The sequence below is a fragment of the Melospiza georgiana genome, chromosome 4, assembly GCF_028018845.1.
Source record: "Melospiza georgiana isolate bMelGeo1 chromosome 4, bMelGeo1.pri, whole genome shotgun sequence".
In the NCBI taxonomy this organism is placed as follows: domain Eukaryota; kingdom Metazoa; phylum Chordata; class Aves; order Passeriformes; family Passerellidae; genus Melospiza; species Melospiza georgiana.
Window position 1 is genome coordinate 51,928,148 of NC_080433.1, and position 144,179 is coordinate 52,072,326.

At 38.7% G+C, this 144,179-nt stretch overlaps 1 protein-coding gene across 1 annotated transcript; it reads left to right on the forward strand.

The window, feature by feature from the left end:
• Nucleotides 1-6,852: 6,852 nt before the first annotated feature.
• ADAMTS20 (ADAM metallopeptidase with thrombospondin type 1 motif 20) lies at nt 6,853-92,081 on the forward strand. Its single transcript, XM_058022645.1, has 39 exons — nt 6,853-6,943; nt 7,256-7,602; nt 18,943-19,105; nt 22,334-22,593; nt 34,005-34,088; nt 34,784-34,908; nt 35,702-35,742; nt 36,052-36,157; nt 37,240-37,386; nt 38,050-38,191; nt 39,483-39,587; nt 46,357-46,502; nt 48,060-48,241; nt 48,338-48,474; nt 49,594-49,711; nt 53,264-53,359; nt 54,572-54,738; nt 54,848-54,977; nt 56,042-56,168; nt 56,853-57,063; nt 57,542-57,706; nt 58,391-58,555; nt 60,279-60,401; nt 61,256-61,363; nt 62,403-62,567; nt 62,794-63,081; nt 63,406-63,567; nt 64,999-65,175; nt 82,576-82,743; nt 83,916-84,089; nt 85,398-85,568; nt 86,275-86,475; nt 86,609-86,738; nt 86,893-86,987; nt 87,086-87,180; nt 87,585-87,718; nt 88,425-88,516; nt 91,244-91,348; nt 91,992-92,081. Exons 1-39 carry the CDS (start codon nt 6,853-6,855, stop codon nt 92,079-92,081), a joined length of 5,733 nt encoding a protein of 1,910 aa, XP_057878628.1.
• Nucleotides 92,082-144,179: the final 52,098 nt, after the last annotated feature.

Consider the following 144,179-nt stretch of genomic DNA (forward strand, 5'->3'; position numbering starts at 1 on the left):
TTTCAGCTTGATGCCATTTCTTTCAAACTCGGGAAAAAAAAGTTTTGCCCAATAACTCTGACTTAGAGACCTCAAGAAGAATGATGTGGGATCCTTGCATTAACTTCTTTTGGTGTCTTAATGACATATGAAACTATGCAACAGAAATCAAATCTAACTGCTGCACACCATATATCTGTTACACAGATTTTCTGATAGTGAAATGTTGAGTTTTTAGTGTATGAGGAACATCATCAAGAAAATTAGCAACAAGCATGCCCAGTTTACTCTATTAAACAGTTAATGGAAACACAGAATCAAATTTCCTTTGGAAAAAAGAGAATTAAACAGGTATTTTCTCCTGAATGAGTTCTGTAACTGCTGGATGGGATAAAACAACTCTCAGTAATTAGTTTTTGTAAATCTAAAACTAAAGTCAGATGACATAATCTTCTGAATTTGTATTTATTTTTCAGAATGACAATTTCAATTAACAATAACATTAGGGTAGTGATGCCCTATCTAGACAAAAGAAATGGTGCACATTTCTGCAATGTCAGCATTTTCAAGTTGGCTATCAGGAGATAATATTTCCGAATTACTAAAGATGGAAACACAGCGTAGCTCTTTACACATAGCTTTGTATTGCTTTGCCATGGAAGCCCTCATCCATCCATTGTCTTGGTGATCAGTTTGGTATTTTTCTTGTGACTCCCAGCTGGGAAAAATAGTGTCTGAAGGAAGAAAAAAATATCTCATATCTGAGAAAAACCCATAATGAAGATGGTAATTTCTAGGTGTGCAGTGACCATCAGCTGGCAGAGAGCTGGCAACTCTTTTCCTACAAGTTTCTTGCAATGCATGAAGCATATGCTCTCTCCAGGAAAGCCTGTTAGCACTATACATGATTTTCCTCTCCTTTTGTCTTCAGCAATTTCATAGTCAGAGTTATGAATTCTAACACATGAATAGTGTTCTAACAGTGAATAACAATATTTGGTCCAGTAAGATACCGCAATGGTCCATGAATTTGTGATGTTCCCACATTTGTGTCATATGACTATAATGTCAGAACAGTGAAATTGATGCAAAATAAGCTCACATCTCTTTTGAAATACAGCACTGGGATATGAGGATGTCTCATGTTGTGCTCTAAGTAATCCTTTCCATCATGCTATAGAACCACACCTAGCAGAGTGTTTGGAGTTCAGATGCCTCTGGATCTTCCTGGTCTTAGTGCAGTTCACCACATGGACATATATTTTAAAGCAAATCTCTGGTTTTGAGGAGTCTAATTCCAGCTAAAGTCAGCATTTCTGACTGACACAGTGTACCACTGGACAAATGGGTTTGATTTAGCACAATTAAGAATAATTTCACTTGCTATTAATAATTTGATGCCAAATTTTATGACTGCTGTTAGTGTCTTGGAATGTTGAATTTATATTCTCTTGTAGACTAAATTTAGGTCTACAAGAGTGGGACTCTGAAAAAGGCTGGTAGCTAGGAGAGTGCTATGTGAGCCAAACTATCCTTGGCATAACTAAGAGCGTTGATATGAGAGATGAATTGGACCCTATGTCTCTTTACTTTCACTCCAACCACAGTAACAGCTGCAGTGTGCTTGTGACTTAAAAAAAAAGAAAAAAGCATGCTTTTTGGCAGTACATGCACATGCCTTTGCCTTCACACTACAGTAATTCTTATTTTTCTGAATTACTTGTATGGAATAACTTCTACATGTCAGGTTAGAAGTTTTTGTTTTTCCTTGTGGATGCTTCTCTAGGAGTTTGTGGTGACCTACCTTTGCCTCTCCTTGAAATTCTCCCATCCAATACAACAGGTGCTCTGTATTGATGGAGCACAAAGACAGGGTGAAGCTTGGAGCAGGATTCCTGACCCAGGGTTAGCAGAAGGCACAAATCAGTCTGCTTCTGTCCTGGATCACTGAGCCCCAGTACATCCTAGGTACTTGCTTGAACAACGCTGGGTGTAATACTCTGTAGCTGGCATATGCCTCTTGGCTTTCCCTCTTGGGGAATTTGGGATGATATCAAAGTGCTTCTCTTCACTTGTTAACACAAAGAAATAATATTAATCAATCATAAGCTTCTTAAATCAGTCGTTATGACTGCCTAGTATATATCTGTTTGTGAATAATACTTTTTATCAGTAAGCTAGTCTTTAATAGACAATGCTACAAAATATCTAATATAAAAATTATTCAGGATCTCAATAAAACTAAGCGAGGCAAGTTTAAATTACATGATATGGTATTGAGTACTTTTCACTCTCTATGTAGACCTATATTTCACAAGATAAAACTTGACAAATTCACATTAAATAATATAAAAGTTATGAAACTTCTGTCACTTTTGATTATGGAAAAAGTAAATTTAAAGACATGAACCTTAGAGTAAGTCACTGCTGTTGAAAAATTACTATAGTGTGAATGCAGATAGCAGCAGAAATGTATACATACTGTGGGGAAAAAAACATTTTTTTCTCCAGCAGTATGTATCAAAATCACATGTCTGGTCATGCAGGCACAGCCCAGCTGCCAAGACCCAGAGAATACTGACTGACCCAGGCAGACAGCTCCCTCCACCAAGCCCAGATCCCGGGGCTCACTGCAGATGGAATTGTGGAGGAGGCACGGTGGGGCACAGACGGGAAGGGCCATGGCACAGGCAGGGAGCCAGGCTCACTGCGGGGCTCAGCGTCTGGACAAGGCCAGCCTGCTCCTGACAGCAGCAGCCTGGGGACCAAGGGACTTGGGCCACTCGTGTTCCTGTGCTGGAGGTCAGGTGGCTCCATGGTATGTGTATATATATATATATATATATATATATATAAAAGGTATTGATACCTCAGGGTAAGTGTGAGATAAGTGGATGAATAAGAGAAGAGATTGCAAACTGGGAATATCTGTGCAATGTGCTTAGTGTCCTGCCAAGAACAGTAACTAAGAGCCTGAAAGTCCGATTTAAACTGTATTCCACAAAACAGAAAAATGCCAAGATATAATAATAAAGAAGTAAAATGTATTATTAATAAAGTCTCCTTTATAAAATAAAATTTGTTCAACTTATTTATTTTAACAATTTCACTTACTTGTGGAATGTTGTCTTTGCCTTTTCTGCATGACTGACATTTATAACTCTATTTTCCACTTCGTGATTTTCAGCCAAAACCACTTATAAAAGACCACTTAAATAAAAAAAATGGAGCCAAAAAACAGGTGAAAGGATTTAATAGCTAATCTGTGGTTCTAAGGAGGAAATGTATTATTTTTTCAGTATGCATTTTTACAAATCCTACTGTTTCATCTGGTAAACCTAATCTACTGCAGAATTTTAAATGCACAATACAAATATTTGAACAATCATGACCTAATTGCAATTCATTTTGCCCATGAAATCCTAGAGAAACCCCAGGGAGGACAAGTTATTTTAGCAAGCACAGACTATCCTTCTATTTCATTGACTTGCAAAGTAACTGGTGCAACATACTTCACTCCAAACATATCAACTGAAAGAGATAAGTGAAAAGAATAAATATTGTAAATAGATGGATTTATTTCACTAATGTAGGAGGCATTTTAAAGACAACTATTCAATAGCAAGCTTTAATGTCAATGCAGATTTAATGAAGTCAGAATACATTACATCTCTGAGGACTGCATTTGCAGATGCAAACTAGCATAGTTCTACTGCCTTAGCTGGAGCTTTGCCAGTATATAACTTCTAGTCTTGAAAAAATCTTACTAAATATTCTCAGTTGTGTCTTTTTTCTTCTTCTGTTTCTTTGTGGCTGAAGACTATTTTCTCCTGATTTTTCCCCTACATCTTTGTTCTTTTAATAGGTATTTTCCTTTCCTTTTTCCTCTCTACTTGAGTATTTTCAGCTTTCTCCAAGAACCTTTTTTTAAATTTTTGTTTCACAGAATCATAGAATAACCTGGGCTGGAAAGAGACTCTGGAGGTCACCTAGGTCAACATCCTGCTCAAAATTGGTCTAATTTAAAAGTTGATTCAGGTTGCTCAGGGCTTCCTGACCAGATGAATTTTGAGTATACAGAAGGATGGAGACCGCACAACCTCTCTGTGTCCTTGTTTCTGTACTTACCCCTCTTTTTTTTTTAATTTAGTTTTAATATTTCATTTTTTGCCATCCTGCTTCTTTGAATAACTTCCATAATTCTTCCTCTTCACTTCATCCTTATGTGTGTCTCTACCCTTCTAGCTCTAACAGTTGTAGCAAACATACTATTTCCATGATTTCTGAATTTTCTGATGTATTTCTATTTCTTTGTAACAGAAATGTAGCTCTTGCTTTGATACACAGGGTTGTATTTGCTCGTCACAAGATTCAAAGTGATGCCATATGGGTGGAGGTCAAATGAATGACCACAGCTTATTGCCCAAAGCCATTCAGGTAACATGAACACTGCTAGCACTGCCCTAATCCCCTGCCCTATTGTCCTTTGCTCCCACACAGCTAACCCATCCTGCGTTTGAAAATCAGACTTGTGTCTAATACCTCTAGGGCTTCAGTAGTTTTTGAAGGAATAATGGCTGCTAAGTATAAAAAGGTGCTCAACTGCGAGGCCTCACATTGCCTGAATTGCTAGATTCATGTTCAGAAATTTACTTTTTGTTTTAGTTGAAAATTTGGAAAAAAAAGTGCCTTAGCTGGCACTGGGTTTTGTCCATGGCACTGAGAGGAGCTACTGGGACATTTGTCAATCTAAATGAAGGTTGTCAATTTTAAATTGTTCTAAACAATTGATCTTCAGAGAGAGATAGACCTTCAATGTTTGCCATAGAAGAGCTGGGGTTCCACTCTCACATAGAATACAGGGAAATTTAAACACAATGAAATGAGATTTAGGAGAAGTAATTTTATTGCTTTTAAAATATTTGCATTTGAAGCAAACGTCTTTCCTAAAACACTAAAAATACATACATTGTTAAAAAAATTGAGTCATCTTATATTTGCTTTGAAGTGGTCTACAACAAAGCTTTGTGCTCTAATTGGGATCACTGAACCTTTGACTTTCCTGGTGATTAGTGCTTCTGTTTATTTTTACAAAAACTAATTTTGAAAATCATAAACAAGTGAAACGTCACATCTGAATCAGCAGGTATTTGCTTCTATTTAATGAAGTAATGCATATTTGCTTCATCACTGACAACCATTTAAGTTGACTGGGAAGGAGATAACTTGCTGCACTCTGATAATTGCTTCAACGAGTAAGATCCAAGAAATGGGGAAATTCTAATTTGCTGGAGAAATCAGAGGCATGTACAACAATTGCTCCTCTCAATTTAATGTCTTACTATTGTTTGCACATTTTATGCCAATAAAATCAAAGCACTCAAACTTTGCTCTACTTTTGCTCTACTCTAGTTTGCCCATGTGTCTTCTGCAACAGCACATCTCGGGGTGCTGAAATGAATCTTGCATCTTCATGCTTCTGTGGTGGGCAGAATGGACCTCTTTCCTCTCACCTCCTTTCTCATATCCAATTCTCAGAAGTAGAGTTATGTTTAACTATCATGATCAGTCTTCTTTGGTGTATGCAGTTTAAAAGAAATACTTTGCAATACTTGCTTCTTGTTGGATTTCTTTGATATTTATGGTATTTGGAGACATAAGCTTTTTGTTTACTTCACTTTGCAGAACTGTTCAGATAACAAATATTTTTTCTTTTCATATGTGCTTCTCAGGGACCCCACATAGAAAAAACAGTTTAATATCCATCTGAGAGCTTCCTTCTTCTGAGTATTCAAGAAGAAACACGGTACTCACAACAAGACTCAACATTCTCAAGATTATGTTGGATGCCAATATACATTGGAACAATCCACATATTCCCTCTACAATCCTGGACTCTTGACAAGGGATATATGATTTTATTCTAGCAGTGAAGGCTGTTTCAGTACTATATAGCTTCACTCAAGACCTGATCAGCCAATTCCCTCATTTCAGGAAAAATATTCAGGTAAAACAGATACTCCATGCACTCCATGCGAGGGATGCTGGGCTCCCTGAATGCTGGGACAAGCAGCTTTATGAAGACTTCGCCCGGACAGAACAACCGAAGCAGGGGACCTGGAGCCAGAACAATTCCTGTCCGTCGACACCGTGGTGTCAGGCTCTGCCTGGACACCCCCTTCCTTGAAGGCAGCCTGGGGAAGCGGCTTCCCCCGGAGCGGAGCGCAGGGGCAGGTGATCGGCGGGGGCTGCGGGTGATACTGAATCTGTGGGACACACACCGCTGGCTCTCCCGGCACGGCCTCTGCCGCTCCCGGTGGGAATGCGGCGTTGCCAGGCTCCTCACAACCCCATATTTTGGCTGGAGGGACACCATTCGCGTGCGGTAACGCCGCCTGCAGCCGGGGCGGGGGGCTGCGGGACGGGGCCGAGACCCCGGGGCCGCCCCTGCCCAGGCCGCGGAGGGGGAGCTGCCCTCCGCCCCTGGGCGGCCCGTGTCCCGGGGGCGGGCCGGGCCCGAGTCCGCCTGAGGTGCGGGATGGCCCCGCCTGAGGGCAGCGGGCATCTCCGCGCCGCCCCGCCGGCCGCGGGGGCAGCGGCACGGGAGGCGGAGGCAGGGACGGGAGGGGAAGGGCCGCCCTCGCCCACCCCGCCGGCGGAGAGCGAGCTGGGGGAGCGGAGGCGAGGGGCGGGAGGAGAGGGAGCGCGGGCGCGGGGCGGCTTCCCGCGGGCGTGTGCGGGGCCGCGGAGGCGGCGGGACGCGAGGAGGGGCGCGGGGCGCATGGAGGAGCCGGGGCCGGCCCGGGCGGCCGGCGGGCGCTGAGGCGGCGGCGGCCCGGGGGCGCTGCGGGCACGGCCGCCGCGGAGCGAGCCATGCGGGGGGCGAGGCGGCTGGCGGCTCTGCTGTGCCCCCTCTCCCTGCTCGTCACCGCGTCGTGGGGCGTCCGCTTCCACCCCGGGCAAGGTAAGCGAGCGGCAGCAAAGGCGGCGAGCGGCCCGGGGGTCGTGGCCCTGCGGCGGGCGCCGTGCCCTCCGGGGCAGCCGCCGCTCCCCGGCGGGCGGGCGGGAGGAGGCTGCGCTGGCTCCCGGCGGCGGCGGGTGGCGGGGCCGGGCGGCCGCGGGTCTCGCCGGGCGCGCTGGCGGCAGCCCCCCGCCCCCGGCTGTCACCGGACCCCGGGCTGGCGCCACGAGTGCCGTGCCAGCAGCCGTGCGGGTGCCGGCGGGGCGTTGCTGCTGTGCTGCGGTGTCAGGCTGAGCCTCCTGCCTTTTGTTACAGAGACCTTGGTGAAGCAGCTCTCCTCTTATGAAATCATAACACCTGTCCGAGTGAATGAGTTTGGAGAAGTTTTCCCGCACACGCATCACTTCAGAAGGAGGAAAAGGAGCTTGGAGGCACCGCTGGAGCCCGCTGCTTTCCGGACGCATTACCAGCTCAGAGCGTACGGGCAGGTCTTCCAGCTGAACCTGAGTGCTGATGCAGGATTCCTCGCTGCTCAGTACACGGTGGTGCACGTCGGGGCCCCGCAGAAACAGCCGTCCTCTGATTTGCGGCACTGTTTCTACCGCGGGCATGTCAATGCCCAGGAAACGCACATGGCTGTCTTCAGCATCTGTGGTGGTTTGGTAAGCATGTTGGTCACTGCTTCCTGTCTCCATTCATATTCTCCTCCCTGAAAGAAATGTAGTGGGATGCCTTTGCTGGAGAGCTAAGCTGGAAATTCTTGGGCATCATTCCAAGTAGTTGGTAATGAAATGTCTTGGCATCAGCAGTGTGCACTCATGATGATACTTCTCTGGTGGGATATACAAATGCCGCTTTCAAAGGATCTCTTGCTGGCCAGTAATGTAGTTGGTTAATGTAACTCCTGACACCAAGAGCGTTGTAACCGAGGGAAAAAGCATGCCCTAGAAACACAGTAAGCTATTGTCTTGATAAAATGATGCTGTCAGTTGCATCAGTTATGTGTTTGTAGCTTAACAGATATTGTGGTTGTGGGTGAGGAGTAATGGTAGTTGAGATGGTGAGAGAAGAGCTGGTGTTGATCAGTTTCTTCCTCAGCTTTCAACAATGCTGTAAAGGTATGTTGTATACTAATAAGTGTGCAGCAGTGCTCTCTAAACACATTTCTGCTAAAAGGGAATAGGAAATTTCCTAACTTCAGTGGAAGTGTGTCTGTGAAACCCTTCTTAAGAATTGTATTGAGCAGACAAATCAAAACTGCAATGCTATACATTTTGTACTTATCCCTTGATAGCATTTATTATGTCTTCCAAAGTGATAAGGAGAAATAGCATCACACAACTGTCTTTGAAAACAATTGTACTGTGTTGCTATATTTTATAGTTTTGTGCCTAGAAACACGAAGACTGATACCTTGTGCTTTGCCACATCACTTCTTATTGAAAGGCCAAGGACAAGTTGTGTGACAGGCACACTGTAGAAATACAGCATTGTAAATATTACTGTGAATTGAAGTTGGCGTTGTTCCATTTTTTTGCAGTCACTTAGGAAACTAAAGGTGCAAGACTCTTATTTTTGGGACCTCAAGAAAATCCAACTTCATACACTAGGCTCTTTCTAGTAGCCTACACAAAATAGAATGCAATTGGTTGGATGTATTTAGGACTGTATGATGTGTATTAATAGAGGGTGATAGACAGGATAGAAGAGAGAACCAGAAATAACTGCTATTTGAAAGAAACACCTCTTTCTTGTGCTTCTTGGATATTTGGATATATTCCATCTTGTCTTTGGGTTGAGGTGTGTGGACTTTGGTTAGTGCTTGGAAATTAGTGATGAAGCAAGCATTTGAAAACAGTAATTCTGTATTCATCCTAAGTTTTATCTATATATCTTGCTTTACAAATAACTGTCATTGGTTCTTGACTATATTATCTAAAGTTCAATTCAAAACTATACCAGATATCTTAATATGTTTACTAAGAGAGAGAGTAGTATGTTTACAAGGAGAGGGAAAGATGAGGTATCACAAATATGCTTGGTTTTGGTTTATTTCTTCCACGTTTCATGTTTTAATAGATGCTCAAATGTCGTGTCATTGAGAATAGTGGCATACTTTATGAGAAGTTCTAAGAATTTGCACTTTCAACAATCTTTGTTGCCTGTTTGAATTCTATTCCTGTAAACTGTTGCTTTGCATTACTTGAAGGAACCACGTACATTAAAAGTAACTTTTCATCAAAACCTGTACTTACTGCTGCTAAAAGTTGTCTCAAATACCTTATTTATCAGTTCTCAAATTCTTAATCACAGGATCATCTTCTTGCCTGCAACAGGCTGAATGTCTGACTTCTTATTTCTCTCCCCCCCTCTTCCTTACTGATACATTGCAGTATCATCATGTATGTGTATGGTCAGAAATCCCTGAGTGCCTTTAACTGAGGCCTTTCCCTCTTCTAGATGAGCTGTGTGAACTTGTCACTGCAGCTTCCAGCTGTGCTTCATGTCCTCAGTCATTGCCTGGCTCACAGAGTGCCTGGTCTGACCCCCAGCAAACACCTCTCTGTCTTGCTGCTCTCAGGGCTTTCTCTCACCTCTCATTTCACTTTCTGCCCAGGCAGATACAGCCTTGGAAGGAATGTAGCATAGCCAGGGTTGTGTCTGCTCTCCCCTCAGTGGTGATGGTTTTCAGAAGAGGAAGCAGAGCCTCCATGGATGCTGTTACACTTCTGTGGGATGTGCCTATAGTTTTCCAGGGAGGGATTGTGTGGTGGGCACAGCCAGCTGATTGCCTGTAACTGCACAGTGTGTCCTCCAGCCTCACTCAGAACCTTCAAGCTAATGTTCTTCCTCATCCTCATGGACTCAAAGCAAATGTTTTCTGCCTTGTGAGACTGCCAAAGGAGAAAGCTTTTTTGGAGTTTAGAGAAGAATGAATGCAAAAAGAGGGAGCTACAGACCATGTGGAATTATCCTGTGAGATCTTGTCCTCCCTGAATGCATTCCCTATTCCTAGATAGGACTATCCTCAAAAATTAGTTAAAAGATGTGTTCATCCTCAAAGCTTTTAAAATTTCATGGGTTTGTGCATTCAACAAATGTACCTGAAAAAATACATTAGTCAGTTATTGCCCCTTAATGAACAGTGCCATGCTTCATGAGTGCATCCAAACATTTAAAGTCTGACTGCTACTGAGGTCAGATACTATTTATTGGGAGCAAGAGGGTAGAAACCAGGCTAGTGACTCAGTAGCCTTGCATTATATTTATTTTAGGTAAAGTCCTTTCTCTTTGTAGGATTGCTGAACTTGAGCTTAGTGTATGGAAGTTATGATACTGCTTTGAACTGTCTTTCAGCTTTGCATATATAAGAGAATTGCTTGTATTTGACCAATGCTGTAAAAGCTAGGCAGGAGAAAATGACTTGTTCTCAGTTATAAAGGTACAGGGAGTGTAACAATGGAATTTTAAAAATTGCTCAGGATATGTGCCCGAGTCATGTGAAGTGAGACCAGGAACTTGTGTTCACTTTATCCTGTAGGCATCTATCCCCAAGGTCTGAGTGCATTCATCACAGCTTCAGTTCTCCTCAAGTTCCTTCTTTCCTCCCTTTCTTTGCATTCTCAGGTTGAGTGTGTTGTCCCCTTCCACCCTGATTTGCCATTTCACCCTCCATTAAGCCTTTTCCTGTGTGTGCTAAGAGCACCTACAACGCAGAGTACCCATGGAGCATTGCTTAATGGCCCCTGACACCCTGTCTGCAGTTTTGTTGTGTTACATTTCAGAGCATGCCCTGGGTTCAGGGGTGCAAATGGCACAGGGAGGTTAGAAGGTCAGCAGGGAGTCTGTAGTAATTGCAAGGAGGGAGTGTATAATTAGGGAACTTTGGGATCCATCAAAGGCAGAAGGTCATTTGGAGTGATGGCCTGGGTGCCTAGCTGAACATCTGATCACATACAGGCATATTTCTTGCATCTTTAGAGTAATTTTTGAGATTTCATGCTTTATTTCACTTTATTTTCTGAAGTTCCATATTTTTTGCTTTTATTGCCTTAGTCAGTTAGCTTCCTACAAACAGGGAATGGGATCTGCTGAGGATGTCCCTGGATGCCTGTAGACTAAATATACTTTTCAAAGGTTAGGCAGACAGCAAAATCAAAGAGGTAAATCCCCTAATAGTTAAAAATAATTTCACTTTTGAGAACGTGTGACTTATAAGCTTAATGACAAATACAAGCTAATACCAGTGAATGAAGTGTCTTATAAATGATGATAGCTTCCTTATTTTAACTAGCATGCACATTCAATTCCTAGCAAGACCCATCTAAAGAAAGAAACTTTTTTTGGTTGGCTTTTTTTTTTTCATCATCCTGAGTGAATGCTACAGAAACGGTTTGTTTAGTCTGTTGAGAAACCTGGTATTTTTTTATCAGGGGTTAAGAGGGTGTTGGCTGATGCTGAGAACAGTTAAAATCAGTTTTTGTGAGCTAGAAGAATGCTTAAGTGCCAAAGGTGTTTTATGTGACTACTGTGAGAGATGAAAAGGTAAGAAAAAAGGGAAAAATACATTCTTTTGGGTGTCTGGTCTCTTGTGTGTAGAGCAATTTCACATACTCACTGGCTGGCAGTAGTTAGGAGTAGAAAAGTACACATGAATCTCTTCTTGTGTGGAATCTCTCCTGTGCAATCCAGGAAGGCAGGGCCACTTTGTTCTAATGCAGCTTTGGAGTGTGACAAGTTTCTTCCTCAGCAGCTCAAGGGAGCCCTTTGGCAATGCTCCCTTACTGCACATCAGACTTACTTTAGTCTGGAGAAGGGCAGGAGTATGAACCTAAGTGTGGATCCTCACAATCCTCAGCACAGGAGGTTGTGTTTATTTTTTATTAATCCAGGTCAGCGAATCACCTTTCTCAGAGGTTCTGAAAACAGCTCTGTCTGCTGCTATGGATTGGTAAAGTGGCTCCTTTTAGGGAAAAGGAAGCAGTCTTGGAATTTGTCTTAAAAAACTGTGATTTTTAATTGGTTAAAAAATCCAACAGTCCAAATCCCAAAGAAAACTTGCTAGAAGCTACTGCTAGCATAGCCAGCATCCAGTTTCTTGTGCAGATCTAGTGCAGGTGACAAACCCCAGATGTTTGCTCCCTGGTTTTGTGCTCCTTAGTACTAACAACCTCAGTGAGTGAAACTAAGTTGTTTTTTCCAAGAAACTTTTAACACTTGTAACTAGAAAATATGCTTACCTTGAGATAATTTAATGCTTTAACTTCTAAGCTGTCACTTCAAAAAAGATACTTTCTACATCTGGAAGGCAGGATTGTTTCAGTATTCGGGTTACATTTATAATGCTATGAATATCCATAAGGCACATGCTGGATTTCATAGTTTTTTTATATTAATATACTGATTCCATCATAAGCTAGGAAAACAATCCTATTAAAATGTCAGCTCAAGGCAATTGATTCTTGCTTGAGCAAACAAAGTCTTACTGCTACTTGCTGGGTGATCTGAAGACTTCCACGTGGTAGTTCTGGTTTCCTGTGTCATACATGTATAAAAGGTGAGACTCTGGCTCTGGATCTGCAAAACAGGAAGAGTTTCAGTGCTTCCATTATAACCCTGAGCATTTGCTCTGTCTCTGATCAGCACAAGGTGGTTTCAAGTAAAAGGTTTTCCTTTGCAAGTTTAAGATAAGAATATTCTTTCTCTTTGGCTTGTTACAAAATAGACAATTTCAGTCCCCTCTATAGCTGTTTTAAAAACCCTGAATCCTCTGCAGCATGTTTTCCTCAGGCTCTTTGCATCTCAACTTTTCCTGGAAATGCTTCCACAGATGCTATACCTTCATACATGGACCAGCACAGATCAGCAAATACAGGTGGTAATTGCAGTTATAAACTGAGAAGATATGTGGAGTTGCAGATTGTGCAGCTGAAGGTCTGTCACAGAAAATGTTTTATCTAAAGCAGTGAGTCCTGAGTATGTGTCTACTTGTTCACCAGCAAAATTCCACAGGAATTGTCCTCTCAACAGAGAGGATGTGCCTATGCAACATTGTATGTCAAGGGTGCTGAGCCATCCCTGGGCTGCCTTCTGCCCATGTCCTGTGTCTAGTGGCCTTTCATTGGTGACTGCTTGGGCACATTCTTTGCCCATGTGTTGTCAAATAAATTGTTTTGATGGCTGCAGCTTGTTCTCAACTGCTGCTTTTATTGTTTGGATCTATATGACCCAGGTGAATTTGCTGGTATGCTCTGGGCAGCCAGAGGAACTTTGGTTTACTTTTATCTGTTTATATATACATACACAAACACATGTTCATTAAACTTTGAGGAAATACACAGAAGTTTCTGTGTCAGGGAAGGGCAGAGTACACAACATATGGACCTTTGCTGTCACTAAACTAAATTACTGGTGTGCAAATAGGTGGGGGGGAGGGGTTGTGTGTGCGTTTTCTTTTTTTGTCTGAACTTAATGCTTCCAGTACCAGGTGGCAGTCAACATTTAGCTGTCATGGATCTCAGGGAACTTTGTACTCTTGGGGAATAGATATGCTTCCCATATGAGATAGTGTATCTGCAATGGTCTCAATTCTCATTCTGTTTCAGACGTACCCTCATGTAGAAAAGGGCAAGATTCAGATAGCAAAGCCAGACACTGAGAACAGTTAATATCTTCTGGGAATGCACATATTTACAGAAGTACTCAAGGTAGCTTACTGTGTGGCTGACTAGGGTGAAAATCTAACCATAGCTTGTGTGCTCTTGGGTGATAACTGCCTGTGATGGTGCTTATGAGGTCAGAAGGACTGTATGGAGCTATTCATCTCCCAGTGAGATAAAAAGGGGGTTCTGCATCTACTTAAAAACATCAAACTAGGAAGTTCTCTTTAAACAGAGATAAGTTGCAAGTGTAAATTTGCTTGACATTTTCTGAGACAGGAGAGATGACATGATGGAGTATCCTTCAAGATAAAGTGTATGGATCCTGTAGGTCTATGTTCTGTCAGAATACTTGGCTTGATGATAGTTGAGGTGTTAAAACTAAATCCCCCTAAAACTCAAAAATAAAAGCCAACAACTTACTCCCTCCCAAAGTAACCCCCAAACAAGCAAGAAAATCCCTGTGTGTATTTATACATTTTGTTTTGCCAATGTCAACAGGCATTGTGTAACTGCTTTTCTGTAATAGAATCTCCATGTATATATCTATTAAAAAAAGTTATGCATATTTTTAGTTGGCTTGTCTAGCTTGTTCACTGTGAATTGTATATAAAGATAAAAATAAATAAATAAATGACCCTTCTCTCTTTCTTCCACTCCGCTGAATCTTGTTTATTTCCATGAACCAATGCTCTTTCCTGGCGGCTTTGAGATTGTTTTTTTAACATTCTCTCAAGCTTTTTGCTGTTTAGCCCCTCTGTTTTGGCTACAAATTTTATTTAGAAACTCCTGGTTATCGTATGTTTATTGGTAAGGCATGGTCTAAACATACAAATAGGTAAAATCCCTTTAAGCACTTACATGGAACTTAAGTTTCAATCTGGAATTAAGAAATTTTATCTAACCAAAGCTCAGGTGTCTTTGCAGACCAGGACACTTCCTGGTGAGTGCCCCATGAATTATTTTAGTGGCGTGATTATAGTCAGCTCATGCAATCTTAACATCACAGAATTTGTAAGATGCAGTTAGATACCTATAACAAACTTGTAGAATTTTATTCTCTAAGAACTTCAAACATAATGTTGCTTTCAATCACTTCTAAAATGTTTCCTACCAGAAAACATTTTTTGCTAGATATTTCTTCCCTGGTGAGGGAAAAATAAAAATTTATGATTTTATTACTATTTTCTTATTTCAATTATATTAGCTCTGATTTTAATACATTAGCTTGAACTGCTATCTCTTATTGTGTTTCTAGCCGAATTATCTTCCAGCAGAAATACTTTTTCCAAATGTTGACAGTGTGCTATGATCACTGTAATACTTTTTTCTTTAATTAAGCAATGTTTCTTAAGTCTTTCATCATAAAATATTGTAACAGCGAAGCAGGAGAAAAAAGGGGAGGGATTCTTATGTGATTGAAAAGCTTTGAATAATCAAAAGAGGAGGGATAGCAGAGGGGAAGAGAATAGTATAAAAGGAAGGGATTTTGTAAATTACTTTGACTGTTAAAGTGCTCTTGCTATAAACTACTTACAGGTTTTCAAGTGAGTTAAGAAGCCATACTTTAAGGGCATGAGAAGTACTTGAGCACAGGAGTGGAGCTTATCTGGGACAGAGTCTGCCAGTTTAGAGCCAAGTTTTCCAGAGCTTCAGTTGTTCTTTTAGAGTTTTGATGAAACAATTCCAATTGTGATGTTGAACATACTGATTCCTCATTTCTGAAATCTGCTGTATATCCCTTATGTTTTCCATGTGTTCTGAAAACTTTGTAGACAAAGATGTAATTTGTATATGGGCATGGTACATTCTTTAACCATAATTTTGCAATATTTACTTCTATAACTCCTGCAATAGAGTTAATATTGGTTAAGACTATACAGTTTTAAGCCACTTTAAACCACTAAGTCATACCATATAGTGAGTAGCTGTGTTGATCTCCTGAACCTTGATTTAATCTAAAGTGTCTAGATCATTCATAATATTTTAAATCCAAAATATAAATTATCATTCTCATGCGGGTTTTCTCATAAATTTTCTCAAATCTATGCATATGCATAGTTCTGGGTAGCACTTCTTCTTTGGACCATTTATTTATGATGTGCAGGAGACTGTTTTCAATTTTGTAGTCTACTTCTACTGAAGGGATCTTTAAATGTACTTTTATCTCTTTATCTGAAGAACAGGAATAGAATGATTCAGGCAGCTTTCATGTTAGATGATTTGAGAGGCATCTGTAGATGATAAATCCAGTTCATTTCTGATTTAATTTCCTGCAAATGCTTGTGCTCCTGTTTCAGCAACCTACCTCTGTACATCTAAGGGACTTTTCTTTATTTCATTTTACCAAAAGTATTCTTCATTTGGATCTCACAGCTCTTTTCCTTGTGTGTCCAAGATGCAGCAATAGCTCCATTTGTATCAGCAGAATCTGTCACCACATGAAGTATCACTTTCCTGGCTGGAGGACTATAAACAGGCAGTGTAACTGGTGACTGAATTTTTGTAGATGCATGTGTTAGGAAAATGAGAAACAAACCATGTAGTTTCAAGGCAAACTTGGAGGATTGGAATAGGTGGCTACAAGTTCAATGTCTTCTTTGGCTTTGAATGACAAATATCAAATACCTTTCTTAAGATAGAACACTGCTTGATCTCTTAATTTTTGCTCTTCCTCCCATACAACATAGTGTGTTCAGTTGATGTGCAAAAATTTGTCATAGACTACAGATAGGAGGCCTTCATAACTACTCAGTGGTAGTAATTGCTTCTTTACCCATACATTGTTGAAGAGGAGAGATTTCATTGTAGAAAGAATGAAAGCTTTTTGCATTATAGATTTTTGCTCAGCTATTTTTTCCATATCTAAACAGGCCATTGATCCGGGGATACTCTGTGAGAATCAGTGGGCCCAAGAGTGAGCAAAAGGAAGCTTGACAGCTGAATCCATTTTTCTAAAATGGTTGTCCCAAGTATCTGTAAAGGTGGACTCTCTAGTCTTAAGGACGCAATTGAACTGTCTTGTGTTAATCTTTTGATGTGAAAAAAAAGCTAGGAATAATTTTGAGGCCAGGAATCATACTGGAGGATTCTGTCCATCCAACTGTCTGTCCTAACTTTTTGGCCTGTAAATTTGTGGTCTGTTATTGTGAAGTTTTGAAGTGAGGAGACTCAGTCAAAAACATATGTCTTATGTTTTGTTTGGGAGTTTTACTTTTTTTTTTTTTTTTAAGAATGGAATCATAGAAAAATTATATTGCCTTGTTGCTGGTTTTATCTTTTCCAGTGGAAGTCTGATAGTTTGAAAGTTTAATTTAGAATGTAGTACGAACTCTTTCCTTGTAAATTCTGGGGTATTGTTCTTATAATCTGTGTGTTGTAGCTGAAACCATTCCTTGTCTGTTTGTTGGAAAAGATCTTGAAGAGACAAACCCAGATTATCTGCTCCACCTGTTTGAAAGAATAGGAGGGAAGTAAAATGTATGTGGAAAATAAAGTTCTTGCTTAAATCTGGAAGAACATACTTTAAATATCTATTATGTAGAAATATGGGTTTTGGTATATCAGGAGAAAATAATTAATTAGCATGTGAGTGTTGACAAATAGTATAGGGTCAGATTTATCACATTTTTGTTAACTGGGACTTTGTAATAGTATATGTAATAAAACATGAATCTTAACGGGAATTGATGCTTTGTCCCTGAGTGACAGGCTCTTGTCTGTCCCTGTCATTACAAACCTAAAAAGTTGTACCTTAAGACTAACTGACAAGCTGTGGCATGTCTGTTTTCCTGAAGCCCTTTCCAGGCCTTTCTTGGTACACTCAATCTGCTGTCCTCTACAAATTACATGCCCTGGAAACACTGCATGTGAGAAGGCTAAACTGAATGTATAAAGGATCCAGCATGAAGACTACTTGCAAAGAATTTAAATGAAACTGAGGGGGAAAAGTGCTTCTGTGAGTTAGATTTAAACAGTCTTGAAATGAAAATACTATTTAGATGTCTTTTTTCATTCTGCAACAAAGCTGGTGCAGAGGATTCATCCACAATGTGTTGACATTAATAATGTTATATATCAGACAAGATTGCAGATAGGCTTCAGCCATGTGTCATACTAACAGACTCTTACAGATTGACAGCTGATAACTGCTTAGAAGGATCCCAAGTTCAAGGGGAAATTATAATTCCAGTACAATACCCTGGGCACTGAAATAGGCTGCAGCAGTTAGTAGGTTAGAAAACTTAGTGGGTTGTTTGAAAAAGCCCTATTCTTGATTCTGTTCTCATTTATCCTGCTCTGCCACTCTCTCTATAACCCTGAGTTTCAAGGCTGACATGAACATTTAATCTCTTAAACCGTATTATGTATGTTGTTGCTTCTGTCTCTTTGGTCAATCTTAAGCTTTAGTGGCAAAACATCTATCAGGATGCAGTGTACCTACTCACTTGATGTGTTTAATTGGCTGAAGTGAGGAAGTTGCTAAAAAGTTTGAAAATAATTTGATGGAATTCTTTCTTCCTCCTCGTAGTCTCCTGAGGTGGAGTACTTAAAGTAGGAAATTATGAATTCGGTTAGAAGTGCAGTGAGAAAGAACAGTCAGCTTTAGGATTTCATAATTGAAAGGATTATGGGGCAGGGGGCTGGGGGAAAGGAGCTTAATTTTTGTTCTTTGTGTATGTGCCAGTGCTTTTGTTGGTAATCAAGTTACTGTGGCTCCCATTACACAGTTAACCATGTGTGTCTACGGTGACCGGGGATGGGGAGTGTTTTGGGGGCATCAAGGATAAAAGATACTTTAATGGTGTCAACTTTGACTTCTGCTCCAGTTAAAAAATCTTCAAAAATAATACCATATTAACACTGTTTCTAATCTATGGGGGAAATGCAATTTTGGAAGAAGAATACTATATAAATTATGTAAAGGGCAGAAGGCAACAAATCAGTCCAGTCAGCAGTCAATTGACAGCAGTCAAATTCTGAATTTCTTGATGGCCTCTGCTCTCCACAACACCTTTGCACAGTTCCCAACTGGGCCTGCTTGGTTATACCTGGTTTCTCTATATTTTTGTGATCTCCTTTGTTTCATAACTCTTATTGTAATTACCTTTAATACATTGTTAATATGTGAGGTAATCTGAGTTATTCTGGTGGGGCAAGTCCCTGAAAGCAAACTTCTCTTGCCTTACCTTCCAGGTTTTATTGGAGTTTCCCCTGTCTGACATGCATGTGTATGATCATTAACATCAAAATGTTACCATAAATAGCTTTTATTTCAATGAGAATTATTTTTACACCAGTATTTTCAGTGGAAAATAATTAAATTACTTCTCTTGCTTTCAGATGGGCACCTTCAAGGCACATGATGGTGAATACATTTTAGAACCTCTGATGAAAGCAGATGGAGGTGAACATGAAGATGAACATAACAAACCACATCTTATATACAGACATGATGAACTTAAAAAAGAGTATCAGAAATCCTATAAACCTTGTGAAGTTTCAGGTAGAGTCATACTTTAAATTTCATTGTGCCTTTTTCAAATGTCAGTTGTTCTAAAGAAAAAAAAAGCAAGATTTTATTTATGTATATATAAAAAATAATTTTATTTATATATTTATATCTATAAATATTATTTATATATTTTTATTGATATTATATATATATATATATATATATATATATATATATATATATATATATAAAAAATTTTTCTCCACATCGTGCCATTAGAACCTGCACATTTCTTTCACATAAGCTTGTCAGCTTTTCCTTTTGTTTTGTGACAGTGGCAAATTCAAAAGTAGGACTGAATGTATATATAAGAAAAACCCATGATGTTGCAAGAACTCAAAACTTTGCTTTGTCCTACATTGTCCCCTATGTAAACATTGAAATAGTAGATCCACAGGAGCTGTTGCTTATATTCACAAAAGATAATGAACTAACTGCAATTCTAGCAGATAATAAAAGATAATGAACTTACTGCAAGTCTAGCAGATAATACATGAACTTCTCTCTTCCTTAATAATGGAAATATCTAATATTACTCATTAATTTAATACAATCTAATCTTACCCATTATTGTAAATGTTTGTCCTTGTGGGTATTTTAATAATTTATTTACACCATATATTCATAATATTTAGTATTATTCAAGGTTAAAGGAAGGGGGTCAACAGAACCTCTGCCTTGAACTTTCAGAGGGTGGACTTTGGCCTGTTCAGGGCACTGGTTCAAAGTGTCCCTTGGGAAACAGTCCTTAATAACAAAGGGGAACAGGAAGGCTGGACGTAATTTAAGGAAGAAATTTTACAGGTGCAGGGAAACGCCGTCCCTATGTGCTGAAAGCTGAGCCAGCAAGGAAGATCAGCTCCCTGATCAGTTACTGGGCTGAACAGGGAACTTTGACTGGAACTCTTCTTGAGGAATATCTATGTGCATGGTTAAAAACATAAAGATTAAAAAAAGCTTGGGTGATTAGCGTTATTAATTTTGGAAATTTTTTATAACATATTTTGTAGTCGAAAACATTCTTTTGAGAATTTTGCTTTCCCATAGCTATTAAGGCCAGAAAATAACCATTACTTCAAGCAAATGTTCTTATTATTATGCCTTTTTTTATTAAATGATAAATAATATGTACTGAACCAAATTAGAGGTTTTTCAATTCGTTTTGTGACTTTTTTTCTTTAATCTAAACAAGCTAGTGTGACAAAAAGGCTTCAGGCATTAAGAACATAGTCGTTTTCTGCCTTTTCATTTTTTGGAACAATTATAAGAGATTGTGAGCTAGGGCTTACTGTCAGTTTGGGGGCAGTGAAGCTGCAGAGATGTTTATGACGAAAAGCTTTGTGTTTCTATGTTTCTGTTCTAAAAATGATGTGTCTCCTTTAATGCTAGTCTTGCTTGGTTATTCATATCTTTTCTTCGCAGAGGAACAACTTATATCACTACTTGGAATCATGAAAGTTTCTCTTTCTCTAGTAAGGGAACCTTGACAGACAATATGGAGGAACATACCAGAAAATACATATTTTTAGTTTGAAATTGGGCCATGGTAATTCTAAAATTGTCTAAAAATATTTTCTCCTCTTCGTACTGTTTTCTTCTAAAACTAGTTTGCCAATGAAGAAATTTTTTGCAACCCTAATATGTGCCTTACTCAGGTCAGGATAGGATATTTATTGCATCTCCTCAGTCCATAAGTTCTGTTTCCTTTAGACGTGGAAGCTCATCAGAGTTTGCCAGAATAGGTTTTGGATAAGTCTCATAGCTATTACTTATCCACTTGTTGATTTCTGGTGTTGGTAAACAAAATTAATTTGATTTGTTCTTGATTTGTTTGATCCATAAATTTAGATAATCTTTAAACTCTCCCTTTAAATCTGAGTATTATTTCCCATTTTGCCAGTACTCTGGAATCTCAGACGCTTTCTGTGACCTAGTAAAGATTGTGTATATGAAACTGCTTCAGCCAATTCTCTTCAGTGCATCCAACTTAGTCTAAACACATAAGAGTATGTGTGGATACTCTTGAACTAGTTCCTCTTCAGAGCCAGTCCCTGCTTTCTCCCCTCATTGTTAGTGCTAATGGCTTCATGATTAGTATAGCCTTATTTTGTGATTGATTTTTAAACAATTACTCAGTAAAGTAATTATTGTTGTCTCTACTGTTTTTCTTTCTTGCCATATTGTACCCTAACTTTAAGGAAGACAAACTGTGGATCTCTCAAAAATACCTTAAAGTTTAGACATGAGGGCTCTTCCCTTGAATAATGGAATGTGTAGATTTAAATCCTCTCAAGTTGAGGGTGACAGAAGTGTGGTGTCTGAATTCTTGGGTCAGTGCTGTGGTCACTAAGTCATTAGAATAAAATGATTAGGAGACATATCCTTTGGCTACTTTTTAAGAGGGAAATTGAGTTTCCACAGAGACAGCAGAGGTTTCCTCTGAAGGGGCTGGAGGGCCCAGTTAGCTGCTGAAGTGCTAGAGGGCAGTGAGAATTCAGATATGCTTCTCTGTTGGGTATTTTTTATGTGAGCTAAGATCACTCTGGTAAAGGCATTGTTTTTCTGTATCAGGCATCAGAAGCATTTGTTGGCTGGACTGTGCAGTATAATTGGAAGTATTACAGTACTTAGTTGAAGATATCTGAGTAGATTGTGTGTTTCCTAGAGCCTGATTCTACATAATGAATATTTACAAAACTGTCAAAGAGATCACTTAAGGCTTTTGGTGTGTACTTGCTTATAAAGTTAAACTCCATATTTATTTAAATATAATGTTATGTGAATTTGAAAGTCAGTAAAGACTTGAATTCAGGAGTTGGAAGTAGTTTGATTTTATTTGTTCTTCTGGTGCCAAAAGTTTGTGCATAAAAATGCGTTTTGTTTAACTAACTTGTGTCCTTTGTTGTACTGAGTAAGCTGTAGTGCTTATCTCCTTCCAGCCTTCCTGTTTGGATTATACTGCTGTCTAGGAACTGTGTAGTATTGCTGTGTCTTAACTAATTTGTAACAAATAATCCATTTATGATAGAACTATATAAAAATATTCAAGACACCTCATTTGGGGTTCCTATTAGAGTCTTTTGTGTTTTTGGGATTTTTTTAATGGTTCCACAGTTTCTCTTGGAAATAAGATCATAAATACAAATTTTTCTATTTTGGGCAGCCTTTTGCCTTTGTATTTAGCAACTGTATTCAACAATAAATCTTTTTATTTTACAGAGAAAGAGTTGCAGAAGAGCACTTTATTACATCCAACCTTCAGCAGTTTAGATGAAAAGAGCAGCATTTTACAGAAGTCTCTCAGTTCAGAGTATGCTTTAAATAACATCTCCGTAGAGGATGGTGGCAATCCACATTCCAGGAAGAAACGTTTTCTTTCCTATCCAAGATATGTAGAAGTGATGGTCACAGCTGACACCAAAATGGTTCGTCACCATGGGCAGAATTTACAGCACTATGTACTAACTCTGATGTCAATAGTAAGTAAGTTCTTAAGCATTAGGAATTTAAATTATTTCTGTTCTGTTGTTTTCTTTTCAGCAACTTTCCTGTCTTCTGGTTTGATCAAATTCTGTATAATAAAAAGAGTTTACATAAATATAAATAAAAAAGATGGGTCAAAATTTAAGGTTATGGGTCTTTTCAGTTTAATGCAGTATACCATGTGTACGTGAAATTATGAGATCCATTTCCTGATTTTCTCTTGCTTTAGATGAATTCTTAAGTTTCAGGGTGTGAAAAATACATATTAATTACAGCAGACAGATATTAAATGGCATTGTGAAAAAAAAAGCTTGGTTATAGTAATCCTAGTTTTTCAATTTTTCAAGAAACTTCAGATTACTATGGGTCAGACTTAGAGTTGGTATAATTTATTTGTGATCTTTATGTGGTAAATTCTTTCTTGAACCAAAAATGATTCAGAATATAGTACAGTAAGCTCTAAAATCAAAAGTTTTACCTTGACATCACTTGAATAATCTGTTAGGAAAAGGCATGCTAACATATTCTGCATTGTAATTATTCATAGATTTCTGTCCTTACATCTATTCAGGAAGCTTAATTTATATGAAACTACATCTAGCTTGGGGGTAGCAAATTAAAGCGCCTATCACATAAGTATCTATAGAGACATCTGCTTTTTGATGGCTTTTAACTTGACAGTTACAGACATCTACTTTGGATGAACAGAATAGCACTGTAGTTTTACCATGATTAATTAACTTGCTTCATAGAAATGCCCCATGCCATTTAGGATGTGGTAGGACATCTGATGTGGCCTCAGCTGCTGCTTCAGCAAGCTGTGCAAGTCTCCTGTAAAACAAGTAGAACATGTGTTGCATCTGCCAGTTGTGCATTCTATAACCTATGGTGTGTGAAGTGGTGCTGGGTTGTAGGCACTTAGAGAGCTGAGCTGAATTCTGCTCACTAATATCCACATCTCCAGCTGATGACACTACAGCTGCTGCCATCTATTACACAGATGATGTAGGTATGTAAATTGAGAACATAAAGTTTCTTTTAATTAGTTTGTAAGAAAAATAAAATAATGTTTTAAGGGAGATTAGCATATGTTATTGTAAGTCTTCTGAATTTTTCTACTTTTAGTGGTGTGAAGGTACAAAAGTTCATGTATTACCAAAAAAAAAAAATCCATACTGAAAGTTCTTTTGCCTCTTACAGTACAGAGGAATTCCTTTTGAAACAATTAATCCCTAAGATGCAATTTTTTATGGTTACTTCCTTTATTAAAGAGGTTTACTAAGGAACAAAGTGAAGTGGTAAAGACATTACTTTAAAATAGAAGCTGTTTTTTAGAGCACTTTACAATAAGATGAAAGGGAACATTTATTATATCTTTTTCATGAGGCCCTGTTGTGATTATAGGTAATTCCTAATTTTTTTTTTAAGAGGAAATCATTGTTTTTGCATCTGTAGATGTTGTACATTCAAGTACTATTCCTTACAGTGCCATATTTGTCTTACACAGTTGGACTTTTAGGTGAATAAGATAAGCATTATATAATTGCTATTAAAGATAACCTATATATGAACTGATTTTAAGATCTAGTATTTAACATATACTGTATGAGTGAAAGAATACCTGTTCTTTTCTAAAAAACTTGTCATTTCTTTCTTGTGCTTTCCTATCTGTACTGTAAAACTAGGGTTTGACACTTACTGCTGGCATTGGGGTAATAGCCTTCAATAGGCCACTACATATTTAATGTGAGTTTAATATCTCTGAATGCCTCTGAAGGTGGTAAGATCTATTGCTTGCATCTGTTGGCAGCTCTATTCCATATATATATATGCAGAAGACAGTGATCTTGAAACAAAAATTTCTTAAGATGTTATTTCTAGTAACGTTGAGCTTTTATAAATACAGATATAAAAAGTATAAATTCAGATCTTATTTTTAAAATATTTTCTTTACAGTTCAGTAAATTCCATGCACTCTCCCTTCTCCTGCCTCCATTTCCCCCACAGAATACAAATCCCAACTTGTATCCCTTCCCTTTTGATTTCTTCCAAGCATTTTCAGCAATGGCTTGGAATCACAGAACAAGTGGAAGTTATCTAATCCAACCCTCTCCTGACACAGATATTAGTCACACAAATAATGTGAATGAATATACAGCCTTCTATAACTTCTTATCCATAACAGTTATTTTTCTGTAAACTAGTAAAAAAATGTGATGGATAGGAAAACAAGTGACTATCATTCTTTGCTATGTAATCTGCATTAGAATTTATCAGTATGCTAGTGGGTCATTTCTTGACCCACAGCCTCTTAGTGTTTGAAATTGAACCATTTTTAGTCTTATTTGATAGCCTATAAAGGAAAGAAATGAAACTTTTACATTTTATCCTTTCTGCCATTATACAGATAGCTTTGGTTATTAAATTTTACTGGTACTAGTATCTGGTCAAGCAACTTCTGTTATGGGAAATTGTCAGGTTGCTGGCATTTTAATTGAAGCATTATGCTTTACTCTTGTAATAATTCTGAAACTTTTAAGGTTATTTGGTTCTGGCTTGGATATTAAAGAAACCTAAAACCTTTAAGCATATAAATGACATTAAATTTAATGAAACTTAGACATCTAGCTCCCAGAAGAACCTTTGAAATCCTTGCCCATTTTTCTTTTATTTTCTTTGGTGCTTTTTTTAGCATCAACAAAGCCACCAAAGTAAACGTGCTGCTGTTTTATGAGTGGCAAATAAGAACTGAAATATACTGCTAAATATTTTTAGGGTTTTAAGTATCTTGTCACTCATCCAATTCAACCTGAAAAGGCTTAGCTCTCAGCATGCAAGTAATCCCTTTAAAGAAAACTGCATAAATGTTGGCAATATGAGTATTCACATTACTTACATTATATCTTGGAAATACTTATTCTGATTGAAATATGTACTTCAAGATAGAAGGAGAACCTTTGCCATAGGATTTTATGAAAAACTTTATTGTATTTCAACACAAAGAGTGGTATTATTTAATGTGAAACAATAAATAAAACAATAAGAATACTGTAATTGCTTAACTTGAACAGTTTCTTCTTGTTCCTCCAAGTATTGTATCAGCAGAGCAGGCAGTAGGCACTGCCTGAATAGATTTAGTAACTGGAGGACTTAGACTATGTTCTGAAAGTTCAGAGCCCCAGGCATGAAGGCTTGATCTTAGCAACTGAGATAATTCATTAAAACACTGGAGTTTACTGTAAAATTCATAACCACCTGAAATTTGGTTCTATTAAACATTTTGAGGTACTGTCCTCATTTTCTGAATCAATAGCCTGATTATTGACATCCTTTTAAGTACTTTACTGCTTATATAGTTTGTTTGGTAGTAAAAAAAAGCCCTACTAGGTCTGTTCTTAGTCTGCTTGCAGGAAAAACTCTGTAGTCTTGCCTTTTTGAAAAGAAGTCATGACATATAAAACCACCTGTGGTAGGGCTGTGATGGGCTGCTCAGATTGTGAACTTGGCTGACTGCCTAGTCATGGGAATGCTGAAGTCAGAGCATGGGAGGGGAGAGCCATGCATTCAAGGAGAGGATTGAGACAACATCAATTTAAATCATTTAGCTTGCAGCCAGCCATAAAGGGGTGTTGTATCATAGTGCTATTAAAATATGGTGTTAAAAGCTGATGCTTTTGATTTTCATTAAGACAAAAACTTTAGACAAGTTTTAGGGTTGCCATCTTTTACTGACATATGTAATAGAAGGCAGTGATTAGTAGGTCTTAACAGTAAAAAATTTTTCTAGTTAGAGTCTTATTGATGCTTTTTTTTGCAATCATAATCAGCAATCATCATGAAGTATTTCCTATATGGGAAGTGTGTGTGCACCAATGTGTCCCATCATTAAAACCAGACAAATTATTTTATCTTAATATATATGGGGTGAATTTAAAGACTGTTTTTGTACTTCACAGTTCATACTATACAGTAGTTAACAGTTCATCTTTCCAGAACACACTGGGAAAACACTGATGCCTTTAAGAATATTTGGCATATTGATTTTGCCTATAGTCATCATTTAAAAATAGGCAGTAGACCTAAATAGTTTATATGTTAGTAATTTAATTTGTATTGCTACCATCTGAAAGGCAATGAATATAGTTACATTCAAAATTTAGGGGTGAATATATTGTTCCTTGTAGCTGTTCCTTTGAACCTCAGTATTTTTCCCCTTTCTCATTCAGATCATTGCATTAGTATTAAAGCTACAGGAATGTTTAGTGCTTTTTATCTCTTATGCAGTAAAATCTAGAAGGCCAGCACAAGGCATATTTTTCTTGGCACAAGCCAAGGATATACCTTACTATGTTTCTTCTGTGTATATAAAAAAACCCCATGATCTTGTGCATTTGGCATGATTAAAATGAAAGTGGGTATTTATTCACCAATAAATATGCATAGCTGGAAACAATTTTCAAAGTATCATTCATATAAATTCTCTGAGCTGGCCTTCTTATTTATCTTGACATATGGGTATCTGTGGAAGTATAAAAGCCAACTATTCTTTAGTTGTGACTGTCCTTTAATTGTGTCTCCAGGATGCCTGTATATGAAACGTCATGATAATACCTCACTACATCTTGAGGTTGACCAACTAATACAGAGGAGTTAGTGTGCCAGGTAGCCAAGAAGGCCAATGGCATCCTTGCATGAGAAATAGTGTTGCCAGCAGCACCAAGGCAGTGCTTGTGCCCTTGTGCTTAGCACTGGTGAGGCTGCACCTTGAGTGCTGTGTCCAGTTCTGGGCCCTTCACTCCAGGACATTGAGGTGCCTGGAGCATGGCCAGAGAAAGGCAATAAGGCTGATGGAGGGTCTGGAGCACAAGTCATATGAGGAGTGGCTGAGGGAGCTGGAGGCATTAACCTGGAAAAAATTACACTCAGGGGAACCTTACCATTGTGTACGACTACCTGTCAGGAGATTGTATTGAGTTGGGGAACAGTGTTGTCTCCCAAGTAACAAGTGAAGGACCAGAGAAAATGGTTTCAAGCTGTACCAGTAAGGTTTAGAAAAAATTATGTGATGGAGAGGGTTGTGAAGCATTGTAACAGGCTGCCCTGGGAAGCAGGGGAGTCACCATCCCTGGAGGTAAGTAAAAGATGTGCAGATGTGGTACTTAGTGGTAGGTTTTCATAGTGGACTTGGCAGTGTTTGGTTGAACTCAATAATTTTAAGGGTCTTTTCCTAAGTGATTTTATTTTGCAGTATGTGGGCAGGCACATACTTGCCTGTCTTTACATTTCACTGCTGTTAGTATTATTTACTACAATTTTTGTCTAGGTGGTGGTTGTTGTTGTTGGTTCAATAATTAGACTTTATGAATTTCTCTTCAGTAGTTCAAGAGGTGTTCCTAAGGTGAAGTCTTGGTATTGTCCAATTATGATAAAGGCCTTCCTTTAAACTGCTTGGGACCCATCTCATATAAGAATAGGAACGATGAGTATAAGGAGACAATCTTGCCAAGCAGCTCAGTGTTTCTCTGAGTAGCTTCTAACAGCTAGAGAAGCCTGTCAATGGCTGTGTCTTCTGAAATGATCTTTGAAGGTCATTTCTTTTAGATTCTGAAAGGAAAATGCATTGACATTGTGCTGTACATGATGGCATTTGATGTGATCTAACTGTGGTATGTATTTTCATTGAACAGTTGTAGATGGTGATGATCATGACTGTTACCATCTTCTGACTTACTGCAATATTAAAGCTCTGTCTTTGCACCCATCTCAGTTACAGGTTAGAGGTGAGACAGAACACAGGCATTCCTGATGGGGTGTCCCCAGCTGGCAGCTAAGCCCCACACAACCACTTGCTCACTCCCCCGCCAACAGGATCAGGGAGAGAATCAGAAGGGTAAAAGCTAGAAACTCGTGGGTTGAGATAAAGGCAATTTAATAGGGAAGGCAAAGAATTTATTCAGTGCTTCCTATGGGGAGGCAGATGTTCAGCCATCTCCAGGAGACCAGGGCCCCATCACATGTAATGGTTACTGGGGAAGACAAACTCCATCACTCCAAATGTCCCCCCTTCCTCCTCCTTCCCCCAGTGCATACACTGAGCATGATGGCACCTGGTCTGGGATCTCCTTGTGGCCAGTTTGGGTCACCTGTCCTGGCTGTGTCTCCTCCCAGCCCCCCAGGCACCCCCAGTCTCCTTCCCAGTGTGGCAGGAAGAAAAGCAGGAAAGGCCTTGGCTCTGTGTAAGCTCTGCTCAGCAATAATAAAAACATCTCTGTATTATCAACCCTGTGGTCAGCACAAATCCAAAACATATCCCTGTACCAGCTAGTATGAAGACAATATTTCTACCCTAGCCAAAATCAACACAAAAGGCAACTCAGGCTTTAAAATGCAGGTATGTATTCTTTCCTTTTGCCTCCACTAAAGCACTCCATGAGGTGACATGTAGAACCTCTACTTGGTTAACTGAGCGGATAGTAGCTTGAACAAGACTTGGGTGAGGGGGCAGTAGATGAACTAAAACCTACAGGGGAAAAAATTGGGAAGTCTGAGGCATGGGTATACTTGTGCAAGTTTGCATGAGAAGTCTTTGCTGCCATTAGGATCTACTTGTGGAAGCCAGTTTTGTACAGAAATATGCATGCCACTGAATAGAGGAGTAGCACCAACAGAAATAACATGGTTCTTTCTCTGAAGCCGTAGCTGCTCATATATCTCATGACTTCAGACAATTTTTGGGTCTTACAAAGTGTATGATAGAATCAATATGACACTGGAAAACGTGAAGGAGAAATCTCCCAGATCCTGGATATCTTACATGCTTTCATCACTACAGTGATACATAGAAGATTCTGGAGCCTACAAAAGACATACAGGCTATGAAGTGATGCTGTGTTTCTTTCAGGGGATATGAATGTTTGTCTTTTCTTGGTACCATGCTTGTGTGTACCAGACAAGAGGAAAGAAAAAGAGGTCTTGTGATACAATGTTAGGAGTGAAAAAAGGAAGGAAAAAAGAGCTAAGCAAGATGTATCCAATTGGATTTGGATATATCATTTACTTACCTTCCAGCCTCTAGGGGTACTTGCTTGTTTATCCGCACCTTTTCTAAATAGGGCATTTTGCCTCTATTCAGTCACACTTTCATGGACAGTTGAAACAGGATTTTCAAGAGAAACTAAACTGTGTGACCAAGTTGCTTCCAATAAACTGGCAGCCACAGCTGTCTGACTTAATCTTTCACACTTTCTTGAAAATAAAAGCTGTGATCCTTCCACTAAAGCGTAACTAGTTTAATTTGTATTTTTCCCCATTCTTTGTTGTATTCTGGTTGGTGAAGGCTGGTTTTAAGAGTTTGAAAAATCTTTTGAAACTAATTTCACTTTATCTTGGCTACTGCCTCCTACTTCTCTGAAGCCTGGATTTAGATCACTGTAAACCAAGGGGATCTGGAAATTGTAAAGAAATGGTATATTCTATTAAATTCCTATCCCATTTCATCATCTCTTTTCAGGAATGCCTCCAATAAGAGATGACTGAGAGGAATATCCTTAGAATACATGAGCAGGGACTACTTACATCTTATTTTTTTTTCACCAAAAATAAGGATATTATATTCCAGATCTTTCATAGTTTCCTGCATCACTGTAAAATTTCAAGTCTCAGTGGATTATTTTAGTCTGCCTAGTTCCTTAGGTAACCTATCTTCAAGTTTGATTTGTGGTTATCAGTTTTCAGGACTTTTCACAGTTGTTCGACCATGCTGAGAATGCATACTGAACTTTGCTGGTAAGAGCATCTTGTTATCAACATACAGTCTTGCTCTTGATCTTTTGAAAGCAGTGGTAATAACTAAATGTTTGGAGGTCATGGTCATGAGGCAAAGGACGCATAGTTTGACTCAAACATAGGATTAATGACAGCAGCATTATTTTATCTTTAGCATGAACTTACTTTCTCTCATAATGGAAACAGGTGTGTTTCACATTTTGGCAAGAAGTGCAGACCTCTGGCATCTACATGACATTATTCCAGTCCTCAGCTATTCTGCAGAGGGATAACCAGTACATAATTCAGATGGTGCATAGATATAGTGTTGAAAGTCCTGCAACAGATTCTTTTCAGACATGCAATGAGATATTTTTCTCTCATATACTTACTCAGTCTAATGCAGCTCCTCTGAGGTATGAGTAACTAGTTTTGTGTTTTGAAGATACACTCTTGCTCAATTATTTTAAATGGACATTGGGTCAACAGGCAGGATGGAGCACTCTTGTCTCTGTGTTTTGTGTTGGTTTCTTTGCCTCCTCTATGTTTCCAGATTTTGTCAGCAGGATAACCTTGACAGAAAGCACTTGCACAGCAGTAAAAGATTTTTTTCAAAGAACTATTAATGTATATGAGGGAACATCCATCAACTACGGTATAAGTACTGCTACAATGATGAACAAGAACTGCTAAGTTTTAGTTACAAGAAGTCTCCAGCCTTAACTCCTTGCCTGGATCATTCTAATCACCCAGGAGCAGAAATTATCTCTACTATAGCAGAGGAGGCATTTGGGAAACTTAAGGCTAATTTTGCATTGAAGGTTGAAAGTCACAGTTTAGGCATGCAGGCATTGTTTGGTGTTGGCTGAACCTAGTTAACTCTCCCATTCAGTTCTCAATCCCTTTGCCTATTCGACCTGATATATATAGTCTTAGAGTACTGGACAAGTCATGTGTTGGTTTTTGTTGATTGTGTCACTACCTCAGATGACCTGCATGCTCTTTACTTGACAGCCAGTGAAATGCATCTGGTTCCTGAGCTTCAGAGCTTTCTGTTCCAAAACCAGACACTAACAAGACTGATTTACAAGTTAATTAAGATATGTTTCTGACTAATTTAGTGGCATTCTGTGATGGAGTAACTGCACCAGGGGCAAGGAAAGAACTCTGCCTGGTCATCTGTAAAGCCTTTGATACAGCCCCCCACTGCAATCTGTCCAGTAAATTGGAAAGATGTGGATTTGATGCATGGACTGTTAGATGGATAAGGAATTGACTGGATGGCCACTCCAAAGAGGGATCATCAATGGCTCAATTTCCAAACAGAAACCAGTAATGAGTGGTGTCCCTCAAGGGTCCGTATTGGAACTAACAATTTTTAATATCTTCATCAATGACACTGGCAGTGTAATTTTGTGCACCCTCAGCAAGTTTTCAGGTGACACCAAGTTCAGTTATTCGGTTGAGTTGCTTGAGGGAAGGGATGCCTTCTGGAGAGGCTTGAGGAGTGGGCCTGTGTGAATCCATGAAGGTCTACAAGGACAAGTGCAACAACCATGTCCAGTGAAAAAAGTCTGTGTTAGTGCTATACACAAGTAATCTTCTTGTATAAGTTTATACTGTAACAAATTCTCAGTTGTAAGTGCCTCTTATAACAGCTTAAATGGTATTAGAATCAATCCTTGGAATAAGTGTCTTCCAATTCTTGGAATATGGCAAAGATCCTCACAGGTCTCATCTCAGATTCCTCTCTGACATGATTTTAGAATGCCATATGAATCCATATTCTGTTTCTTCTTTGCTGAAGAAAAGTAAAACTTGAAAGAGCTGGGCTGGAATTAATCTGCCTTAGCCTCATACATCTGAAAATTAAACATCTTGTCTCTTTCCATAGTAAAGGGATGAAGAAATGAAATAGCTGCTCTTCATGTCCTGTATGAAAATGTATGTTTAAATACATATCTCTAGATAGTCATGTCTACAGAACAGTTCATCCCTTCTCCTTCTTAATTGACCATCACATCCATCTCAACTCATGTAACCTATAGGGAGCAAACCTATAGGAATTCGCTCCCTATAGGTTACATGAGTTGAGATGGATGTGATAATTGTGTTATTGTAAAACAGCAGTTCCTATAGGAGTATACTTTGACTGTGAAGAGGATAAAGGTCCAGAAATACCCTTTCTAAGTTTATCAAAGTGGATTTCAAAGTAGAAGAATACATTATGAGCTTGATTGTGGTTAAGTAATTTTGATATTAGAAAAATGATAGTTTATTCCCCTCAATTCTGCCTAAATTTTGCTTGAGCATTTCAGATACCTTTTGTAAAGGCTTCTGAGTTTGTCCATGCCCAATGGATTCAGCACTTTTGTGAGTATTTGAGAGATGTTCCTTATTCCCACCTAAGAGTAATTGGCTACTTGCTGGTTAGTTACCAAGAAAGGAGTCTGTATGGAAAGAAGCAAACAATAGCTGTACTTCTCTGAAATATGTTCTCCACATGGGTTCTGAAGCCCCTACTCTTATTGAAACCTCTACTTCCAGCTTGTTTGTCAACAAAGGAATGAAGGACAGTACTGCATAGTGTCTCCAGTTTAGAGAAAGGTAGGGCATGAGTTGGGAGCCCCAGTTCTAAGTTTTAGCAGTATTACTTGACCTCAGGTAAATAGAATTTATACACTGCAAGGCTGTGGTTTCACAAGCAATTTGAGCCAGTTCAAGTGGCTCAAAAGACTTCTGAAAGAAGTCTGTTCTTCTTCCCGTTTCCCTCTGTCAGCACTTGTGTTGGAGACTGCACAAGAAATGAGAGCATATTGACCAGTATAATGTGATTAAAAAAAACCCAAAAATTTGCAGTTGTATCAGTTCCTTGATCACTTTGGAGCCTTGCAGCCTTAGCACAAGCTTGAAGGGAGGAAAGGCAGTACTTCTGTGTTTGGTGGCAACTCTTGTTTACATAAGGCTGTCGTTCGACTACTGCTTTAAGCCAGAATTCACATGGATGAGGTATCTGAAGCTGTTACTTGGAGTGCGTAAATTTTTTATACTGTTTTTATGAAAAATAACTTTCAAAGTAGTCCACTTTGAAAGTTGCATGGAATTGACTCATGAATTTTACTATCTGTCTGCAAGAGTATGTATAAAAATGCCTGTTGGGTATATAAATACAAATTTTATGAATGCAGAAAGATACCTTTGTATATGTCATGTTTATTTTTTATACAGTTTTACAGCTCAGTCTAGCTTCCATTAAGAGCAAGATAAAAACTTATTTGTTCCAAGTTGCTTTTTAAGGCTCTCTAATATTTCCATTGATTCTGCAAATCATCCATATAAAGCAGCTTATGCCTCACAGTCACAGTAACAGTACTTTTTTCTTTTCTTTGATATTTTATCCATAAACTATATGTGTACTTTTTACATTATCATTTCAACATGTTGTTTGTCTGTTTGGAAATTACTATAGTGAAGTCATTTGGATATTATTTTTTTTGTCACCGTGTCCTTGGGTAGAAGGTACAGTTGGATGCATGAGATACCTGTTGTGTAGTGGCTTGGTTTGCACTGGTGATTTGTTTGTTTCATTAAAAGAGATAGTTTACCAGGTGAGTTTAATACTCTAATCTTTTTTTCTCTTTAGGTTGCAGCTATTTATAAAGATTCAAGTATTGGAAATCTTATAAATGTAGTTATTGTCAAATTAGTTGTAATTCACAATGAACAGGTAAGAAAAATAAATATTTAAAAGATTTCTTTCTTATATTAGAAACAAAATGCATGAACTTACATTGTAATTACAAAGTTGTTCTTTTTTAGTTTAAATATAAAATTTTTTTAACTACATAGTGTTGTTTTAAAATAGGCAACAATATGTCAAATGCAATGTTAACTTCAAGGCCTGTATTTTAATGCCTCTATTTTCCTGTCTGTATTAGTAAGTTCATTTGACCTATACTGACATAAACCAGATAGTATATGAAAGCTTATGGCAGAACTACCTGAAGTGTGGTTGTGCTCATGGAAACATGACAGGAAAATAGTACTTTTTATAGAGGGTTTCAATGGAAGGCTTTCAGCCCTAACAGCTGTAGTATTTTAAGATTGTAAGAAGTACTTGCTTTTCAAATATGTGGATTTATATTTATTTATTATAAATGTTTTGTCACTATATTTGCTAATATTGAACACATGGTGAATGCTCACATACATTGTTTAGGATAATGGGTTCTTATGACTGATGACTTCAGATCTGGCCCTTCAAAAAATGTGCTGAGGGAATTCTTATGTCGAGTCCTGCTGACTTTCTTTCCATGCACAAGTCATTACTTTGTAGATTAGCAGCACAAATGACAATGCAGTAAGTGCAAGTGCATGAATATTGAAGCTCTTATTTGATGTTTTTGGCCATTTCTTGCTTAGGAAGGACCAGCTATCACTTTTAATGCAGCTACCACTCTGCGTAATTTTTGCATATGGCAGCAAGCACAAAACACTTTGGATGATACTCACCCTTCTCATCACGATACTGCTGTTCTCATCACGAGGTACAGTATCTAAAGTAGCCACAATTACCCACCTAGGTGAGACAAATGCTTCAGTTTTGTTTTTACAATATAATCTTTCAACCATTCCACTGACATTATTCATAGATAAGTGAATAACACTATCTTGCCCTTCCAAAATACTTATTATCAATATGTGAGCAATTACTCTGACATTGCTATATTGATAGATAAGCATCTGATTATCCTTCCATTAAAGATTATAGAAATTAATTAGACCTGCAAGTGTTGCAAGGAAGTTAAATCTCTAGTTTTGGTACATACATGTGATAGGGGAGGAGTGTTGTTAGAGTCAGCTGAAGGATGCAGTGACTGCTCCTGATAGCCTGATCAGAGCTATGAAAAGCTTAAAATGGAAAGCATATAAATATTAGTATGTTTTCTGCCCGTACACCAGTCACCTCAGTGATGGTTCTGATGTTCATTCATTGGAATAGTCTCTTTTTCACTGATTTTTCTTTCAATAAGGTTTCAAGTATACTTCAATTTGCATGTTTTTCAGCATCATTTCATACTTAAGCTACCTTCTGCATTCTAGAGAAAGAACATGATAAATTTTTATTCTTTGCACGCTAGATAAAAGGCATCACTGTGGACTTAGTCCGGTGAATTTAAATCACTTCTTTCACTAGAATTCAAATGATTTGAATGGCCTGTAACATTAAAGAATGAGAATCAGATTTTCAATTGCTGTAACTAGTGTAGCAACAGTGAAATACTTTTCAAATATTCTTTTATATACTCTAATGATTTGTAATAAATATTTTCTTTCAAGGGAAGATATCTGCAGAGCTAGAGAGAAGTGTGATACTCTTGGTGAGTTACTCTCTTTTTCATCAGTATGATTTTACATGCATAAGAATATCAGTGTCAATATTGGTTTAGGAATAGTCAGAAAATAGATACAAAATTTAAACCACACAGACAAAAATAATGGTTTCCCATTTCTTATTGCTATTCTGTCCTGGCGTGTACTTTGGTGCCAGGTGGTTGTTTGTTTTGTGTAAATTTGCTGCATACTTGAGGCACAACTTTTGACTTGAGTGCCATAGCATTCACTGTAATGCATGGCAATATGTGACAATTCATTCCCTTAAGCTTTTATACAAGGATTCAATTTTGCAGGTTTAGCAGAGCTAGGTACAATGTGCGACCCACTGCGCAGTTGTTCTGTAAGTGAAGAAAATGGATTGAGTGCTGCTTTTACTATAGCACATGAGCTTGGACATGTGTAAGTACCTATTTCTTGGCAGGTAATTGTTTTTGTTTAATTTCCTTTTTAATGTGACCAATTTTCAGCAGTGGGCTTTGCATTTCTAAGAGGGTGCAGTTTGATGTGGCCTTTCAGAAGAGTCATTATTTTTGCCTCTTGCAGTGAGCCTGGTTAAGAAATTGTGAGTTTTATAACTTGGTTGGTATCCTGAATTCTAGGGAAAACTGTCCAAAAGATTAATTCTGTCCTTTTGTCATATGAACTGGTTGAGACAGTGGGGCATACCCTAGGTAGTACAACATAGTTCTGTTAAATCTAAGTGTATTCTAGCTCTGTTAGGAATTTACCTTTAAGAAAAGACAATTGTTAATATAACACAGAAATATTCTTCCTTGTGTTTGATCCTTTCAGAGTACAGTAGAGTAACACAAAGAGAAATACTTTACACTGAAAAATAAGAGGAGATGACAGCATTTTATTTTATGAAGCATACCTCATCAGTGATGGCAGAAAGGTGCTATACTCTAGCTCCATGAGCATGCTGCAGTGTAGGTAACGACGACCGTACAGAGCTCAGTAGCTAGCTTGTTCCTTTTATTGTGCCTGCAAGTCCACTTAGACACATGCTATTTGTCTTGGTACTTGAACTGAGATAGTAATGTAAGATGTTAGTTGCATTGAGTATGATATTGATGTGCTCTGCAGTTTTTGTTTCTGAGTAGTTCGAGTTATGATGTGAGTGTTGGGTTGCATGTTGTGAACAGACCAGCCATGGCCTGTATATTCATTTGAGGACATGGGTTGTTCCTTTATAGTGTTGCACTCCTAAGACACTGGAATTTTTCTGGTAAGCTAAAAAAATATGTTACTTGTACAATTCTTCCTGTACCCACCACTATACAACTAGGAGCATTTGGATAAGGGGATAATTATGTAAGTAATTTTAAAGATATTGCCAAAAGGTCAGATAGATGCATTAAGTCCCAGTAAATTTTAAGGCATTCTCAAACTCAGAATTCAAGCATTTGCTGCTGCAGCAAAGAAAGTTTCAGTTAATTATTGCTGAATTTGTTTTGGAGTTTATCTCTTTTGCTTTTTAGGTTTAATGTGCCTCATGATGATAGTTTTAAATGTAAAGAAGCTGGACTTAAACACCAATATCATGTGATGGCTCCAACTTTAAATTATCATACAAGTCCATGGACCTGGTCAAAATGCAGTCAAAAACACATCACTGAATTTCTTGAGTAAGTATCAATATAATGCTATGGTTTGGAGTGGAGTTTTTTTTTTTTTTTTTTTTTTTATTTTTTTTTTGTTTTTTTTTTTTTTTTTTGCCTTACCAATTTCATTTATTTCTGAGAAGTATTTTAAAGGTATTGCTTAAATATAGTTTTTGCACTGTTCTTTGATTTAACCACTGACTTGCAGGGCCTCAGTCCTCCAGAAAAATACATGTATTTAACTTTTTTTGTGAATTATAACCATTAAAGTTGCACTGAACATGTAAAGCTTAGAATTTTTTTTAATGTAGTGGTATTTTTGATTGAAAATACCTTTAAGATTATTTTAGTAGGTTAGAATAGGCACCCTTTATTTTCTAAAGATTTATGTTGAAAATAAGTGATGGGTATTATTTAGGTAGTACCATTTTTTCTTTTTTTAAAAAATGAGAAAAAAAACCACTTAATTTTTTTTTGGTGGATCTAAATGCAAAATACGAAAAAGGAAAATCAAGTGATCTGGTACATTTCTTTATTCATTAATTCAATTAAAGTCATTATACAGGCAAGTAAGCATGCAAACACATAACACCACTGAGATATGTGTGTGTAAAATGTTGTGTGAATAGTGAGAAGGTTCCCATGAGTTGAGTGATTTATTCACATTTTGTTCCTGTTTTACAACAGTACTGGTTATGGTGAGTGCCTCCTAGACAAACCTAGTGGAGAAACATTCCATCTCTCCTCTCAGCTGCCTGGGTCAATGTATGATGTCAACAAGCAGTGTGAGCTTACTTTTGGTATTGGGTCACAAGTATGCCCTTACATGGTGAGTGAAAACCAGGCAAAGTTATGCTTAATCTAGGATAAAAAATTACTGAAAAGTACTGGTTTTGGAATGATTTTATCCTGAAATAAGTAAAATTTCAGGTTATATTGTTTTGAAGTGGAAGAGTTCAGTATACAGCAGTGCAATTTCACATGTGAGAAATCTATAGCAATAGAAAATAGGTTTAATTCATTTTGATTTCCATATCTATGAATGTGAGAATTCTTTTAAAATATCTAAAGCTGCATATGCTAAAGTTTCCTGCAACAACTTAAAGGGATTTATTTCAGCACTTCCTGCAAATGTTTTCATAATATCTTACATTAGCAGATCTTGCTTCTCTGCTTCTTTTAATGCTTTTTAGAAACTTACAGCTTAAAAATAGACTATCTCAAACATTTCTTCTAAATGTTTGTTCCAAATTGTAGATTCCCTCTACTTTGTCAGAGTCCAAAAATATTTTCATGCCTGACAGTTTTGTATACAAAACTGAGAGAAAACTCAAACAGATTAGTACTGAAACTTAAGATGTATCTTGAAAACTTAATGTGGCCGTTGCAATGTAAACACAATTATAACACTTTATTCACTGCTGACAAGACTTCAGGTAGAGTTAGATTTTGGAGCAACTTGTAAAATTCCTCTACCAGCATTGTATGTCTTGTTGGAGCTGTTTAAAGAAGAGCATTTAAGCTCAAATTCAAACTGAATTAAGTGGAGCTTTTTGGTGAGGTAAAATGTTGTATAAGAGGGGTCAGGCTTTGTGAGAATATTAAAGGAGAGGAAAAGAGGATTTCAAACACCTGAAGATGGTGTTACTGAAAACTGATTTATAAATTTGTTTAATCCGTAAGGGTTATTTGTCTATTAAGAGTCTTTTAGCAATTTAAAAATAAGGCTTTCTGCCTTATTTTCTAGACAGTACATTTAATTCCTGTTAAATTCACTTAGGGTCTTCACTTAGGGAGATTCAGTGGAAACTGTTGTGTGTAGTATTACCCATAACCTCTTACACTTTTAAATAAATTTTCTACTGAAGTAGAAAATGAAGTTATCTATTAATTGATGGGATCAATTTCAGAAATTCCACATTCCTGCTTGGTCTTAAGCAAAATCTGTTTTGGTTCTGTGGGGCTTTATCTGTGAAAACATGGTAGTACAATAGCAAGTCCTAAGCCTGCATGGTGTGAGAAAATAAAAATAACACAATCAATAAAACAGTAAAATAATCACAGCTAATGTCTAAAATGGTATTGCCAGTGCAAAAAAAGTAACCTGGTTTTCTTTTTAGAAACAATGCAAACGCTTATGGTGCACAAGCACAGAAGGTGTTCACAAGGGTTGTCGTACTCAGCACATGCCTTTGGCTGATGGAACAGCTTGTGGTATAGGCATGGTAAGCCTTGTTTTGTTTCTCAGTACTTGCAATTTCGGATGTAGGTAAGAAAGTGTGTGGCTGTGTGGCAATACTGTGCTTATAGACTACTGATGGTGTGAAAATTGTCTACCTGACTTTACATGCAGTTTCTCTTAGTTCTGTAATCTTGTGACATAAAAACCCACAGTTTGTCTGTTCAGAGTAATTATGAAAGTTTACAGGTGCCACACTTCTTTAAAATAGGTGAAAGAAGTCATGGGAAAGTTGACATCTTTCCGTCTGTTTGAAATGAGCAGCTCATGCATAAGTTGTTTTTTTCCTGATTGGTAGTGTCCAAAGTAAAATTATCTGAAATATGACATCCTTAAACTGTGTTTCCCCCAGTTCATCTTGTAGAGGCTGTTTTTTGAACCAGCACAAATTAAGTATGAGTCACTTAGGTACAGGTGTATGCTTTTTGAAAGAGGGAGTCTTTGGATTCTAGTCTCAGATATTTATATCTGCACTGTATCTGTTTCAGAGCAAATAGGAAAACATGTGTCAATAGCTCTTCACTCGCTCCAGGAAGTGCCTTTAGCACACATAACTCATGTTCATTTTCTGTCTTTCCTATTGTAACATAACTCAGGATATTTGGGTCTGTTCAGTGCTAGAAACAGGAGCTCTCTTCTCATTTATCCCCCAATGTGTAAGACTACCTGGCTGCTTGAAGTACAGATTAAATGCTTTGACAGATTAAAGAAGAAGAAGTGGAAACTGCGTTTCCTATATTCTGCTCATTGGTTAATTTGGTAAGGAGTTTTTGGGTGATAAGGGTGCTACTCACTGCTTCTTCATTTGCAAGTCTTTGAATTCTGATCCTGATCTGTAAAATTGGACAATATAGCCTTCCTTGGGATGTCCATAAGGGTCATGAATATCTTATTACTAGATATAGTCAAGGCACTTACAGAACCTTGATAGAAACACAAGCAATGGCAGAGGCTAGTTGTATCCAGTTTCCAGTGAAGATTTGCGGCTATTAGTTTTGGATTTGTATGTGGTTTGGGAAGTGAATAAAAATAAGGTGCTTAAGTTCTTTACTGGTCTAGTATTTGTCTTCTTCATGTCTTACTTCACCACCAGCAAACAGAAGTGTTTTCTTATTTGTCAGGGTATTGTGAGAATAAATGTTTTTGAGATTTTACATGGTAATGTATGACAATGATTATCTTAAGTGTGGGTGGTTTATTATCTTGAGCTGCTTTTATATAGTAGTGTGCTTTGGCGGCTTCAGGGGGCAATGTGGGAGCAATGTTAATTTTTTTAAAAATAATTTTATATGTTCAAAATTATTAAAAGCTCTCATTTAATTTCCTTGTATAATAGGCAGCTACATTTCACTCAGTTATTCCTAATTTTTCCCCAATAACTTTTAATCTTACGAGATTCTATGTTTGGTAAGACAATATTAATGAGGAGTTTGAAAATAGTGTCTTAATGGAAAACAAATGTAGTGGGTAAACTCTCTCAAATGGCTTCTTTCTGTTCTGCAAGATCAGAAAAAGTTACTTGAAGGCTGTAGTGGAAGCTTTGCTTGATTGTAGCCTCTGCATGCCGTTGGTGTTAAAATGTTTAACCCATTTTTCAGTCAGTCACTCATCAGAAAGGAAATTCTTCTTTTATGTAAACTTCATTTGTCACCTTCAGTTAAATTGACTCTAATTTGCGAACATCAGAGGACTTCTTTTACAGAAGAATACAAAAACCTTTTTTATGTAATTAGCGCAGTGGAACCATTTTTCTCTAGGAAGTAAAGAGCTAATTATGGTCATTACCTCTGAAAGATGTAAGAAAGAACAGCAGTTAATTAATCTGACAAATTGTCATCTATTCCTGACTAAGGGACAGCTCTTCTCAAGCTCAGACTGCAAGTTGCCACTGATGTTAATGGGCATAAGAGATGGTGACTATTAATTGTTATTAACATTTCCCAGCAAGCTAAATTGATTTATTTTTAACATTTACAACATTATTGCTGTGATGGATACAGAAAAGACCAATTTAAGGCATTTGTTATTTTAGTATCAATTTTTTAAGTTCAGATTTCAAACATCATGTGTTGTATTATTGAATCTGGCTCTATGAACTGCTCTAACAGTTGGATTTAGTGAAGCATATCTGAGTCAAAAAAAACCCACCTCCAAAGAAGAAAAATTGTTGAAAACACCTCTCTTTCAGGAGTGGCATTCTCAGAAAAAGTCTTTATTGATATGAAAATAACAGCAAAAATACCCAGTAAAGTATGAGTCGTTTATTACTGTTTTTTTGAGGCACTCCAAAAGTTTGCACTCTGGTCCTTCCTGGATTCCTGAGGAGTATAGAAATATGCCCATATTCTTTTGATTCCTTGAGCATTGGAATGGGGAGGTAGGACATAGCTATATGATTCTGACCTAAACTTTTCAGTGTCCTGGGGATATCCCCGTGTTCTGCATAATGGCAGTTTGCTACTTGAACACTGTAAAAAACTAACTGTCCATGAAGTTTGGAAAAATCTCTTTAACAGCAAGAAGGAATTCACATGGTACAAGTAACAGTTGGATTGGAAAGAATGTGCTTTTCTGTGTTTTAGACACATGTTAATCAATTCTATTCACTGTAGATATGTAATGTATATTGAGATAGCATCTAAAAATATTCAGAATAGCAATCAAATAAGTTAAGATTTCATCCTAGTCCTTTTGGCATAAAAGACAGGGATACAGATATAACTGAGAATGAGAATGCAGAGCAACAAAGAATTGCTTTGAACAGTAAAAGAAATACCCATCTAATTCTGAATTATATTTGCTGTTCTTGACTGGTAGGTAGTACCCAGTAATTGATTATTATTAAGAATTGTTGCATAGCTTGACATAGCATTTACTTCGTCAATGTAATACATGAAGATACTGAATCTGAAAGAATAAATAATTTCAATGTATATATATGTAAAGTAAGTATAAAAAAATCATGTGGATTTTATCAGAGTTGGGGATAGGGGAATATGTTCACCATCTGGAAAGCAGCCACAGATTTTTTGAACTGTAAGAACAGAGTAAAATATGGGCTCAAACCATAAATTTTTTCTGTAAGCTGGGATTTCTGTGAAATATTTTTCTTTGAGCTATAATTTCAGAAAATTAGAAGTTTCAAGGGAGAAAAAATTATGCAATTTTTCTGTAAGAAAAAGTTGAAAACATTTAAAAAACTTAAATAGTGTGGATTTTGTAGATAATGTCATTTGAGTAATAAATGTAGACTTGTCTGAGATAAAGACCTGAGATGCTGTGGTGACACCTTCAGTTCGAAGCTCCATTTCTTCTGCTTTGTATGCTCATTTTATTAACTCTAGTTTAGCTCTAGTTTAGCTCCTTTTATGTACCTTAGGGTCCCACTTCTCATCTTGGTGGGCTGTGTGGGAAGTGCTTGATTTCAGAGGAGCTCTAGTCCTGTTCTGCATGCATCCTCCCCTCTCCTTCATTCAGTCAAAGTTGAGCATAGCCTGTCAAGTAACGCTTTAATAATTTCTTCCAAGATTGCTTTCCTGGAAATTTAGAAAGTTTAGTTAGAGATAAATTGAAAGCTGTCAAAAGCAATTTATCTAGTCATAGGTCAATCCATAGGAAAGACTCCAAGTGCTTATTATAAGGAGATTATTAATAAAAACAAGTTTGGGTACCCATAGGTTTATTGATTCCAATGTAGAAGCATTTCTAGGTTTTTCGACAGAAAACCAAATGTTGATCTTGACTAGAGCAGCCTCGCCACTTGCTGCAATTGGTATGTTTGGAATTATGTGTCATATCCCCTTTACATGACACATATGCTATATTTGTCATAAGAATGTAGAAAAAATTGTTAGCAATTATATTTAAGTTTATGAAAGCTCTGTGTATCATACTGTTCTCAGTGAAGCAATGATTCAAATGAATTCACAGAGAAACATCTGGAACCTGTCTGGTGCAGGACTTTTCTACCTTGACTTCATCATGTTGCTTCTGTAGGAATGCAGCTGAATAATAGCTGAGACAAGTTTGTTGAATAAGCTATTAAAATCCCAGATGTAAGCATATGCTTTCCATTTTTATGGATCAAAATTGTACTGTTGAGGCTATAAAATTTTGTTTAAAAACTCTTTTCTTGAAATCTGCCTTCAAGTTATTGTAAATGTTTTTCTGGATGGACAAAGAGCCTAAATGCTAGATCACTGTCTATATTAGAATGCAGTGTTCATTTTGTAAAGGAAGATTTAGACTCTTCAGCCTATAGTAGAAAAAAATTATTTTGTAAGATGCTAAGGACAGTTCTTGGAAAGGCAAGTTCTTAATGTTCCTTATTATGGATGGACTATGTAGAAAGTCTACCATAGATTGCTAGGGATTTGACATTAGGTATTAGAAGGCTTGCATGTAAAGGTACCTGAAGGCCATCTTGAAAAAAAATAATACAGACTAAGAGTAAGCACTCCAGTGAGAATTCATATGCAGTGAAATAATGGTGGCTTTCTGGTTTTAGGTTAAAGCATTAGTTTTAGCATTAAGTGATGATCTGGCCAATTGACTGAATTGTTTACACAGTTCTATGCATTTGCTTTGGGTCTGAGAGTCAACTGGAGTGATCATATTCTTAGGGGAAGGCATACAGAGATTAAAAGATATGGTCTATATGCAAGAGTTGCTGTGACAAGGAATTATTCAGGCAAGCAATTTTATCATCAGTTTGATTAGGAACTTAGGCAGAAGCCTGAAAAGAGAACCCGTTTCTGTAAAAAATTCCTATTTTGAGAACAAAATGTTTGATAGCATGTGAGCATAAGTATCAATATAACAAAAGCATATACTAATAAGGAAAAAAAATTGTGGAGTTATTTTAAGCAGTGATAAAACCACAAGATTTGAATCTTGTGCCAGTCAGCTATATTCAGAAAGAGTACACACAATTTTTGTGTGTTCAGTGAAACTTGTTTCTTGGTAGTTTCTGCAATAAATTTGTAATAACTCTCAAGAAATTGTACATTTATGTACATTTAAATTAATTGTAAAAAATTGGAGGTTTAATACTTGTTTGATTATTTAATCTTTTGTGTATCAGAGGTTATTAAAAGGTTTTATGTGCCAGAGACTTTATTTATCAAAATCGTTCTTGAGTTTAAGGTAATTTGAGACTGTTTTATCTTGCTGAGAGGCAAAGCCTAGGCTTTAGAAATAACAAGCAATTGAGTTGATATAATCTGCTCTAGTGACTGATCCATACTCTATATTTCCTGCAGGGAAAGATGGGATGAGCCACTCCCTGTCAATACAACTAGCAGAATCCCTCCTGACACCAAACCTAATTAATGGACAATCTAATCCTGAGTCTGCAAACAGGCATCTAACATAAAGAATTCTCTCTATTATGTATGAACACTGACCCCATGTATTCAGTCCTGGCCGGTGTCTTGTCTCCAGATGAGGGCAGTCTTTGATGCCTCAGAGGGTGTTTGAAGTCAAGGACAAAGTTGACACGTTTCCCACATAGAAGTCAGCAGGATATGTAATGCTGAAATTACAGTATCTCGTAAATATTCTATTTTAGTATGTAAACTATTCCACTGTATTGTGATCAAATATACTACTTGGGATTTTCTAAAGGATACAAGTGAATTAGAATTCAAACTGCTGTAAGTCATCAATAGGATTAGTCCTGGTAGTTCCTGTTGGTTCTTTGGAAAAAGTCACACATGCACCCATCATAGGATTCTGATTTAGACTTTTTAGTCATGTACTTTCTGAATAATCACTGAAGTGGAAACATAGGCAGTCAGGAACAGGGATAGTAAATACTTAGAAGCAAGAGGTTGATGCTTCTGGGGAAAAAAGGATAATTACTTTCTATAAACAGTAAAAGTGTACAGTTACAGTGTGGTAAAGTCTCATAACTGGCATGACCACAAAATAGTCTTGCAGTCTTTGCCTTCTTAATAATGTAAATCCCAGCAGACAAAATGAAAATTCCTCCTTTATGTAATTTTTTTGTGGAAATAGGTAATTCTTCACTGAGAATGAGATGTAAAGTAACATAATATGCATTGTAATGTAGTATCTTGCTCTAAGAATTATTATTTCTTTACTATTTTTTAAAAATTTAACTATTAATTCCATTTTAATGTTAATAGCTTTGTTAAATTAGTAGTAAATTTAAAAATGCATAAAATGTTAATAAATTAAAATATTTTGCACCTTCTGTTATAGGTATGAAATTCTAGGTTCAAGTATGAAACTATAGCATCATCTTGATTTACATTATCAAGGTCTTAAATGCTTGTCTGCTTTTTCCAAACAATCCCACTAAATAGTTAGCTTTTGAGATGTTCAAAACACCCTGATTTTCTTGGTGGTTTCTTTTAACTTTTCACTTTTTGCATCAGTATGAATTCAAAATTAAACTAAAAAAATCTGGTATATAAGAGACAGTTGTATTTTTGAACTTTATGCATTAAAATGTAGCAGGAATTCAAGATCTTATAGAGATATTTGAATAAAGTGACAAGACAGATAAGTATTCAATATCCAGTAGATTTCCTAGCTATCAAAGTACTCTGGATAGCATTTTAAAAAACAAGACTACTGAGGAAGTTATCTTAAAGGAAATGGAACATCTTAGAAAATATCCAGATCCAGATATGAGTAGTGGTTGCTTAAATTTTATTCTTTTTCTGCCTCAAATAGGCTGTAACCTTTTACCTGAGTTGCAAATTTTATTTTGTTTGTCGACACTGCAGCACTGCCGCCATGGAATTTGTGTGAGCAAAGAAATGGAGCTGCGCCCTGTAGATGGAGAATGGGGACCATGGGGGCCTTATAGCTCGTGTTCAAGAACTTGTGGAGGTGGAATCAAGAGCACCACCAGGCTGTGTAATCGACCAGAGTATGTTTTTTTATTGTGTTTCACATTTTTTATTATGTTCTAATGTGTTTTACGTTTACATAATGAAGGTATTAGAAAATTATGGATTGGCTCAAAATAAAATAGAGGTATTGTGGGCTGTGCAAATCAGTTTGAGTCTCCAACAAAAAATGCTTGTTTCAGCCATGTTTGGAAATAGATAAGTTTACAGACTTTATTATGCAGAGGACCTTTAGATTACTTACGTCTTTCTGCAATATTATCCATTCGTGCAGATGTTTCTAAAAAATTAGTTTGGCAGGGTCTTTTTTTCTAGGTTTACTCTAACTGTTGAGGTTTCTTTAAACATAAGATGCTTTTTTTGCAGTGAGAACTGCAAAAATAAATACATGTATTCCCTACTAATCTCTTTAGTGAAACACTTGATTTGATTTGATTTAAGGCTTTTCCACAACATCACCACCAGTAACAACCCACAAGGAGCAGTGGTTATAACACAGGCATTTAAAACTTCCCTTTATAATTAGAAAATTACATTGACTGAATAATTCCATGTGGATTTTGTTCTCTGTAATAAAAGTCAAGGAGAACTTTACCCTTAACTTGTCCAGAAGGAGAACTACAGCTGGTGCCTGAGTAGTTTCAGTGTTTTTCTAGGAAGTTATGTCAGCTTGATGTTATCAGTAGGATAAATGAAATTCAATCAAATGGCTCAGGTTATTTTATTTTCTCTGATGAGTAAGAGGCAGTAGACTAGATTGCCATTAGATAATGCCTCTTTCAGTCTCTTGTAATTGATTGTATCAATTTGCAGTTGATTTATTCTTTTTTTCCTCTCAAAGAACATACGAATTCTGAATTATTTTGTGTCTTGGTTTATAACTGTTAAAATGTATTCTAGACTTTACGGTAAATGGGGCATTTTCCACAATTTCCCTTTTTTATTCTTTTGATCCCCAAAGTGAAACCAATATTAAGAGTACAGAAAAGACTGTGTTAGCTCCTAATTGTCCTCTTTCTTTGTCACTCTGTAAAGTAATAATTTCAAATTACTGAGGGAGGTGCCGCTTGTGTAGAAATATGACTGTAATCTCAGCTAAATTGATAAAAGCATTAAAATTATTAATGCTTTTACTCAGGGTAAATAGTTATAGCTGTAAGAGAAGTAAAAGTAATAATGTATTAATGAACATCCTCAGTGAGATTACCATCTCCGCAACAGTATTTCACAAGGTTTGGGTTTATTTTGGGTATAACTGAATGCACAGTAGAAGCTGAGCAAAATTATTAATGCTTTTACTCAGGGTAAATAGTTATAGCTGTTGGAGAAGCAAAAGTAATAATGTATTAATGAACATCCTCAGTGAGATTACCATCTCAGCAACAGTATTTCACAAGGTTTGGGTTTATTTTGGGTATAACTGAATGCACAGTAGAAGCTGAGCATGTGTAAATCAGTTGTGCAGCTGACAGGATGCTTTGTGAGATTTTCCTCCTTAGATGAGTGATTGAGGCCACTTTTTGTGTAAAACAGCTATTTTAGAAAATGAGTGTGTTTTACATTTACTTTTATCTTAGGCCAAGGAATGAAGGAAGGTACTGTGTTGGTCGCAGGATGAAATTTCGGTCATGTAATACTGATTCATGTCCAAAAGGCAAAAAAGATTTCCGGGAGCAACAGTGCTCCGAGTTTGATGGCAAGCACTTCAATATCAATGGTCTTACCTCTGCTGTTCGCTGGCTTCCAAAGTACAGTGGTAGTAAGTAATCCCACATCTTTTCAATTAACACAATAAAAATGTTATTTTATTTAAACTTTTAAAACAGACAAGAAACCTCTTGGATTTTCTTTCCAGTTGCTATGAAAGATCGCTGTAAACTTTTTTGCCGAGTTTCTGGAACAACTTCCTACTATCAGCTGAAGGACAGAGTTGCTGATGGTACTCCCTGTGGAGCAGAAACCAATGACCTTTGTGTTCAAGGCTTATGCAGGGTATTTAAATCTAAACTTATCAATTATTAAAATCAATTTTAACAGGTGGTAAAGTACATATTCAATATTAATACAAATCAACGTTACTGAAAATACGGTGTTCTGAGTTTATGTAAGTTAATTTTATTACCTATCAAATTAAAGATCTGGAAATGGAAGCAATTAAGTTAAAAACATATAGTTGAATCTGAAGACCCACAGTCTTGCCTCATTAAGCCTCACATGTGGAAAAGTAAATATTGTTCAAGTGAGCAGTGAGAAACTGATCCAAAATTAGGATAAAGGGAGGAAAGAAGCATGCTGTGAAATTAGCATTGCATTTCTGCTACCAAAGAAGTAAATAGAAATAGAAAATCCAAGGGTAAATGGTTTATGTAATTATTATTTTACTATCAAATCAGGAGGAACTGACCCTTAAATCAATTCAGCACTCTGCTTAATAGCAGCTATGGCATTGCCACAAGATTTTGTTAGGAGAAGCAAGGTGCTATATTTTAACAATTCAAGACTTTTTTGTAGAGCCTTGTTGAGCTTTTGCTGATTGCAGTGAAACTGAGCAAATTCAGAATGAGGAGGAAATATAGCTTATTTTTATATGGTTGAATAAAGAGGAAATGCCAGGGAATTGTCCTGTTTATCATAGTTCAAAAAAACCCTGGAAGTTTAAGTAAAGATACATAAACAAAAATTGTGCTTATGTTACTTTAACCAGCACAGTCTGTGTGTATTCCTTTGCTTCTTTTCTGTAATGACAGAGTTTAAATGAATTGATGAACATGTATATATACATGCTGCTTTTAGAGTTCCAAGACTTTTAATGTAAATATAAATTAGAATTTATAAATTATGTTGATTTTTTAATACAAAATTTTTATGTACTGTTAAGTATTCTAACGCAGATCTTGACATACGGAATCTGTTGGGATTGCACGATTCTATTTTATCCTTACATTGCAGAATCCAAAACCATTGATGGCTTTTAATGGATTCCCAAGGAAGACTAGATATATATACAGTGAACAACAATATTTTGGGGTAGTGTGAAGCTTATATTACTTGTTTTCATTGTTTTCCATTGGGCTGAGTGACACTGGGCCTTTTTTTTATCATTATTTGTAGCAAGCAGGCTGTGATCATGTTTTGAATTCAAAGGCAAAGAGAGACAAATGTGGAATCTGTGGTGGTGATAATTCTTCATGTAAGACACTTGCAGGTACTTTCAACAGTGCTCATTATGGTAAGGTTTGTTTTGCCTTTTTATAATCTTAATGCACACTTCACTATGGCTTAGAAATTATTCTTTAAATTTAAGGAAGCAGAAATTATTCTTTACATTTAAGGATTTCAGTGTATGTTCTTTAGGGCCTCTATCAACAAAAATATCTTTCATTTTCAGTCACATTCCATCTCAAGGATACAGAGGCAAGCACTATGACATACTAACTCATTCTAGTGAAAAAAAAAATCAATCTCCTCAAAAGTCAAAGCCAAAAATAAAATAAATTATGAGAGTAAAAGTACTTTGAAAGGATGAATGTTTCCTGCTTTGTACTTTGCATTCTCTGGTCTGAAACTTTGCAGCTGAACATATCCCAGTGTCTCATTTTGGTTGTGCAAAGAGATAGAAAGAAGTTTCTGTTGTGAGCAGCTGATGAGGTTCCTTTTCTCCTAGAGTGAAAAATACAGCCTATGAAATGTGACCCTCCTCCTTCCAGAGAACAGGGGTAACAATATTTATGTTTTTTCCTCCTCATTGACAAGTAGTGATTGAGAAAGTTCTGAGTAACCCTGGTATTTCTTATTAATTTGATTTAGTTTCTCTACAAGAGCTACTGATAGTTCTTCTATATGTAGTCTTTTCTGTGAAGCGTGGAGAGAATACTGTGTGTGTAGCAGTGCAGTTAAGTAGTTAGAGTGTAGAACATAAGGACAGAAGTCTCCAGGTTAATATCTGCCTAGAGGCTCCTTCATACACCTCACTAGTTGAAAGAGACCACAGGTGAAGTGAAAATGATACCTGGAGAGCTGCCAAATAGGATCTTCATGGAACAAAGGGATGGAGGAAAGTATGCCAAGTATCCTGCTGGATTTTCTTTTCCCCTGGCAGAAGGCACAGATGCATTGAAAATTACCAAAAAATGTATACAACTACCTGTCCCATACAATGACATGTATTTTTTCTTGTGTCTGTCCTAAGAAGATGCTTATAGATAGCACATGAATTTTGTCACTCACGCATTTGTTACAAATCAAGTGACCATAATGTGAAACTGCCGTTATGCAAATAAGGTCAAGACTATCACTCTGATTTAATGACTTCCCATTGTCACCGACTTACTTGCTTCCAATTGAAGTTGAAGGGGAAAAAAGCCCCCATGTTTTGGGATGAGGAAAGCCTTGAGTTATTATTTGGTTTTCTAGTGAGTGAAATGTTTTAAATTATGTTCATATTCTTACTGTAGCATATAAGAGATAATACTGAGTTATACCAATGAACAGTATGCTGAACATTTGGGATTATCACAGGGTGTGCTCAAGTAGGAATGGAGCCATGCAAACAATAAATTGTATTTAGCTGATCACTAAAACTCTCATGTCCATGAGAGGTCTAAGACATCCCTAGGCAAATGACTGAAGGTATTGTCTAAGGAAATACAATTTTCAAAAAAAATTCTGAATTAGGGTCACCTGCTAAATATGTTGATATGCACTTGATATTTTTCTTTTAACTTCATTTGTTTCCCTTTCAAACTGAAATGAGCCATTTAACTAAGGCAGAACTTGGAATTGATAATAGCAGCCCGTGGTGTGTGCTTATAGTCATGCAGTTACAATGTTGTCAGTAACTGTGTAAACAGTAGTAAAGAAATAATCAAAAATCCATTACAGCAAAACACGAATTTACTTGGCTTCCATTTTAGGAGATGGTAATCTAATTATGTACACATTATTACTATGTTGGCTATTATTATTGCATCAAATTAGAGTATCTGAGGCTTTCCTGGACAATGGTCATTCTCAGCATCCTAGTGTGTGATTTATTCTCTTTGTGTATCCTTGACAACGTGCTATGCAGTTTTGTTTATAGTTTCCTCCTGTATTTTTTCTTCTTTCATTCTATTATGTCAACGACAAAATCTTCAGTGTGTGAGATGAGGGGCTTTTTTAACTGTATTTTGGTTTTCTTCCCAGTATGTTGAAAGATTGGCCAAACCCTGTATTTATCCCGAGCATGCATCTTGTCAGTTTGCAATTGCAGTGCTGCCCCCAGCTGGTAAATGTGATGGACCTGTAATTAGATTAAATCTTCATTTAAATGCATGGCATAGTTTTAATAGATTAAAAGCACTAGGAAGTTACTGAATTATTAAATTTGTCATGGCCTAACCCCAGCTGGAACCACACAGCCAGTCACTTACTCACAACCTCCCAATGGGATGGGAGAAAGAACTGGAAGAATATAAGTGAGAAAATTCAGATGGTTCAGATAAGGACAGTTTAATAGGTAAAGCAAAAGCCATGCACACAAAGCAAACCAAGAATTGGTTCACCACTTCCCATGGGCAGGCAGGTGTCCAGCCAGGAAAGCACGGCTCTGTCATGCAAAACAGTGAATTGGGAAGACAAATGCCTTCACTCTGAACATTCCCCCCTTCCTTCTTCCCTCAGTTTTATATGCCCAGCATGATGCCATGTGGTCTGGGATATCCCTGTGGTCAGCTGGGGTTCATCTGTATGCCCTCACAACTCCTTGTGCACCCCCAGCCTCCTCACTGATAGAGTGGGGTGAGAGGCAGAAAAGGCCCTGACTCTGTAAGCTCTGCTCAGCAATAACCAGAACATCCCTGAATTATCAACATTTTCCAGCACAAATCCAAAACACAGCCTCTATCAGCTATTATGAAGAAAACTAACTCTATCCCAGTCAAAACCAGTACAAAATGAAATTTTTACCCACAGAGGTGCATCAACTAAAGCCACAGTAATATTGTTAAACACAGTGAAATAAGTGGAAAAATTATCAAAATTTTTATTAATACCTCAGATTACATGTTTATATTTGTTAGTTGTTTCCAGTGTTTGCTGTACTCAGTTTTTCTCAGCTGTAAGTATTTCGAATTCATGGTTAGCATCTGTGAGAAACATGTCTGGATTTTTTAACCTAGATTTATGTGCAGCACGATTTTTAAAAAGTAGATCTTGATGCACATTATTTTTTGACCTGGTGGCAAGGCTGCCATAATATTACTTGGAGATACTGCAAGAAATGGTGACTCATTTGTGAAGCATTTGTATTTTGAAGGGAGTGCACTCAATATTTTAAGCAGAAGAAGATGAATCAAGCATGGCTAGTTTAACAGCTGTATCTACCTATGCATATGACCTGCAAAACTGCAATATTATCCTAGTATTTAGGATTCATTCTTTAGCATGCTGGAATTCTCTTGGAGAGAAAATCTCGTAAAGAGGGAATGGAGATATTTCCTGTTAAGTGACTTACCCAGATTTCTGTAGAAGTTTAAATTGTGAGCAGTCACAGTGTTTCCCAAGTCTCTCTTGATATACTTGACTGCCTTCTAGAGTAGTTCTGCTCTGTAGGAATTTTTCTGAATAGATTGAGCTTATGTTAGTGGTGAAGAATTGAATTCACATATCTGAACACAGAATGTAACATGTGAAGGCATTCAGAGGCATTGGTTGTCTCTGGTGCACTGTAGGGTTTTGTGAATCAAAATTTATTTTCATATGTACTAATACTTGACTATTTTTGTATATAATTTATTTGCAGGTTACAATGTTGTAGTAAATATTCCCAAAGGAGCAACAAACATTGATATTCAACAGCACAGCTACTCAGGGAAACCAGAGGATGACAACTACCTTGGTAAAAGCCTCCTGTGTACAACATGGATGAATGGGGTTTGTGCTTTTGACAGAGATCTGCTCTGGATGTATATTATGAGAAATCTGATAAAGACATTGGAGAAAATATCTAACTGTTTTGTAAATTAATTTGTCTGGGTCCCTAAATCAGTAAGATGTTAAGGTTTCTAGTTCTTAGATGAGTGCGTTCATTCATTAGAGAATAAGAATTATAGCACCTTGCATCGTTTTGTCAATTCTTTACTTTGTTGTCACGATGTTAATTGGAATGCCACAAGTGAGCTCAGGAATAAAGCAGGTATTTGTTGTTTTAAATCTTGGAAGCATTTACTTTGTTTATGAACAAAACAGTCTGACCATCAGCAAACTTACCAGTTGTCTCAATTTCTCTTTTTCTATTATGTCTGGGACATAAAGAGTATAAAGGTTGTCACGTGCTGATAGATTTGCAAGTGTGTGTAGGAAACAAAGAACTCATAAGTACCTCCTACCAAAAATCGTGGTTGTTCTATTTCACAGTAGTTACATTGTATCTGAAGTGCCTGAAAAAATATTGAAGCATATTTGCCTGCTGTCTCTTCTTCCATTGTAATCCTAGCCAACAAACTTCAGAATTCTCAAAATGTTTCCCTTGTCACTCGCTGCCCAGAGACAACCTTTTCCCCCCTGACATTAACTTCTATTTCAAATGTAGTAATGCCTGAATAGCACCATGTACTACAAATTTTACCTTATTCAAAAAATGTTTAATTTGTCATTAATCTTTATTATTGCAGATAGGTCATTGTGTTAAATTACTATCACAAATGCTTAATAATTTATTTTTATTTTCAAATTTACTTTTAAAACCCACTTTGCTAGAAGTAGCTATAGCAAATACAAGGATGTGGGCTGTAGAATAGGGCAGAAATACCAATAACTACTGTTTCCTTCTGCAGTGGCCGAACCTAGTCAAATTTAAAGGTTAGGACTGCAGTCAGCAATTCAGCAGAAAAAATATTATTTAATTGCTATAATGCAGAGAAAATGCATGACTTAGAAAATCCATGACCACTGCTCAGGTGAAAGGTACTGATTATTAGGGTTGAGTTCATTAATTTGAACTCTTAGATATAACTTTTTACATTGACTACAATAAAGCTACGTGTTGGTGAGATTTTATTGATAGAACCTTTTAACTAAATAGATTTCCAATATTTTATTTTACTTGCAGCTTTATCAGATGCCCACGGAAATTTTATCTTGAATGGAAATTTTGTTGTGAGCATGTCAAAAAGAGAAATCAATGTACAAGGAGCCATTTTCGAGTACAGTGGTTCGAACAATACCATAGAACGAATTAACAGCACTGATAAAGTTGAAGAAGAACTAACCTTACAGGTGCATGTTTACTTTTCTCAGAAGTTTGAAAATTTCCTACATCATCATTATGTTCATAATTTTATGTTCAAATTCACTGAAAAACAGCTATTATTTTATCTCAATCAAGGTTTTGTGTGTAGGGAATTTATACAACCCTGATGTGCGTTATTCATTCAATGTCCCGATAGAAGATGGAAGTGATCTTTTTACATGGGATCCTTATGGACCCTGGCAAGATTGCAGCAGGATGTGCCAAGGTACTGTGAAGTGGTTTTTTTCACCAGAACCAAACACCTGATGGGATTTGGGAAGGGACTCATCTTAAGTTTGTGACTTTTCACCATTACTTGTAAGGGAGAGACTTGTTACCCTCAGTATCCTTCAAGTTCACAGAGCCTTTAAGGACAGAACAGCTTCTGATTTTTTTTGGCTATTATTACTACTTATGCAGTACAATTCTATATTCAAACCTACATTTGGAGACATAGGAGCAGTTTATTAAAAAGCAATTGGATCAAATCTAATATATTCTTATAAAGTGGTATTGTATGTCTATTAATATTCATTAGGCTTCCATTACACCACTTCCAGGTGATGACTGATTTGTCTGGTGTCTTTCATACTCATTTATTTGTCTTTTTTTGATTATCTGCTAAATGAGACGATGCTGTTTAAAGATATATTTGACTATTTTAAGCTGTTACACTCTGGGCCATTCCAGTATAAAAATAAAGCCACAGCATTTATGAAATGTGTGTATATAAAAGTGTATGTACACAGATTTTTGACAAATACTCTTCTTAGCGGGTGCTAAAAAAGCCTGAAAATATGTAATGATGAGTTTCTTCTGGTTGTATACATGCTCATTTTCTAGAGAAGCAGAACAGCTGTTGACTGAGGTATTTCTCCCAGAACTCCAGATCTTTTAGGTGATCAATTTTTCTGCTTCTTTCAGGGAAAGGATAACAATGTCTAAGTTAACATGGTGGTTTAGGAAATATGTTAATTAGCAGAACATACATGATGTGCTTGGAATACTTAGGCTGATGAGTAAATGCACTGTTGCACTTTTGTAGTTCTCTGGAAGTTGATATCCTGTGAGACCACTCTAGGACAGCTGGGAGGTGGAGAAGGTAATTGGAAAAGGTTATTCTCCACCTGGAATGTAGTGAGCTGCACAAAGGAGTGTGTTTATGCAGTATCTGCAGTGTACAGCAATTTGTGTTAATGGGGCATATCAGTTCCTAGCTGATGAATGGAAGCCATAAGGCAGTCTTTCTTATTTTAGCCCTTTATTTACTTCTTCTGATGCTTTTTGAAGGTATTCGAAGAAGAAGAATGACATGTATACGTAGAAGTGATGGTGTGGTAGTGTCTGATCAAAGATGTGAACTTATACCCGCTGTACCAAGTGTCTACGAGCAGTGTAATACAGACTGTGAATTAAGGTAAAAAAAGGTTCCTAACTGATGGAGTTATTGTGGTCTTATGTGGTTTTATTGATTGGCATTGAAATAAGGTAATTCAGATTGCTTTATCCTCTGTCCTTTCATCCCTCTCTACCTTCCTCATTCTTCCCATCCCTCCTTGCTTTCCTTAAATCTGTTGGTGTAGTGGCTTTACACATGATATTTACACCTTTTGTAAATTCACATACATGGTATTTACACCTTTTATCAAGTCCACATAGAAGTAGGGTCTTTTCTAATTTTTATTGGTAAATTACAAGGTCTCTTGTTAGAATTGTGAATCTGTTCTGTGTATTCTGGCACAAAAACTTGTATTGCTGCATTAAATACATTTTCCACCAGAATTGTATCCACAACTGGAAATAATTTGAAACAGACTGGTGTTTTTGCAGTCCAAGATAGCCCACACTGAAATATTCAGACGATGAAGAGTTAGAATTATACCTTACATTTTTCAAGGTCACCTAGGAGATTAAGATAAGAAATCCTTTAAATTTAAAAAATTTCTTTTCAGCCTATGAGTCAAATTCTTTTATATTGCTTTCAAAATTCAGTCATGAGATAGGGTTTACAGTTTTATTTGTTCCCTAAAATGCATATCTATATTTACATTATGATTCTTGGTACATTCTTTGAGCTTTCTGTAACAGTTTGTCATTTTAGGTGGCACAGTGTTGGCAAAAGTGACTGTACATCGAAGTGTGGCCCAGGACATCGGTCTGTTGAGATCCACTGCATGAAGTACTCTATTGCAAGAGGACTCAGTGCTCCAGTGGAGGATAAGTACTGTGCTGATCAGCAGAAACCACCAGCCAGAGAGCCTTGCCACGGTGACTGTACGTTAAGAAGTTGGCACTACACAGAATGGTCAGAGGTACAGATTTAAAACTTTGTAATTGTACCATTACAGTTCTGGTTAGCATTCACACAAAATTTTTAATCCTCTATATGTTTTTACTTCAGTAACTAAGAGGAAACAATGTTTGACAAGTACAGATATGTAGAATCATCTGATACCAGCCTTTATATTTCAGCAACTTCCTTATATTTTTATAAGAATGGGCAGCTTGTTTGCAGCCTGGTTTTGGATGTTAGCAGCAAAGATCTGGTAATTAAAGGTGTATATTTTATTTGCTTAATAATTTAATTCTGTACTATTTTGATTTTGTTCTTTGTTCTTGGAGCTATGATATAAAGTGCTGAATTTATCTCAAACGAACATATTAGCATTCTGTGGATTAAATGGAGGACACTTTTGTCAAGTGCAATCCTTATCATCTTTTTACCTTTAAGACTGGTAATGTATTTTGGCCTGGTTTTATTTTCTTGTTTCCTATTTCATAACTATGTAGTGTTCCAGGAGCTGTGCAAGAGGTGTCAGAACCAGAGAAGCTTTTTGTATGAACAACTTGGGACGTCATCTTCCTGACAGAGAATGCCAGGAACTTCCAAGAGTTGTAACGCAGAGCTGCAATGAATTCTTATGTCCAAGCTGGTCTGTTACTGACTGGAGTGAGGTAATGAAACTTTGTAAAACTTAAAGTACATTTGGTCCTGGTCGTCGGTATTAAAATAAGCGGCATTACGTGCTTAGGGGTTTTGTTTTATATTTTGGACCACATGGTTGTGAAAGTTCTTAAGTCCTATAATTTGTCTGAAACACATCACACATCTATGACTGGCATGAGAACTTCTGTAAAACACTCCTAGAATTTATTTTCTCCTTAATTTTGTTACATTAAAATGAGGTGGTGAAGATATGTAAAGTAAATATATTTGCAGTAATTTGCATACATTCCTTTTTTATGAAGCAATGACAACTATACAGCCAACTGTTTAATAGAATTGTACTAATTTTATTATAGATTAGATGGATATAAAATAATTGTGGACAGTTTAAACATTTTTCCAGTGAACACTGTGATATATGCACTGTTACTGTATTGGAAATAAATGATCTGCGCATAGTTTTCATAATTTGCAGCTTCAGAATCTTAATAGTAATTTCTTTGTATTAGCATTTGAATTGAACTTAGTAGGAAATGAAAAGTTCATTAAAAAATAGGGTTTTTTGAACTACTGACATTCATGGAATATTTTTGTTATTTATGTGGTTTATTTATGAACAAGTTATTAAAAGAAATTGAAGCCCTAATGCAGATTCATGTCTCTGCAAACTGGTGTTTATAATAATTTTACAGTGCCCTGTGACATGTGGCAAAGGAATGAAGCATCGTCAAGTCTGGTGCCAACTTAATGATGAGCAACTGAGAGATGATTTCTGTAACCCAAATGACAGACCAGAGTCAATAACACCATGTGACCTTCATGAATGTGCATCTTGGCAAGTAGGGCCTTGGGGATCAGTGAGTACATAAGGATTTCTGGCTTCTTGTTTTATAGTTCAGGCCATAAGCAATCACAAAACAATACCTTTTAAACATCCTACTTGAATCTTACGCATTTGTTTTAGTGGAATTGATTCACATATTTGTTTGCAGGGTCCTATTGGCTGTCTAACTTGTAATTTAGGAACACCCATATAGAACTTAAATGCCTAAAATAGTAATTGGTCTTGAACCTTAATATCAAAGATGTTTTACACATCAGTGTAATACATCACCAGAATAATGAAAATTAGGGTAGCAAACTGTTCAGATGAACGAGACAGGTAAAAGACCAAGTATTTATAGGTAAGTGGGCATATTCAGATGGTAGCTTTAATTAATATAGATCAGTCTTCAATCTACAATATACTTCAATTGGTACAGATCAGTCTTCAATCCACAATACACTTCAATCAATCACTGAAATGTATATTGTAATAATAGGGAAAAGGACTTAGTATTTTATTGTTACATTTTGTTTTTATCTTCAGTGATATAAGATCTGCTACCTCTTTATGTGAAAGTGCTGTTGAAAAACATGTTCCTGTGTGACACTCATCGAATGTAAACCAAAGTGGATTTAAAACACCAGGAAAAAGTGAATTAATTTGTGAAGGAAACTTTTGTCAGTAAATAGATGAGAATTAATTAAAAATATGAGGTACTCAACTTCTTGTGGCATTTATTAAGATCAGGTTATTCAAACCAGCAGTAGAATACTTATCCAAGAAACAGTGTTTCTTGGATATTAGTGGGAAATCATAGCCAAATAGCAGCTGATCTTTATCTTATTATATACAACCTGTTATTAAAATACAGAATAAATATACCTTTGGAAATTAAGTATATTTTTAATTTAGACATTTCTTTTACTTTTTTACCTTAGAAATAAGCATACTGTTATCTAACTTAATGTAGAGTAATCTTGTGATCACAGGACTGTGAATTTCCATTCCTACAAGCTAAATGCAGAAGTTAAATAAAGGATTAATTCAGTCCCATGATAGAATCCTTATGAATAAAAGTAGTTTTCTGAAATAGCTTGGATAAGTAATTTACCAATCTATGTCACTGGAGTAGAATTTTTCATTGCAGTTTTTCCACTGTACCACCTGGTAACAGCCCTTCTCAACCAGGTTTTTACAGGTACTTGTGCTTGAACCACAACATTTATAGGGATAGGGTTTGCATCATAATATTTTCAGCCATCTAATGTTTTAGGTGACAGCTTTGAGTGCACTGTGGTCAAACTCTGTAGTGAAGGGAAAAACATTTAACAGCTGCAGTTAGTGATTCATTTGAAGCTACTCCTTATTCCTCTCTTTCCCCTCCTCTACTTTCTCTTCACTGGTTTTTATTGCTGAGCATGACATAATAGAGTATGAATTGTCCCTTTAAAGAAGTCAGGTCAGCTGTTCTGGAAGTGTTTCTTCCCAGTCTCCTGCCCAACCTCCAGCCTACTCACTGCAGGGGATAGAAAAGGGGAAAGAGAGGAAGCCTTTGTCCTGCACAAACGATGTTCACGGGTGTGCTACAAACACTGCTTAAGTACCTGATGGTCTGCCACAAAGGAAGTTAGCACCATCTCAGTAGTCATTCCTATTCATTCTAGAAAGAGTTGCAAAGTAGAAAATGTAATTAAAAATGAAATTTGGTTATAAATAGCTCTGTTTCAAGTGTATGAAACTCCTGCCTTCAACAGTGTGCGGTAACATGCGGACGCGGGTACCAGGTGCGCGCAGTCAAATGTGTTACTGGGACGTACCGCGCAATCCTGAGCGACGACAGGGACTGCAATGCTGCCACTCGTCCTAGGGACAGCCAAGTAAGTTAAAAAACACCTCTCTACTTCTCTATCAAAAGTGTCTGAATGCAATTATATTCTACTGACTCTGTGTGGGAACTCGGAGGGCATCACTTCTAAAATGAGAAAAAAATACTGAAACTCTATGCTTTTCTTCACAAAAGTCAAATTTTGCCTAGAGAATTAAGTAAAAGAAGAGTAATTTTAAGAGATGTTTGAAAGTTGATGTGTGATGTTGGTAAAGTATATGGCTTCAAGGAATCCAAAGGCCTGTGATTATTTGGCGGTAGCTCCAACGTGTAGAATATCGTAAGGACACTGCTTGCCATCCTGCTTAATCAATAGTACCCACCTGGCTTCTTTAATAAGCTTCTAAACATCAAAGCCTGTTCATTGGTGTAGTTTATTTCTGCTTAGATGTGCAAACACTGGATTTGATTATCCTTGGCATTTTTAATTGTGGTACCTGTTAGCTACTGACTGAAACTGGGCAAATTTATATTCTCAGTAGCTGAAGATATAAAGGACAGGATAGGACAGTCACTGTCTTTGCTTGATCCTTCTGTGCTGCCTGTGGCTCTGAAGCAGGAAACTGTAATGTCTATGCTCCTTCTCTCCAACAAGTTTGCCAAAACTGTTCTTTCTCAAAATGCCAATATTATTAGTTATTGCTAATGCATTTTTAAGACAAAATAAATTTTCTTTGACACTCCATTTAAAATGAAACAAAGCAATTCAATGAAAGGTCTTTGAATAATTCCAGGGAAAATGTAAATGAAGGTATTTGCATGTTAATTAAAAGCTAACCTTTTACTTTACATTTGGCTCTTCCAAAGTGTGTATTTCAAAAGTGTTTTTTTTCCTCACCCCCACAGGAATGTGAATTGCCCTCTTGTCCAGAAAATACAAAATTATGGACTACTTCACTTCCTCTAGTTCATGTGGGGAAGGTGACCCAATGGAGATATGGATCATGGACCCCAGTATGTAATATAGCAGTCACACCTTGCAGGGCAGCCCTCCACTCATTCACCCATTTTTCCACAGAGCTTTCATTAAGATATTTTTCAGACCGAAATCTGCTTGGGATAGATCAAAAAGGAGTTCTTAAGAAAATAAACTGTTTCTTAAGGAGGGGATAGACACTTCCAGCAAACTCTGTGCTTCAAATTCAACCAGGAAAAATAACAAGAAAAAAAGTGGAATCCTAGGAGCTGGGGTTCTGAGTGAAATAGTTTTTGTATCATTGGCAGTGCATTAGGAAGTGATTTTTTAAATATAATTGATCAGTTTCTAAGTATTTGGAACATCTTTGATGTTAAAATATTATTTAAATCTTTTATGTGATAGTAATACTAAACAGCTGGAGTCATTAAAGATCTAATTTGACATTTTTTTGTAAAATAAACATTAGTAAAACAGTTCCTACATGAATTTTCTTCAATGCAAGGTTTTTATTTTGATAATGTTAAAAATTAGTTTTACTTGATAACGATGAGAAAATTTAAAATTTTCTGTGAAATGTGGATGTGTCTGTTAATCCCTTGAGATATTTAACAAAGCATATGATGCAGTTATATTTTTGCACAGCTATTTTAACTAAATAGCAGTAAAGGGTGCATAAACTGAGGCTACTCAGCCGTTCTTCATTAAGTACACCTTGAACTTCTCAGCTATAAAGGCATCAGAAGGGGCTCAATGGAATCTGCTAATACAAACCATAATGGCAAATGGATTGTTAATATCTGTTTTTATTTTAACTGTTCCTGTAAATATTGCATCCCTGTGTAACAACTAAAGTGTTCTGGAAGTTACTGATGTGTCTGTTGCTTCTTGCAACTGCATAATTATTCTATGTTATAGTTTAAATGCTATCTGTTTATACACACTGAAATGCTTCATGAGAATTAAGGCCATGCAATTCAGTTTCAGGCCAACAGATACTATGTTAATATTTTAGATGCTTGCATGATCTTGTTTTAGTCTCCTAAAATGTGATGACCTTGAATTGTTCCCTGACAGTGCTCTGCATCCTGTGGGAAGGGCGATCGTGCTCGCTATGTGAGTTGCAGAGATGCTCATGGAGAGATAGCAGATGAGTCTTTGTGTGCTCATTTACCACGACCTGCTGAAATTTCAAGCTGCTTTAGCCCATGTGGAGAGTGGAAAGTTGGAAATTGGTCCCCTGTAAGTATTAATTGTGACAATTTTTAATGTGTGTATTTAGATTATTGGCCAAGTCTCTGTTTAGAAATTGAGAGTTCTTTTTTCCTTTTTTTGCAAGCATGATTGAAATTGCATCCCTTGAAAACACAAAGTATATGTTTGTTCTTGTCAAAAGTAAATATAAATGAATTTATATTTATTAATCATCAATGTTCTGTGACAAACACTGTGTTAATCTTTTGGTCAGTGCACAGTTACGTGTGACAGTGGAATAATAACAAGACAAGTCATCTGTGTCAATTATCATCAGCAAATCAGTGAGAATTACTGTGATCCTGAAGGCCGACCTCCTAAGGAACAAGAATGTAACATGCCACCATGCCCAGTTTATCATCATGTTCCAAAACTACATGACCATCCAAGCCATTTTCCAGAAACAGGTTACCTCCCAATACACCCTCCACAAGACAATTTAAACCAGTGGAACCGTCCTTCCACGGGAGTATATCAATGGAGAACTGGACCCTGGGGAGCAGTAAGAAATTTTTTTAGATATATTAATTTGTTCTGTCACATTAACATGTAATGTGTTAATATTTCTAGAAATGTTATTGCAGTACAGATTTGGTCAAAATAAAAGCACATTCATTTTAAAAAGTATTGTTATTCTAATATATTAAATTCTAAGTGTAATTTTTCTGTGATTTCAAATTTAAAATACTTCTACATAGTAGTTATTTTTATTTGAAAAGTTCAGTTTTGATAGTTAAGGCTTAAAACCAAGCTGCTGTTTTAACCAACATATTTTACGTTTCTTTGATCATGCAATGGCAAAATGTATTTTTACCTGTTTTGGTAGTGCTCTAGTACTTGTGCAGGTGGATTTCACCGCCGAGTTGTAGTGTGTCAAGACGAGGAAGGAAGAAGTGCCAGTAACTGTGATGAGGCAACAAAACCTTCAGAGTTGAGACACTGTGATTCTGGACCCTGCCCGCAATGGAACTTTGGGAACTGGGGAGAAGTAAGAGCATTTCACTTACAAGGGAAACATTGTTTATTACATAAGCTTAGAAGTAGAAGCATAATTATGTGATTGTGAGTGGAACTGAACCCCTTGTTTTTACTTATTTAATAGAGTTTAAAATTTAAAAAGAATGACTTTCGACTTGTTTATGTAAACTTTATTCTTTGATCAAATCCAGAACTGTAGTGGAAATATGAGTTATGTAAATATACATCCAGAAGAAGTAAGTATTGTGTGAGGCTAAGGATATACAACATCAACAAATCTTAGAGTTGTACAACATGTATCTTGAGATGCAGAAAATTATATTCTGTTACAAAAAGCTGGATTGTATGCAGAAAAACCACAGTGCAATTGCTAGTCTAAGAAAAAAAAATGAGCATAAGAAGCTGTAGAGAAACTTTATTCCATGTAATTTCATAGGTACTAACAATAGTAACTGCAAGTAGTAGTGTTTACTGGGTTGTAGTTACAAATTAGGAGTATCAAGATAGGATCATGCATCTAAAAGTTGTGCCTGGGTTAAAACACTTTGATGACACTTTTGGTGTTATTGGACATGTTAGTCTCCATGCTGTGTGATGTTATATCTTGACCACACACTCCTGCTCAAATGCTACAGAAAGAGTTAAAGCTGTTTATTTTTGCATTTATTCTAATTTAATCTCTTGTGATTCTTGCCCACTTTTATTACTTTTGCATATCAGTTACTGGAATAGAAAAAAGAAGAAAAATTGGTTGAGTGACTTTTTTGTTTTACCTCTTTTCTCCTTGTTTTAGCCAGATTTAGCCATTCAGTTCTCAAGGTCAGTCTAAATATCATATTTTTTCTGTCCACAGCCATAGACTTGGGATACAGTTCATGCAGATTATACAGTTTTTTCCTAATTTAGAATAATTGAGAATACCATAAAAAGGTTTGAACTATTATAGCTTGAGTTTCAGAGCTCATTGGGAATGAGAACTGCTAATGAAGAATTGCAGGCAAACAGAAATCCTACAAGTATTTCACACTTAGTCTGTATAAACTGGACTGTGTAAAAGTGTGCCCAGTATCTGAGTTTTCTGGCACTGTTTGGCAGGGAAAACTACTTTTAAGAAAAAATGTCGCTGTTTTCCTTGTAATAAAGAAAGAGATACATGCACATATATTCTCATAATTACTTCTCCTTAATGGAGTATCTGTTACTGAGACTTCCTTCAGAAAATCACTTGATGAACCATAAAAGTGTCATTTGGTAAAGGTTTTGGTGAGGGAATTACATGAGATTAGACTTTAAGTCCTTATTCTTGAATAGAGTGTCCAGGGAATATGGAAATAGACATAGTAAATAATATGATGTACTGATGATTGTTATATATTTTGGTTTGATGGTATGTGATGACTCTGTTAATAACAATTATTGCATATAAAATTCTGTGTTTCAGTGTACTCAGACTTGTGGAGATGGAATAAAGACAAGACTGGTGATTTGTCAGCTTCCCTCTGGCCAAATGTTGCGTGATCAAAACTGTGAAATTCTAGACAAGCCACCTAACATGGCACAATGTAATGTGCATTCTTGCCCTGGTGATGTTTCTTGGCATCGGGGACCGTGGAAATCGGTACGATAGCATTCAATAATATTTTTTGCTTTCTTATTCTTTCTGTTGCTGTATTTCCCCATGTCTTTTACAAGATTTTATGTCATTTTTTAAAGTTGATGACAATGAAATAATAATGCAGGTGGAATACAGTCAATGTAGTTTTATAAACAAATTGTTCCTACAGTCATAGAATTGAATAAGAAACAGCCATTTCCTTCAGTGGGAGCAATATCATGGTCTGTAAAACATCATAGGGAGTATTTTGAAAATTACCAGAAATCATCATAACTCATAACAGTACCTAACAGTGCTCCATTTGGAAGGATTACAATTTGATATGTGTTTAAATTTATAAGTTTATGCTGTAAATTATGCTGTAGTACTATCTATGTATTTATATTTGCAAAAACACCCTAAACTTTTTAGTGCATAACTTTTTCCTATAGTATATTTAAGTATAAAATAACTCACATCCATGTATATTATATTCTATCATCAAACATTTTGCTCCATATTACTTGTACATTTGTATATAAAAGTTTATATTAGTGGTTTTAAAACAGGGACTAATTAAAGTTATCTATGTATAATTATGTATGTAACTATAATATGTTATTGTCTTCATGTCACTGTCTATTAATGTGTAAAAATGCCTACTGTAATCAACATTAATCTTTAAAATTGCCACTAGCAGATTATTAACATACTGAAGTAATCATTGCAAGCTCTGCAGTATAGAGCACATTACAATTTTGAAGCTGTGAATTTGACAACAATATTGATTATTGTGCTAAATTCTAAGGGGAATAAAGGCAATCAGAGGAGGTTGGATCCAGTTCTGGTTCCATCAAAATCAGCAAAAAACCTGTCATTGACATCTCTGAGAGGTGGTCTGGGACAATACTTATTTGAATTTTTTTATTAATAAAATTATGTAATTTTTCTCTTTGAATTAATATGGCAGCATTTAAAAAAAAGTCTGATTTCAACTGTAACAATTGCTAATGCTATATAGGCTATAATTTATTGCAAAGAGACTGTAAAATGTAAGTTTTATTTAATTGTTTACCACAGTTATCTCTTTCTTCCACTACACAAAGCAGAGTTTAGGGTTTGTGTTTAGCAAACACCAGAGTATCTTATCTAGCCATTTTCCAAATAATTAGCAGTGACTTGCTAATTAATATTCATCAGGTGCCGAGAAGACAAGCAGGGTTCAGCATACAACTGATTTTGAACTCAATTTTTGTTTTCCTTTTAGATCAAGAATTGTTCACAACCTGTTTCTTCCCTGAGTAATTCAGTTTGCCCTACATTAATAGATTACCTGTAAGATCTTGAATTTTAAGTGTTGTGTATGGTTCAGTTTTATAAAGATTTTCATGTTGGTTTATTTCTCAAGTGACACAAAAAGCCAATTTAATCCTTCAAAAACTAAGTTTAGAATGGATTCTATTTATCAGACAGAGAGGCCTCTTTTATATATAATTGCAAGCTCTATGGTTAAGCCATAAAAGATTTAATTTCATCTCATGGTGCAGAAACAAACATAGCAGATTCAGGAAATAAAAGCAGGCTCACAGATTAAATATGCTGTCATTTAAATAATTTAACTAGTTTAAATGCTGCCAACACAGAGATTTAGCTGGTTTTTGTTGCTGTTTAAGCAGAGCAGAATTTATTCATTAAGAATGACTGTAAGGAAGGAGCAGTAAAACTTTAGTCACAGGAATACTGTTGTAGCCTAGTAAAAACATCTTTTTTTAGCCATGGTTGACTAGTGATTTTTTTGTTTGGCAAAAGATCATGGCCCTGCCTATCTTACACATTTCTGGCATAAAATATGCTTTAATATAGGGACCTGTTAATGACTAGATGCTCTCTGGCTGCTGAAGTCCTCAAGCCTGTCACATCTGCATTTACCCCCATCTCTGTAAGATTGCAAGAACCAGAAAAGTAACTATTTATATTTTTCATAGAAATATTGAGTAATATTTCTGTGCCAGGTGAGCAATGCATCAAGCTTTTGTGTCTACTAGTGGGATTCCAGTGTTAAAACCTAAGCAGAAACTGTCACACAAGACTAGATGATCTTGGAAGTCTTTTCCAACCTCCATGATTCTGTGATTCTAACTTGTCCACTAGCAATTACTATATATTTAAGAACAGAGGACTTTTAGCAGTATCCTTTCTAAATACATTTGTTTTATTATTATAGTTATTGATTGATTTTACACAACATAATTAACATAAAACATGTATTGTAAATGCACAAAAGGCCCTTGCAAAGAAGGTTCAGTTTATGATTTGAATCCAGAATTTTGGTTGATGCTTTCTGCAGTTTAGCAGCTGTTGGCTGTTACACTTTATAGTATCTGTCAGTGGCTACTGGAGCTGACCCTCACAAAGCTTAAAGGCTGTGTGCTCCTCTGTTCCTGATTCCTGCAGTTGTCCAAATGCATGTGAGGAATGTAAATCTCAAATTTTAAAGGTTTATTCCTTTAATTTTTATATATTTTCTAAAGATTTTAGGAAGCTTGGGCCAAAATTTCACTGGAGGAATAAAATAAGCTGTTTATATATGGGAAAACAATACTTTCAGACTTTCCATAGTGAGGAAAGTTTGCTCACATTTTTAGACAACTACGATTTTGATCTTATTTTTGGTCCTCTTTACTTTTTCAGTGCCTGCAAAAACTCTTGAAGATCCAGGTATCAAACAGCAAGGTTTCTGCTTAGGCAGTTGGTGGTAGCAGTTGATGTTACCTTGGAAGCTTTGTATTTCATTTGGGCAATCAGTTCTTGTATGAGTGTCGGTAGTTACCTAATTTTATCATGAAAATTTTAACCAGATGTGTCTCAACTTCAAATATAATTGGTTCTCATCCTTTCCTGTTTCTTTAGAAAGAATAGATAGCTCCTTACAAAAGATAACTTTTTTTTGGTCCGAAATGTTTATTAAAAAAAAGGTTTTTTTTCTTTTCCTCTTAGGATTTGTATGTAATTCATAAGTATTACTTGTGATTTCAGAGAATATAGGCATGAAAATAATGGATTATTTTCAAAGTTACCCTGAAGTCTCTGAAAGGTGTTACTGTCATTTCTTACTGCCCTTCAGACACATGATGTAATATTCTTTAAACCAGCTGTCTTTCTAGTTCTTCAGTTTTCTACTTACTTGCTCCAGAATAATTTAGATGTAATTCTGTCTTTGCAGTAGTGGAAGAAACCTGCTATTAATTTTTAAGTATATGAATCTATTTTTTAGAAATAGTCCCAGTTCCCTTCCAGCGTTGTCACTGCCAGGCATCCCATTGATTTCTCCAGGAGCAGAAGCAGGCCAAAGTTTCATATGTAAAATATTTATTTGTTTTCATTTTCATGCAAAAATTCTTGCTGTGTATAAGTGCCTTCATTCACTTTTTCTAATGTGTAAAAAGTATTTATATCTTTAAAAATAATCTTTTATATTAAAAGGGAATTCAGAATCAGTGAACTTGGTTTTCAAAACCACCTTCAGTTTTTTACCTCTACTTCTGCTGCTGCCTAATGTTGAACTTCAAAATACCTCATTGCCAATACAGCACATTAAATTAATATCCCACTGCCTGAAATCTTGATGTTAGCATCTGCTATTCATTTTTTGAAACTTTGGAAATGGGAGGGAGGCCTTATCAGAGATAACTGATAGCACATGTCACTGCCCAAATAATGTCATAAAACAGTCTTGGGGTAGTGAATTTTATTTCAGGTCATTCTGATAAAAATGAAAGAAAATACATGCTTCCAAAATTCAAAAACAAAATATTTGTGTAATGTTCATTGAGAGGAAAATCTCCTGTTTGGTGCTATGTTGCCTGTATAGCTTGAAATAATAAATAAGTTATAATGAATGTGTAATAATTTAATTTAATGACTGTGACTTGTGTCTGTGAAATACAGTTGCATTTTAACCCTTCTTTTTCATGCATGTTGTGTGGCTTTGTATTTATATTTATTGTGCTCTTTATTAAGGAATGTTAATGTTTAAAGCCCTTAAAAAATAAAGGGTAGGCCAGATACTAACCATTTTTGCTGAAAGTGAGGGTTTTCTTTAACCTGTGTGTTGATATTAACTTCATACTATACTTCAGTGATGTTGTCATGGGGAAAGATCTTGTATTTGAACACAAAAAATATTGTTACTGATACAAGCAGTGTTTATGCCATTGACCTACTGGACTGAAATAGATAGATAGTTTTTGATGGTAAAGCTGAAAGATCCTAGCCCCTGAATCTTCTGCTGGGGCTGTAATTTAGTGGCCCAGTCCTCTCCCACTTAGTGAGTGACAAAACACAGAGAAGAATGAGGATCCCAATATAAAGCTCAACTCTTAATATCTAAGACATAACATGGTTTTTAAATTCTTAAAATACTTTTGTCAGGAAGAGGTTTTCAGAACTTTCAGACCTTCCACTTAGAAAGAGGACAAGAGTGGGACATAGTCAAAATAAAACCAGTAAATAATGATAATAATGAAATCACACACACACCAGAAAAAAAACAACAAAAAACCCACACACAAAACCCCAACAACCAGAATATAATGAAAGGAGAAAAGAAGCAGGTAATGCATAATACCATGCCTAAATACATAAGCCATTTAATGAGAATGAAAGGAATGTGAAGCTACTGGTGTATTTATTAGAACTTTCAGAAAAGCTGAAGGGTTCTAGTTGGTCAAATCCTTGTGAAAATCATTCTGAGCTGCCTGTGTGTGTGGCAGCTTTGAAAACCCCAGCCAGAACTCATAAATGTTGTTTCAAAGTGGTTTTGGAACTCAGATTTAAGATATTAGATAAATGTTAAAGTACTAGCATTTTCAAACATTTGTGAGGGTCCATACGTAAATATTTTTATTACCTGGAATGGGTTAGGAAATGAGCAATGTTCTGTACTGCATGATTTCTTAGTCCTTTCTTTGAAAACCAGTAATTGTGGCAGACTGGTGACTCCCCTATGACAGGCTGCTCTGTTGATGAGTATGTGTTCTAGCATTTGTGACCCTTTCCCTTCAGTGACAGCAGGATTAAACACTTAGATTTCCTGCTGAATCAGTCCTTCAGAAGCTTCCATGCCTGCTTATATTTATGTACAGGAAATGTAATGTTGGAAATACTGTTAGTAAATTGAAAATATACAGAAAAGTGGTTTAGGTTGAAAGGAAACTGGATTTCAACATGTGAAGGTAGGTAAAATGTTGCATTTCTCATCCAAAATTGACTCATATTTTCATGCTAAAATAATATTTAATATAAATTGGGGGGGGGGGTGTTAATTCATTCGGTTATATTTAGTTAAGTGCCATAGAAAAAAGTTGTATTTTCTATGCTTTTGAAAAGTTTAAAAAATTTCTGACAGTACTATATTGTGCCAGCACATATTGCTTTTTATTTCAAGTTTTTTAAAGTTTGAATACAAAATCTTAGATTTTAATTGAATTAAAAAATTTATACAACGTGATGTTTTTTATAGAATGGAAAGGCACATAGAGCTTATGTATTTGCCATTCCTTTAATTTCTGAGCTACTCTTTTGCTGTTGCTAACATGATGAAAAATGATAAATCAAAGCTTGCACTGGCTGGGAACCAGCATTTCTTTTGCTCATTTTTAGATTTTTCCAAACTCAGCTAAAACTAATTCACCTACTGTGGTAAAACTGTCTTATGTCTACTTAATTTTGTAACTGGTTAATGGAAAAGGCCCTATCCCTTAAGATAATACAATGAAATTTTAAATAGTTAAAATATTACAAAAGACTTTTTAACTGTGCAACCCCTTTGTGGAAATGTAGCTTCCATAATATCGTCCTCCATCATATTAAAAATGTGCTCCAACTTTTATTGTGAAGACCTGTGAACAAAATGTCCCTCTCAAGGGGTCCAAGTTATTTTTCAGTGAGAGTGCAGATTATGTCAGTCCTGTGCATTTATTTGTTTTCCCCAGCTTCACAGGAGGCTGGAGGCTAAACTACCTGTGATAGAGTCTGTTAAACTGTGTCCCCTTTTTGGAAGCAATAAATGGACTAATTTTGGGTTGCTGTTTGGTTTTCATGGAGGTTTTTGAACACAGCTGCTGGATGGACACAGATACATCTATTATTCTCTATTTGAAAAATGTGTCCGGAAATTTATCCATTTATTTGAAACAGAGAGAAACCCCTGCATTTCTTTTTCTCATGGTGGATTTCCTTAAGGTCTCCTGTCTCCATTTCTGCCAGCCTTGATTCTTGCATTTTACTCCCTGCCTCCAGTGCTTTCATGTAATTGCTTAGAAGTGTTACTAGTGCTTCATGGCTGTGGGGTGCAGAAGGATGAGTCTTGCTGAAGTCTGGCCAAGTCAGCAATTTGATGTCTGTGATGCTGTAATGGAGAAAGTGCCTATTTGAAGCTCTTAAAGAAGGTATCAAAGGGACAGGGCAGGACTGCAATTTTGTAAATTTGACACAAATTTAAATTATATTATATTTTAATATATTTAAATTATATTATATTTTCAAAAAGACCTAGTGAGAGTCTAGCTCTGTTCCTGACTGCCACTGATTTCAGAAGGAACGGTAAGGCAGAATTATTTGTTAGGGGTGTTGGTTTTGTTTTTTAATTTACTAATGTTTCTGTATTTTTAATTATGATTTGTCTCAGTCTGTTGTATGTCATTCAGCTGAAAGATGATGAAAGGTACACATACCAGATTAGCTGCTGCAGGAATGCTGGCTGAACACAGTAGTTTATTTTTTCTCTCACTCCCAGCAATTAATAAGCTGATCATACTTTTCATTGTTTTAATATATACTGTCATGAATGACAGTTTCAGTATTGCTTGAATGAGGGCTGATGGTAAAGTTTCTAGCACAGATACAAGCAGAACCTTCAGTGACAAATTTAGGACTGCACATGAGGTAACTGAACCTGCCAAGTGGCTACTGAAAGGAGGCAGAAATACCTCTTGGTTTCCTGATTCTCAGGTGGTAACCAGACAAAGACTCAAATCAAGTGCATGTAAGACAGGAAGAAAAACTAGATAATTCAATTTTTACTGTAATTGAGAGACAAAATGGAAGATATATAGGAAGAGGTAGATGAGATAGCAAATGTGATGTGTCACCACTGTTGAATGAGAACTCATGAAAATAGGATTATTATTTTTAAATTTCCACCCACATTCACATCTCCATAATCCATTGTTCCTGTGTTATTGTAGTAGCTAAAAGCTTGTTTGAAAGTCTAATAGTGTCATGTGAATCATGTAGGTAAAACAAAGAGAAGGTTGCTGACTGGACAAGCTCAGTCTCATTTATGAATACATGTAGACAGTGTAGGAATACAAGGCACAGTGGAGCCTGCCTGAGTATCTCAGTAGGTGGGGAGCTGAGCATAGTAACTCGTGGGGAGTTGGTCTGCCCACGAGCATGGTCTGGTTTTCAAATGCTCTGTAGTTGGCATCAAGAAGGATTTCAGGCTTTAGGCAGTGATGGGCAGAATAGTGGTGTTCATCCTGAGGGGGAAAAACATGATAGGGCTTTCAAAGAAGGACCTGGTCATCTGTTTTATTTGTTCTGAACTTGGAGAAATGCATAGTATTTGAGATGTCAGAAAGGTAGGCCAAATTAAGACTTACTCACAAATATATCTGGAATGAATAAAAGACATTCTGTAAATAATCATTAAGTGGAATCTCAAGGATTCTGGTTTTGATTTTTTCCAACAGCTGCAAAGAGTATGGTTGTTCATCTGACATCCAGGCAGATTGCCATTTTCTGGCAGTAAGGATACAGCCAGCTGCATTGGACAAAAGAATTCAGACCATGTGGTGTCAACTTAAAAAAATATCTTCTAAAGTTTCTCAGCATCATCAGCAGAGTGTGGCTTCTTCAGACGTGAAATCCTTTACTTTCAGTGTATGTGCTGATGGTTCTGACTTTGTTTTAGTCAAGATGTCTTTATGTTTAGGAGTAATTGCACATTCCTAGTAGATGCCAGATATATCCTCTCAGCAGTTTTTCCTTGCTGTTATCCACATCAATCCTAAAATCTGCCTTTAATCCTCTTATTCCCCCATCATTCCTGCTTTTTCTGTGTTTATATGTAGATGTATGTAACTTCTCATTTATGTCCATCTGTTAAATAGATATACTTCGGCATGCTTGGAAAATGGTTATTCAGGAGTTTTTGTTACCCCTAAGATGAACGTTGAAAGAAAATTATCTGAAAAGTAGTCCAGTAGAAGCAGCTTTTTAAGGAGCATACAGTGCTCAGTCCTGACAGAAAAGGTATGGCTGGGGACAGTGGCCAGGTTAGATGACCTCAGAGAACCATGGCAGTCTCTATGCTCAGCTGCCACTTGCAAATAGCTCTGAGGTTGTACTGCAGTGCACTCTGGTGTTAACATCCCCAGTAACCTGGAAGCCTCAGAAAACAATGTGAATTGTAGAAACTTGGTGTCTGCCTGCTTCTCCACTTGTTACACAGCCAGAATATGTAGGTAGACTGAAAGGAGGAAAAAATGTAGAAGTCCCTCTTGGGCTGACTAGAGAAAAGGATCACTGCCTTCTTTTGTTTCTGAATTTAAAAATTCCAATATTAGATGATGATACTTGGAGCGGATTGTCCTCTGGTCCATTCCACTCAGGGCAGTAGGTAGTGGCAGTTCCTTGGCACAGGGCTTGTCCTTCCTGAGCTCCTGTGCTGAAGAGAATGGCTTCTGAAAAGTAAACTTTTAAATTTCCCATATAAAAAATAATGAGAACTGACCTTCAACAGTAGGAAAGCCATTACAAAAGTTATGTATACTACACCACATTTGTGATTTTTTTTATTAATTACAAGTAATTGAGGTGAAATTGCTGGGGAGGTGTCCTGAAAGGTGGTCTTCAAATATATGCTTTTGAAGTAACACTATAAATAAGTTTATAAATATAACTTATAAGTTTATGTTAAGCGCAGAGCAGTACTCTTACTTGAAAGCTATCTGAATACAGAAGAGGTATTATCATAAGTACTGCAATTCTGATGCAAAAATAATGTCCAGTGATACTTTCTGGATGAAGTTTAGGACAACATTAGCTAGAAAGACATGATTGCAATCTGAAGAATCTAGTTATAAATAACTCAGGTCACAGAAGAAGGCTTTCTTCATATGTTAGAATAAGGTCTCTTAAGCTTCCCTACGTTTATTTCCTTGTAAAAATACCCTGCAGCTCACAGCAATATATTGCTTATATTGGATGTATAAGGATCTGGGGTTAAAAATGAATTTCAGAGTCTGTTAAAATTTTTCTTAATAATTAAGGTGAGGTATGGTGATTGCGGAGCCATAATCCAGGTTTAACAAGGATTCAGAAAGGACTACCAGGCAGCTTTAACCATTACATTGAGGGTTCAGTCTAGGACAGATAATCTAAATCTGTAGTTTTTAGGTGATGGTACTTGCACAGGTAAAAAGTATGCCTTTTTTGTGGCATAGAGCTGGCAGCTTGTACTGTGAAGTCTCACTGTAGAGCATGAACAGAAGAATATCCACAATTTTGACCTTCCTCTGCCTAAAGCCTGGGAAAGAACAAAAGATGAACTTCATGCCAGTGAGGATGTAGCATCCCTGACATTGAAGACAGGACTGACAAACTGCTGTCAGGAATGGTCCGTGTATAGCTGACTCAAACTGAGCAGCATTGAGGATTGGATGATGTCTGTAGGTCCTTCTTAGCCTGGTCTTCTCCCCTTCAATTTCTATGGCTGCAAAAGCACAGTCAGAAAAGTGACAAAGCAGACTTACAGACTGCAGATGGAAGGAGGACTTAATCAACGTATCTTCTGAACATCAGAGAAATGTGATATAACACTGAATTTTTGAAATCAAGCCATACTCGAAGAGAGAACTTAAAAATTCTTCAGTGTAAGTTCTGTAGTTGACATAGGTGTAACTTAGATGTAACAGTAAATAATACACACATTTCTTGGAGTTCAATCCACTCTTTCTCAAGAGTGATGGAATGTTTGATCCTTGGTCCTTTTTGGGTGCATGAGCTAATGGCATAAATGTTTGTACTTGTTTTAGCAAAGAATTACTGACTCTAAATGAAAGAATTCAGCAGGATTTAATTACAGAATCTGTGTTGCTTCTTAACAGTTGTCAACATACTTAAAGCAATAAACAACTCTTTGAGTGCTTTTATCTGAAAAATGCATATTGTGCTCAAGCATTGCAAAAACCCCTGGGAAGGTGAAGCAAGCAGAGGAGGCAGACAAAGAAGATCTAGTTCTAATACAGCAAATGAAAAGTTGAAAGCAATTCTTGACTAGGCAATGCTCAAAATACTGTTTTATTAATTGTGCAGTTGTGATCCCTCTCTACTTCTAGAATATTAAAAGAGTACAAACAGGCTTTTGGGCCAATTAGAGATCATTAAAATGCAGTTTGTCAGACAACTCAAGCAACTACCATGTTTAATCCCATTTTAAACTGAACTTCCTGTCCAGTCACAAAAGTCCCTGACTGAAAAAAAGGCAGAAAAAAGAAGAAAATATCTTTTAACATTTATAATATGTTTTATCCTTTTTCAGTGCTGCTGTTGTGTCTTAGTCCCTGTAGGTATTGAACACCACACAACCACTCCCTCCCTCTCCCTTGGTGGGATGGGAGCAAGAATTGGGAGGTTAAAAGGAGAAAAACTCATGGGTTAAGAAAAGTTATTTTTATGGGTTATGCAAAAGCTGCACCAACAGGCAAAGCAGACCAAGGGATTCATTCATCACTTCCAATGGACAGGCAGGTGTTCAACCATCCCCAGAAAAGCAAGGCTACATCATGAGTGATCATTTTTTGGGAAGAAAAATGCCATCTCCCACATGGCTTCCTCCCTCTTCCCCACGGCTTTTATTGCTGATCATGACATTACTTGGTCTGGACTGCGTCCCCTCAAAACTTTTGCACCTCCAGCCTCCTTGCTATCCTTGATGCTGTGTGACACTCTTCAGCAATAACTAAATTATCCATGTGTTTTCAACACAAATCAAAAATCTTGCACTAGCTACTATGAAGAAAATTACCTCTGTCATCTTCCAGTCATGCATTTATATTTTAAATCTCTGTATATCTAAAACAAATACAAAAAGAAGTTATTACATGCTTTCTATTTACTGGTCTGTTTTTCAGTATCCAGAAGCTCACTAGGCTACCAGGTAAACTACACAAAGCACTTTTCTCCTCTAAAGAAAAGGTTATGGAAATTTGGTACAGAATCCACCAAATAATACAAGGTCTTCAACTTTTCAATGAAATAATAGTAGCAAAAGAATCAAAAAGCTTTTAGTGAAGTTGCATGTCTGCTGCAGAAAGAGCCCTAATTTGGGAGGAATTGATGATGGCATGCCTGTCTGAGAGTCCATCTGTGCCACAGAAAGCATGAGTTTTGTCAGGCTCTTTATTGCTATGAAGAAAACACAAACAGATGAAGCCTAGTTAGCAGTGTTATGGAATGACTTTGAACAATTGTAATGAAATCCAGCTTTTAGTGCAGATTTATGTTTTTAAAAGAACATGGCATGTGGGAAATATTACTTTATCCAATGTTGAGACAAGTGCTAGAATTTCTGTGTAAAATGGTAACAGGATGGGGTTTTTTCAATTTGCATTTTTTGGAGGAAATGTTCATATTTCTTCTGAGATTTATGTTCTTACGGATTTTTTCTTCCTATGTGGTTAATCTGCAGAAAATACATGGAAAATTTTGCTCTCTCACCATAAACCTCCCGTTGTGTGGAATGTTATACCAATGAAACCACATTATAGACAAACTGAGCCGTGAGGACCACGCTCAAGTAGTCAAGGACCATGTTGAAGTTAGAGTGGAGGGTGGTCAAGCAGCCAGAATTAGTGCAGTTCTACTTTCCCTGGTCAGGAGAGTGAAGCCTTGGGAAGACCCCCATCACATCAGGGTGGGCACCAAGCAGTGAGAGGAATTTATTCCACAGAGAGTGTGCAATAACACGTGAAGAGCTTCGGGAAGGAACACAGGCTCATGGAGGGGAAGGTTCAGCCTTGTAGGAGATGCGCTGTGGGCTCCATGCACTGAGAGGACAGGAGTGGCTTCCTGAGAACAGAATAAGGCCTTGCTCCTGCACCAGTGAGAATTTGACAGTTCTTACTGACATTACAGAGCTGAAGGGAGGCCAGGCAGGCAGGCAGGTGTCTTAGCTCAGTGTTCAGTATGCAGCTCTCTAAAGAAAAAACTGACTGGTGGGGTTAGAGCTCAGTGCAAGACATCTCCCTGTAAGCTGCATTTAGATGCCTTTAGGCACTTCAAATCCTGCTCAGATCTTCTATGGAATCTATATTTTCGTTCTAGGAACTGAGCATATCTATGCTCTGTCCACGCAGAAATGCAGACATTCCCCACTTGATATTGATGAAAAGTTTTTATTCAGCATTTGCATGATTTGGTGTTCTGTCTTTGCTATTTGCTCTCTGTAATGGAGGACAGGCAAAACTTATCTACTTGGTCAGGAGTCTCCCTGACCAAGTAGGTAATGTAGTGTATTGTAGTAGTGTATTGGACTGGAGGAGTCTTCTCTAGCCTGCCTGCATATGATGCCAAAGCACTTCGGGAGGAAGTGATCCTTTAGAGAACTCATTTATATATTATCTAAGGAATAAAGCCAGAATATACCAAATTTCAGGAGAATACTGTACATATGGAATAATATACCTTCTGAGACTTTCCACTGATGATCCTGGATCTTCTACATCCATGGCAAGTGTATTAGCTTTTTCATGTGTTAAAAAAAACAAAATAGGAGCATTTAGTTGCACTAAATGTCATCTATCACTGTGTTTGGCCATGTGCTTCACTCATCTGCTGTGCACTCAGTGTACACTTAGATCAATTTCTTTCTTTAGCTTGTTATTAGAAATAGAAGGAAATCTGTTTTCAGGATGCTAATTGTCCTTATGGATTTGTAAAGCACTGAGCTGGCCAATCTGTTAAAAAGATTGTGCATGCATGTAGAATTAGACTCTTACCACTTTTTAAGATAACTTTTTTAAGGTCCTTGGCTGTGGCTTAGGGCAATCTAGGTGCTTCTGTAACTGATATGTTTGCAAGGCTTTAAGAATAACAGTCCTTAAATCAGTTGCCTAAATTTCATTGATGTCCCAGTGAAATTGTAAAGGATCTGGTCTTTAGAGATATTTAGATTTCTGTTCCTCACACTGTGATAGGTGGGAGATGGTCACTGCAGCAGCTGTAGGAATCTGGCACTCTGGAACCACTCTGAGGCAGGCAGGAGCAGCTCCATGAAATTCCAGGAGATGCAGCACCCCAAGCACTTAGCTGTAGCAAAGCTGCTGAGAGGCACATCTTAGTTTAGTGCTTTATTTGTTTTTAAGTTTTGGCTATTATATTTAAGCAGAAGTTTACAGGTGCTTAATATCTGTGGGGTTTTCTAGCTTTTACAAGTATCAGAAGTTTAATTCCATCAGAATTCCATTCATTAATATAATGAATTAAACATCAGTGCTCTTTCGTGAATTAAGTAAAAAACACCCAGCAAAAACACAAAACAACAAGAAAAACACACAAACAAAAAAAACCCACAAAAAATCCTCAGCTGAAAAGCTCTTAAGTTGAAACCCCTAAGAGGATGCAAGTGAATCACTTCTTGCAGAGTGACAGTCCTTTTTATCAGTGCAAGATATATTCAACAGAAGGTTTGGATACATGTGAACAGAGAATCAGATCTTGATGAAAATGGGAAAAAAGGAGATAGCAAATCTATTTGCAGAAATATTGTCTCTGTACACTTTTAAGTATTTAATGCATTTAATGCTTTTTTATATAGTCCCAACATGTTGAACATGTCTTTTTAAGTTTTAAACATAGCATTAAATTGATATGGAATGAAAATCTCCCTGGAAAAAGTTATTTAAATGTAGATATTTACATGATATGAGTTAGCAGTATTTTGTAACTTATTGTCTTTTACAGCAAAGAAAAACTAGATCAGTTTACTTATACAAGTTACATTACTGAAACGATAACTTATATTTCCTATATTTTTTAGTTTTTAAAAAGATGAACATTCTTAAAATAATTGAAAGTAGTTTCTGCTTCAGATTTTAGGTATCTTTCATCTGAATTTCTGTATTTTTACATTAAGATACCTAGGTTTCAGCTGCTTTTAGTCATCAAAGCTAAACAGTATTTAAGTGAAGTATTTGTAATAACTGTACATAAAGCCTCTGTTATTTTTAACATCTAAGCTGGTATTTTCCTTTCTGAACTCACCCTTTTAATTCATGTATTCTAATTACAAAGGTAAGTAGAACATCCTTATAAAAGAGAAGCAGGCATTTCTCTGGAACTGGTAATTATACCTTCTAATAAATTAACACAAAAATCTTTCTTTAGTTTTTTCTTTAGAAGTAATAGCACAAATTATAAAGATCAAATAAGGACATTATAAAGATCCAGATAAGGAAATTTAAATATAACAGAGATATAACTCAGTTGAATTTGAACCAACAAAGAGAAAAAAACCAGGCCAACCACAGAAATTCAGATCAAGTTCTCACCTGTGTGGAAGTAAATGTGTAATGCTGTATCTAGTGAGTAGAGATAGGGGAAGATCTTTCTAAGGCTGGGATGCAGGATAAGATAATGCACAGCTATTGCTGTTAGCAGCCATGAGCCCTGTACAAGAAATAGAACTTCTGTTGAGTATAATATATCCACACAAGGTATATAAACAAAGATATGAATCTGCTGAAAAGTGTTGTCCTAGCACTTAATTTTGAGGGCAACAAATTAGAGTGAGACTGTGGCCTGCTGTGAGATTATTCTGTGTAGTGGTAGCCTCACCTCCTGAAGTGGAGACTTCTTAGGAGAGTTTCTTTGGTTGCAGCTCTCAGCCTGGAATGCTGTCCCACAAGAGGGGCTCTCTGGAGCCTGATTTATTCTGCAGAGGAGGCCACTGAGGAAGGAGAGACATGTAGGATTTTTCTGACTCATCATCGAAGGAGGTTAAATAATTGTGAGCTGCACTTCACTTCCTGCTGAAGAATTAAAGGGAAGAATATTTAGAGTTTAGGAGTCTTTCATGTCAATAGTTTGTGTCTGAAATTCTTGAAAAAATCTTTAAGGGAAGGTGGAGTCAGTTATCAGATACTAACAGAATTCTATTTTTTGTGCAAGTTATCATGTTTTGATAAATAAATCCTCTGAATTCAGAGCTAAGTCTTCTGAAAGGGTTTTATAATTATATGATTTAAACATTTTAAGTTTTCTGACATACATTAGTCATATATTAAAATTTCAGCTATTTGTTGTTATTCTACTATCTTAAAGTATTTTCCAAATTAGTAAAACATAAATTGTAAAACTGCAAGAACATTATTTAAAAAAGATGTATTGAGGGGTTTTGCTGAGAGCAAAATAATTTAATTTAGAAACAAGCATTCTTTTCATGGAGATTTTAGTGTAGATGTGTAAAAGGCAAACTGTGGCCAAATCAGTGCCCTTATCTTTTTTGTAAATATAGTTGCATAAGAGAAATATGTCACCCATTTTATTGTGTGACAAATGTATTGCTTTGTTCTGCAAAGTTTTAATTTTAAGCACAGTGGCAGTTTCAATTAAACCTTTAAGATTATACATAGAAATGTTTAAAGACATAGAAAACCTTGTGATATTGAGGACAACTGAGTAAGCTGAGATTCTGCTTAACAAACTGTTAAACAAAAACATTTCTTACCTAGCAGAATAATTTATTATAGCTGCTTGTTCTCTATTTTAAAAACTTTCATCCAGCTGTTGTTCTCAGGCAGATATTTACCTGAACTTATTTTCCTAAAAATAGAAGACTTATGTATTCAAAAATGCTTTGTTAAGTTAGCCTGTAATGATAATGATGTAGATGATGATGATATGACATAAAGGGAAGAGAAATATCTTCATTTCTTTTGAAGAAAGTCTATATTTAAATTTTTTTTCATATCCACTAAAAAATTCAATTTTTATTGGACTATTATTTTTCTACCTGAATCAATTATCTTCCCATAGGAAGTGCTTTTTCAAGCATAAAATAAATCATGGATAAAATCCTAGATCAAATTAAGCATGTTCTCTTTCCAGACAGAAAAAAAATCATCTCCATTGATCTAAACTTTTATATAGGATGATGTAAAATAGGATTAATGGCAATATTTAAGAACAAAACACTAAAGTAGTTATACTTGCGTTGGTCATGGTTCAAGAGAAATCAGCTGAGTAGCCACCTAATGTGGAAAAAGTTCAGCTGATTGACTTCCTTGCTTGCCTGAAAGCTCTCTAAGCCCTGTAGCCTGACTCTGTAGGTGCATAGGACGTCCCTGATGTGATGAATTAAAATCCAACCTCACTGAAATCTGACAGTAGTCCAGCAGTTCAGCGGAGGAATGGCCATTTCTGCAGCAGAGCAGATCCATCAGGCACGCTCTAGTCTCGGCTAGGGCGCCCTGCCAGGGAGGGTTTCACAGAACAAACCTGCAGCCCCAACAGTTTGACATTGGAGGAAGGAAGAAGGGAAGGAAGGAAGAAGGGAAGGAAGGAAGGAAGGAAGGAAGGAAGGAAGGAAGGAAGGAAGGAAGGAAGGAAGGAAGGAAGGAAGGAAGGAAGGAAGGAAGGAAGGAAGGAAGGAAGGAAGGAAGGAAGGAAGGAAGGAAGGAAGGAAGGAAGGAAGGAAGGAAGGAAGGAAGGAAGGAAGGAAGGAAGGAAGGAAGGAAGGAAGGAAGGAAGGTTGGTTCTAGAACCAGCTCTGTATATTGTAGCAGCTTTCTGAAGAAATGGGATGCTGAGGGGGGTCCACACCTCCAAGGACCATGCTTTAACTGGCAGTGTCTGCTTCATACCTCTTCTCTTGCCTGTTTGCCACGTTCCATAAGATACCCAAAACTCATGGAGGGGAGTTGCCAAGCAAACATGACTTTGTAGCCTAATAGCTAGAAACACACATAGCCATGATATTGCATTTTCCTATCTTTGGTGCTTGTGATAAGCATCGTGCCTACGTGAAAATAGCAGTACACATCTGGAAACAGCTGTTAGAGCATGTTCTTGTGAGATCATAGTATCAAGCTGTCTCCTGCATGGATATGGATGGCTGAGCACAGGTATTTCTCAATGATGACATTAATGAAGATGTGAGAGATATTTGGCACCTGATCTGTAATGGTCAGTATGAGAGAGCTCACAGAGAAGTTTCAGACACGTACAGCAGATGTTGTGTCATAATACAGAAACTCCTATAATGGCTGAGTCCATTTTGGGTGAGGCCACAGCTTCTTCTGGTTTTCTTATTGCTCTGAGATTTTTAGCAAAGTAGTGAAATAACACTTCTCTTTTCAGTGTTCTGTTTCCTGTGGAAAAGGTTTGAAGTTTCGTGATGTGCATTGCATTAACAGCTTCCAAACAAAAATAGAAGAGGACAACTGCAAACATTTGAAAAAACCACGAACACACAAAATATGTAGAGCTGGAAGATGTCCTTCTTGGAAGGCCAGCAGATGGAAAGAGGTATGTAAAAGCTTCCATAATTATGTTCTCCATGAAAATACAAGACAATATCATTTTCATGACACACTGCTTCACTGGGAAAAATTGTCAGTATGCACATAGCAATGAAATTGATGAATTAGCAAGCACTTAATTGTAGTTTCTTTTTCTTTCTTTTAAGAGTGATGAAAAATAAATGTCTGTGAAAACTGAAATTATTTGCTAATCTGAATTTTGTACTCAATAGCTACTTAAGACTTTCTTCATCTTACCTTATAAATTAATAGTAAATTTTTAAAATTTACTTCTTACTTTGTGGAATGAATTCAGTAATAACAAATGGAACCAAGTTTATGGGAAAAGGATAAGAAAAAGGACTTGTGGGCACAAATACTGGCCTTTTCCCTGGTTTGGTCTTATAAAACATCTGTCACCTTGTTGTAAAATTGTGTGTAACTGAGCACATTGCAATATTTTGTATTTCACTCACTCTTTCAACACAAGATTCCCCACACTGGACACAGTATCACTCTCCACATTTTGGCCAGGCTTGATAGAACAATATGAACTTTGATTGAGCTTGGGCGTTTAGGTGGGCTTTGGGACATAATTGTGCTTCTGCCTGGGGTAAAAGGGAATTAGATTTGTCTCAGCAGGCATTAATGGGATGGTGAAATTCCTTTGGCCAAGAAGACGGTAAAGAGGCATTTGGCATTTAAGCTCTTCAGGGTTCAAAATTGTTAGTTCTACCTGCAAAAAGTAGTGTCCTCAGAATATTACACTTTTTGCAAGATTTTCTAACCTGAAACACTTGAGATTTTTTCTCTTTTATTGTAGTATTTGTATTTTAAAACAGACAAGACTGTCAGTCTCTAATAAAATCAAGATGTAAACTTAGATCTTCAATCACTGATCTTGCAAAAATGTAAACTTCTGCTTTGCATGTCTATAGTGATCGTCCCTACCATGAATTAAGGTAGGCAGAGAGCTCAGTTAGGTACCTCAGATGCAATTATTTTCTGTTTAATTATAGTTTTGCATTTTCGCCATAAATTTATTCAGGTATTGTACTCATATCACAAAGGCCGTGAAGCTTATTTGAAATAATATCCTAAGAACTTCTAATGACAGCAGTACTCCCTCTTGGGACAGTGTCGTTTCACAGTGACACAGCTAATTTTGGTCTCTTTTAGTGCTCTGCATCCTGTGGAGTGGGGGTTCAGCAAAGGGACGTCTCCTGCCAGGTGTCCGGCCTGGGGCGGGTGAGCGACGCCCTGTGCAGCCGCGGCCGGCGCCCTGCCAGCACGAGGCACTGCCAGCGGCGCCCCTGCCCGCAGCACCGCTGGCTGGCACAGCGATGGGGAAATGTAAGCAAGGCTTCTAACCTCTGTGACTTCATTGAGTTCTGTAATACGGCATAATAAGTTTGGTTTCTCTTCTTTTTAAAATTCCCCCCCCCCCCCCCCCCCACATTTGGATGTATTTCTAGTAGCTGTTATGTAGCAGAATAACAAATGACCGTGCTGGAAATTTTGAAGGTCAGGCTGGCAAAACTTCAAAAGTGACAAAAAATGTTAAAGGCTTTATTTATACTCCCTTTTTATAGTCTCTACAGGATTTGCTTGTCTATTGTTGTAGACAAAAGCTCTGGTGGAGTTCTGAGCAGGTATTTATTGATAGAACTATCTCTGCATACTTTTCAACAAAGTGCATAAGATGTATAATAGATCCTTATTATGAAATATCTTTTTAAAAAGCAGCTTTTTAAGAACAGAAATGCAGAAGAAATATCATGTGGAAGTAAATACCATGGAGGTAAAATCTTTGGACAACAGTGTTGATAAGAAGTTCTGTATGGAAGATTTAAAACATCTTAAAAACATGAAGCATCTTTTCTTGTTAGAGAAAAGATAAGAAGCAAAATAAATCTCATTATACTCCTACCAAAGAGGAAGCAAGATAAGGAAAGAAAACTCAGCATTCTCTTACCAAATATGCTTTTTCATATTTAAAAAAATTTACATATACTTTCAGGAAAGAGCTGTCATTTCTAAAGGTGTAATTACTATTTTCTACCTGCAAAAAATTTAATAACTTTTGTTATTTTTGCAAACATGCAAACACATAAAGCTGCGGAACAGAAAAAAACCCAAAATTATGTATAATACCTGAAATGGTGTGCAGAAGAGCCTTTCTCCAACATTAAAAAAATACATTTTGTGCATTTGTGTCATATTAATAATCTGGCATGCTGAATTTTCAAGGCTCTCCCTCTCCCTCTTGTTCTGTTTTCAAGATCAACTTGTTTTGTTTTCAGGACCAACTTACTTCTTTCATATTTCATTGAAATCCTTTTCTGTCTCTTTCCTTTTCATAAGGAAGGGTTTTTACCCTCAGCCTGTTATCTTGGCTTGACCTTTTCACTTTCTCCTCCGTCTTACCCAACAGTTACTGTGTCATTGTAACTCTATGCTGTTTTTTGGTTTTTTTCCCAGCTGATTAGAAGTACTTTGAAAACAAAGTAAAATACTTTGATTCAGTGAATAATTTAGTCTGACATTGATAGCAGATGTCAAAAGGTATTGCTGTCTCGGTTTTAGTGGCGTGTGCCAATCAGTAGGTAACTTCGTTCTGTACATGTCTAGTTGAACTGTGACTAATTTTCTCACTTTTAGTGTTCAGCATTATCTAGAAGGAAGGAGATCTACAGGAAAGTAAAATGTGTGAATGAAAACCAGCTCCAAGTCGATGACAGTTTCTGTGATCCTGCCACAAAGCCTCCATCATCCAAAACCTGTGGAGTATCTCCCTCTAAATATGTTGTGCTCACAGGAGAACTGTCACAGGTACACTAATACATTGTACTGCTCACACATCTCTTATATATCTTTACATTTAAGAATGTTATATTGCTGTAAAATGTAGGTTACATGTGTGGAGAAGTTTATTTGCATTTGAACATGTCTAAACTTTCTCCACATTGACCTTCCAAGTCAACCATGACTTATTGTGGAGGCTGTTATGAGTCCTCCCTTAACCACCCAGGATCTATGATCACTAACTAGAGGAGAGCTGCCCCTACCACAGGATTCCTTTGCTGGGTCCCAGGAAACTCTCTTGCAAGCTGACCTCAATGAAGTAACCAAAATGATTTTCCTTGATTTCTGTGAAGTGCTTGATCAGTGCTTTGTTTCCCTTGCCCATCTGCACTGCCTGTGTGTGCATGTCTGTGCATGGGTCACAGCTGAGAGGGAATGACTGGCTGTGCATGGGTCACGGCTGAGAGGGAATGACTGGCTGTGCATTTGTCACAGCTGAGAGGGAATGGCTCTGGAGCCTCTGAGAAAAGGGCACCATGGGGCTTTGTGGCTCCTTGCACACGTTACAATTGCAGACCTTCACTTCTGTGCACTGCTGCTCCAGCCCAAGGCGGTGCGCCTCCAATGAGAGGCTTTGCCAGGCTCAGAGCTGACATACCTGTAATGCAATTCTGCAGAAACGTCCCAGAACCTTTCACAGCAATGATGCCTGTGCCTGGGGATTTTGTTTCAGTGCTCAGAGAGCTGTGGGTTTGGTCACCAGCAGAGGATCCCCTACTGTGTTGGAATCCACTCTGTGCAAAGGCGGCGCGTGCGCGGCCTTCGGGCTGTAGCGTACCCAGAGTGCCCGGTACAGCCATCCCCCTACATTCACAGATGCAACCTCAAAGGATGCTCACAAGCAGCTACCTGGACAGTGGGGAAGTGGACCAAAGTGAGTACAGACGTGCAAGCTCATTTTTATAGCTGCCTCTAACATGAATAAATACCAGGAATAACTTGCTGACGTAATGATGCTAATTATTTGCTTCTTTCTAAACTGAGTCTTAATGGTTATCTATGTCTAGTGCTCAGCGTCTTGTGGAGTGGGGATAAAGCAGAGGACAGTTGAGTGTATGACTGAAAATGGCTTATCTAGTGACTTGTGCCTGCCCCATTTAAAACCAGCTGCCAGAAAGATCTGCCATGAGAAAGAATGTAAGTGATAGCTGTGATTTTATGCAGTTAATGTTTTCCCAGGTTACTTATATTAAAGCTATAAATATATTTGGAATGCAATTATGGAAAATTAAGTCCTAAAAGTAAGCTCTGTTCCTGAAATATTAATATGATTTAATAATTCATTTTGAAGGTGAAATTCTTACCACCTGCAAAGATATGCAGATTAAAAAAGGGATGAGAAGGGATGGTGAATACCTACTTAACGTTAAGGGAAGGATGATAAAGGTACTGTTAATATTTATGAGTTTTTATGAGTACATATTTTTATGAAATAACTTTTTTCTAATAAAAATTTTGCTAAAGGGTTGCATTTTCTCTCCCAGATTTATTGCTCAGGCATGAACTTAGAGAATCCCAAAGAATATTTGACATTGGTAAAAGGCGAAGCAGAAAACTTTTCTGAAGTATATGGATACAGGTACAGAAGTGGTTTTGTAATGTTATGAAGTGCATTTATTCCTTCCAAAGTAAGATAATAAAATAATACTTACTTTTTGTGAGAAATTAGAGTAGGAATTTTTTTTTTGTTGATTTTCTGTTTTAAATATCCAGGCATGTGAGCACCCTATAGAAATATGGATAGTTCAAGCCTGAAATTATGTTAGTTGTAGTAAATTATTATAATTATTTTCTGTCTTGACTTTAGTAGAAATGACTTTGGTCCACATTAGTGTTTCAGTTGAGCCAAGATTAAAAGCAGAGCTTGCTGTTCAGTAAAGGTTGTTTAATATTTTTATGTGGAATAGTGCAATACACTTATTTTTCACTATGATATTAAGAAAAAAATCTCAAAATGAAAACTAAATATTTGCTGTTCTTTAGGTTGCAGAATCCATATGAATGTCCCTTCAATGGAAGCAGAAGGCAAGACTGTGCCTGTCGAAATGATTACCTTGCAGCTGGCTTTACGATTTTTAGCAAAATAAGATTTGATGTGGCATCTATGCAAATTAAAAGTAAGCATTTTGTTTGTTTCAGCCAATTTGAGCATTTTATTGAAATTGTATGTGGTCACAATTGCCAAATTATATTTTGATCCACTTACAGATCCAGCTGTGCCATCTTGGGGCAAACAAAATTCTTATTTAATTTAAGAATTCAATGTCAAAAATAAAAAAAGAAAGAACACCACTACTTACCTTGTAAAGCTGTCCCAAGTGGTCAAGCGGGTCAGTCTCACAGATTCATTTTTGTATGTGAACTACCTTCATTTTCTAAGGTTTTGTTCCCATTATTTCATTTTATTTTAATCCACAGCATTTTGTTTTCCTGTGGAAGTCTTTGGTTCTGTGCTCTGCTTAGTCCCTTCTCAGCCCTTGGCAGACACTAAATAAATGGACAAGGAATCTTGCAGTGCTTTAAGCCCCTGCCTGAAGCTGGCAAGTTGGCCCAGCTCCCTTGGTGCAGTGTCCAGGTGCACATCCATCTTCCTCCTAACCCACTCATATCTCAGAGAGAAATCTGGCCTTGTAGGTTGGACTACGAGTGCAATAACCAAAATTCAAATCATTGTTTCTCAAATCAAAACACACAACCTTCTTTCCAACAAAGAAAAAAACCCCACCCAATGCAAACAATAAAACATCCATGTTCACACTTTTCCCTGTTTCCCCCTGAACTTCAAATGCAGCAGTTAGTGTTGAGTAACTTTCTGTTTTCTAGCTACAGATTTTCTTTTTGCTCAGACTATACTGGGGAGAGCAGTACCATTTGCTACAGCTGGAGATTGCTACAGTGCAGCCAGATGTCCACAGGTATTTACGATTTCTTGCTCCCTTGAAATGTTTACATAAGAGGAGGGAAAAAATATGTGTGACTTGTTTAGATCTGTAAGGTTCTAAACCAATCTCCTGTTCTGTAAGGTCAGTGTACAACATTAATAAGTATTTTTCTTCTTACTCTCTTCTCTCCTGTTCCACCATTCCCCCCTCTCACAGTTTTTCCCTCAAATTGTTTATTACACCCTTTCCCTGTAGGCTCCATGTATGTGTCTCCAGCTTTCTGTGTGTTTCATGTACTGCTCTTCCTCTCTCTGGATTTGATGTATCCTTTGTTTCCCCTAATGCTTTCTCAGTCTTTGTTCTTCTCTAGTGACTTTTCTATAATCCTGCATAATTTTCCTAATCTTTTCTTTGTTTCTCTCCTGACGCTTCATGTCTTTGAAGACTACCAGAGGAAATCAAATTTTTTTTAGTAGTTTACTTTAAAATTTCCGCATGCATTGTTGTGTCTGCATTAGTGTTCTAGTTTTCTTGGGTGGTGCTTTTTAGATTAATCTCTATGTTGTCCCAGTTTTCTGTTTGCTGTTTCACATCACAGAGTAGTTTGGAAAGACATGAACTGGATCCCTTTTGGATTAAGCTAAAGGCAGCAATGAGCTTCAGAGGAGGGATCTTAATATACTCTAATGCTATTGAGGATGCAGTCCATGGGACTAGGTGTGAGTTTATTTAGTCCAAAATAAATCCATGATTGGTGCACTGTCTACAGACTTGGGCTCTCTGGGCCAATTTTTGCTTTACAGGTCTGTTTATACTGCATTGTCCTTCTTGATGATGCAGACATAGCCCTTGTCTGAGCTAGTCAACCTTTGTAGCCCCCTAGCAGAAACAGGACTCCTTAGAAAACACTTCAGTTTACCTTACACTATTAGACAATTTAGGATGAGGTCAGCTGTCCTCTGGAAGTGAATTTCTTTTCGTTATAAAGGAATTAAGACCAACTGGCTCACGCTTGCTTGGAAGTGAATCCCTGTTGCTCATATCTCCTGGCTGCCTAAACTTGGGACCAGCTGTGGGTGGGCACAGCCCAGGGCAGCTAGAGACAATTTATGCACAATTTATGTAAAAATGAAGTGCCTAGGTTTGGCAGACTTAAACCCCTGGCAAGAAAACAGTTGAAGTTCATTACAGTATTGGATGCCTTCAACCTGCAAGTCCTTTGGGTGCAGCATGATACAGATCTGTTTGCTGCTGTGTGTAGCCTCTGTTGGGAGGTCATTCTGCTTACATGGCTTGGCACTGACACATTTATTTCCATCTAAAAGTTCTGACTGAAGCTGACACTTTTGATGCAGTCAAAAAGTTTCCATTCCTGTGCTTTTAGTCCTTAAATCTGTTCCTGGCCTTGCACATGCTGCATGATACATCAGACAGCTATTGAGCTGTAATTGTAATAGCGTTTCTCATTTATTTTTGCAAAATGATGTCACTGTGAAAGAAGTTACTCTGGGACTGTTAATTATGGAAATAAGTCCATACCATTTGTATGAATTTCCTCCTTCATTAAATGGAAGTCTTCCACTTTGAGGATAGTTGAAAAACATCCTACCCTATCCATATGAGTTTTTATTAGCTCATCCCGAGTTACATGAGTGCTATAAGCACAGCATCTTTACATAGAAGTTCTCTCAAAATAAATCTGCCACGCTGAGCAATATAACTGAATTTTTGCAACAGAATTTCAATGAATCATTATAATAAAAGCTATATATATTTATATATGTATGACATTATTAAGCAATAAAACACAGAAGCTACCATTTGCAATAAAAAATTACTAGGTCTGAATACAGAAATCCAGGCTTTCAGTGAATAATGCAGAGGTGTGCAGTTTTCTGATTGCAGTGCTGCCTGAACTAATCATTAGGCTCTTTGTGGGGGCAGTACATCTTTGTAACAAATTGCACTTCTCTGTGAATGCAATTTAATAATTTTCTGTATCCCAGTTTGTTTACCAAGGTAGTGCAATTTGTTACTTTTAATATATTTCCTATTCTCATAGGAACTGACTGAAGCTAGTTTTCAGAGTCTATATTTGTGTAGGCAAATGTTTTAGAATCAATAGCTTCTATATCTGTTGTGAATGGTTTATATTGCAAAACATTCCACTTAAAAATATTTATTTTAACATTCACTTATGTACTTGTTCAGTTGTGTTATTTATTATACTGAAAAAGCAATGGAACATGATAAGATGATGATGCTTACATCATCTTACAGTGTGCAAACATTTGAAAATTTGATGTCCAAGCGATTTGTCTTTACAGGCAGCAGTGTGTTTTGATCAAGTTATTTCCAAAAAATTCAGGAACTTAAAAAACAATAGTCATTCAAGAAAACCAGCTTCATTCTTGCTTTTGAAAGTCTGTACTTTTTGTAAATTAAAATTTCATTTGTAGAAGGGCAAAAATAATTTCAGTTGTCAGATGTTAGTTTTGTCTTCATACTCAGATGCTACAGATCAGCTGATGCACAGCTGGTGCTTATTGCAGAATAACTTGGTTTTGTGTTGTGAATGTCCATAGAAAGGGGGTAAGGCAGCATATCCAGCCCATATTTTGTACACACCTTTGAGTACTTCATGTTTAGACATATCCCAAGCAATATGTGCAAATATGCCAATATAAAGTTTTTTAGTGTTTTGAACCCTGTTTATCAGGTCTGTAATTTTTTTTTACTTTTTTTTTTTTTTTTTCCTAGGGCCAGTTCAGCATTAACTTGGCTGGTACAGGTCTGAGATTATCCAGTACAGTGAGATGGGTTGCTCAGGGCAACTATGCCACTGCTGACATACACAAATCCCACGTGAGTCAATGCTGTTGTCCTTCACCTGCTCTTACAGCTTGAACAAGAGGTACAAATGTTGGCTGTAGTGAAAGCTGCAGTGATTTTTGTGAATCAGAAATAGCATTCAAAGTCTCTGACCCATTTAAGTTTTCTACAGCAATGTTTAATCACACTGTCCAACATCTAAATCAGATCAGCACTCCCTGCCTACCCTTCAATTAACTGATTTTAAGAGGTTATTGTATTAATTGGGTTTATTAGAGGCTTTAAGGTGCTTCTAAAAAAATACCCAAACACAATACCTAAGCCTCCATATTTTGTTCAAGATCATCCTACTACAGATTATCCTTTTTTTTTTTACTCTGATCTTTATTAGTATGGGAAACCAAAAGACCAGTTAAACAAGAACAGTAAGTATGCCTGGTTTAAGACAACATTGGATGGTAAGCCTGGGAATGCTGGAGAGCCTGGGAGCAAGGTGTAGAGTGGTAGTGATAAAGGATCTCTGTTCCTGTTTTGCTAATGCTGCTGTCTCTTGATTTAGTGTTTCTAGGTATGATTTGTCAAAAGGTCTGTTGTGTGTAAACCTCGAGAAGCCTTTTGTGCAACTGTGATTTCAATCACTTTTCTTGATTGACTCTTCTCTTTGTCTAATTCCTAGGATGGTACTAAAATATATGGAAGATGTGGAGGATTTTGTGGAAAATGTGTTCCTAACACAATTATTGGTCTCCAACTTCAAGTACAGTGAGAACTCTGATGTACTAGGAGCATCAAAGCAGGGACATTTACCATTTAGGCTCAAATTGTAGGTGCTCTGTATGTGTATATTGTAATTTTTTCATGTCTGTAGTGATCATTACTGTAACGTTCACTAATAAGAATTCCTGTTTTCTTCAGGATTAACTCAAGGTTGTATTATCTGTTTATGGGCTAGCAAGTGCATAAATCACAATCAGAGACCTTCAGGTTTTACGGGAGAAGCATTTATTCAAAGTACAGTATGTACTAACAAGTAAATTGCACTGGGATTACTTCCGTGGGTAACACTAAATTTTACCATAATTGTAATTCTTTACCTGTTACTTACCAGTATAGTTCTTTATGCAGTATTCAGTAAAATTTATCCTCTACTGATCTTTTATGACAGATTGTGCTAAAATATAGAATCGAAAGCTTTACTGCTATATAAAGAGACGGGTAATTTCAATACTTCCAATTTTATGCAAACTTGTAGGGTTTATCTGTCAATAATTTACAGCTGAAAAGTACATAGCCAAAATGCTTGAGATAGTTTTATAGATCTGTGTGTTTCTCTGTCAGTGAAAGCATTTTTCCACATCCCTTTCATTATATTCTTTGTGGTGCTCAAATCCTAGCAGAAATACTGAGAAGTGTGGTTTAACCTCTGTAGTCTCTATAGCACATGTTAAACATCAGGTCTTAGGTTTGCTGTGGTTACAGGAAAAGAAAATATGGAAACAAATTGCTTCAAAACCTGATTTAAATCGCTGCCTCTCATCCATGTATACTGTGAAAGCAGTGCATTCTGTTTACCATGGGATCTTGTGTATAATTGCACAAATATGTATTTGCTTAAACACTTTCCATATCCACCTTACTCCTTTACCCTGGCCAGTGGCACATTAGTAAAGTGCAGTAGTGTGCATCCTTCAAAGCCTGATTCAGCATCATTTTCAATAACCTTAGTGAAAAATCTGAATGGAAGCAACACCCACTGTGGTTTTGGTGTCCATCTTTGACTCAGTTTGGTTTTTCAATGTCTGTAAATACAGTTCTAACATCTGCTGTTTAAAGAAGAGTTACAAGGTTTAAAAGATGATCTAGCTCTTTGATTTGTTGGTTTGTATTTTCTTACAATCCAGAACTGTAGAAATATATGCATATACAGATAATGTGTTTTAGAGCCAACTCTCAGGTATTCAGAATAAAATTTTCTACCAGCATAATAATGTATATTATTGTACCAGATAATTATAATGTACCAAATAACTATACATGTTTTCTCTGACCACACATATTTTGTAAACCAAATATTTATTTTGCAAGCCAGTATAATTGGTAGATCAAGTGGCAGCTATATTACATTTTTATCCACAAAAGTTAGCCATGAATTAGCAATATTTATTAATTAAAAACAATACTGTACCACAGAAGTGTATCCAGCTTCTTTTAAGATAACACATGTAGGTAATTATTTGTGATCTCTGCATCAGAAATGTATTTTTGCACTATGTGCCTTATAATAGTTGTAAACATTAATAAGACTATAAAACATTATTTTCCTAGAAGTGTTTACATTTGCAATTAAAATATTGTAATTTATAAAATATTTATATAATAAATATCCTTGTGTGAATGGTACCATGATACTTTTGTTTGGGTTCTTTTTGGTATTGTACTCTAAGTACAAAATGTTGCAAAAACATTTCAGCTTCTTTAGGCTGAAATAAGATAATTTACAGAATAATTGCATTCTTAATGCTCCTCTACAGTGGTATATATTGACATGTACTGGAATAACTGGAGGTTATAGTTAGAGGAATTATTTCCATAGAAGAAATTCCTGCTTCAGAGGGAAGAACTCCTTGTCTGTCTGCTCTTTCCAGTTATCCTCCCATGATTAGCTATATTTTTGTGGGGGGTTGCCTTGTAAGTTTTAACTGAAATAATGTAGAAATCTGAAATAGTTTTCCTCTCTTTGTGCTATCTCCAGCTTTTATAGCATGGTCCCTTGCCTGCTGCTTTGGCAGAAGGGCAGCTGCAGTTTGCCTCTGTCCCCAAGAGGGTTTTTTTCTTTTCAGCTCATCTAAAGGCTACAAAGCGTTCAGCTCTGCTGCCACGAAGTCACTCTGTGAATCCACTGCCAAACAAAGTGACTTTTAATGCAGTATTCAATATATCATGTTTTTCTTGGATAGTAAAATGTATTTTTGAGTAAAAATGTATTTTCTATACTTCTAGGATATCATATGGTCCAACTTTTGCATGGAACAGCACTATATTGTATTGTAGATTTTTGCATCTTTTCTTTATTATACCCTTGATTTAGAGTTTCAGCCTGCTGTAGGGAAAAAGTAATCCTTATGTTTTGACATTTTGTGACTTCCCTGTGTAAGATTTTTTTTTTCTTTTTTTGAGGAAAAAGGGCTCAATCAGTCATCCCAATTTCAAGTTTCTAACTTTTTGTCCTGAGGCAATTTAAGAAAGATGTAAGCCTAATGATCAGTTCTGAAGAGACTGGAGATTTGATGATGCCAACATGTTAGGACGCCATGCAAACAAAAAAGAGGATGATGGGTTGTACTTGCAGTAATATGTTTCCATATACTTTAATTGAAATTGCTCTGAATTTCCATCCCACTGGGCAGCCAAGATGCTTGCCAGAAGGGCAGGGTGCTCCATGGCAGAGCTGTGGGCTCTGCATGTGCTGAGCTGCCCCTGGCTGTCACAGTCACACGGCGCTCCTGCTTGGGGTCATGCTCAGGAATGAAATGCTTAACTGCCCTATCGATATTCCATAGAGAAAAAAAAATAAATTGTAATAGCTAAAGAGGATTGTAACAATGCTTTGTTAGATGGCTTCTAGGATCTTTTCAATCCCATCAATGGCAGCATTACACATTAGGTGACAGAACTGCACTTGGCTGTGTGTGTGCACTTAAATTACCTGTGTGTGTACACACACATATTTAATACTTATCTGAATATTAAGTGCCAAAAAGGGACTAGGTAAGAAAAACCTTTTTTCTCACATTTCTCTAACAAAATGTCACTTGATGTGTGACAGTATCTGTGACTTCTCTTGACGAATTCATCTTCTAGATGTCTTCTTCTTGTATTTCCCCAAAGGTTATATGTGGGAGGAGGCAGAGGAGATAGAAACTTTGGCTCTGGGTGCATTAAGAGTTGTCTGTTCTAGCAGAATTATCGTGGTCTGTTGTGCCACTCTCCCTCTGCAGAGAAGCAGGATGTGCCCAGGTGTTTGATCTGGAACATGGGTGTTGTACAGTCAATCTGACATTTGTGGGCAGAGCTGTGACTGAGTGATTTCAGCACATGCAGGCTTCTGGTGGACAGTCATGGATTTTCTTATCTAACTTAAAGGCTTTAATATCCAAGACACACTTGACAAGATGAAGGAAATGTTTGGGGTTTTCTTCCACTTCTGTAACCTGGAATATGGTCAGTGTAACTTCTGTGTTTTGTCGGCTGTTTGAAAAGACAGTTCCATGTAGCAGGGAAGGGGCTTTGTGTCTTTGCATTTTTATTGCAGTAAAACATGAGATTCTTGGAAAATTCAGAATAAGAATAAAGTACTGCTATCTTGCAAGCACTTTCTATAATTTGCAAAGCTTTAAATAAGATTAGGAAGGAGTATGTGGGGTTGTTTTCAGTTTCCATAAAGAAACAAATAGATATGTGAAAGTTGATGTTCTGCGGCTGTCAAAACTAAACTTGAATTATAAGTGGATCAGAAATATGCAGTAGTATTTTAACTTTAATTTAAAAAATATAAAGGAAAACAATTTACAAAAATAACTTTGAAGTAAGATAACTGAATATTTAAATAAAGGAACATTAAAATAAGCATCATATATAAACATCACAACTGAGATTTCAAAGTAATCCATGTTGGCAGTTAATCCGTGTTGACAGTAAATCCATGTTGGCCTTATTTATAAATTGAAACAATTTCCTACTGCACACCAAAGAAGCCTGTCAAAGCATTTTTCAATAATTAATTTTCATTATATGATATTCCATATTTCTACTTTTGTAGAAATTGAAGCATTAAATACTAAAGACTGCACTTAAATGCCTTGAACAGTTACATGGTATCTTCCTTGATGCAGAAAAAGTATGAGTAGAGGTCACCATGGCAGAACCAATATGAAAAATGTCCTTTAAAGGCTAGAAAGTGGCAATTCTGGAGAAGTATTTGTATCTATAGACCTTCTTATGGTCTCTCTTGTGTGGCCTGTTTTGCTCTCCTATGGTATTTGACCATCATTTCCTGAACATTTATGATTATTCAGGATGGTCTCACTAATCATAATCTAATCATTAAAACATGGAGGGAGGCCCTCTCTCTTTCTGGTGTGCTTTGAAAATAAGCTTTTTAGATCATAGAAAAAAATACTGCTTGTAAAGGGCATTCCTATTTCACAGTACTGGCTTTCCTTGAGACAGAGCAGAACTGTGATAGTGGGGGTAAACTACCTGCATTTTGTTCAAACAGAAATACAAGCTATCTGACTTGGAGTTGGATCTGACATTTAATATTGCCATCCACAGAAGGTGGTTTGCTTTTGCACAGTTAAGTTTATTTTGCAATACTGTAGGTTGAGAGGCTTTTCTGGGCTTTGTTTATCCTAGCTTTAAAGAAGCAATCTGTGCTCTGTTTCTGATAATTTTCTCCTTGTGTTCAGTTATGATAGATATTCCTTTGAGTTGATTGTATAAAAATACTGTAGCAGCAGAGCAGAGCAAAGATCTAACTGTATTTATGTCTATATTCTGCCTTTAAACATGAACAGCTGTGCATGCATTCATCTGTCTCATGTTTGACTCTGTGCTGCCATCCAGAACCTTTTCCTTTTCAATAAACAAATGTTTCCCTCTTTAATCTGTGTGTGTTTTATCTCTGTTCCTGCAACAAAACTTTCTTGTCCACATATGTTTTTCAAATTTTATTTGCATAATTAAACAAAGCATGCAACATGGAGAATCTGAGCTGTAAATTGTAACAAATGACTCTCTCTAAAGAACTGAAATAAACCAAGCTTTTTCTGTCTTGCTCATCATTACTATTTTGTTTTGGAAAGCAAAACTCCTCATTTATGAATACTGAAAGGCTTTTTTTGAAGTAACTGTATGGGCTTATTTTGCAGTCTGGTTTACAGAAGCAAGAAACATTCAAGGAGAGCTCATGAATTTTCTATTTGCAGAAGACTGGAGTGATTCATAGCAGCAGCATATATTTACACCTTGTAGGATGAAATCCTGTTTTGCACTTCAGCTGTCTCTGGCAGTCATTTACTGACCATGGTAATGACATTCATGGTCAGTTCATCATTGTCAATGAGCTTTTGAATTTACTTTTGGAAGATGGAATAATTAATAATGTGGTTGTACAGAACACAAATTGAAATTTGTGCTTGTAAATCCACAGAGCAGAAAGTTTCTTTTTAGTGTTTTGTATTTAAAACATCTTGCAGAAAAGCTTGTTGCAAAAGCATTTATTATACACCTCAGTAAAGAAAACAGCAACCCTGGTAGTGTTTGTATTCCTGGAAGCTCTGCAAATCAGACAGGGCTAAGAAGGCTGCCACCAGTATCCCCTTTCATCGGTGTTTACAAGGTATTTAACTAAGAATTCTTTTGCCCTTCAATTATTCTTTTCTGTCTTGGGTTTATTACTACCTCTGCCAGAAAAGTAAGTGTCTCCAGTTCCTTAGCTGAATTCCCACTTCTAACTGCTGAGAGAGAAAGGAAAAGAAGTAAATTCATAGTTGTTACCTCAAAGGGAAACCACACAACCTGTAAGCTGATGTAAAGGCAGGACCAGAAAGTGCACAGTGAAGAATGACATTATTGTGCTTCTAGAATCCTCTCTTCCATGGCAGGATTAGAGTCATTGCTGCTTTTCTTTTGTGGACAAGTGAATTTTTGGTATCATGCTGCCAAATATTTACTGAGAGATTATTTTGAGACAGGTCTCTGGAGAATGCAGATAGGCAGGCATAAAAAATGGGAGGAACTCTTTGGGCTGGAAGCTTAGCCTCCTGCAATGTGTTTGTCTGACCAGCTGTCGACAGCATTGCCTCATATGAAATTCAATGTTCAGAGGATTTCCCAAGCAGCAGAGCAAGTGGAGAGGGGAGCACTGTTTCCAGCAGTAACTTACACCCTGCTTAAGCAGAGGGAGAGAGGGGACTTTGATAAGGAAATGTGCTTCTGGCTGCCTGAAAAGCTTACCTAACCCCTATGCAAGCAACTCCCTCACCATTGTTACCAGCGTTGTTTTTTTGCTGCCATATTAAATTGTATATAAGCTGTCAGAACCATAAAATTTTAATTAAAAAATTGTATCTACAGGCAATTTTGCACTGCTCAGCGACTTTTTCTCTCTGTTTTGTTCTGTACGCTGCAAACATTATTTCATACCTCTTGAGTGTGCTTTACTTTTCTAACCAAAAAATAACTCTTCTGGAGACATCAGTTCTTAAAATTTTTTCTTTCTGCTTTACTCCCTGAAAAAAGTGAAGTCTCTTATTTTAATGATATTGCCCTAGAAAGACACATTCAAGCAACCAGCTATTTTAGTATTTAAATATTTTTACTCACACCCACTTTTACATTCTTGATCAAGCCAGTGGCATCTTCTCTATCAAAAGGCATAAGCCAGCTCAAGCATGAGTACCAGCCTGGCAAAGTTGTTCAGGTTTCTTAGTAACATGGTACATTACAAAAAAAGGATGTGAATTGGCATGACCATTCTTCGGTGCAAGAAAAGACTTCTGGTTCTGATTCCAAAAGTCACCGCAGCAGCCACACTTCCAGCCCTTCACCGAGCCCCACTAATACCCATGTAAGTCTGCACTGGTGCACAGATCTTCCATGAGGATCCAGTTCCCCATGCTTGAGACCTCAGGCTCTGGGGTTTTTTGGATGTTTTTTCCCAGCCATATACCTTCCTCTAGCATTTTGTTCAGGACAAAGCATGTGGTTATTTTTCAGAATTGTTATTTTTCAAAATGTGCTATTGCTGAGAGAAATACAGGATCAATGTTGTAGCATAGTTAACTCATGCGGTATTTTTTTCATCAGGAGTTGCTACTTGAAACTTCTGTCTTATTTGAAAGGTTGCCAGTTAAATTCCCCATAGCTACACAAGAATCACTTGCTTTGAAAGCAGAAATTTCATGCGAATCTGAGGGCACATTTTGCTTTAAAGATCTAACAGCATACTGTGCTGCTGCTTCACGCTGCCTTTACCATACGAGCCAAAGCTAAATGATGAGATCAGTGCTATGCCAAGTATGTGCTAAAGATACCAGAATAATAAATATGAGGACAATAAAATGGCATGCAGAAGACAGGTTGTCATCCCTATATAGTTTCAACTAGCAGATGACAGTCTCAAATCTAGATCTTCTGCCTAAAAAAAGCATGATCCCATTTGCTGAACTACAGAATATTTCCAAGAATCTCCCTTGCATATATAAAATCCCTGCTTGTTCATGTGGGAAGCGATCCTCACTCAGCTCAGTGACCCTGTCCTTTCTCCAGTGGTAATGTGCTGATTCTTTATCATCATGAGGGCTTGGCCGTGAGGTGGGAGGCAGGACAGACCTGCTGAAGGCCAGGAGCCAGCAGACTTCCAGCTCATTGGAAAGAGAAAGGCACATCAAACATGAAAGATGCCTTCTTCAAATCTCAGGTTGGGTGGTTTAGGATCCTAGACTGCTTGTAATATTTATTACGTGTGACAAATTTTACAAGTAATTTTACTTTAATACCAAGATGCTCCATCTGACATCAGTGGTCTATTTTATATACCCAGAGGCTTTGGGACAGGGGGGCTGTAAAACACTGAGCAATGAAAGACATAAGGTAATATGCTGTTAAAATCTGGGAAATTATCTGGTGATTTCCCATTCCAGCTCTCTGCATAGCTGCATTTAGGGCCAAAGGTGCTTCTTAACAAGAAAATGTGACTCAATGCAGACAAGAAATATTGAACAGGTCTTGTGAGGCATCAACTCAACTCTTGCCTACATGGGTGGCCTCATCTGCCCTACTAAGCAGTAGCACAACACAGCACACATAGTTCATCTCCATATGTCTATAGGTATAAATCTATACCTACTCCAAGGTCTCTGCTTGCTGCAGGGGGCCCCTGGCACATGCTGCTCCAAAATGCACCCACACACAGTCCAGAGAACAGTAGAGGCCAAAATAGCACCAAGAAATGTGTCAATAATTTAATGCCAGAGCCAGAAAGACAGAGGTCACCTAATGTCCCAGCTCTGTTTCATTTGGTGGCCCAGGAACAGACCCGAGGCTGACAGCAAAGAGATTCTCCTTGTTCCTCTCACATACAGCTTACACCCTTCACCTTGGCCCCAGAACATCATTCCTAGAAACATTTGCTGCAAAGGAGGGGTAAATGCAGTGAAGAAACTCCTGCTAATATATTTCCAGTGCATGGTGGGTCAATATCAGCATTCCCTCCTCTCATAAACAGCAATGCTAAATTGGAACACTAAATTTCCTTGGTGCATTTTGAAGGGGGACGATGCTCACTTGATGAAAACATCTCAAATTTTTAAGAAGTTGCAGAAGAGTCTGGCAGACTGTGGGAGAAGGGGATTTCATGGTTTTGAATAACACAAAGTGATGCCAGATCCTCTACTTTTATTTTGAGGGAAGTTTTATTAATAGTTGGTAAATATGATCTGATTCCAGATTTCTCTATCACAGACCTCTCAGATGTGATGTCCTTGGCCATCACAGCAGCAGCAGCCTGTGAGGTGGTTTCCATGGGCAGAGCTGGCACAGAGGGATTGCCATAATGAGCCCACACAGGCTTGGCACCTCTCCTAGAAACACACAGTATGGTGTGTTTGCCCACTAAAAATGTATTTTGCTATGCTGGGTGCTGTTCAGTGGCCCTAGAAAGAGAGAGATTTGTGTTTGGTGGCCAAGCACAAGAAGAAAAGTGCTCCAACACTGAAGGGTGTCTGGAACAGCACACTTACCCAGACAGCCCTTTGCTGCTGAGCAGCTCTCTTGCACTGCCTTGGCATAGAAACCTGGGGCAGAAGTTCACAAATTAGGATTGGGAAACATCTGGTTCACATTTACCCAGAAAAGCCTGCATCAGACAGCAACTGCTTGGACCAATGGAGAGAGAGAGCATATTTCTCAAGCATCTTCAGACTAGGCACAGTTTCTGAATTTGAAGTAATAAATTAGGGCTTAAGGAAACCATTTGAAATCAGATGGCTGAAACAGAGACATTCTCTGAGAAGACATAGCTGTTTACATTAGCAATCTGATTTCTCTCCCCCCTTTATTGTGCTAACTTTTATAAGGATCTTCATACTCCCTTTGAGAGAATTATTTGACCTGCAAATTGGAAAGTTTGCTCAGTAGCACAATAAAGCTGCAGGAGCCCTAAAGCGCACTTGAAGTGATCTGAAATTTTGCAGTATGGCGTGCTTATAAAACACCAGTGTAATATTAGAGCAGTCACTTTCTCACCATTTTCTTCACATTCATTGAACCCACAAACTGAAATCAGGAGCCAGCCAGATGTTACCCTAATGTCCCACAAGATGGTGACAAAACAATTCTAATGACACATCATTTTAATTTGTGCTCTGTACAGTCTTAGCGACTCCAAATATTTTCTTACCATGCAGATGCATTAAAGTCCATTTATATAATATACTTTGGGCATTTTTAATGGGTTACTCATTTGGCAGATGTTCATTCTTTGAAGTACTTTGTTGATTGTACTTTAAATTGACTTCAGGACTACATCGCAAGTTTCAGTCCCTCCACATCAGCAATTACAAGTTCCCTGGATGCTGAAGAGGGAAAAGTACTTTTTTTGCTTCTGATCCATCCCTTTGCCAGACTACTTCCTTTCCCTCCCCCTGCCTGCCCACTGCCTCCCACCACCCACCATCCCCCTGCCATGATTTTTTTTGTGTGAGGTCTTTTGGCCAATAAATTCCTTCATTTCTGAATTAAGCATGAAAAAGTGGCATGGTACATTAGGCATAAGAAAAGTAGCCACTGAAGAGCAGTGCTCTCCAGAGACAAGACCAGGAACAAATACTGTGAGGAAGAAGTGCTACAAGAAGTCAGGTGCTAGGGAGGGGTGGTAACACTCTCCCTTACACTTAGTCCCAAGATATTTTATTAGAATTTCTTTTTATATATAACTATGGTCAGTTTGGGATAGTTGCTTCTTTGGGCAACCAAGCAGAGGAACTGAATGGGGCCTGAACTGCAGAATTTGCATCTTGGTAGTTGTGCCCTCAGACTGGGTACTAGAGATGGAGAAAGTATTCCACATTATAAACTGCATGTCTTTGAAGACTGAAAATATTGTCCAGTATTAGAAACAGTTGTTTCCCAGGGTCCTACTGTTTTAGAAACAATAAAAATTACATTCTCAATGTACAATGTAAATACCAGCTCTTTATTTTGGTCAAGATGGGAGCTGAGTTTAACAGACTGAATGGCTCCAGCCCTTCAGGTACCTGGAAAAGATTGTGAGGAAAATACATTCCTAGCTGTACCTGTGAGTTTCTATCAGTAGATGACAAGACCAGATTAATCCTTTGGCTGAGACTTACAGAGGCATTTCAGTGACTTGAAAGCCACATGACCAGATTTTCAAAGGTATTCAGTAATCTAATTCTCAGTGATTTAAGTATGAACTTGGTCTCTAAATATATTCCATTTCTGGCCAGAAGTACCACTTTAAAATTATTTATGCATGCAGGAACCAAAGCTTTTGTGATAAAACAGGGTGTGCAGAGAGGCTCAGCTAGTTCCAAACAAGCTTGTTTGACTATCAGACATGATGCACCCACGTGAGCCCGTGCAGGAAAATCGTCCCTGCTGAGGCGTGCACTTAGATCGCCTCCAAACTCTCACCTCCCACCCTCTGCACTGCAAAGACTTTTGCTGTGAATTTCTTTCCTGTGGATTTTGGCCACAACCAACACAGGCTGATTGTGATATGCTCATGATTTTTAACAGTACCTGTGAGTTTCAGTCAGATTTTTTTTTTAGCAGTATGTAACTCCTGGACCGAGAGACAGAATGCAGCCAGTTGGAAAAGCACACTTTGATGGCAGTGTAAGTGGCAGCGAGTGCAGTGGTTGGAACCTGGAGACAGCCCTGTCCTCAGCAGCAGTCCCATAGTAGGACTTGGCAGGACTTATCATTTTCCCATTTTAAATCTAATTTTAAGGGTTATTCTCCCTCCCTCTCCCTGCATCTCTGTATCTCTTTCTTCAAATGCCAATAATCTCCATCCCATACCTGCTCCATGGCAAATTCCCACGCAGGTGCATCCCCCCCCATGTTGTATGTTCCACACCTCTGCTGTCGTTTGATGCATTTGAAACCTGGTGGTGGAGGAAATCTTGCCCTCCCCTGCTGGCACAACCATGCTGCATGAGTTCCTGCTGTCCACACCCACTTTTAGCATGTTTTTGCATAGGAGCAAAGATGATCACAAGCATAACCACGCTTGTCTGGAAGTGGGCTATTCACACTTGTGTAATTTTCATATAAGAAGCTAGATGCCTAAACCCATGTTCAACACATAAATAAACATGCCCTATTTTTAAGCATCTGCCATTCTCATGGTCTTTGCAAACATTATTTAAATGTGCAGGCTTTGGCATCTAGCTGGGAAAGTTTTGGCTTACATTTCCAGAGGCCTGTAAGAAAGACCTTAATGTGTGCCATTATTTTAAAGGTGTAAATACAGTGATCTGAAAGCAGGCTTCTGGGCTTGCCATCAATCCTGGGCAAAACATCAGTTACTGATGAAAAGTTCTCTTTGCAACTCGGTGCTATCAACCATGCCACTTGATCTGGCTTCATGGAGAACAGTTCATCAGGCTCACACAGAATCATCTTTCAAGCTATTTTAACACAGAAGGTTTAGCAAAATGAGGTAGGTTAATAAAGGTTTTAAGATTATAAAGATTTAAGATTATAAATGTTTAAGATTATAAAGTTATTTAGACTTCTTTAAGAACATTTAACACAATCATTGTGGGATTTTTCATTAGCAGAAGCAAGGGAAATGTAACTGTAGAAGAGAAAACACCCACAGATGACTCTTTTTTACAATCAGGCCCCACAGGGGCTACTTCTTGGCCCTATACAAGAATGAAGGGGGGAAATAATTAAGATGTGAATGAAAAATACCACACAAAATGCAGAGTCCTTTTTGTTCCTAGCTGGCTTTCCATCTAGAAGGCCAAGCAGATCAGGTTGCTCAGGATCCAATTGGATATTTAAGTTTTGAATATCTTCAACAATGGAGATTTCACAGTCTCTGGGAACCCTCTTCCAGTGTTTGACTATCCTCACACTGAGGAAAAAATTTCTATCTTGCTATCTAATTGGAATTTGCAATTTATGTCTGCTGCCTTACACACTTCTAAATAGAATATGGGTTCTTCTTCTCTATGACTCCATTAAATTTTTGCAGACAGGAATAAGGTGCCTCCAAAGACATCTCTTCTCTGGACCAAGAGATCCAATGAATCAGTTTCCACATATCCTGCACTTGAAGGGCCTTGCCCATGCCTCACCAGTTTGGCTCCAAGGATGCTGTAGAAAGCCTTGCTTTAGTCTAAGAAAACAGCATGTCCTACTCTCCCCCTGCCTGATTCCCAATCACCTCAGTACAGAAGAGATTACCAACCAGGCTGTTCTTCACTCACTCCACTCTGGCTGTTCCCAAGTATTTCCCATCTTTTATGTTCTTTGGAATGTCTTCCAGAAGGAGCAGCTCCATAACCTTCCAATATTTAAAAGGCAGCTACAAGGAGGATGGAGTCTCTCTCTTCACAAGGAGCCACATAGGGAGACAAGGGACATCAGGTACAAGTGGCACTGAGATGTTTTATCTGGGTATGCAGAAAGAATTATTTCAGTGAGAGCAATCATTTATTGGAATAACCTCTCCAGGATGTGGTAGAGAACTTCAGTATATGATTTATCAGGGTGCTACTTACATCTATAATCTCCCTTTCCCGCTAAATGTTGAATCAAATGATCATTTCAGGTTCCTTCCAGCCTGGGATGTCCTATGAATCTCTGATTCTGATTTACAGGCATTAAGATGGGCTGATGATGCAGCAGCAGGGAAAGTGGTTCATGTCCTTTCACCTTCTGTCAGAGCCTGGGGAAAGGAGCAGCCTTGTCCTCACTGTCTGCAGGCTGGAGGTGAAACCCAGTCCTCCATGCCACAGCATCCCAGGCAGCAGGACAGGACCTTGGGCAGGGGAAGGGGATGTAAGGAGCAGAGAAGGGACAAGCTGTGACCCCTCTAGCTGCCCTGCCAGGGTCTGGCAGTGCTCTGCTGGCAGAGTCCTTCAGCATGGCAGAGGCCTGGCATGGTGTGGCAATGCCGTTCTCTCCATGTCTTCAAAAAGGAGCTCTGTCATCACTGCTGCTGCTTCCCTTGCCTCTCAACTAAAGAAAAAGGTTTTTTTCTGAAATTTCTGGAGCAAGATGTTCTCTGAAAGCTGCCTTTTTCTGATCCCACCCTGAAAACACATAATGCTGAGCATTTCAGAACATGAGTGAAGAAGAAAAGCTCAGTGCTGGATTAAAGCCACTTTTGGCAGAGGATAAAAGACAGTCTCTCTCTCCCTCTCCCTCTCTGTCTCATGCACACACACAGACAAACAGGAAGAAAAGCTCTCAGGGGCACAATCAATTACAGTTCATATCTTTTCTGAGCTGTCAGAGATAGTCTCTGGCACAGGCCCTGCTGGAGTGCAAACCCAAAAGGGATTTCAAAAACAAATCCTCAGCTGATGTATACCTTGTATACCAGTACAGCCCAGAGCAATTTGTGGAACAGGAGAAAGACGATTAATACATGATGATACATAAGCACAAGGAATATTTTTCTCTTAACTGAATTTCCGCTGGCCTCTGTAGTGAGCTGACTGAAACAAAGGCTGTGCTGTTTCATACTGCTCATGAAAAGTTTAAGATTTTGAAAAAATTTGGTTTAGCCCCAACCAGGACAGTCATATCTCTACACATTGCTGTACATCTAAACGCTGACACAAATAGGAAATTCTAAAACTGTTTAACTTAGGAAATTCAACACCTGATCTGAAATGCAGACCTGCTGCCAGTGTATGGGCATGTCCACTCTGCTGCTGCTGCTGGAAGGGGCTGTAAAAGTAGCCAGAGTCTGGATTGCAAGCTCACAGAGACATCCCTCAGGAAGGTATCGAGAAAATGACACCAGACCTTCCTGGACAGCAATGGCAGCGCTCATTTTATCAACTACAGCTGGGAAGCACAACTCAGAGCAAATATTTGCAACCAACCCAGACTTAAATATTTGTTCTCTTATCGGGGGATCAGCACTAGGTTATCATGACAGCCTGTAAACCCTGGCTAACGTGGCTGACATGAACTATTGCAGCTTTGCTACAGTCATGCAGGAAAATGCCTGTACAAAGACCTTTGTACCATAGACCCCAAATCACCATGCAGCAGCTTGTGGAGGTGTTTGTAAAGGATGATTTGGGCCCCTGTGGCTGCAGGGTGCCATCCTCTGAAGCTAAATTCAGTGGGAGGCTCTGCATGGGGTTGTTCATGCTTGAGCAGACCAGGAGAGCACTAAAATGCTCCTCATGGCTCCTTTTGCTCTCCCTCTGAGGCTTTCCCGGCATTTCAGGCTGTAGCCAGCAGGTAGTTCAGGGCTGTGTGATATTGCTGTCTATCTTCAGCAAGCTCCCTGTCCCTTCCCACCCACCCCCTTCTCAAGTCTGATGCAAATATGTTGCTTATTCATTTTGATGTTTCATTCAGTTTATCTTACACCCTTCTGAAATATTAATTTCTGGCCTCACGGCAGATTTTTTTGTGATCCAAGCACAGAATTCTGTGTGTGAGTGCAGAAATTAAGAACCCATCTAAAGGGACAGCAGGGACAAATCTTACCCAAGGGGGCTTGGGGAGAGGCTTTGTTTTTTAGGATTCCAGGAGGCCTTGGGCAAGATGATAGAATTGCAGTAATAAATTACCACCCCGGTTTAAAGCTGCAACAAAGACAAATTGCAAGTGTAAATTAGAAGTCTAAATCCTACTCATCAGCTCTTTAGATCTATAGCAATGATTTGAGCCACATGTCAGATTACAGCAATGGAATGTTCCAGCATTGCTTGCTGCTAAGCTTCACCTTCAGTGCACTTGGTGCCTCAGGGTCTGCCCGGGGCTACGAGCCTGCGTGGGCAGCTGGCAGGGGCAGAGGAGCCCAAGGATGCTGGTCCAGGGAATGGGGTCAGGGTCTGAACCCATGGCTCCAAGCTAGGGCTGAAGGTTTCTGTGGTTATAGGAGAAGACAGAGCTGCTAGAGCAATTAACAGCCTGGGTTCTGATGCTCTGACCTTTCCAAGGGCTGTGGATTTGTGGCTCAGCAACCACTTCAACCCAAGCCGTGCAATGTTGGTGGATGCCATTGCCTGCTTCAGCTCTGCTCTGCAGAGCAGGACTCACTCACCAGGACCCAGTCAGGAAGCCAGGGCTCTGTCTGTGGCTACAGACATGCCCCTGTCCCAAGGAAGAGATTGCAAAACTTCATTCATTCCAATTTTCACTAATTGTTACTGGTGGTTAATAGACACATGCTTCAAATGCTGCTGGGTGTGGCAACTTTTTGCATTGCTTTTCATGAGATTGCCACAAAGTGTAGCAGGAGTTGCTGAATTCAGAGGGTTATTGCAAAAGAAGCCATCTGAGGTATATAGAGAAGAAGAAATTGGGAGGGGGGGAGCTCAGGTCTCCTTTTCCCTTCCCTTCCCTTCCCTTCCCTTCCCTTCCCTTCCCTTCCCTTCCCTTCCCTTCCCTTCCCTTCCCTTCCCTTCCCTTCCCTTCCCTTCCCTTCCCTTCCCTTCCCTTCCCTTCCCTTCCCTTCCCTTCCCTTCCCTTCCCTTCCCTTCCCTTCCCTTCCCTTCCCTTCCCTTCCCTTCCCTTCCCTTCCCTTCCCTTCCCTTCCCTTCCCTTCCCTTCCCCTCTTTTCTTAATATTTTGGAGCATGTTGTGGAAAAAAAATTAGTCATCTGTCTGACATATATTAGTAAAGTGGAGACTGTGTTAAAAATAAAGTGCCAGGTTGTCCTCTGCAGAAAGTTAATAAAAAGAAGGAAGTGAAAGGCTGCTCATTATTTTTAATGACTTTGCTTTCCAGCAGTGTGCCTGTATCTCCCAGCCTTTACATTCTGCCTTATTTCGGTTCATTACGGCCCTGGAGAATGATGGCTTTGTTCTAAAATACCAAATATATCAAGAGGCCCCTGGCCTAGCCTGGCTGGGCTGTTAATCCCAGCTGCAGTGCCAAGGAGGATGCTGAGGAGAGCCTGTTGCAGGGCAGCCCAGCCTGGATGGCTGGGAGCCCTTGGCAGGCCCTGGTGCTGCTGGAGGCTCCGTGCAAAGCTGCAGGCGGAATCGACCCCGGGGTGCTTGGCAGCTGCCTGGGTGTTTTCTGTGTGCACATCCCTACCTTTGTCTCTCTTGCTGGCTCTACCTGGCATTAGCCTCTCATTCCCTGTCAACAGATATTTGCTTTATTAAGTTTAAAATGTAGGATGCATTTTGCAGTGCAGAAGATGAAGATTCATGAGTGTGCAATTCACAACACAGTCCCAAGCAAAGCACCCAGAGCATCCAGCTACATCTGCAAGCCCCTTGCACCCAGCAGGTAGAAAAGCTGAAAGCAGAAGCTGCATTTCCAGATTTGAAAACAACTGGCTTTTCTCAAAAGGTTTGCTTGAAAAAAATCCCTGCTGTCATTCAGTTATATTTTTCTGATATGCTCTTTGATAAATCAAGGCCCATGTTACAGCCAGATTGCAGTTGCAGTATTGGTTTGGAAACAAGATGCATAATTTCTATGGCTCTACAGGAAACATCTAAAAGAGGTCCAGAGCCAGGCTCCAGGGTCTTTACAGGTTTTTTTCTTAGTAACTCCTCAGAAACTCATTTCCCAGCAGATTTTGGTCTCATGCTCTGCTTCCTCTTCTGCCTTACTAATGGTTGAGGCCCTGCAGCAAAACCTGCGTCATGCATGTTGTATGAAACTTAGTGCAAAAATTCCAAACACCATGGAGAAGGCCCTGCATGGCTTGGGGCAGTAGCAGGGGATGCAGGGAGACCTCACACAGCTGTGCTCACAGCTGGATTGCTTCCCTGGCGCTTTCCATGCCTCTCCTGTAGCTGCCACTCCCAGTCTCAGCCACTGTTCCTGGGGGAGCAGAGGCTCTGGGAAACTGCAATGGACAAATTCATAACCCTAAGGGTCTTCCAGAGCAAATGCCAAGCCATTGGAACCATTGCCCTCATAAATCAGCCTGGCAAACAGGAGGGGGATAGGAGCAAGGTTTGGCTGTGATGTTGAGGAGCTGGTGCTGATCCTTTAAATTCTAGCCACTACAAACTATTTTGAATTTGCTTACCTTTTAACACAGAAAAAAGCCAAAACTTGTTTCTATTGGCTAACCACATTTTTTCTGCCTGTCTTAATCCAGGAAACTAAAATCATGACCAGAAATTTGTCCCCATCCCTAAACAGTGGCCTGCTGGTGTTTATAAAAGAGATCACCATGATTCTTCCCAACGGCTAGAGGAGTGAAATGGGCGTGTCAGGGAGGAAAATGAGCTTGTTCCTGTGTGAAAACTTAGCACAGGGTCAGGCAGAGTATTTTTGGAGATGGGATGGGTTTTTGTTTGTTTTCCAGCTCTACCAGACACCAAATTTGGCTGTAGCCTGACAACATAGCTACAGAGGACTCTTTTGTCTGTAAGTTAATGAGAGAAATGCTTGATAGATGGCTACTGGCAAGCTAATTAGAAGAGAAGGGATTCGATGGATTGCAGAAAAAAAAAGCAAAAGGAAGGGAATCAAAATGTTGAAGAACATCATTTAAGGTCCTCGTTCTGGGAGAGAGAGACTAACTGGTTTCACTTCCCAGAGGCTAATCTTGCCCTAATTGACTTATTATTGGAGTCTGAAGGAAAACAATCCATGTGGCTGTGATAGCAGAGCCAGGGAAGGCATGACTGTGGCTGCTGAGGGGAATCTGGGGGGACAATAGCTGCAGTGTGTGAAGTGACACAGGATAGCATGTGCAGACCCCAGCAGGGCAGGAGCCCTGGCTGGGCACACTGCTCAGTGTTACAGGGTGGATGGGGAGCATTGAGAACAGGCTCAGGATTCATGCCCACCCAGTGGTTTCAAATACTCCTGTGAGAAAAAGCTCAGCATCTTCCCAAATGCAGACCAGACAATCAGGGATCACATGTTATCAAAAAAACAATGTGCAACCTATAGCTTACTCATGAACTACAAAAACCAAATCACACATCTACAGCCCAGGACAGGGAGATCCTGAGAGGTGGCTCTATGCACATGGTAAACAGAGTTCTAAGATGCATCAAAATATACTAAGTCTGGGAACCAAGCAAAGGCTGAGGAGATTTGCATTTTTTCACATTGGGAAAATCAGTTGTCCTTTCTGTTAACATGGCAAAATTACTTTGAGTCCCTAGTTTGCATAATTAAAATACATAGCTAGAAAGGAATTCAAATTTGAGCTAAATTACACTGAGGAAACTACATTCAGTTTTGATCATTTAGCTTGACATGCACTTTTTTGGTATTAGAAATGCACAGAAGGTATAGTATTACATAAATAAGAACTATTATGGAATGCCTGAGGGATTGCAATTCATTATCCAGAAAAACTTTCAAATAAGGAGACACAAATGCTTGCTAAATTACAATGAAATTCCAGTGGAATATCAGCTTTCTTCCATAACAGGACAGATGACCTCATCTCATGAATGTTATTACTGTGCCTCTCATGGTTCTTCAGGGAACCTGAGCTTTGATAGTATGAAAATATGATAAATTAAAGAAATCAAACACAGAAGAGGAAAATCCAGCAAAAAGTACAAATGTGTGGAAAAACACCTTCCTCCTCCTCATATAAACTTTAATGTAAGTATTTTCCTGACTGAAATGGGTAGAAATGCCTTTTCTCCAGAATGACTTGATGATCCCATCAGATATTTGATTAGTAGCTGTGGGTTGGCAAGGAAGGTGTAAAAATCTGGCATCTTCTGTTGAACCAGGTTTTCTGAGGCTTTGGGCCAGGCTTTTCAAGAAGAGTTAGAAAAGGAAAAGTCTGAAATTAGCTGGACAGAAGTATTTTAGATTGTTGGAGTACATCTATGTGCAGGCAATGGGCATTGCTAAGTAAAGAAGATCATTGGGAAGCAAGCAGATGAGACATCACTCAGGTTTGCAGTTTCTCCTGGGATGCAGCTACAGCAAGACCAAGATGCTCCTCTCTGAACACAGCATGTGCTGCAGCCCTCCCTGAAGCAGGGGTAGCTGAGATTCTTGTTAATAATATGTCCCTTGGGGTGGACTAGAGAGAAATGACACTAAGGGATCAGCAGGTTTATTTCCTAATGATCTGGTTGAAATGGAAAGGAGGTGTTTAGCCATTTTGCTTATTATCTGTAGAAATACAGCAATATAAAAACATAAAAAATAACACATTAGAAAATGTATAAGGAAAAGAAGAGAGGAAGAAAATAAGAGTACAAAGATACCACCACCTGTGGACCCAGCAGTGAGATTGCTGCAGTTTCAAAGTCTGTTGGTAGAAGTGATGGTCTCATGTTCATCCATCAGGAGTGGGGGAAGCCTGTGAAACACAGGAATTCAATGGGTTTATATAAGTTTGTGTTTATGGAATTTCCAGGTACTCCCCCAGGGCAGGGTAGGGAGTTTTATACCACCTGATGCCACACTGAGTGTCACGTGCAGTCCTCTGGTGGAAGGCCCCAGAAATGAGTCTGGAGGCGCTTTGGGGGGCTCTGAGACATGGCATGACAGCTGCCTCTCCCATCAGTGTAGCTGAGCCAGTTGTGCACCATCAGAGGGGCCAGGCCTATGTGGGAATGCCCTGGCCCTCCCCCAGAGGGGAGTTTGCACATCTGAGCCAGGGGTGCAAGGGAGGACCCTGGCATGGTGAAAGCACAATCCCACCAGGCAGGAGCTGCCTCTGTCCTTACCTGGCTCTAACCCCAGCGTGCAGCCTCTGGGGGTGGGTGCTCACACCCTCTGTCTTGGGCTGCCACCTGTCAGCAAATCTCCCCTGCTTTGGCAGAGGCTGGTCATTTGAGTCATCACAACCCTTAATATTTCATTCTCTCATAGCCTGTTGCAGACAGAAAATGAGGTGTGTCATCCAGGTTAGTACAGGAGCTCATTTCACTCCTCTGATTCAAGGTGGGGATGCTTCTGCCAGCACTTGGGGCTCTGCTTGATGACTGGATCAAGTGTTACATCTGTAGTGTGTCAGGGAGGGCTTGCAATTCCAAGAGCTGCTCCAGAACTATGTTTTCTGGTTGTACAGACAAAGAAACACATCTGCAAATTTTAGTAAAGTACTCTGAAGTTAGAAAACTTCAGAAATTCTAAAAATCCTCTCAAACCTTGGCCTTAATGCAGACTTTTTCATGTGAAACAACCATCTGCTGTACCTCACAGTAAAGTAAAAAACAAAAATAAACACAGGTGGTAGAGGCAGGGAAAAAAAGCTCTCAGAGAAATTGGTGCATTTCTCACTTATTAGGACATTTCCTTCATTTTAAGCATAATTTATTCTGTTTCAGCTGCATGGTTTCTGCACATTTCCTTTGAAACATCTGGAATTCTTTTTGGCAGAGATCCGAGGCAATGCAGTGCAGCCTCATCTGGGAAGAGTATCCTAGGAAAGTGTAAATATCACAAAACTGTAAAGAAAATAAAAATAATATGTTAGCATTGAAGGGCTTGGAAGAAACAACTGGACTAGATCAGAGAGAAGTGAAATCACCTCAGTGGGCGAGGAGGAGGAGGAGGAGGAGGAGGAGGAGGAGGCTGGTGTCAGCCCATCCTGTGGGCCTGGGAGCAGTGTCCTTTCTCAAGCCGCTGGAACTCATCAAACCATTTCTGGTGGACTCTCCTTTCACAGATGACTGATTTTTAACTCAATTATAATAAGAGTGAGACATGAACTCTCTCCTCAATGGAATCCACCCAGGAGACAGAGGCTGTGACTGAGGAGTCAATTATTTGGAGATTACTAAGGCAAAGCCCTGAAATATATTTTGGTCCTGCCAATTGCCGCAGGATCATTCACTTCCCCAGGAGAGACTCCAGCAGGAACAAAGCACAGAAGCTGCTCAGTCAGACCAAATCTGGGGCTTCAGCAGAGGCTGAGCACCAAACAAACACCACGAGTGCCCTGTCCACATCCCTCACAGTGCAGGGTGGCCTCTCAAATCCCATCAAGCTGACAGGTTTGTGCAGTGCAGAGATGTGCAGAGACACTTGCTGAAGTCCCAATGCAGCCTGGTCACATTAGCATAGCATCCTGGCTGGCCCAATTAAAGAACTGGAGCTAATTAGGCCAGCCACAGCACCATACTGATTGCATGGTAAAGACAAAGTCCTGACATCTAGATGTGCTAGCGGGAAAACAGAGCATTGGGCTTGCAGGTTACCTGTGTAAGTCAGAGCCTCTATTCCCTGTCACCGTCAGTGTGGCCCTGCTCCCCAGTGCTGCCTTCACACAGACTTCAGTGCTGCAATGCAGTTTTTTTAAAATTTAATAGTATCCAGAACTCAACAGTCATCTCCTTGTTTTGTGGGCACAGTTCCTGAAATAAGATTAACTTTGTCTCCAGGGGTCGCTTTCCAGCCAGCAAACTAAAAGTTGTGCAGGAGAATGAAAACAAGGCAAAGAGAGAACAAAAATCAGGCTGCATTGCAGACTTTGACTTAATGATACAAAAATATTTCAGGGCTTTTGGGGGGAAATATTTAAACCCACAGTTTAGGATTTTTGTATTCAAGCCCTACATATTCTCCATATTAATCTAACAGCAAGGAGCTGATGATTTCAGCGCAGGGCCATTCTCGAGCGTGCAGATTGCACGAATCCACCTCCCAGTGGATCCTACCCCACAGCCTTCTCTGTCCAGAGCCATTCTGCAGCTCAGTGCCCTGACAGAGCCCTGCTCTGCAGACTTGGCTCTGAAGATGACAGCCCAGCTATGGTAACCACAGGGGATCCTTGCTCCAGCTAGCTCTTTGTGTGGCCTCCATTTGCCACTTCCATTCTCATCACCTAGGACATTTCAAATGGATATATTTTTTTCCTTTATTATTCTAGAGGGGCTGTAAGAATGTTAATATTTATGGGTCTGACTAGCTGGGAAATCAGACTTTTTCACATTGCAGTGTAACCATTTTGAAGAAACTGTTTCAAGGAAAAGTGAATCCCAAGGTTCAAGCAGGGCTGAGAAAAAAGGGAATATTTTATCATCTATGATCTTTCTGATCAAAGCAATACCAAAAGCATTTCTCTGTCTGCAGAGAAAAAACTGAGGAATGTGGAGTAGGCAGAAAAACTAATATTACATGTGCCTTTTGAATCTCCTTCACAGCCAGGAGAAGGGACAGCCCAACCTTCATTTCTGCAAGTATGTGCAGGCATCTACATTTATCATGCTGTGAACTTCTCTATTTCATTCCATTTCAGTCTGTAAAAAAATGCAAATGGACTGATTAAGCCAAATGATTGTATTCTCCTCTCCCTCCAAGGAAAAGATGTCAGAGCTGTTTTACTGGAAAGCAGACGAGAGGGGGCACTCACAGATTTCCTACATCAGGGCTTTGCTTTGTGCAGTGTCGGTAGGAAATGTATTTGAGAGAGTCCTTGCTGGAAAAGGTTCCAGGAAAAATACCGAATTAACATAACACCATAAAGTAGCAGAAACATTTGTCAGAAAGGGAAAGAAGAAGAATGGGGGTGGGTGGGTAAGGACACCCTGGCACACCACACCAGAAGCCCTGACCCGTAAATCTGCTTGGGTGGGAGGACGGAGTGCTGCAGGAGCAGGGCTGGAAGTGAAGATCCTATGGCAGTGAGAAGAAGGCTGGGTCCAAAGTGTTGTCCAAGCAGTGAGCTAAAGCTGGCTTCAGGCGCCTTGTAAAAATTTACATTTGCACAGTAATGAAAAACTGCATGACAGGGACTGAGAGAAGCTGAAAGAGATACAGCTTGTAGGGCAGTCCTCATTTTACTAATTCAACATTTTGGATTGCCTGCACAGGGTCACTTGGGAAAGTTAAATAAATCAATCAGCTAAAGGTGTGAAGTCAATTTATGTAAGTTATAGCATATTCAAGCTGCATGTGAATGGTTTCATTCAGGGTAAATGGCCTTAGATTACTGCAGCTTAATTTTCTAGATTAGCAGAAACAAAATATGTTTTGATAGCAAAGTAAAACAAGATGGAGGGAGAATAAACATCCAGTTAGTAACTTAGCCCTGCATCTATGGTCCCTCTTTGTTTTTAGCAGCAGAAAATCCAAAGCTACCTAGATAGACAAATAAAGTTTACTGTGCATTATAAATATCGTCTAACAGCCCTGGCTGCCAAAGGCTGTAAGGAGCAGAAAGTGTGTTACCACAGCAGCTACAAACCTCACAGTGTTTGCTGTGCCCCCACCAGCCCCTTCTGCTGCCCATTTCACTGCATCAGCAACCCACTGGAGCTGAACCATATCCCTGCTGCAAACAGTGGAATCAAGTAACTAGGAATTAACTTCCAATTAACACAGCTTAGGTAAATTACCAGAGACTGGTATTATCAGAAACATAACTGTTTTATTAAAGAGTACATTCATTTGCTCAGTTAAGGGAAATATCAGTCAATCAAAAGCTTTGCCTTGCTCTGTGAACTTCCCTTCTCTGCCCTTCACTCACCATTAGGGTCTCCTCAGCTTCATTTTGAGCCAGTAAATTGAGCCATGCTTGTGTCTCTTTTGCCTCTTGCAGGCTTCTCCCATTAATCTCATCATTGCACCATTGCACCTTGCTGTAAAAATGAAGAACTTCTGGTGTTACAACCAAATAAGGGAAATCAAAATCAGGTAATTGTCTGGGGCAGGTATGTGTTAATGGGCACCAGTTTCTGAATTTTACCTGTGTATCTGCTTCACAGGGAAACCTGAATTGTGATTTCCAAAATCCACCCATTCCCTGCTACATCTTTGTAGACTGCCCATTAAAACCAAGACTGGAATTTTCCAAGCAAGTGAGTTTCACTGGTCACTTTAGACACCTGAATCAAATCATTACCTGAAGGTGAAATTGGGTTAGATAAGGAAATATTGTAAAGCATAGATGTGATAGCATTATAGTTCTGAACTTTTTAAACTACTGGTCATATGAGAATGGGTTTTTCATTGAACTCCTTTAATGTTGAAAATAAAGTCCTACTGCAGATTTTTCTCTAGAACCTCCTAGCTACAAATGTGTTAACATCCTCAAGGGTCACATTTTCCCTTTTGAAAAAGGAAAAATGTCAGTCTTGATTTAGTAAATTTCTGTCCTATTTTAACAGGATGGGTTTGGAAATGTTTTGTTAAATTGAGTATTACACATTTCTGTGACTATTAGGGGAACTTCCACAGGAGTGTGAAAACAGGAGAGCAATCCAATGAGAAAAGGAAATCACTGTAGCAACACCGAGACATTTGGTGCATTCACACCAAAAATGAGGTAGACTCCTGTTAGGGGAGAAAAGTTAGACAGAAATTATATTACTGACATTTGGAAACCCCAAATGTGGCCTAAAAGGACACAGAACCTCAAGTCCTAAGGTCCTATTCTTGTTTTAGAGACTATTTGTATTCTCCATATAATGCATTTGCTGTGTGAGACTGATTAGATACCCTGCATAAAAGCTATGTTACTAAACACATGAATCACTTAGGAAAACCATAAACAATATTTAAAACAAGAATCTTGTGTATAGTCTTTGCAGTAATCTAAGAAGAAAAGTGTTCCATCCTTAATTCATCCTTTTCCCCCAATAAACTGGTAAAGTGTTATGCAGTATACAGCATTTTTACAGTAGAAGACAACTGGGTTGAGGCATACAGGCTCTATCATGTCACCTAATTAATAATTGGGCTATTTCTCCATTTTATCTAACAGTTGGGTACTAATATAATCATTATTGCTTAAACTCCCATTGCCTTGAAACCACAGTAAATAATAGCAGAAATATCATTTATTACCAAAAATCCCAACATTTGAAATGCATTTGTGAATGAGTTTTCCAGGCATTCCAACATTGAACTTGTTCCTTGATTCAGGGAGAATTCACTCAATCCAGGAGCCTACTAGCTTAAAAACCATCTTCTTAAGGTCTGGGGAGAATGCTTCAAAAGACTTTATGGGAGAACAAGGTCATGCCATGCTAAGCAATCAGGAGGATTTCTGGAGAAGAGAATTTACATCTGCTGAAACATATCTAAGGGGTGAGGTTATTAAACTAAAACAGGACCCAACCAGAAGTCTTTAGATTCCATAGGGAAATTACTTTCCTTATCCCTATAATTGCCTGCTGGAAATCAACAAAATAACAATGTATTTCATTTGTTTGGGTATTTTAAGGACAGTTAGTTGCCATTTAAAACAAAGATATTTTAGAAATACTTGTAACCTACAGACAGGCATCTTTTAGGATTTATGTCCCTGCTTCCAGGCAATTAGCTTGCTAAGATGTCTTCAGCACTTGCTGAAATTTTTCTTTGACATTTTCACTCATCCACCGCCTTGCAGGTCTTCAAGGCACCATCCTCTGGTATTCCAACCCTGCAGAACTGGAGGGATCTTCTTGGTGCCAAGACCCTCTAGTTTGGCCAGAGTTCAGCAGTGTATGCTTGAAAAGCTCCCAGAAGGGCAGGTGCAGCACAGCATCTTCCTTGTCCAGCCTTCCCTGGGAGCCCATGACTCAATGCAGCCGTGCTCTCACAGCTCTCTGTGCTCTCATGGCTCTCTGTGCTCTCACAGCTCTCTGTGCTCTCACAGCTCTCTGTGCTCTCATGGCTCTCTGAGCTCTCATGGCTCTCACCCTCTGGCAACCTCTCTCATGGTGCCATGCTCATCTCCTTTTGGCTCAAGAGTGACAGAAGGAGGTTTTCAGAACACAGTCAGCCTGCTCAAGTTCAAGTCCTGGGAGATGGAAGCCCTGAGAATACAATTCCTCAGGCAGCAACAAATAGAACCACAGCAATTTTCAAGAAGAGAGAGCAAAATATCTTCAGCGGGGAAGCAACACTAAAAGGTGCTTAAGTCCTTTGCAGGACACCTAAATGACTATTTGGTGAAGTAGAAACCTTTTCCCCTAAGAGTTTCTTCAGGTTAAATCCCTGAAAACTCACAGCAGTCACCCAGCGGGAGAAGAACCATGGAAGGTCCTACAAGTTAGGGCAATGGATCTGCTTTTTAGCTTTACTCAATCTTCAGCATTAGGTATGCAACAGTCCTCTCAGAGCTTAAATTTATTTCCTCATGGTTTTGTCCTATCCTGCAAATTAGACACATTTTAAGAAATCAAAAGATGGGAAAGAAGAAATAAAAAATCAAGCCCCTGAGAATAAGACCAAATTTCTCCATTAGCAATGTGTTTATGAATATATTTGCACAAAAACAACAAAAGGAAATTCGTGATACTGCACACAATGTTTTAAATGCTATTGTGAAAGCAGGCCAAAATGTTCAATCTCCTTAACCAGCAATTGAAACAGGCTTTAAATTAATCAGGATTCTTAGAAATTCTAATAAGAAGGGACTGATGAAAAACAGCTGCACCCAATCCCTATAAAAACCTTCAAAAAGAAGGGAATTAAGTGATAATGCTGGTGGAAGGGCATAGCATCATAAGATGGTCTCCTGCTGCTACAAAATGCCAGAGCAAGACCAAGTATTTTTCCAAGGAGAGATAATTATGATGAGCCTCAGCCCTGTTTTCTGGGGCTTGACTTCCACTCTGTGGTGTGGTAATAGAGCTCTCATTTGGATAGTCTTTAAATTACTGAACACTGATAGAAAGACCATCCAGTTGAAATGTTTATTAGAAGTGGTATTTAAAACATCTCTTCCCCCACTATAGCAATTTGTGTGAGAAGGGTGTGTTTCCAAGGTGTGGCTTTGTAAAGGACGGGAATAGAAATGAAAATAAAATATATGCTTAAGTGTTGAAGCTCCTCTGGACTGTAGACTCAATAAAGTTAAATTACAGCCCAGTATTGGTGAAGGAGAAAGTATCCCACAGAGAGGCAGGATGTTAAGTCTGGTCTCAGGAAACCAGTTGTCTGCACAAAGAATCCCTTGTGGAATACCAAGAGATGATGCTAACAGGGTCCAGTAGTATTTCAGAAAAAAAAATTAATATTTTGGCAAGATTAATGGTGCAACAAGGTGATATTATACAAAACCAGTAGTTTATGAAAAGAAAGAAAGAAAGAAAGAAAGAAAGAAAGAAAGAAAGAAAGAAAGAAAGAAAGAAAGAAAGAAAGAAAGAAAGAAAGAAAGAAAGAAAAAGAAAGAAAGAGAAAAGGAGAAAGACACTTAATTTTGCATGACTCTCAAAAACTGTTCATTGAGGTTTTTGGTTTTTGTTTGTTTGTTTGTTTTTGGTTTAAAGTTGTTGTGGTTTTTTTACAAAGAAACAGTCAGATCTCAGTAACTCCCCTTGCTCTGGGTGATGTGGCTTCTGAGTGTCCCCGAGCACAGGCAGACATGCTGCCCACGGTGGAGCTGCAAGATCAAGCTGATCTCCATGAGTTTATAGCAACTTCCCCCAACACTTATGGATTTATGCAACCCTGCCAGCATGCAGCTGCCGAATCTCCCTCACTGAACTGACACTTATAATGTTCACTCAATTTGATGTCCACCGGGGTTTAATCACCTGGAAACTGAGGTCTGTGTTTTGCTCAAAAGGACTTTCGAAGACTGTATGAAAATATTTGCACGTGGGACTTTTCATCTCATTTTTTTGCCCTGGAACAAATTGCTTAACTTTTGTTGTCTTCAGTTTCTGTGGTTATAATATTGTCTGCATGTTCATAGTTTCCCTGGAGAGTCTGTGAATGCAGAGTTCAGCTCCCCTGTGGAAATGTGCTATTGCATCAGGACTGCTGCTCCTCCTCTGAGCCAAGTTATCCCCACAGGAGATTCCTCTGGGTTGGAGACATTGCACAGAGACACACATCCAACATTCCTGCAGATGCTCATTTATGTCTCTCTGATCTAATTGTATGGCAAAGGTAAATCTGGCTATCAGTTATCTGCACAACAAAAGGAGTTAAAGCAATAAGATTTTTGCTTGCCTTGACAATGTGTAGAGGCAAATAGAGGTACAGGCTCTACAGAGAGCCCATGAAATTCATCTTATGGGGAGACTGCTAAAACTGCCTCAGTGTAAGGTCTCAGCTTTCTCCATTTGCTGCCTTCTGCAATCCCAATGTCTGTCATTTCCCAAGATAGCTAAATCCTGAACTCTGGAAAAAAAGGCTTTATGCAAATGTAGTTAGCAATGACAAGTCATTTTGAGGACCCTGTAAGAGTCATAAACATGTTTGTTTTAATTGAGGTGGGGTAGGGTTTGTAGTGCTATAGAGCAATGAAAACAGCCCCAATAAACAACTCCTCTCATCTCCTGCTCTGACAGCCCCTTTCTCAAAGCACCAATATTACCCACTTACAAAATGGATTTATGCCAAGTTTAAAGCATTTCTTCTTCTTTCAGCACACCAGATGGTACTAAAAATTCAAAATATTTCCTACAACAGCTGTATCTTTGACAACAAAATTAATACAAGCCGAAACACCACTGTTGTGTGTAGGCCATAATGACCACAGTCCTCAGTCTTGTGTCTAATGTAACAAGGCATTTGATAGTTAAAAAATATATCTGATAAACTCAGCATTGCGTCAATCATGTGACTCTGTCTGGGTGTTCAAACCCAGTTGCAAAATTTAGTGCCTTTGTAGTTTAACAGCTGGTCTGATAAGAATGTAAAATACACCTTTCCCTAGAGCTATAATAAATGTGTTAACACTTTCTTACAACCAACACTTTCCTACAACTCATCATTTTCTTGCCCCAAGATCCCTCTTTATATATTTGGTGACATAAATCTTTTAAGATGATTTTGACCAGAAGCTAACTTCCCTTACTCTCTGTATTGGGACTTTTGAGAAACACAAGGAGATGTGGTTTTTTTCCTTTGGTGTTTAAAGAGGAGGAGGGAGGAGGTGGAATACTTTCAGTTCAGACAAAACAGAAAACGAAAATGATGGTGACTGCAATTTCCATCTCCTTAACACAAATGTGTACAGTAAGGCTTTTTAATTATCTATTTGTTAGATCATTAACTAGATCATTAGATATTACACGCAACTCTTTAGTATTTTAAATAGTGTGGTGGCTTTGGCATGTCCTGAACAGTGAGCAATAAGAGAAGGAAACATGAAAATAAAACTGAAGTTAAGTAGTTTTCCCATCAAAAGAGCATACTATCCAAACACTGTAATGAACACCATTCCCTCTGCATATGTTTCTACATGTATATGAACATTCTTGATGGTAGCATGTGGATATCTGCTAAAAAATTTAATTACTTAGGAGTGCTGTGAAGCAAGAAATAACTGTTAGCTCTTGTAGTAGAAAGGGAGGATGGTGTGGTGGTTATTGATGCTGGACAAAGCCTAGTCTTGTCTTGTGAGACACTGAGCCACCTCCACAGGGAGTTTTACATACCAAAGGTGTGTAAGGCCTGAGGCGCATGGAGGAGCTACCATGGGAACAGACAGTAAAAACCCAGGACCTGAGTTCCAGCCATCCTTTTCCCAGTCAGACCTTGCCTGAGGTAGGTGAGCACTGCCTTCCCCACCTCTGTGTGACCGCCTTTACTCTCTGCCAGTCTCTGATCTCTGCTCTCCCAGTGGCACCTTCCCCGCACAAAGCGCTCCTCTCAGCTTCCTGCAGTGCGATTCCCACCCTCATCTCTGGGATTCCCTTACCTCTGGGGCTCTAGTCCTCATTCAGCACAAGCATGTGCTTGCACAGACCATCTGGCATTGAAATGATGTGGTTGAACTGGCACAGTCATGCTGGACGTGGAGGTGCTAAGCACGTGGCTTTTATTTACAGATATAGTGCTACAGCTATTTTTAACCATCTTCCCTTTTGCACAACTGCAATGCTGCCATATCAGTTCAGTTTACTTGAAAATTAACATTCAAAATATTACTCATTCAAGTGCTCCCATTTAAAATTTTTAAGTAAGTAATTAAGTCTTACAGTAAATGCGGCTGGTTCTAAATGAAAATTTTTGTGCTTCTTCAAAAAATATACTGTCCATATTGATCAGGCAAATGTGTGTGACCTTATCAGACATGAGCAGATGTCTGCTCTAGGTAAATCTCTAAATTATTTTATCTAGGTAAATCTCTAAATTATTTTATCTAGAATCTAAATTATTTTATCTAGACACATAAATTTATCTAGAGGTCTCTGATACCACAAGGGTGATGGCTTTCTGCCCATCCTCAAATAGAATGCATCCCTACAGTCAGTTCAGTTTCAGGATGAAAAACGTGTGTGACTTCTATACCCTGATGATCAACTGAGCAGGATCAGAACAGATTTTTCTGATCCATACTGAAGATTGAGCTGATCTTGAAGGCCTAGAGTGATCCTTGTTTTCCCACCCCTGCAGAGCCACACAGCTTGTTCACTGTCAGTCAGGCAAGAGCTGGCCCACTGTTAAGGTACAGACCTCTTTTAATTCACATAAAGTTATTTTAAGGCTACATTTAGGAAAGAATTCTCTAAAGGTCCCATTGCATCTCCTATAATTTTCAGGGAAGAAAACAAACAGATGATCTCTAAGCAGGGTTTTCTGAGCTCTGTTGTGTTACTTTGCATTTGGCCAAAATTTATTTACAGATATTTATTTCCATTTCCATTTTGCAAGAGCCCAACTCTCTCACACAAATCCCTGTTAATGACATATTTGTAGAGCCCTAAAGGATGCTAAAGGGATGCCCACAGCCTTGGTTAAGCCCCATCTTAGCTGCTGATTTGAAGCAATCTCTGACCTCCAACTCTGCCCCCACTTTCATGGTGCCTGCTAAGCAAGCAGGAGCCAAGCAGCAGCGAAATGCCAGCCTGTCCAGGAGAACTTCCCATGTGCAGCCTGGACACCAATAGTAGCCACGGGGCAGAAATTTCCTCCGAAAACTCCTTTCAGTTGAATCTATTTCAGCCCAGTGCAAAGCTGAAAGGGTCAATATGGAAAGTGCCAGTGATTTTTGCTAATGCATTTGGTTTTGCACAAGAATGAAGATTATTGAAAAAGGTTGAAAGAACTACTTTAAAATAATTTTTTCCATCCTTCTTGGTAAGACTTTATTCCTAACTGTGCACTCACCTGGACAAAACCAGAGTCATTCAAGTGGAGCATTGGCCAAGGCTCTGGACTCACCATTTGAACAGTCTCAGAAGCCAATGCTATCATTAAAGTTATTTCCTACTTCAGCACCAGCTCTGCTACCCGAAACAAAATCCTGCACATTTGAGAGGCTCCTAGAAAATCATCTGTGCTTCCCAAAATCTGTCCCTGTAAGTCCCTTTGCCAGCCACAGCCCATGCATAATCACCATGGCTAACCAATTACTCTGGGAGCGTGTGTGATTCCCAGACTGTCAGATTTTCGTGCTTTGAGATGCTGACATACAGCTCCAAGCTGAACACTTTCAGCTCTAGGATAAAGCACATAAAGGAGAACAGGGTGGGTTTAGTACACCTGTTCTCCATCCATCCATTCACCGACTTGAGACTTGAGAGAAATTCACTGTAGACTCCCAGAGGTAAAAGGCAATGAATGAAGTCACTCCACAATATTTTATTTTGCTGCTAAGATACCGTAAGGTTGCAGGAAAGCTGACACCAGGAAAGGTTACACAGGCATCCCAGGAAAGAACTCAGGAAGAGGGAACACTGCCCATATACTTCTAATGCATGCCTAGCTAAGCTCCACACACTTAATATCTTGCCCTTCATCAAAAAGATTTATGATGTTTGATAGCAGAATGGTATTGCCGAGAGGCAGGAACACTATCCTTGTGGTGTCATGCAGTGACATTGCAGGAATAAATGATCTCGCTCCCTCTCTGCAGAGAGTGCTCACATCCTCTCTGAGCAATCCATTTACACAAAGAGATTGGAGCTGCAGATCAGTGCACACCACATCTGATGAGCAGTATGAGACTGCAAACCCCATCTCCTTCTCCTGTGAGCTGATGGAGGCCCCAGCTTCACCCAGCCTTCTACTATTCTGATTTGTCTCTGTCATTCTGCTCTCCTTGTTCTCTTTAAGTTCCAGCCTGGGACTTTCCTTTACAATCCTCTGATGCTTTTACATTCCTCTAATGCTCCTTTTGTCAAAACCAGAGAGTAACTATGTGTACTTAGATGTCTTCATACAATTCAGGAGCCACAGAGATGTAAACCGCACCATGTCCATCTATATTTCTCTGGCTTGCTGCTTGCTGTGTCTTGCTAGTTTTCATCCTAGTCCTGAATGTGTTCTTGCTTTTACTGCTTTTTCTATCCACTTTGTCCAATTATCTGGAACTTTCTGTCCCCAAAGCCAGGATTCACCCTCAGCGGTGGCAGAGCACAGAATTTATTATCCTGTATAACCAGAACTATGCAGGAAAAATCTCTCTTTGGAGAACACCATGCAAGCTGGAATGGATGTGCATGGCCAGTGAAGAACTACTCAGGGTGAAATGTCTTTTCAAAAGTACTGAAATCAAGTGTCTGCAATGCTGCGGTCATTTGTACAAGCTGAAAGACAAGAATGTTTTTCTGACAACTGGCTGAAAACTAGCAGCATCACTGACCACATAACAAACCAGTATCCTCCTCAGAAGGGCAATCTGCCTGGGAAAAGTGTTTTTGAGACAGAGCACATCTGCCAGAGCAGCAGCTTGCCTTGGACAGTGCCACACTTTTCCCTGGAGCAGGCTAAATCATCATAAGAGAAGGTCATGCTCTCCAGTGTATTTGTTCCATATGCTGCTATTTATTTCTTTTGCTGGTGCACTACAGTCCACTCGTGTTTTAATCATGATTATCCTGAGATCTCCTTTTCCACAGCAATGTCTGAAAAAGCCCATGAGCCTGGTGCCTCAATAGTCACAGCACTGTCTTTCAAGTGCCCTTGAGCCTTTAGCTCCCCACAGTGACCGTGATGTGTCCTTAGCCTTGCTAAGGTGCCTGCACAAGGGATGGATTTTTGCAGGTCAGTCTGTGTGAGAATTTGGAATGAGGAATCTATTCTTATCTCACTTAGTGGGTCACCTTGGAGGAGTTTGTTCCCTGTCCTATGCTTCGCTCTCCTCACATGTTGGAAGAGATATTTAATGTTTCTTGATGAAAAGCAATTAGCTAAGCTGTAACACAATTTCCCCTCCTAATTATCTGTCAGCCTGCTGTCTGCTGAGGGAATGTTCAAGCTATGTGCTCTCATGCTTGCAGGTGCACTGAGGCACTATTTATTTTTGTTTTTCTTAGCCTCTCTCTTATACTTCCTGGGCACAGTCTTTGTGTTCCTAATCTTCATGAAAACGGACCATAATACTCTATTCATTCCCAAATTCCATAACACTCTTGACAGAAAAAACATTAATTATCAAAGAAACAGCATTAGAGTTTTAATTTATAGTTTAACTTCTGATTTGATGTGTAAATAAATATGAAATTTGAAGCAACTTGAAATAAGGGATGGCACCCAGGCTCTCTGAAGGACTCTGGCACAATTCAACTTGACCATAGACTGCACAGGAGAAACAGAATCTCAACACCTGGAATTCTGCGCCTTTCTGGAGCATCCTTTCAAATGGCCTATAAGCATCTGCCAGGACAATACATGATACTTGTACACTCTGGAGCATGAGTTGTGCTGGTGGTGAGCTCATGTACAGAGTAACCACACAGAGCCTACTTGTGAAGTTCAGTCTGTCTGGCAGACCCCAGTGCCACCTTTTATGTGCTGTGTCGTCAGTCTGCCCTTTGTGATGGCCGTGTTTCTGGGACTTGCCAGACACCTGGCATTTTCATAAGCATTCTGTATCTTTGTCCTTCTTTTCACATGGCCACACCTGTTTAATAGACCAAAAAGCTCACCTTTTCTCCTGACAAAGTTTCTGCGCAGAGAGTGAAAGTGGGCATGTCTGGGAAAATCCAGAGATGATGTGTTTGAAAACCAACTAAGGCCAGTACCCTCATCTCCCTTTATCTACCCTTCTCCCCAGCCTCCACATGATCATTTCCCTGAAGCTCAGAGAAAATCTCCTCCAGCTAGTTCCCTGTTTCTTTGGTTGGTGGTGGAGGGGAGGAAAGCCCTCTCCATGGAGGCTTTGTTCCTCTTTTTTGCCCAAAGCCACCTTCTCTTCAAGCTGCTGCTCTATCACCTCTGCCCCTTTGTTCTCCTGCTTAGGGATTTTCCACTCCTCACCTTCCTGCTGATAAAGTTAATCAAATTAATTTTCCCACTCAGCCACCTCCCTTATCACAGTCACTGACTGCTTGGCCAGAGCCCAATGGATATGCTTTATGAGTGCTGCTGTTTGTTCTGCAGCTTTTTATGGCCAGGGTGAGTGATGTGTCCCAGGGCCTGTGTCAGCAGCTCTCTGATTCACAATACCTTGAGACAAATAACAAATACATTTTCAACCATTTTGTGAAATAATTCAAATTCATACATTCAAATAATTTCATCATCAGGAAAAGATCCAGGATCTTTTTGTTAGGCTTTGAACTAGTGCTTTTAACTAGTGCTTAGTCCAAGGGATGACCACAATTTGTTTCAGCTTTCAGTGATTGTGAAAGGAAGAAAGCAAATTTTGTTCTGTTTTGTGTTGCAGTGCAGACCTCCTGAAGGTACAGGATGGAAATACATGTGAGAATCAGCAGGAAATATCCCTTCTCCTTGGCACCTCTGGCAGATCTCTAGCCTGGCCTGCCTCCCAAGGCCCCTTCAGCAGTTAATGCAAGAGCCTGTGGCTCAGTGACTGAGGAAGCCAAGGAAATTGGTGCTTAACCCCAGATGGGCTGAAACTAAGGTGAGGCCCTTAGAGTGATTCAGAAAGATTTGCAGTCCTTCCTCCTCCTGCTGTTACTGCTGCAGCATCATGCACGTGTGTTAGGAGCACCAAGGACAGCATGCACGGGACCACCAGCAGCCTGTTAAGCAATGTGACAGCTGATCAGGTCGTGTCACAAGTGAGTAGGTAGATCCTTATGCTCAGTGTTGCTATTCATCCCCATCATTTGATTTCATGCCACTGATTGTCTAAGCAATCTCAGTGATGGTCTGCTCCCCACAACTATGCTGTCAGTGTTAGAGACCTCTGAGGAGATCCTGTCAGCTCAGTGGCAGGAAAATTCCTGAGTACATAAGGCTTACACTCCTAAGAGGATTCCTCTTTGCACGTAGCTCCTGGTGCAGGATGACATTGCAGAATTTCACTGGTTATCTTGCTGAGGTGAAAAAATAAAACAAATTTCATTGTGCTATGCTAGAAATAGATCTTAAAAGCATTCTAGATTTGGAAAGCAGGTACAAAGAATCAAGGAGCAGCTCTCACCTCACATATCCCCTCCCCATGTCTGCCCCTGGCCACTCATCTGTGCATCTCTTGCACGAGCTCTGGACCTTCCTTAAGCTTTTCACAGGCTGATTTAGCTCACTAAAACAGCATAAAAGGAATCCCAGAAGGAGGAAAGGCAGTAAAGGGTAGTCTGGAGTTGTCGCTGGGTCATTTGGCTCAGCAGGATGTCCTGCGGATGCCAGGGCAGCGGAAGGGAGCAGGGAGGGATGGATGGTGTGGGCACAGGATGCAGGGTGGCACAGCCTGCCTTCCTCTGCTCAGCAAGCTGGGCACCAGCCCTGGGGCACCTACAGCCCTGCTCCTGAGCAGTCTCATCCCTCTAATGTCATCCCCCTGGACTGTGCCAAAGCTCAGTGAACTCATGCTTTCCCTGGGAATTCAACAGAGTGTAAATGCCACACTGGAATTTCCTGTAGCTTAAAGACTCGATAATTGGTTTAATTAGGCTATCAATTTATGATCTTCTTGCTAGTGAAAAGCTGCTTGATTCAATGTTAGCTTTTGATATGCAAAAATGCTTTTGAAACTCTACCTCAACCTGGGTGGCCCAGAAAGTGTTATAATTTCCCTGACAATAGATAATTCATTCATTTTACGCACATGTATCCCTGCCTGACAAATGCTGAGGGAGAGTGTTGAATAATCTCTGAGGCTATGGATTCATAGGAATATTTCTCTGGAGAGATTGCCGGAGGGATATGTTGTTCAGACTCCCCCCAACTCAAAAGCATCAGTTTACTTCACTGACTTTTTCGTGGACCTGCAAACATTTCATTCAACCCAGTGAAAGTGCATAAAGGCAGGGATGGTAGCAGTGACAGGGAGGAAATCTCCTCATACTGACACTAGTACCAGGAAAAACAACATGAAACTAAAGCTTCAGTTTAAATATAGAAGATTTAATGATTAAACTTTCTATGACATAACCACAGAAATACCTAATAAATAGTCATTATGGTGGTAGAAAGATAACAATTTATCTACAATTTTATACTGACGCTAATTATGATCTCTGACTAGATGAATTAGAAGATTCTCAGTTCTGAGTGTGGTGTTGTCAGCATCCTTCTGTGTTTCAAAGGCCCTGGCATTTTCATTACTAGTATTTTACTAGTATGATAACAAGAATGACAATGTTGCAGAGGAATATCCACTGATTCAATGTCATTTTATATAATATTTAATCTTTCTCTTTACCATTTATTTCAGTATTTTCAGCTATGCTGATTAAATTTAACCTGGTTTCTCTGCAGAGCCAAAAAAAATTCCAATTCTCACATTTTTTGGATTGCTTTGCTCGTGGGGCACATTTGTTTCTGTTTCAATTATGACCCTGTTAAAATGAAAACATTTTGTAAGTTGTTAAAATCTGGTTTAGACAGCACTGTGTTCTTAAATTAATGTCAGCCAGCTTTTCATGTTCTTACACCTACAGCCCAGACTGCTGAGCCCAGTTTCATATCCTCGACATTACTTGGGGAAAGTGTTATTAGTGAAGCCCTAAAACATTTGCTGTTTTGACAGGTGGTCAGTTTGCTGTCTTGTTCAAAGAGCAGTTTGTCTTTAAGAAGTGCACTGCTATTCCATACTGGTTTTCTGGCCAGGTTGCAAAGTGCCTGATGTCAGCAGTGTTGGTCCAATTCCATGGCTGACCTTGCCCCTCTCTCCTGGCATCACAAGAAACCTTTCCCTCGCAGCAGTGTGGGTGGAGGCTGAGGTGGTCAGTACCACACACTGGGGCCCCTGCAGAGGAGGGAGAAATGGCTCAGGAGGTTGCAGTAGGGGGTTGGAGGGAAGAAGAAGGGAAGTGATACCTTAGGGGACAGCCACCCAAGATCTATCCCCACATAGCATCTACGCCTTTCTTATCTACCCTTGCTTTCCTGAGTTCCACAACCATGAGGAACTGCCTTCAATTCCTGCCTCAGAAATATCTCTGGCCATGTCAAAAATATCCTGTTTCCTCTGGCCTTGGGGTAGCAGCAGAGTCAAGTGCTTCCAGACCCCGTTTCAGGGGCAGCCAGGGGTGGCTGTGTCTGGTCACAGAGGGAAGCAGCGGTTTGCACAGCTGGTTGCTACTCTGGGAGATGAAAGTGGATGAGGGCTTCTAAACTGCACACCAGGACATCTCATCTGGAGACAAGGGTTTCCAAACTGTGGAAACCAAAACCACTGGGGCATAAAGGCTGGGATAACAATTGGTGGGATATGCCATGCAGAATAACATAAATGTTGTGAGCTCCTGCCACGGCACAGAATCACTGAATCACAGAACATTAAGGGGTTGGAATGGCCCTTAAAGGCCATCTAGTCTGAAACACTGCTGCCATAGACAGAGAGACCTCCCACTAGACCAGGTTGCCCAAGGCCTTGTCCAGCCTGGCTTTGGACACTGCCAGGGTTGGGGCATTCACTCTCTCCCTCACAGGTCAATCTGTTCTGACCACTCTTAGAGCAAAGAATTTCCCCTAATACCTAACCTGTATTTTCCCTGTTTCAATCTGTGCCCACAGAATGGTATATAGCATGTAGTGAAGTGTGATAGGGTGCTTTGAAGGGATAGGGAGGCTCCTCTCAGGTCACTGATAGATCTCGTGTGTTTCTGCAAAGGCATCCCAAACACAGCCTTATTTCAGGCTTATATCAGCCTTATCTGACCTAAAAACCTTCTGCAGCCTCAAACCTTTGCTTCCTTCTCTCTGTTCAGAGCATTTCCAAGCCCTCAAGTTAGGATGAAGATGTGGGAGCTGATATCTTTCTAGTGATGAGAATGTGTCACTGCCAGAGTAAAGTGTTGTCTCCAAAACATTCTTCATAGCTGGTGGCTTTACAAACTCACTCAGAGCTAAGGGCTTTCCACACGGCAGGTGGAGACCTATACCACAGGGAATAAGAGGAGAATATCAGATAGCTAAGATGATGGGAGAAAGGAAAGAGGAAAAAATGTTTTTTTCCTGCAATCATGCAAAACAGACATTTTAGATAGCTGGAGACATTTCTGCACCTTGGTTTGGATGGCGGCCAGTTTACATGTGAAGCTGGTGCCAGTGAGGAGGTGAATGAATAGCTATCCTATCCTCCCTGTTTGGCTGCTTCTGGGGAGATGAAGGCAGGTCTTCCTGCATGGTGTGAGAGAGAAACTGGTCAAAATAAAAGTCTCTCTTTCTACCCAGTGATCTTCAGCTGTTAACCTCCAATGCGAAAGGTGCAACAAAGCAGAACTCAAAGACCTAAAAAAGGAAAAAGTAGCACTTCAAAAGCACTCCGAAGGGGGAGCTACTTCAAAAGGCAACCCTGGAGTAAGAAGCACTTCAAAGGGGAGAACTTCCCTAGGGAGCTTGTTGCAAATTATCTTAAAGTAGGTCCTACCATCAAACAGATGTAATTAGTTTCATTCTGATTGTCATGAAATCTTGTTCATTCAAAAACAGCCTGAACATTTCATATGGTAGAGGAGCACTTGCCAAAGTATACACCAGACTTTGGTGTAGTTAGCACTCTATCACTGTGGCTGCAAGTACCTGCTCACCAAAGTTTGTTAAAGCTCAGGAAGGTCTGTCCAGTGTTCTTAACTTGGGTTAATTTAATTCTCATTTTTCACAGCTGACTTGAGCACTATAAATGAAGTTTGTTGCTATTGTAAAAAGTGGAGATTGTTTCTGGCCTCTCATGTATTTCCAGGTACTTTTTGTAGTGATATTTGAGCACTCCAAAATTGCATACACTTTTGCTTCCTCTGCTTCGCTAGGCATAAGACAATCCAAACATCATTAATTGCATGCACTGCCAATTAATTTTACTGTTACCATATACAGTGTAATTAAAATTGTGGCAACAAGGTCTGACCCTCCCATTCCTCCTCTTTTTATCTTTCTTGTAAGTTTTTTCCTTCTCATCACTTTGAACCCTTCATCTTCTATACATCCTTTTCCATGTGCTTGTTCTCACAACAGGGGAACCAAGTTTTCCCAGATCTCCTGGCTGCAGCTGCACCCTCCCTCAGCCAGCATTCATATTATCTGCCTGGCCCCAACACTTGTATTAACAAATGCTAAATTTGAAATATCTGTTTGCTTTTTAGAAGTTCAAATTCTATATCTGTAAAGAAAGTAACAGGGTGAAGTGAATTGCCTCTGAAATTTAGGTCAAGCATGAACAACAACTTCCAAAAGAATGGAGGCATATCAGGATTGTTGAGTGCCCACAGCCTGATTTCAGGAAACCTCCTTTGGTTCTCAGCACTCTGCTTCCTCAATCCTCTCTCAAATCCTTGGTGAAAAGTTAATTTTTCATTCTCATGGGAGCTAACTAACACCTTTGGATAAATCAAAAGGAGTGTCTTGTGAAAGTGCATCCATGCAGTTAGCACGTAGCAATAAATGCTAAGGTGCCTTTCTCAATCATACTTCAATGGGTACAAGAAAAAAGAATGGATACATATTAGAATGGTGTTAGATAAAGCACCTGTCACTTGAAGGCTCTCACACAGACACCTAGAGAGCTTACTCATCTTTTTCTTGTCTTTCCCATCAGTGTGCCACTACACATCTTATTCAGGAGTTAAAGCTTGTTTGTTTCTTCCTGAATAGCATCTACATTGTTACCCTAAGGCAGGCAAAAGGCGGTTCCTTATTCCCTACCCAGGTCAGGTAAAGCTGCATACACACAGGAAAAGGAAGAAGGGCTAAAATGAGGGAGGATTGTTTTTAGATTATTTACCAAAAATCAACATATAATGCCCCCATCTGGAAGTTATAGTGTATTTTTCTGCTTGCACCACACAGACTCTTACAATGTATTTTCAGCGTCTCATTCCCATTTTTTCTGTTAATCAACTTTATTGCAGCAAATTATCTTCCACATTAATAGTGAGATTAATGTTGTCTTTTGAAGACAAAGCAATTTTTACCCATAAGGAAAGATCCTCCCCTAGGCCTCTCAAGTGCACTGGTGTTCTGGATTTGAGCAGCCCACACTCTGAGGCATATGGAGAAACAGCTCCTGGAGTGCAGGGATCCCTGGAGTGTGTGACAGGTACAGTATGGAACATGTCAGACCCACTGCCCTCTGACCTGCCAGTGTTGGCAAGTCAGCTTCCCACAAATAAAAAGTTACTTGGCCTTATCAAAGGGTGTTAAAGTGTGTTCTACCCACTATGAACACCTATTTAAGTTTTTTAGTATTAATCCTTTTGTAGTTGGGACTTGTTTTGAAATTTGTCTCTTAGCAACATCAGAGTTATTTACAGTAAATCACATCTGAATTGAGATGAAAGAACTTCACCTGACTTCAGAAAGAAAAATACACACAACTTGTGTTTACAATGCAACCCATTACAGATGATTGCTTTGGTGATAACAGCTTATGGAACATCCATATGCACAGTTGGCATTTGTAAGGTGATGAAACAAAATGCAGTTTCTGATATCTGATCTGCTTTCACTGTGGTACTTGAAAAAATAAATATACCAAATAATATTAAACTTGGAAATCATAACAGTTGATTTATGTGAAAAATAGGAACAAAACCATACTGTTATTAAAATAAAGATCAAGTTCTAAAATAATTTCTAAAATAATTGTGGTTTCTAGTATTTAGACTGCTACAGAACAGCATGACAAAGTATTGGAGCCTGAGGCTGCTATGCTGAGCTAAAAGGAAAGTAAAATAGTGTTGTTCTTGTTTTAAATAGAAAGGATATGAGCTTATAGAGACTAGCTGCTTTAACTCTATTTCTTTATCATATTTTGAAGAGAGAGACAATATTGCAGTAGAAGGAAACAGAGAATAAAGGCTGGCTGAGGAACAGATGACCTGTCTTTGATAACAAATCCTTTAGTACTGCTACTATGCTTTGCTAGTCCTCTGCATGGGGGTTAAACCTGGCTGATGACTGTTCAGTTTTGTAGGGCCAGTTCTATGGTATTTTGAATGGTTAGAGTAAAAGGAGAATTCATGCTACAGGTTTCACCTTAAGCCAATTTAGAAAATTGAACTATGTCAACATCACCAGTTCAAAAATAAATTAGTCTTTGGAATTAGAAAACCAGGCATTCTTACTAAAAAGAAAAAGAGTAAAATTATGTTTTTGGATAGTTCCTCAAGAAAATTTCAGCCTTATTATTTGAATTATGGCAGCACCTTCCTGTTAAATGTTCTGCTTGTACTTTAATTTACAGACTAAGTTAGACCCACAGGCTATTACACAGTACAGCAGGATTTAGAATCAAAGACAGAACACACAAACTTTAGTAAACTGACCTGGGAGTAGACATCTTTCCTAGAGACTTGAGATGCTGTGGAGGACAGGGTGGCTCTGGAGAGTCTCATCTCTGAGTACAGACTTCTGCTTTTCAGATGTGCAGCCTGTCCTAGGGGGTTAGACCTCTTGCCAAGCCTTTCTTATAAAACACAGACAGAAAAATCTTCTCTATCAATATCATCTCCTGTTAAAGAAATCCTGTTAATCTCCTGTAAAATCTTTAGATTTTTGTCCTTTCTTTAGCAGAACTCAAGTTCAAATCCCCTTTTCCTTTAGTCCCTCCCAGTTGCCTCCTCCTAACTGCTGGTCTGTAGCTATGCAGGTTGTAGTCCCTCTTTCATTTTGTATGGATTAATTATGCATTCATTATTACTATCTTGGGTCAATGCCCATAAGAATCCGTAGCTAGGAGGACAGCTCTTATCTGAGATGTGAGAGACCCGCATATTAATGAATGTTCTATTTAGTACTAATCCCTGTATTACAAAGTAATAAGTCTTTGTGTCTCCCAAGTCTACTTTGAATGCCCTAAGCCTTCAAATGTAGGGAATTAAGGAATTAATTGCCCAGAGAAGTGCTGGATGCCCCATCCCTGCAAACATTCAAGATCAGGTTGGACAGGGCCCTGAGCAGCCAGATCTGTTTCACGATGTCCCTTTTCATTGCAGGTGGTTGGACTACATAATTTTTAAAGGTCCTTTCCAACCCAAACGACACTAGGACTTTATGGTTCTATTCTACTATGTAGCAGTGGTGGGGAGCAGTCCAAAATTCTGCGAGTCCAGTCTGGTGTGTGCAGCATTTCCCAGGGCAGGGAGGATGAGCACAGGATGCCTCAAAGAGGCACCAGGCTGAGGTGGCCACCCATAGATGCTGTTGCACCTTCAGGCAATTTATTTGTGCGCAGCAGCAGGGAATTCAGTCTCTGTGGGCTTTGCTGGTAAATCTCAAACACTTGCACACTTTGATGGCACCATAGAAGAGGTTAGCAGCCAACAGGGCCCTTGGGGAAAACCCATTTTTAGATTTCAAAGTGTCTACATAACTGGCAGTGAGGTGTTACCGTCTGGATGGCATCTCACCATCAGGCAGTCTCTCCTTCCGTGAGATTTTCCCCAGCACAGCCAGTCTCCTAGAATAAGGAGAAAATATCACCCTCCAAGAAATAACAGCTTTTTTGTTCAAAATATTTAAGAATGTTTTCTAATGCTCTGAAATGAAAGCAGAAAATGTTTCTTATTTCCTGCGGAAGTCAAAGAGTACCATCTTTATTTTTGTGTCTGTTCTCAGTGTTCAGCTGTCATTGTAGTTTAATTATTTTGTCAGAAGCATCTGCAATTTGGAGACTCTTTCTTATATATTTTCATCCCATTTTCATCCCAGCTTGCATCCCATGGTAGTGCATTCTGGCAAGTGGTGGGAAACAGAAAGAGAATGGAGCAGCAGGACACAAAAGTGGTCAGGTTTGGCAATGAACTCAGATAAGGCCACGATGCAGCAAGTTTAACTATGACCAATCAGAGAATGTAATGAACACAGGAGCACAAGATTGGATGTACACTTTTAAAAATTGTAAAGAACAACTCTACTTATCTTTGATAGTAGAATCTTAGAGTAATTTTGGAGTGTAATTGTTACACTTTTGTAATGAGTTTGTTGTACTTGCATGATACTATACCATTGCAATGACATATTTATTGAACAAAACCATTCAGTATGAATGGTTTTATCTGTCCCAGCATTTACAGAGGTGTTGAGGGGGATGAGGGGGGAACATGCAAAGCATACATTTGCTGGTCAGGGCTAAGGCACAAAGACGTGCTTCCTCCAGCTGTCTTTCTCAAAACAGGGGTTGCAAAGAGCCTTAGCTATGGAGAGGGTGGCAGGAATGCTGGCCTAGTGAAACCTGCACATGCCATATCTTTTCCAGGACTGACAGGAAAGACCTAGGAGGTATAGCATCTGTGTAATTTAGTGATGTTCTAGGGTTAAGTGGGTCTCCCATCTGGGTGAGAGAGTATCTATTATGCTGGAGCAAGCACATAAACCACAGGCTGACACATAGATTAACGATGATAACCAAGTCTAGACCCTGCTGGATGCCTAAATATACAGCTTTAGTGTAGGATGACACTGTCTCAAACATCTGCCAGAGGGCAACACATAGTAAATTTCCCACATACAGAAGAGAATAAGTGTTAGATAATGTTCAACAAATAAACAAACCAAGAAAACCTGTTCTACCTCAGTTGGAGAGAAACAATTGTCTGGATTGTCCCTGTCAGCACTTGAAGTAGATTTATTGCTTCATATCAACAGCTTGTTAAAAAAAACTGTCAAGACATTAGGGAAACAAGGAGGAAAATCCTCCAGACCATAGTTTTCTATTGATGTCTACGAGTCAACTTGTCTTGCTTGGAAATCATGCTATGGCTGTCAATAGGGGCGAGCTACGCTATGTGACGCAGCTCTGACTGCGACAGGTGGGAAGGTCAGCTCCTTGCAAAAGAGTTTAAACTAGAAGAGTGTAGTAAATATGTGGGAGTAAATATGTAGTTATTTAGGTATCATGATTGAGAAGTTTTAAATAAATTGATTACCCAAACGTATTTTTTAAAAATGGCTTCTTGATGCATTTAAAAATAAGGAATGAGGTCTTCTTTATGAAAACAGCAGACAGGTGGCAAAAATCATTCCATTCTGGCCTAAGATAGATGTATGAACTTAAAGTTAGTTCAGAACCTATCCAAGGTAGCCAAATGTTTTAATGGAGGCAACATTACTACAATACTGCTTGGAGCAATGGATGTACCAGCAAAGGAAGATGTCCTTGGTAAGAGCAAACATGTAATGCCCAATAATCCATGATGTTTTAGTTAATCTCATTCTGTTTTCCTAGACCAAATTCACCTTACATCTACTGTCTGCTTATAATTTGGGTATTCAGAAATGTGGAGGTCACATTTGGAGTGTCCAGTTATTAAGAATATGAGTTTGCTGTATACCTGTAGATCAGATTTGCATAATGGTCTTATGTTTCAGTTACAGCATTAATAGAGTGCTATCAGAGACCTGGAGGGAATAAGAGACAACCAAAGGAAGGTATTTGGTTTTGAAACAGATTTGCTGCAGTTTCATTCATTTGTAAGAGAAAGATCAATCAAAAAAGCCAAGCAAATTTGTAAAACAGAAGTTATAACTATAAAACACACCTGTATATTCCACAGTTTATTCCCTAATTATATGGGCAGAAGGAATAGAATTGTCCATTTTTCCACATTGTGAAGTTTAATGTACAAAATATCTATGCTTTTGTAGCTCAATAAACATAAATTCTGGCTTTTATAACACAGATGAAGAGGGCCCTAAATGTGGATGTGGTTTTAAAATGAAATGAAAGAAATTTTATACCCACACAGAATGAATTGCTTATCTGTGTTATCTCTGATTTTGATGGAGTCTTTAGTGTTTTCTTCCTATTCCCACTTACATCAGATCATATGGGTAAAATACACAAATAAGAGAGATCTCAGTTGTAGAGTGACAGTGTACAGACTGTTTAAAATTGTATGCTATATTCATAGTCTGGATTTTTTATAAACATTATTTATTGCAAAATGTCCCTAAATCTACACTGAGGTGTAATGTTCTGCTGGCAATTGCTTTAACAGCTCTCAAAATATAAAAAAAATTAAAAAAAGAAAAACCCAGGGACTCATTTTCTCTCCAATTTTTATTTTATTAATTCTGTAAAACTATGTCACTCCTGTCCATCACTTATGTTTAATTTTGCAGCCTGCAACAATTACTTCATACATAATGTCTACCTTTTGTCTGAAAATAAAACTCCAACAACCCAGAAACTGCATTTTTCTTTACACGTGATTGTTCTCCCCAAAGAATTTTAAAGCAGTATTTTTGGAAAGAAATTTTGTCCATGTTCATTTTTTATCAGCTAGTAGAATCTAAATGTGATTCACTGAAATTAAGTGCCTTCTGTTTTCACGGATCCACTGCCTCACATAGCAAGCCAGCAGGGCCAAGATAACCCCTTTTTACCCACAGGTCTTTTGTCAGCATGCAGGGACATGACAGAAGGAATTAATTGGTCATTAATCCTTATATCAGAGTTAGAAAATTCTTCCAAAGCTGTTTTCTGTGGCCACTGGTCCTGAATACACAGGGGAGAGCACAGGGAGAGCACAGCAGTGAGCACATTCACCTGGGAGATGCCCCTGGTCTGTTTTGTGCCAAGTGATGATGTCCTGGCTGTCCTTCCTCTCACAAAGCTGCTGCCCAGCTGCTCCAGTGATTATCTTGCTGCTCACCTGACAAGGTTGCAATGGTGCAATGGGGCTGTAGGGAATGCGAGTGGCAAGAACACTGACTTATTAATTTGGGAATCTATGCACATCTTGGCTAAGAAAATCTCACATGAAAATAACATGTTTATTGCATTGCAAGAGTTTCTTCATTACCTGAAAAAAACTCATAAACTGGAGGCTTGTTGTCTGGCACTAAAAGCAGCATCTCCACAAAGCACATTTGTAAGAGCTCACAGTCAGTTTCACTAATTAGCTATTTTGTAATTGCTTTGGATAAAGTAATTTTACCCTCTTGAAATGTGTGATCATCTTTAGCAAATTGTCTCAAAGTGCCATGTAATTATTCTATTTGTGATGGTGTTAAAGTGAAAAAAAAACCACTTGCAGCCTTGCTCCCAAATCAACAAGCAACTAATTTTGTCACTGTTAGAGACACAAAAGCCACAAAAAAAGGCCACCAGGTTTTGGAGCATGGCTTCTACACATGTGAACTGTGACAAGGCCCAGAAATAGCTTGAGTGCAGCCTCAGCCTTATGAGGCAAAGTGCTGAACAGACAGGGGCTGCGAGACAGGCTTGGACTGGGGGAGCGCCGATCTCAACAGGCGGCGGCGGCAGAAAGCAAACATTAAACCTATCTTGCAGATGGGCAGCAAAGGCACAGAGCAATTAAGGTTCTGATTTGGGAAAATGCTTAAGAACATACATGAATCCCACTGAAGTAATTAAGTCCAGCTCCTGGGGAATGACTTTAATGAAATGAGACCTGGGAAATTGCCTGCAGCCACTCATGAGCTTAGGAGTGAACCAAAAGCAAGTTCGGTCTCCAAAGCCTCATTTTGGTAACTTCAGTGGTGTCCTTGTTCCATCTCACTGGGGTCTTCCCTACTGGCTTTGTTTCTGACCATAGAGCACAAAAGAAGGAACTGGACATGTGAATGCAGAGTGGGAAAAACTGGTGGTTGGGGATCCTTCTGCCTGAGCAAAGAATATCAGCTGGGTTTTATTGCTCTAGTTGTTTTTATGTTTTCCTTACTTTCCTCTATATTGTCCTTTTTAATATTGCAAATTTTGCTGTTGAGAGGGAAGGAAAGAAATGGTGGTCTGTCAAGCTAATTTACCAAACACAGTCCTGTCCTGGAGTCCTGACACAGGCTGGAAGGGGCAGCCCTGGCATTTTAAGGTGGCACCATGGTCCTGCTGTCCAGTGTCATTACACATCCTTGAGAAAGTCCCTGCCCAGCTCTCTTGTAACCCCCTCCAGGTACTGGGAGGCTGCAGTCAGGTCTCCCCAGAGCAAGCCCGCTGAGATTCACTCGATGCCAGTGTCAGTGTCACTGACAAAGGTGTGAGACAGGGCCAGTGTCAGCACTGTCCCCTGAGCAACACCACTGGTCTCCACTTGGGTATTGAGTCTTTCACAACACCTTGAGTGTGACTATCCAGCCAATTCCTTATCTGCTGCAAGGTCCATCCATCAAATCCATGCGTCTCCAATTTAGAGATGAGTGTGGGACAGTGTCAAATGCTTTGCACAAGTCCAGGTAGATTATGTCAGTCACTCTTCAAGAAGCTGTGTGGCTGTCATGAATTACCTCCTTATTTTTCATGTGCCTTAGCACAGTTTCCAGGAGGATCTGCTTCATGATCCTGCCAGGCACAGAGATAAGATTGCAGTTCCCCAGGTTTTCATTTTTTCCTTTTTTAAAAATGGGTGTTATGTTTCCCCTTTTCCAGTCAGTGGGAACCTCATGGGACTGCCATGACTTCTCAAATGTGATGGACAGCTTAGCAATTCCATCTGCTGGTTCCCTAAGGGCCTGTACATTGATCTCATCAGGTCCCATGGCCTTGTGCACCTTCAGGTGCCTTGGATGGACTCAAACCTGATCTTCTCCCGATCTCCTTCACTTTCCCAGTCCCTACCTTTGCCCTCTGTGATGTGGGTGATGTGCTTGGAGCAATTGCCACTGAAGACTGAGCTCACTGACTACCTCTCCTTATTACTGAGCCTTCTCCATATCCCAGGTAGCCAAGTTTCCTTCTGGAGAGAGCCCACATTTTCCCTTAGTCTTCCTTCCATCATCAACATGGAATATAGAAACTTTTCATGTCACTCTTGATGTCCCTGGCTAGATTTAATTCTCTCAGGGTTTGAGCCTTTCTAACCTGACACTTGTAGGCTTAGACAATTTCTCTGTATTCCTTCCATATTATCTGTCCCTGCTTCCATCCTCTCTAAGTTCCCTTTTTGTGTTTGAGTTTGTCCAGGAGCTCCTTTTTCATGCATGGTGGTCTACTGGCATTTTTAATTTACTTTGTCTTTGTTGGGATGCATTACTTCTGAGCTTGGAGGTGATCCTTGAATATTATCCATTTCTCTTGGGTCCCCCTTCCCTCCAGGGCTTTATGCCATGGTACCCTACCAAGCAGATCCCTGAAGAGGCCAAAATCTGCTCTCCTGAAGTCCAGGCAAGTGAGCTTGCTGTACATGTCCTCTCTGCCCTAAGGATCTTACATTCCACAATTTCAGTGTCACAGCAGCCCAGGCTGCCCTTGAGCACCATGTTCAATCACTGCATGGCCCAGAACAGCCCCGCTCCTCGTTGGTGTTTCTGTCACTTGGACAAGGAGGTTGTCACTAACATATTCCAGGAAAGCTCATGCTAGAAATCCAGGGTTACTTCCAGCAATGTCTAGCAGTGCAGCCTGGGAAGGACACACATGTGGATCTCACTAGTGGGAGGAGGTGAGTTCCCTGCAAGCCTAACCAAAGAAAGAGAAATCACACAAAGTGATACCTATTACACTTGTGTGCTGTGAAACAAGCAAGCACATATGCTTTGTACTCAGCTCAGAGAATGATGTGTGTGAGCAGAAACAACTGTGCTGCAGCTCACCAGGATTCTGTTCAACACAAGATGATAACAAGTTCTTAGGTATTTCCTGCTTAACAATTACGTGAATCAAAAGCAGAGCAGCACATGCCAGACATCAGCCAAATGTGGCCAGATCCCAGCCAGGGAAATACACCCTAGCAACAGATCATAAACCAAACACAAGAACAGCAGCACTGGTGACCAGAGAAAGATAAAAGCTTTTGTAAGTAAAGAGACACTGTGTAGTCAGGCAACAGACAACCTTCCGGATGGCAAGTAACTCCTCTGCAGCTATCAAACCAGCTGACTGAAAACGAAGAGCAAGAAAACACTCTTTTCTCTTTTTTCAGGAACAAGTACTGTCTTGAGATACCTCAAGGTCCAGATGACTACAGATGGGAGAAAACAGCTGCACTAAGGAAAAAAACAAACAACTTCCTCTCAGCCCCAAATCAACTGGTCCAGGACATGCCATAATAGCATCCTGGTTCTACCATCACGATTTATTTTTTGGTATTTTCACTTCATCAAAGAAGTGATTTAAGAGATAACATTTGCTGGAGGGATTGCTGCCAGAGAATGCATTGAGTGCTCTCCCTTAGAGTGACTGAAGCTGCAGCAGAGCCTGAAGGAGTGTTTAGAAAGATATGGGTTGTCTCCCGTATGGTTGTTCAGTGAAAATGTTTGGGATCTGAAGTGCCATTAACTTGTCACAGCTTTAATTCTCCAAAACAGCAGAGAGGAGATGTCAGGAAGGGATGGAGGAACAATCACTGCCCTGACTCTGTCACCTAGGAAGATGGGAGGACTCCTTTCTGGGTCTGTGAAAAGCTTCATCTGAAAAAGTTTGGACATTTTATTTCAAGAGACTAAAAGCAAATATTTTGATATTTCATTTTGAAATAACATATTTCCTTTTGATAGAAACCTGTATCTTGCAGAAAAGAAAAACATGCAGAGCATATCAGTAGGAAACCAAAGCATTATTAAAAAATGTTTCACTTCAGTTCTGGGAGAAAAAATTACTACACATCTTCTCATTGACATGCCTGAAGTAATACTGGGGTTTTTTGGGGGTTTTGGGGTTTTTTTTTTTGAGAGGAAAAGAAAAAGTCCTGAATATTTTTAAAGTTAAGCTCAATTGGAAAATTATTTCAACTATCTCCTAATTTAGCTACATGTCCATTTTTGGCCAGGTTTTAATGTAGACCTGAACAGTTGAGTGTAGTGATATGTCACCCAAGGCATGCACATTTGAAAGAGAAATTCCATTTTCCCCCTTTCTTTTTTTCCTTTCACCTGACCTTGTCTCAGAAATAAACCCCCAAGCAGACCTTATAGCCCCTCTAGTGCATGACCCAATTTGGGTAGCAAATCTCATCACTCCCCTGCATCCTGCCCATATTTCCCCCACCCCAGGTGGTGCTGGTGCTGAGCTGGGCAGCCCTGTGCAGAGGACCTGTAAGCAAACACGTGCAGGCCTGGGTGGGCTCAGCCCCCAGATTTATTTCCAGGAACAAGCAGAGCAGCAGGTCACAGTGAGGCGAGTAGAAGCAGCAGGGCATAAAGGCTTTACATGGGAAGAGGGTAGATTTTGATTAGATATTAGGAAAAAAATTCTTTCCTGTGAGAGTGGTGAGACACTGGAAGACTTTGCCCAGAGAAGCTGTGGCTGCCCAGCCCTGGAAGTGTTTAAGGTCAGTTTGGACATGACTTTGAGCAACCTAGAGGTGGAAGGTGTCCTTGCCCATGGCAAAGGAGTTGGAGATAGAAAATATTTAAGGTCCTTTCCCACCATTTCTGATTCTATGAACTTTATTCATTTGTCTCTGTCCAAAGAAGCTGGTGTGAATAAATGAGGAGTGGTACAGCTACAGCTGTGGTCTCCACCCTGTTCTACTTCCAGTAAACACTTGGACCATTGTTTCCAAAACCACCAGTGGGCTCAAGTGCACCAGTGACTCCTGTGTAAGCCATGTCTTCCCAGGACTTGGCAGATGGCACAATCTCAACACGGGAAACAAATTATTCTTGATTGAGGTGTTTTAGCTCTGTATCAAGCACCTACAATTATGATACTTCTTAAGGCCTGACCATATTCAAAAGATGCTTAAAGTTTCATCCTGAATTTTGTGTCTACAAAATGCAAATGTAGCATCTAAGGAGGAGGATTGGTCAGTGGCCGCAGACTTCATTGCAAAGTTAACTTTTACCTGAGTTTCTTGGAATGGTGATGTCCTGCGAGTGTGGCCAGGAGAGCTGATGTCTGGGAGGTTCATCCTGATTGTGACTGGGCTGTGCATGTGCACCCACACTCTCTGGCACCACAGAAATTGAGCAAGAGCAGCGTGGGGGTCTGCTAAAACACAGCTTCCTCATGGGCCAGGCTACCATGGAAAAGACTTGGAGAGGAGGCTGAAACCTCAACAGCTCCATGCTCTCTTCCTGAGCTTGAAGTTTCTGAGTCTCAGCCCTTTATTTTCCTGTAATTTGGATTTTAAAAGGCCTCTGGTGAATGGTTAGTATTAGGACTCCTACAGATCTTGCTTTGGGTCACTGCACCCGACCCAAGAGTGTGATGAATGCACTTTTGGGCAGACTCTGAGAGAGGCTGAGGAGCTTTCAGGAAAGGTGTTATGTGGGAGAGGACTGCAGCAAGGTATGCAACCTTCAGCCCTCTTCCTGCCTGTGTCTCAGGAGCCCTGGAGGAAGCCAGCAGAAGGTGACAGCTCCTTGAATGTCTCTTTTGGAGAAATTAGCTTGTTCCTGGCCACCTTCCCAGATGCTCCTCAATATAGGAGGAAATGGGAGCATGAGCTATTACACAGTAGTAAGTGTGATCATTTTGAGAGTGATCCAAAGTCCTGGCTGCAATGAGGTGTAATCTTATTCTGATTGTCTACTTGTATGCATCTGCAATCCAACCCACTAGGGCCCTTTAGGTTGTACCTCAAGTCC

Bases quoted from the DNA above. Each gene is read 5' to 3' on its own strand.
- ADAMTS20 (XM_058022645.1), top strand. From the start codon at position 6,853: ATGCGGGGGGCGAGGCGGCTGGCGGCTCTGCTGTGCCCCCTCTCCCTG. The intron at 36,158-37,239 runs GTAAGTACCTAT...TTTGCTTTTTAG, and splicing joins GCACATGAGCTTGGACATGT to GTTTAATGTGCCTCATGATG. The intron at 63,568-64,998 runs GTAAGAGCATTT...TCTGTGTTTCAG, and splicing joins ACTTTGGGAACTGGGGAGAA to TGTACTCAGACTTGTGGAGA.